The 118,779-nt window shown below is 41.8% G+C and overlaps 3 protein-coding genes across 10 annotated transcripts; 2 read left to right on the top strand and 1 right to left on the bottom strand.

The window, feature by feature from the left end:
- Positions 1-19,781: 19,781 nt before the first annotated feature.
- On the bottom strand, positions 19,782-71,759 carry scamp2 (secretory carrier membrane protein 2). The gene is made up of 9 exons (XM_073025517.1): positions 71,586-71,759; positions 51,828-51,908; positions 47,995-48,090; positions 41,420-41,531; positions 39,787-39,915; positions 36,105-36,264; positions 28,017-28,118; positions 25,680-25,797; positions 19,782-21,366 (listed from the first exon to the last, which is right to left on the bottom strand). The coding sequence occupies exons 1-9, from the start codon at positions 71,640-71,642 to the stop codon at positions 21,220-21,222; spliced, it is 1,002 nt and encodes a 333-aa protein (XP_072881618.1). The 5' UTR covers positions 71,643-71,759; the 3' UTR covers positions 19,782-21,219.
- Positions 71,760-77,817: 6,058 nt separating this feature from the next.
- On the top strand, positions 77,818-100,111 carry mpi (mannose phosphate isomerase). 4 transcript variants are annotated; one of them, XM_073025514.1, is made up of 8 exons: positions 77,818-77,874; positions 83,351-83,478; positions 88,052-88,252; positions 90,498-90,639; positions 92,671-92,850; positions 93,211-93,384; positions 93,982-94,190; positions 96,967-100,111. In XM_073025514.1, the coding sequence occupies exons 1-8, from the start codon at positions 77,859-77,861 to the stop codon at positions 97,177-97,179; spliced, it is 1,263 nt and encodes a 420-aa protein (XP_072881615.1). In that variant the 5' UTR covers positions 77,818-77,858; the 3' UTR covers positions 97,180-100,111. The 4 variants fall into 4 exon arrangements, with proteins under 4 accessions (XP_072881615.1, XP_072881614.1, XP_072881617.1 ...); XM_073025513.1 differs by having other exon boundaries at positions 77,843-77,944; XM_073025515.1 differs by having other exon boundaries at positions 77,869-78,008.
- Positions 100,112-101,921: 1,810 nt separating this feature from the next.
- stoml1 (stomatin (EPB72)-like 1) lies at positions 101,922-118,572 on the top strand. Of its 5 annotated transcripts, none has more exons than XM_073025511.1 (7): positions 101,922-102,113; positions 108,962-109,068; positions 111,256-111,405; positions 113,912-114,022; positions 115,135-115,378; positions 117,368-117,562; positions 118,225-118,572. In XM_073025511.1, the coding sequence occupies exons 1-7, from the start codon at positions 102,029-102,031 to the stop codon at positions 118,419-118,421; spliced, it is 1,089 nt and encodes a 362-aa protein (XP_072881612.1). In that variant the 5' UTR covers positions 101,922-102,028; the 3' UTR covers positions 118,422-118,572. The 5 variants fall into 5 exon arrangements, with proteins under 5 accessions (XP_072881612.1, XP_072881613.1, XP_072881608.1 ...); XM_073025507.1 differs by having other exon boundaries at positions 101,923-102,113; positions 113,822-114,022; XM_073025508.1 differs by having other exon boundaries at positions 101,925-102,107; positions 113,822-114,022.
- The last annotated feature ends 207 nt before the right edge of the window (positions 118,573-118,779 follow it).

Raw genomic sequence — 118,779 nt, 5'->3', positions numbered from 1 at the left:
CTGCTTCAAGCATGTTTCAATTATACCACTGCCTAAGAAGAATGTGGTAACCTGCCTCAATGACTATTGTGCAGCAGCACTTACATCCACTGTGATGAAGTGCTTCGAGAGGCATCTAATGAAACAGATCAACACTGGCCAGAGAGGCGACTTGGGTCTGTTCCAGTTTGCCTACCGTCACAACAGGTCTACAGCAGATGCCATTTCATTGGCTCTTCACTCAGCCATGGGATATCTGGACAGTGAAGATGCATACATCAGGATGATTTGCATTGAATACAGCTGGGCATTCAATAATATTGTCCTTTCAAAGCAATTGGGGAGGCTTCAAGTCTGAGGCCTCAGTACCTCCTTGTGCAACTGGATATTCAATTTCCTCACTTGCAGACCCCAATCAGTTCAGATTGGCATCAACACACCCTCCAAAATCTCCCTCAGTACAAGTGTACCACAAGACTTCGTACTTAGCCCCCGATCTACTCACTTTATACTTATGAATGTGAGGCTAAGTGCAGCTCCAATGCCATATTCAGGTTTGCCAATGACACCACTGACGTTGGCCAAGTCAAAGGTGGTGATGAACCAGCATTCAGGAGGGAGACTGAAAATCTGGCTGAGTGGTGCCACAACAACAACCTCTCACTCAATGTCAGCAAGGCCAGGCTGATGATTGTTGACTACAGGAGAAGGGAACCAGAGGTCCATGAGCCTGTCCTCACCCAGGGATCGGAGTTGGAGAGGGTCCTCAGTGTTATCATTTCAGAGGATCTGTCCTGGGTCCAGCACATAAGTGCCATTACAAAGTTTCTTACAAGTTTGCAAAGGTTCGGCGTATCATCTAAACCTCCGACAGACATCTATAGGTGTGTGGTGGAGAGTATATTGACTGATTGCATCATGGCCTAGTTTGGAAATATCAATGCCCTTGTACAGAAAAGCCTATAAAAAGTCATGGATATGACCCGATCAATCACAGGTAAAGCTCCTCCCACCACTGAGTACATCTACATGGAATGCTGTCGCAAAAAAACAGCACCCATCATCAGGGACTGCCATCATCCAGGCCGTGCCCTCTTCCCACTGCTGCCATCAGGAAGAAGATACAGGACCCACATCACCAAGTTCAGGAACAGTTACTACTCCTCAACCATCAGGCTCTTGAACCAGAGGGGATAACTTCACTCAACTTCACCTGTCCCATAGTATGGGAATGCACGGCATGCCAGTCTAATGGACAGAGATGGGTCATGACTCCAGTGACCCTATCAGTGGCAGGAGCGGATCACAGCGACAAGGTTTCTCGCAGGTTAGGAGGAGAAGGCTGGAGAGTGGGGCTGAGAAGAGGAAATAAAGATCAGCTATGATGGGCCAAATGGCCTAATTTCTCTCCTATTTCCTACGGTCTTATAATGGATGAGCAGTTTATCTGATGTTATTACTTTCTTTGTTTTCTTGAATGCACTTTCACGTCCTTCTGATCATTCCCAGTTTGCTCCTGACTGCAGCCGTGCATTTGATGGGTGCAGCACTGCTTCAATCTTCTCTTGTGATTTATGTGAGACCTGCTTGTCAATGACATGTCCATGATATGAGATTCAATTCCTGAAAAACTAACATTTCACTCCCTCTGCGCGCACCATACTCACTCAGCCTGGTAAGCACTTTACTAAGGTTCTGGAGGTGCTCTTCATCATTCTTGCCAGTCACGATGATGACCTCAAGGTAACATTGTGTTCCTGGGATACCTTGGAGCACTTGGTCCGTTGCTCTTTGCTGAATTGCTGGAGCTGATGCGACGCCAAAGACGAGATGAATATACTGGAACAGTCCCTTGTGAGTGTTGATTATGAGGAACTTCCTGCTTGACTCCTCTGTCTCCATTTGATAGGCTTGTGACAAGTCAATCTTTGAAAACCTCACCCCATCAATCAGAGGCGCAAAAATGTCTTTTATTCATGGCAGGGGACAGTACGCAGAGTACTGTCCGTACACACGTACAACAGTACATGGCACAGTACACAGAGTACTGTCCGTACACACGTACAACAGTACATGGCAGGGGACAGTACGCAGAGTACTGTCCGTACACACGTACAACAGTACATGGCAGGGGACAGTACGCAGAGTACTGTCCGTACACACGTACAACAGTACATGGCACAGTACGCAGAGTACTGTCCGTACACACGTACAACAGTACATGGCAGGGGACAGTACGCAGAGTACTGTCCGTACACACGTACAACAGTACATGGCACAGTACGCAGAGTACTGTCCGTACACACGTACAACAGTACATGGCACAGTACGCAGAGTACTGTCCGTACACACGTACAACAGTACATGGCACAGTACGCAGAGTACTGTCCGTACACACGTACAACAGTACATGGCACAGTACGCAGAGTACTGTCCGTACACACGTACAACAGTACATGGCAGGGGACAGTACGCAGAGTACTGTCCGTACACACGTACAACAGTACATGGCAGGGGACAGTACGCAGAGTACTGTCCGTACACACGTACAACAGTACATGGCACAGTACGCAGAGTACTGTCCGTACACACGTACAACAGTACATGGCACAGTACACAGAGTACTGTCCGTACACACGTACAACAGTACATGGCACAGTACGCAGAGTACTGTCCGTACACACGTACAACAGTACATGGCACAGTACGCAGAGTACTGTCCGTACACACGTACAACAGTACATGGCACAGTACACAGAGTACTGTCCGTACACACGTACAACAGTACATGGCAGGGGACAGTACGCAGAGTACTGTCCGTACACACGTACAACAGTACATGGCAGGGGACAGTACGCAGAGTACTGTCCGTACACACGTACAACAGTACATGGCACAGTACGCAGAGTACTGTCCGTACACACGTACAACAGTACATGGCACAGTACGCAGAGTACTGTCCGTACACACGTACAACAGTACATGGCAGGGGACAGTACGCAGAGTACTGTCCGTACACACGTACAACAGTACATGGCACAGTACGCAGAGTACTGTCCGTACACACGTACAACAGTACATGGCACAGTACGCAGAGTACTGTCCGTACACACGTACAACAGTACATGGCACAGTACGCAGAGTACTGTCCGTACACACGTACAACAGTACATGGCACAGTACGCAGAGTACTGTCCGTACACACGTACAACAGTACATGGCAGGGGACAGTACGCAGAGTACTGTCCGTACACACGTACAACAGTACATGGCAGGGGACAGTACGCAGAGTACTGTCCGTACACACGTACAACAGTACATGGCACAGTACGCAGAGTACTGTCCGTACACACGTACAACAGTACATGGCACAGTACGCAGAGTACTGTCCGTACACACGTACAACAGTACATGGCACAGTACGCAGAGTACTGTCCGTACACACGTACAACAGTACATGGCACAGTACACAGCGTACTGTCCGTACACACGTACAACAGTACATGGCACAGTACACAGAGTACTGTCCGTACACACGTACAACAGTACATGGCACAGTACACAGAGTACTGTCCGTACACACGTACAACAGTACATGGCACAGTACACAGCGTACTGTCCGTACACACGTACAACAGTACATGGCACAGTACGCAGAGTACTGTCCGTACACACGTACAACAGTACATGGCAGGGGACAGTACACAGAGTACTGTCCGTACACACGTACAACAGTACATGGCACAGTACGCAGAGTACTGTCCGTACACACGTACAACAGTACATGGCACAGTACGCAGAGTACTGTCCGTACACACGTACAACAGTACATGGCACAGTACACAGAGTACTGTCCGTACACACGTACAACAGTACATGGCACAGTACACAGCGTACTGTCCGTACACACGTACAACAGTACATGGCACAGTACGCAGAGTACTGTCCGTACACACGTACAACAGTACATGGCAGGGGACAGTACGCAGAGTACTGTCCGTACACACGTACAACAGTACATGGCAGGGGACAGTACACAGAGTACTGTCCGTACACACGTACAACAGTACATGGCAGGGGACAGTACACAGAGTACTGTCCGTACACACGTACAACAGTACATGGCAGGGGACAGTACGCAGAGTACTGTCCGTACACACGTACAACAGTACATGGCACAGTACGCAGAGTACTGTCCGTACACACGTACAACAGTACATGGCAGGGGACAGTACGCAGAGTACTGTCCGTACACACGTACAACAGTACATGGCAGGGGACAGTACACAGAGTACTGTCCGCACACACGTACAACAGTACATGGCAGGGGACAGTACGCAGAGTACTGTCCGTACACACGTACAACAGTACATGGCAGGGGACAGTACACAGAGTACTGTCCGTACACACGTACAACAGTACATGGCAGGGGACAGTACACAGAGTACTGTCCGTACACACGTACAACAGTACATGGCACAGTACGCAGAGTACTGTCCGTACACACGTACAACAGTACATGGCAGGGGACAGTACACAGAGTACTGTCCGTACACACGTACAACAGTACATGGCAGGGGACAGTACGCAGAATACTGTCCGTACACACGTACAACAGTACATGGCAGGGGACAGTACGCAGAGTACTGTCCGTACACACGTACAACAGTATATGGCAGAGGACAGTACACAGAGTACTGTCCGTACACACGTACAACAGTACATGGCACAGTACGCAGAGTACTGTCCGTACACACGTACAACAGTACATGGCAGGGCACAGTACACAGAGTACTGTCCGTACACACGTACAACAGTACATGGCAGGGGACAGTACACAGAGTACTGTCCGTACACACGTACAACAGTACATGGCACAGTACACAGAGTACTGTCCGTACACACGTACAACAGTACATGGCAGGGGACAGTACACAGAGTACTGTCCGTACACACGTACAACAGTACATGGCAGGGGACAGTACGCAGAGTACTGTCCGTACACACGTACAACAGTACATGGCAGGGGACAGTACGCAGAGTACTGTCCGTACACACGTACAACAGTACATGGCACAGTACGCAGAGTACTGTCCGTACACACGTACAACAGTACATGGCAGGGGACAGTACGCAGAGTACTGTCCGTACACACGTACAACAGTACATGGCACAGTACGCAGAGTACTGTCCGTACACACGTACAACAGTACATGGCACAGTACACAGAGTACTGTCCGTACACACGTACAACAGTACATGGCAGGGGACAGTACGCAGAGTACTGTCCGTACACACGTACAACAGTACATGGCACAGTACGCAGAGTACTGTCCGTACACACGTACAACAGTACATGGCACAGTACGCAGAGTACTGTCCGTACACACGTACAACAGTACATGGCAGGGGACAGTACGCAGAGTACTGTCCGTACACACGTACAACAGTACATGGCAGGGGACAGTACACAGAGTACTGTCCGCACACACGTACAACAGTACATGGCAGGGGACAGTACGCAGAGTACTGTCCGTACACACGTACAACAGTACATGGCAGGGGACAGTACACAGAGTACTGTCCGTACACACGTACAACAGTACATGGCAGGGGACAGTACACAGAGTACTGTCCGTACACACGTACAACAGTACATGGCACAGTACACAGAGTACTGTCCGTACACACGTACAACAGTACATGGCAGGGGACAGTACACAGAGTACTGTCCGTACACACGTACAACAGTACATGGCACAGTACGCAGAGTACTGTCCGTACACACGTACAACAGTACATGGCACAGTACACAGAGTACTGTCCGTACACACGTACAACAGTACATGGCACAGTACACAGAGTACTGTCCGTACACACGTACAACAGTACATGGCAGGGGACAGTACACAGAGTACTGTCCGTACACACGTACAACAGTACATGGCACAGTACGCAGAGTACTGTCCGTACACACGTACAACAGTACATGGCACAGTACACAGAGTACTGTCCGTACACACGTACAACAGTACATGGCAGGGGACAGTACGCAGAGTACTGTCCGTACACACGTACAACAGTACATGGCACAGTACGCAGAGTACTGTCCGTACACACGTACAACAGTACATGGCACAGTACGCAGAGTACTGTCCGTACACACGTACAACAGTACATGGCAGGGGACAGTACGCAGAGTACTGTCCGTACACACGTACAACAGTACATGGCAGGGGACAGTACACAGAGTACTGTCCGCACACACGTACAACAGTACATGGCAGGGGACAGTACGCAGAGTACTGTCCGTACACACGTACAACAGTACATGGCAGGGGACAGTACACAGAGTACTGTCCGTACACACGTACAACAGTACATGGCAGGGGACAGTACACAGAGTACTGTCCGTACACACGTACAACAGTACATGGCACAGTACACAGAGTACTGTCCGTACACACGTACAACAGTACATGGCAGGGGACAGTACACAGAGTACTGTCCGTACACACGTACAACAGTACATGGCACAGTACGCAGAGTACTGTCCGTACACACGTACAACAGTACATGGCAGGGGACAGTACGCAGAGTACTGTCCGTACACACGTACAACAGTACATGGCACAGTACGCAGAGTACTGTCCGTACACACGTACAACAGTACATGGCAGGGGACAGTACACAGAGTACTGTCCGTACACACGTACAACAGTACATGGCAGGGGACAGTACGCAGAGTACTGTCCGTACACACGTACAACAGTACATGGCAGGGGACAGTACGCAGAGTACTGTCCGTACACACGTACAACAGTACATGGCAGAGGACAGTACACAGAGTACTGTCCGTACACACGTACAACAGTACATGGCACAGTACGCAGAGTACTGTCCGTACACACGTACAACAGTACATGGCAGGGCACAGTACACAGAGTACTGTCCGTACACACGTACAACAGTACATGGCAGGGGACAGTACACAGAGTACTGTCCGTACACACGTACAACAGTACATGGCACAGTACACAGAGTACTGTCCGTACACACGTACAACAGTACATGGCAGGGGACAGTACACAGAGTACTGTCCGTACACACGTACAACAGTACATGGCAGGGGACAGTACGCAGAGTACTGTCCGTACACACGTACAACAGTACATGGCAGGGGACAGTACGCAGAGTACTGTCCGTACACACGTACAACAGTACATGGCACAGTACGCAGAGTACTGTCCGTACACACGTACAACAGTACATGGCAGGGGACAGTACGCAGAGTACTGTCCGTACACACGTACAACAGTACATGGCACAGTACGCAGAGTACTGTCCGTACACACGTACAACAGTACATGGCACAGTACACAGAGTACTGTCCGTACACACGTACAACAGTACATGGCAGGGGACAGTACGCAGAGTACTGTCCGTACACACGTACAACAGTACATGGCACAGTACGCAGAGTACTGTCCGTACACACGTACAACAGTACATGGCACAGTACGCAGAGTACTGTCCGTACACACGTACAACAGTACATGGCACAGTACACAGAGTACTGTCCGTACACACGTACAACAGTACATGGCACAGTACACAGAGTACTGTCCGTACACACGTACAACAGTACATGGCACAGTACACAGAGTACTGTCCGTACACACGTACAACAGTACATGGCACAGTACACAGAGTACTGTCCGTACACACGTACAACAGTACATGGCACAGTACACAGAGTACTGTCCGTACACACGTACAACAGTACATGGCAGGGGACAGTACGCAGAGTACTGTCCGTACACACGTACAACAGTACATGGCACAGTACGCAGAGTACTGTCCGTACACACGTACAACAGTACGTGGCACAGTACGCAGAGTACTGTCCGTACACACGTACAACAGTACATGGCAGGGGACAGTACACAGAGTACTGTCCGTACACATGTACAACAGTACATGGCACAGTACACAGAGTACTGTCCGTACACACGTACAACAGTACATGGCACAGTACGCAGAGTACTGTCCGTACACACGTACAACAGTACATGGCAGGGGACAGTACGCAGAGTACTGTCCGTACACACGTACAACAGTACATGGCACAGTACGCAGAGTACTGTCCGTACACACGTACAACAGTACATGGCACAGTACGCAGAGTACTGTCCGTACACACGTACAACAGTACATGGCACAGTACGCAGAGTACTGTCCGTACACACGTACAACAGTACATGGCAGGGGACAGTACGCAGAGTACTGTCCGTACACACGTACAACAGTACATGGCAGGGGACAGTACACAGAGTACTGTCCGTACACACGTACAACAGTACATGGCACAGTACACAGCGTACTGTCCGTACACACGTACAACAGTACATGGCACAGTACGCAGAGTACTGTCCGTACACACGTACAACAGTACATGGCAGGGGACAGTACGCAGAGTACTGTCCGTACACACGTACAACAGTACATGGCACAGTACGCAGAGTACTGTCCGTACACACGTACAACAGTACATGGCAGGGGACAGTACGCAGAGTACTGTCCGTACACACGTACAACAGTACATGGCACAGTACGCAGAGTACTGTCCGTACACACGTACAACAGTACATGGCAGGGGACAGTACGCAGAGTACTGTCCGTACACACGTACAACAGTACATGGCACAGTACACAGCGTACTGTCCGTACACACGTACAACAGTACATGGCAGGGGACAGTACGCAGAGTACTGTCCGTACACACGTACAACAGTACATGGCAGGGGACAGTACGCAGAGTACTGTCCGTACACACGTACAACAGTACATGGCACAGTACACAGCGTACTGTCCGTACACACGTACAACAGTACATGGCAGGGCACAGTACACAGAGTACTGTCCGTACACACGTACAACAGTACATGGCAGGGGACAGTACGCAGAGTACTGTCCGTACACACGTACAACAGTACATGGCAGGGGACAGTACGCAGAGTACTGTCCGTACACACGTACAACAGTACATGGCAGGGGACAGTACACAGAGTACTGTCCGTACACACGTACAACAGTACATGGCAGGGGACAGTACGCAGAGTACTGTCCGTACACACGTACAACAGTACATGGCACAGTACGCAGAGTACTGTCCGTACACACGTACAACAGTACATGGCAGGGGACAGTACGCAGAGTACTGTCCGTACACACGTACAACAGTACATGGCAGGGGACAGTACGCAGAGTACTGTCCGTACACACGTACAACAGTACATGGCACAGTACGCAGAGTACTGTCCGTACACACGTACAACAGTACATGGCACAGTACACAGCGTACTGTCCGTACACACGTACAACAGTACATGGCAGGGGACAGTACACAGAGTACTGTCCGTACACACGTACAACAGTACATGGCACAGTACACAGCGTACTGTCCGTACACACGTACAACAGTACATGGCAGGGGACAGTACGCAGAGTACTGTCCGTACACACGTACAACAGTACATGGCACAGTACGCAGAGTACTGTCCGTACACACGTACAACAGTACATGGCACAGTACACAGAGTACTGTCCGTACACACGTACAACAGTACATGGCAGGGGACAGTACGCAGAGTACTGTCCGTACACACGTACAACAGTACATGGCAGGGCACAGTACACAGAGTACTGTCCGTACACACGTACAACAGTACATGGCAGGGGACAGTACGCAGAGTACTGTCCGTACACACGTACAACAGTACATGGCACAGTACGCAGAGTACTGTCCGTACACACGTACAACAGTACATGGCAGGGCACAGTACACAGAGTACTGTCCGTACACACGTACAACAGTACATGGCAGGGGACAGTACGCAGAGTACTGTCCGTACACACGTACAACAGTACATGGCACAGTACGCAGAGTACTGTCCGTACACACGTACAACAGTACATGGCAGGGGACAGTACGCAGAGTACTGTCCGTACACACGTACAACAGTACATGGCACAGTACGCAGAGTACTGTCCGTACACACGTACAACAGTACATGGCAGGGGACAGTACGCAGAGTACTGTCCGTACACACGTACAACAGTACATGGCACAGTACACAGAGTACTGTCCGTACACACGTACAACAGTACATGGCAGGGGACAGTACGCAGAGTACTGTCCGTACACACGTACAACAGTACATGGCACAGTACGCAGAGTACTGTCCGTACACACGTACAACAGTACATGGCACAGTACACAGAGTACTGTCCGTACACACGTACAACAGTACATGGCAGGGGACAGTACGCAGAGTACTGTCCGTACACACGTACAACAGTACATGGCACAGTACACAGAGTACTGTCCGTACACACGTACAACAGTACATGGCACAGTACACAGAGTACTGTCCGTACACACGTACAACAGTACATGGCAGGGGACAGTACGCAGAGTACTGTCCGTACACACGTACAACAGTACATGGCACAGTACACAGAGTACTGTCCGTACACACGTACAACAGTACATGGCACAGTACACAGAGTACTGTCCGTACACACGTACAACAGTACATGGCAGGGGACAGTACGCAGAGTACTGTCCGTACACACGTACAACAGTACATGGCACAGTACACAGAGTACTGTCCGTACACACGTACAACAGTACATGGCAGGGGACAGTACGCAGAGTACTGTCCGTACACACGTACAACAGTACATGGCACAGTACGCAGAGTACTGTCCGTACACACGTACAACAGTACATGGCAGGGGACAGTACGCAGAGTACTGTCCGTACACACGTACAACAGTACATGGCACAGTACGCAGAGTACTGTCCGTACACACGTACAACAGTACATGGCAGGGGACAGTACGCAGAGTACTGTCCGTACACACGTACAACAGTACATGGCACAGTACGCAGAGTACTGTCTGTACACACGTACAACAGTACATGGCACAGTACGCAGAGTACTGTCCGTACACACGTACAACAGTACATGGCAGGGGACAGTACGCAGAGTACTGTCCGTACACACGTACAACAGTACATGGCACAGTACGCAGAGTACTGTCCGTACACACGTACAACAGTACATGGCAGGGCACAGTACACAGAGTACTGTCCGTACACACGTACAACAGTACATGGCAGGGCACAGTACACAGAGTACTGTCCGTACACACGTACAACAGTACATGGCAGGGGACAGTACGCAGAGTACTGTCCGTACACACGTACAACAGTACATGGCACAGTACACAGCGTACTGTCCGTACACACGTACAACAGTACATGGCAGGGGACAGTACACAGAGTACTGTCCGTACACACGTACAACAGTACATGGCACAGTACACAGAGTACTGTCCGTACACACGTACAACAGTACATGGCACAGTACGCAGAGTACTGTCCGTACACACGTACAACAGTACATGGCACAGTACACAGCGTACTGTCCGTACACACGTACAACAGTACATGGCAGGGGACAGTACACAGAGTACTGTCCGTACACACGTACAACAGTACATGGCACAGTACGCAGAGTACTGTCCGTACACACGTACAACAGTACATGGCAGGGGACAGTACGCAGAGTACTGTCCGTACACACGTACAACAGTACATGGCAGGGGACAGTACACAGAGTACTGTCCGTACACACGTACAACAGTACATGGCACAGTACACAGAGTACTGTCCGTACACACGTACAACAGTACATGGCACAGTACACAGAGTACTGTCCGTACACACGTACAACAGTACATGGCACAGTACGCAGAGTACTGTCCGTACACACGTACAACAGTACATGGCACAGTACGCAGAGTACTGTCCGTACACACGTACAACAGTACATGGCACAGTACACAGAGTACTGTCCGTACACACGTACAACAGTACATGGCAGGGGACAGTACACAGAGTACTGTCCGTACACACGTACAACAGTACATGGCAGGGGACAGTACGCAGAGTACTGTCCGTACACACGTACAACAGTACATGGCACAGTACACAGCGTACTGTCCGTACACACGTACAACAGTACATGGCAGGGGACAGTACACAGAGTACTGTCCGTACACACGTACAACAGTACATGGCACAGTACGCAGAGTACTGTCCGTACACACGTACAACAGTACATGGCACAGTACGCAGAGTACTGTCCGTACACACGTACAACAGTACATGGCACAGTACACAGCGTACTGTCCGTACACACGTACAACAGTACATGGCAGGGGACAGTACACAGAGTACTGTCCGTACACACGTACAACAGTACATGGCAGGGGACAGTACACAGAGTACTGTCCGTACACACGTACAACAGTACATGGCAGGGGACAGTACGCAGAGTACTGTCCGTACACACGTACAACAGTACATGGCAGGGGACAGTACACAGAGTACTGTCCATACACACGTACAACAGTACATGGCAGGGGACAGTACACAGAGTACTGTCCGTACACACGTACAACAGTACATGGCAGGGGACAGTACGCAGAGTACTGTCCGTACACACGTACAACAGTACATGGCAGGGGACAGTACGCAGAGTACTGTCCGTACACACGTACAACAGTACATGGCAGGGGACAGTACACAGAGTACTGTCCGTACACACGTACAACAGTACATGGCAGGGGACAGTACACAGAGTACTGTCCGTACACACGTACAACAGTACATGGCAGGGGACAGTACACAGAGTACTGTCCGTACACACGTACAACAGTACATGGCACAGTACGCAGCACAGGGTTGATACTCACTTTGAAGTCCCCTGCATATGCAAACAGCTCCAGCCTTCCCTTTCTTGATCACTGGGACAATGAGCGTGGACAATTTTTTGTGTTTGGACAACCACCTTGGAGAGTATGCCAGACGCGTCCGAGCTCTGAACCTCAGTATCTGCCTTAGGATGTAGTGCGTAGGGTACTAGATGCACTTTATGGAATCTTGGTGTTGCAGTTCTGGCCTTCATGCCTTTGAGTTTACCAATACCCTTCCCAAACTCCTGATTAGCATTGAGCAGCTGTGACAGTCTCTGGTTAGTGCCACCATTTGGGCTGCAGTTGCCTGTTGACACATTGAGAGCTTTGATTATGTGTCAGTCTAGTTGGATTTTTCTCAATCATTCATGTCCGAAAAGTACTGGCCCTCCACTTTTCGATACATAAAGCTTTAACTGCTGTGTTTTGCCTTGTACATGACATTCACTTTCAGTTTGCCTTTAGAAGACACTTTTCCGCCTGCATAGGTCTTTAGCATCACTGGTCCTCACTGTTGTGCACCTTGTTGCTATGTCTTATAACAAACAACAGCTAACTAAGGGTGGATCAATCACAAGTGTGTTTATTTTACTCACTGCAAGGGAAGACCAGCACCATACAAGAGCTGGTGATAATTTTGATAAAAACAGACCGCATGATCACTCTTTTATACCCAAGTGTTAGCTTCAGTTCAAGGACATTCTGTACATCTGCTTAATTAGTGTATTGTACTTGGCATTCTTCCAGGAACACATCAGCTGGTCTTTCTGCAGTTTGTCATATACTCAAGGTCCATCGGCAAAATGTTGCACAAACACTTAGCAAAGCACTGTGGTACAATACAGGTTCTATTTTGTTACTACAAATAAAGTATATTTCCACATTTCCTCCTTTTTGCCATTTCATGACAACTTTACATTAAACCAAATACAGTAATTGAAATATGGATATATATGTATATAAGGCTATGATGTCGCTTAAAAGCCCTATCCAAAATTCTCTTTGCAGTAGTTGTCTTCAATGAGTACCCATTCCTTTACTTAATATCCTCTCTTTTGTCCTATTATTTCACACAAAAATCATTAAAGAATATCAACCATTATTCTAATACAAATAGTTATACCATAATACAGAATAGTTGCCTATCATCCTCCCAGCACCTCAGATAACCAAAATTCACCTCCCGGGGTATAATAGTTGTGATGCTGATCACCTACTTTCTTAATCTCTCTGGTATCTTCTTGGATGTGGTTTGCCAAGTTAGATACTGCATGTTTTCTGATTTTTCAGATATGTATGTTACAGTCACCCAGCTTCTGATAGAATAAAATCCAAAGCCGTTCTGTTCTGTAATGTGACTGTGCAAATAGCCATCAGTTCCGCTGACAACTTGGTTAAAGCTTGTTGGGTTTGATCAAAGGCATATGTGGTTTCATTCGCTATTTTCTCCAATACCAATGCCATATTAATCAGTTCCCAGGACAATCTCACAGTCCCTTATGGATGAAAGGCGATCATCCAGAATCTGTCATCTGTTCCAGTGGATCTCTGGTGGCACAGGCCAGAGGGTAGTGAGAGAGTGACACCTAGTGTCCCATGTGGGGCATTACACAGGCAAGATAACACCAGGCCTTCCAGGGCCACGGCTCTCTCCACTTCCCCTCATACACGGGAATCATGCCATGCAGCTATATATCCAATGAGTGCCGTTCAGCAGACAGGGAGGATTGAGATTTGTCAGTTCCATACAGGTTCCTTTACAGCTCCCCAGATAAAGACCCCTGACCTTCCATTTGCAGTGACATGTTACTGATCAACGTCTTGGGTTCCAGAAACAACAATCTGAATCCCTTTCTCAGTCACTGAGGGGCTATCAGCGTGTAGAATCAAATCTTTGGCAGAGTAATAACTGACAGGATGCTGTCAGTCTCCATGTTCTTGAATTAAGACTGCTCATGTTTTTCTCGTTGACATACAGGGTGAATTGTTCAGCTGTATCAGGGATTCTTAATACAGGTGCAGTACACAAAGATCTGCAGATGCTGGAAGTCAAAGCAATACACGCAAAATGCTGGAGGAAATCAGCAGGCCAGGCAAGAGTTAACAGTGAACGTTTTGGGCTGGACCCTTCATCGGGACCCACTGCCACCTTTACACAATGTCATCTTGAAAATGCTTTCAGATGTTCTTCATTAAGAGTCACAGGGCCATCTGAGCACTTATTGTCCTTCAGAAGATTGTTCAACAGTTGAGCAATAGCTGATTGATCTGCCACTAGCTTGTCAATACATTAATTAGCATTCGTCACATCTTTTTGTTTCATAATTGTTATTCTCATGTGAGTCGCTAGGGACTCCTGTAGAGTTCATGTCATGTCCATCCTGTGATTCCTCGGAGTTCCGATGGGTGTCGCTATACCCGGAGTTGTGTAATTCTCCTGAGTTCGGATGGTGGCGCTGTAAAGGGAGACTGTTTGATGTGAGCTGTAATTCCTTGGGTGGAGCTTCAAAAACAGGTGCTTCTCCAGGTGGTGCACCAGTCACTAACAGTGTCACTCGAAGTGTCACTAGCAGGACTGTTCACTTGAAGTCGAGGCTGCACTTTAACATATTTATTTATTTTACTTACTTATTTATTGAGTTACAGTGCAGAATACATCTTACTGGCCTTTCGAGCTGCGCTACCCAACAATCCCCCAATTTAATCCTGGCCTACTCACGGGACAACTTACAATGGCCGATTAACCTACCAACATATCTTTGGACTGTGGGAGGAAACTGGATCACCCAGAGGAAACCCACGCAGTCATGGGGAGAGTGTAAAAACTCCTTACATGCAACTGTGGGAATTGAACCCAGGTTGGCTGTATTGTAAAGCATTTTGCTAAGCACTAAGCTATTGTGCCCACCCAATGTTGTTTGAAACTTCGTACAATGCACATCGATTGAACTGCTGTGCACTTTCGCTCGTTCGGTTAACACAAGGATTTGCTCTTTTGACTTCTCACTGTCTCTATCATGCTATTTTTGTAGTTTATCGCATGTTTGGTGTTTCTTTCAATTAGTAAAAGACTTTACTTGCTTTGTTAACTTTCAATTATTCACACATTTTACGAGTGTTGACTATCTATTCATTTCCACAGATGCTGCCTGACCTGCAGAGTTTCTCCAGCACTTTGTGTGTGTTTCACATTTTACTAAACTTGTTTTTAATCATTCCATTCATCCTTTCTACTAAGCCTGCTGACCGAGGATGGTAGCTATAATGGAAACGTTGGTCAATCTGCTAGGCTTTACATATTTATTCTTTTACCTTTCCAGTAAAGTGAACACTGATATTGCTAGACAGTTTCCAAAGGATCCCGAACCTCGGGATGATTTCCTTCAACAAACATGTAGCTGCTGTAACTGCATTATTCCTTCTACAAAGAAGTGTTTCAACCCATTGTAAAAAAATGTAAATAATGACCAATACATATTTATATCCTTCACACAAAGGTAATGCTATAAGGTTTATCTGTAATTGCATGAATGTGTTATCAGAGAGTGGGGTATCAGATCCTTCTACCTGTTTCCTGGATTTTGTAAAATACATATCATACATTGTTTGCAAACTTGATTTACAGCTTGCAATGAATCTGGGGCATAAAATGTTCAACTTGTACCATCTATCAATTCCCTCTTCCGCCTCTGGGGAAAGATTTCCAGCCGAGTCATGAGTCGTACAGTGAAGAGAACTGTGCCATTTAACTAGTAGTAGGTCTAAAGCAAATCCGGAGAAATCTCCGGAGGCTTTCAAGACACTCTTGTAAAAATGCTCCAAGCTCCTTGATAAATGGGTAGTGAGTAACTGTCACTTATATAAAATAGGTTGACTACTACTGAAGTAGTGTAGTCCACAATGGCTCTCTGGTATACACACATTCCCTCAGGAATCCAGGTACAAAACAAGTATCTTCCACATTAGTTTACAGGCACATCCTGAGAAAGTAGAACTATATGATGCAAATCCTGGTCTCCAATGCTACCCTCACTGGGTCTGATTTCAGGATATTAATAGGCTGAACTCTGTTTGGAAAGGACAGAATGCAATTTGGACCAAAGACCATTTCCAATAATACTAATTGTAGGTCCCATGGCCTGCTCTTTTGGCAGTCCTGACTATTGTTCCATCTTCTGTATATATTCTTCTACAGACTCACCTCTACCTTGTTGTGACTCCATTATCTTAGACCAATTAGTCTTTTTAGGAAAGGCAGCAGGTAATGTAGCAAAGATTTTTATTGAAAATCTTCATTCAGCATGGTGGCAGGTCCTGGCCTGGCACTGTTATGGTGCTCTTGAAAACCCTGAAATTTAATCTCATATAATTCAAAATTGGAGCCTAACCACGACCTCATTAACATTTCCAAATCCATCATACTAGGTCTGTGACACAAAGCAATAGTTTTAAGTTTCAGAATAGACTTTTCCAGACCTGTCTTTGGGTCAGGCAGTTCATCTAGCATGGCGCATAGTTCTCCTGCCATCCAAGGTTGATATACATCCCTTGGTTCCCCATCCATAATTCTTCCACAGATCCCTTCCCATAATTTATTAAACATGTACCATGCTAGTGTCCCCCTTATTTGGGACAGAGACTCCCTTTATCCCATTATTACCAATTGCTAATCCCTCTTCCACACCCTACTTACCCTACATTTTTCTCTCTCTTTTGTTCACTACACCATCTTGTATGGATTAAGCTTGTCAGTTTCCCCAAATCCCATTTACTTTCTCTTTTTCCCATTACTGATGCATCCTTGACACTCTACTGTATGGATTTAGTGTATCCCTGATGCCAGAGGTGTCCCTGACATTGATATCCATACATGAGAAAACCTGCAGATGCTGGAAATCCAAAGCAACACACACAAAATACTGGAGGAACTCAACGTTCCAGGCAGCATCTATGGAAAAGAGTAAACAGTTGACTTCACCAGGACTGGAAAGGAGGGGGTAAGGAGTCAGACTAAGAAGGTGGGGGGACAGGAGGAAGAAGTACAGGGTGGTGAAAACATGTTCCCGGGAAGGATACGTGGTTGTGGTAGCAGGTCTGCATAAGCACCTGGTCAAAGAGTTGAATGGCAGCAGAGGTCACAGAGGGGGAGCAGTGAGAGAGGGTTTCACTGAACTCCTGTCGAAGGGAAGATTCAAACTTCTTCAGGGTAGGCATCCCTCGAAGAGACTTCACAGTAAGTTTCAAACGTGAGAAAATCTGCAGATGTTGGAAATCCAAAGCAACAAGCAACACACACAAAACGTGTACAACTCTATGTGTACAGAAGTACAGTCATCGTTTTGGGCCAAGACTCTTCGGCAGGACTTGAGTGAAAATCTGCAGATATTATTGCTTGAAAAAATATTAAACTAGTTTTATAGAACTGAATTTCTTGACATTTGGGTTTCAAACTCAAAATGATATTTATTATTGAACTTTGTTTGTTCATTCATTAATCATGCAATGATGAGAACCACTCGTCATCTGTGATTTGTAGGGACTGCACAGGTCTGTGGGTACGCAGATGGCTGGAGAGATTAATCCATACTCAAAGTTCTTTGGCAGTGTGGATAAAAGATGGCAGCCAGGTTGGAAGTGGCTGGTTCAGAATTTCCTGGCCAGCCTACGGACCTATGTCCTTTCTGGCTCGTGTGTTGCTGCATCTTCTGGAGGGAGGAATGCCACTCAACCCGGTCCTGGGCGATATGTTCCCATGTGTCTGGGTTAATGCCAAAGGCTTTTAGCAAAGTTTTCAGAGTGTCTTTATAGTGTTTCCTTTGGCCTCCTTGGGAAAGTTTCCTGTAGTTCACTGTGAAGAAGCTCATCTGGTAACCGAGCAATGTGGCCAAGCCAGCATAACTGGGACTTAAAAATACCTCTGGATTTCCTGATGTTTGTGATCCTGCCTTTTTATTCACTTAGTCCATTTCTGACTCCTCGTTGACTGTACTGAACAACTCTATCTATCCCCCTCATAATTTTAAATACCTCTATCAAGTCCCCCCTCAACCTTCTACGCTCCAAAGAATAAAGACCTAACTTATTCAACCTTTCTCTGTAACTTAAGTACTGAAACCCAGGTAACGTTCTAGTAAATAAGATAAATATTTTTATTTTAGCACAAATGTTTTAGAGGACATTCGCATGGAATTTATTTTTAACGTAAAAGTGAGGCTAACAATATACATTCCATCAGAAAGTTCATTCAAAGAAATGAACATCCCACTGACAACAGTGAAAATCAAAAAAAAATTACATCCGGTCTCTTCAATATGATTTTAATACTCATAATAAAAAGAAGTCCTGTAAACCAGGAGTTCTGAAGATAAAGTGCAAGAGTCCCTAAATTGACACTACTCATTCTGTTTAGTTCTGTGCTAAGCTCATTTGGTAGCACAGCACCTGTTATACGCCAAACTAACCTGCAAGGAGGAAAAAAAAGAAAGTCTTTGTGAATAATTCAAACAGGAAAGCTGCATCTATATTTTCTATGTATTCTAACATTTCAGTGGTAATTACATTGAAAAACACAAAATAATTCACCTATCAAAGTGAAGGATCATGTCTGAGAAGGTTCCTTTAATGGGAATATTATTTTTGTTGACTTAGAAAGGGCTTTAAGATACACATTCTGGGTCATTCAGAACAGCTAACATCCCCAGAGGCCAAATCCTGGTCTGAACCAATGCATACTTGTGGCTTCCTATCAGCTTGAATTTAGCCAGCTATCTAGGAGGAAAGCAAGAGACAGACATTTTGCTTTATATTTAAAAAAATTTAACAAGTACCATGGATTTTCCTGCCAGTCCAAGTTAGTTGTTTTTGGAGGGAATATGCTCAAAAAGTATAAAGCAATAGTGCAAAAAATTTTTAAAATAAAACTTGTACACCATCTAGATGTTAGAAACACTAAGTAATTCAGACCACACAGCATCTCAATTTGTAAATTGTTTATTGATATGGCTGGTTATTAATGTATGACTGCACAACCATATGCAAAAACCAGCCAAAACCCAAAATAGAGAGGAGCTTTGGTAGTACTGTTCCCAGTTACAGAACACCATTTATAAAATTAACATCGGAATGATTAAATTAAAGTATTTAAAATGAGGTGCACTTAAGATCCAAATGAATTAAGACTAATTTAGTTACTATATATATCAGAGTAAACATCAAATCTGGCCAATTAACCTCCTTAAGACAAAAACTTCATTCAAATACTTCTTCCGCCCCCCCCCCCACACAAATATTTCATTTTAATAAAAGGAACAGTTTGAAGTGATTCTAACAAGGGATCATGTTTCGATGAACGATGAGAAAAACTGCCCAACCAATACCACCATTGCTTAAAAGCACACCTTTAAATATGCACAAAATTCAGAATCACAAAAATTGATAAAAAAATGGAAGATATTCTTCAGATTCAGACAGTTATATAATTCAAATACTCAGGTTTATGAAGTAAGCATCTGTAAACAGATCAGATATATACTGGGCAGAATGGGAATGAGTTTCAACTGAACAGTATGGTATTAAAGCATCAGGAAAAAAAGGTACACACACTAATGTTTACTATTTGTTGTTTCTTGTGCAATTTTGTTTTTGAAAATAAATGCCTTCTGTGGGGTGGATGTATGTTTGAAATGGTGGTAGCTGTTCTCTTTCCAGTGCTGCTTGACCTGCTGATTATTTCCAGAAGTTTGCATCTTTAAATACTTAAAAAAAAATAGCCAAACAATTTGAACCTAAAACATCACTGACTCAACCATTAATTAACTTCTTGAAGCATTTAAAGATAAATGTTATTACAATGCTGGCAGGTTTCACTGGTATAACTTTTACACCAGTTTTTAAAAAAACAAATCCATGACTGGTAACCATTGCAAAAAAACCCGATCATACCCAGTAATTTCCCACATAATTAGCAGAGTTAATAAGTAATGCTACTGAATATAGATGACCACTCCTTGCTTGCAAGCATTATAGTGTTGAGCAATATCACAAACACTAATAAAACACTATGTGCCTGATGAAGACAGTTTAAAAGATAACATTAGTTTGATATTTACCCTTTCCTGTAAATGTACCTCCCCAATGATCGATACATTGGTTAATGATTCTTCATAGACAAGAAAATATGAAAAATTCCATAAATATGTACGTTTTTTTTAATCCCAAACAATTGAGCAGCTGTTTCCTGACTGTAGGAAGTACAGTGATATTGTCATTGCATCTGTTTGAAACCCTCTGATTAAAGCCAAATATCTTTACCCCCTTATTAGCTAGACACACAAAGTACACATTTTGCCCAATGAAAGTGCATCTTTTATAAAGAACATACAAAGAGAAAGTTTGAGAAATAATTCCCAATGCTTAGTTTCCTTGGAAGGTGTTCTGTGCAGCAGCTGATGCGGCTGAAGCTGCAGCATTTCGCACGGCAGGACTGGAGAAGACCCCTTGTGAGAATTCCTCCTGCGCTCTCTGAAAGCTAGCCCCCGACCTGCGGAATATCGAGTGTACCTGAAGGAATGAATGGAAGAGAAAATCAGATTTTTTTTTCCAAACATATATTTACGTGATGAAATTTTCATTATCACAGCTTCCACTTTCTGGGCACATTTAAACATTGCAATCACGTTCCTAGAGACTTGATGAGGTTGCAAAATGTAAAGAGCAATTAAAAGGCAAAGAACATTCAGAGGGAATTTAGCCTAAGTTGGTCTTTAAAAGATGGACAACTGGAGAGAGGCAAGATAGGAAGAGAATTCCTAACAAGAGAAGGAATTCCACCCCCCACTCTCAGGATTTTGTGTGATCTGTATCTGAAATCCATCTACCCATCATGGCTCTGTAACCTTCAGAATTTAGCAATAAGAGACTAAACTAGCACCTACTACTTTCATCCCCCAATGAATAATTCCACATTTTTATTTCCCTTAGCTTCAATTTCTTTTTGCTGAACATTTCTCGTGACTAAGTTGGTCCTTAATGTTAAGTTTATGATCTCTTGCCCTAGACACCCATCGGCAAGTTTCTCTAGTACACCTCTACCCTTAAAAATACTAAAGGCCTGTCAAATTATACCTAAACTTTAAATTGCCAAGAAAGTGAAGTATAATTAATAAAAACAAGAGATCTACTGATGCTACACTACATCAATAACTGCATTAGTGCTGCTTCCTGCATCATGCGGAGCTTGTTGACTTAATCAACTTTGCCTCCAACTTTCACCGTCCCCTCAAATTTATCTGGTCCATGTCAGACACCTCTCTCCCCCATCTCGATCTGTCTCCATCTCTGGAGATAGCTTATCTACTGATGTCTTTTATAAACCCATTGACTCTCACAGCTACCTGAACTACACCTCTTCCCACCCCGTTACTTGTAAAAATGCCATCCCCTTCTCTCAACTCCTCCATCTCCTTCACATTTGCTCTCAAGATGAGGCTTTTCATTCCAGAACGAAGGAGGTATCCTCCTCCTTCAAAGATCAACGCTGCTCTATTATTTTGTCATATCTGTGGCAGAATAAGCGCTCTAGAATTAATAAAATCCACCTCCAAAAATCTAAAAAAGAGGGTGGCATGGCTTTACCTAACTTTCGCTTATATTACTGGGCAGCTAATATACGTTGTGCTGCCTTCTGGTCTTTCTTCCACGGTCAACCTGAGTGCCCTAACTGGGTGGCAATGGAGTTGAGCTACACTAAAGAATTATCTATATCTGCACTTCTTGGCTCTGCACTCCCTAGCAGTCTGCCCAGATCAATAGCTAATCCTCTGGTTAGACACACTTTGTGTATATGGGCTCAGTTCAGGAAATGCTAAGGTTTCCAGGGGTTTTCCGTTTCTAGCCCTGTCGCACATAATCACCTTTTTTTACCTACCATGTTCGATTCAGCATTCCATGTTTGGTACAGGAAGGGCATTAGACATTTTGAAGATCTCTTCATTGATAATCGCTTCGCTTCTTTTCAACAGCTCTCTGTTAAGTTCAACCTGCCTAACGCTCACTTTTTCAGATATCTCCAAATCCGACACTTTACTGCTCCTTTAATTCCTAACTTTCCTGAAATGCCTGCGAAAAATGCTATGGACCTATTTCTTTCCATTAATCCACTAGGTAAAGGTATAATTTCAATTATCCAAGATAAACTAGCAGCCTTACGACGGGCCCCTGTGGATAAAATTAAAATGGCCTGGGAGCAGGATTTAAATATCTCCTTATCCGAGGAGAGCTGGGACTCAGTTCTCAAATCGGTTAACTCAACCTCTCTTTGTGCTCGCCATTGTCTCTTACAGTTTAAGATTGTTCATAGAGCCCATATGTCTAAATCTAAACTATCTCGATTCTACCCTGGCATTAGTCCGCTCTGTGATAAATGCAAGAGGGGCGTGGCCTCTCTCATCCATATGTACTGGTTCTGTCCTAGCTTGGAGAAATTCTGGAAAGATGTCTTCACTACATTATCGGGTATTCTGAATCAGCACCTAGAACCTAACCCCTTAATTGCTCTGTTCGGTTTTTGGGGCGAGACAGATTTATGTCTGGGTCCGACCAAATGCCGAATACTATCCTTTGCCTCTCTCCTGGCGAGACGCTTGATCCTCCTTAGATGGAGAGATGTTGCCCCGCCCACTCATGCGCAATGGCTTAACGACATTATGGCCTGCTTGGACCTCGAAAAAATTCATTATTCAGTTCTCAATTCGGATTTAAAGTTCCATAAGGTCTGGGGACCTTTTATCGAGTACTTTCATAACCTTCCTCTTGACTAGGTTTTTTTTTTCTTTTCGGTCCCTTGCTTTCAGCTCCCTTTTTTTTTCTGGTAGTAGGCATTATTATCCTCTGTTGCTAAGTGTATTCACAGTCTGGGAGTTTGACTGTCTGGACTTATACTCTCTATATTGAGTGGTGGTTGGTCTGGAATTGTTGTTTTCTTTTCTTGTGTTGTGGGGTTTGGGGAGGACACTAAGCTCACTTGTCTTTAATTTAGGTGCTTTTTTATTAAATTCTCTTCCTTTGTAGCATATTGTTATTGTATGCTTAACCTTGCTCTGTATTAATGCTCCTCATTGGGATTTGGGGTTTTTAATTTTGTAAAATGTTTTGAAAAACTAATAAAAAAAATTTTTTAAAAAATCAACGCTGCCCTCAACCATTTGCCCTCTTCCATTTCACACGTCTGCCTTCACCCTATCCTCCCGCCACCCCACCACAGATAGAGGCTGATGGGGTGGTAGATGGGGATAAGAGGAACCCTAAGTCCAGCACAATTCTCCACAACTTCTGTTATCTCCCATGGGATCCCACCACATCTTTCCCCCCCACCACCGACTTTCAGTTTTCTGTAGGGATTGTTCCCTACTCAACTTCCTTGCCCATTCATCCTTCCGCACTGATCTCCTTCCTTACAAACGGAACAAGTGCAACACCTGCCCCTATACATCCTCCCTCACTACAACTCAGACCCTAAACAGTCCTTCCAGGTGAGGCAACGCTTCACCTGGGAGTCTTTTGGGGTCATCTACTACATCCAGTACTCCCTGTGTGGCCTCCTGTATATCGTTGAGACCCAATGTAGATTGGGAGACTGCTTCACTGAGCACCTACTAGAAAAGAGTCCATGAGAAAAAGTAGGATCTCCCAGTTTCCACCCATTTTAATTCCATTTCCCATTCCGACATGTCAGTCCATGCATGGCCTCCTTACTGTTGTGAAGAGGCCATACTCAGGTTGGAGAAGTAACACCTTATATTCCGTCTGGTTAGCCTCCAACCTGATGGCATGAACATTGATTTCTCGAACTTCCAGTAACATCCTCCTCCCCACTTCATAATTTCCCATTCAGCTCTCTCCACCCTCTCCTATCAGATTCCCCTTTACCAGCCCTTTATCTCTTTTACCAATCAACTTCCCAGCTCTTTACTTCATCTTCTCCCTTTCCCCGTTTCACCAATCACCTTTTGTTCCTCCCCTCCCCCCCGCCTAATTCTGACTCATCTTTTTTTTCCTCCAATCCTGATGAAGGGTCTCCGCCCGAAACATCAACTATCCTCTTTTCCATAGATGCCACCTAGCCTGCTGAGTTCCTCCAGCAATTTGTGTGTGTTACTTGGATTTCCAGCATCTGCAGATTTTCTCTTGATTCTGCAGATGCTGGAAATCCAGAGCAATACACACACAAAACACTGGAGGAACTCAGCATCTATGGAGAGGAATAACCAGTCAACGATTCAGGCTGAGACCCTTCGATACGACTGGACTTAAGTATGATTACTTTAGGTTAGTCCTGATAAAGGACTGAAATATAATTAATGCAATTTCAATTTAACCTGTACAAACATGACAACATTTGAGTGAACATGCAGTCCTCTTTTCAATCTACAGATATATCATTTTATTGATGTTGACTGTTCAGAACCCTACAGTATTCCAGCTGTAGACTAACATACTACAAATGAGATAAAAGGTAATAGCTTTGTAGCATTTTTTCCTTACACTGCCAGATACACTTTAGTCAACTCCATACATGGAATTCCAAATCTGTTTAGACTTGCAATAGGAGGAGAGTGTGGTGCCTTTGATAGAGGTTAAGAGAATAGGGATGAAAAACATCAAATCAGAATTTTAGATGAGATGTGCGGAGAGATGTGGAGCCAGTACAGGTTAACAAAGACTGGAGTAATGAGCTCAGATGAAATAGTGTAAAACAGTTGGAGAAGCTGAACATTTTGGAAGGTAGATATCCAGCACTGGAAATAGTCAAGTCCGTAAGCAAAAGGTCCGCTGGGCACATTAATGGAAGACAGATGCAAGGCAAGCATTCTTACCCTTTGCATGAGAAACAAAGCCAAGACTGCGCACGCCGTGAAAAATGCTGCTACTACCATCATGATAACTGCCACAGCAGGGTTGGTGCGTGTCCAACTTAGAGCCGCAATCCATCCACTAGAAAGAAAATACAAACAGGTTACAGCAGCAGGCTAATGTTTTCCTGCAGATTTCAAATGCCATTATTAATGCAAGCAGAAAACCAACTCGGCAGACTGAGTTTCTAAGTAAATTGCAAATCCATACTAGTTTGTAAACTGATTAAAGGTGGAAAAAAGGTATTGGAATGAACGCAGGAATACATCAATACACCTGACCTTTGTCCATCATCGTAGGGTACAGGTTCATGATTAGTTTCTAGTAATGAATTTGCACTACCAGAGGCAACAGGATCAGTATATTGGCAGCTACATTAAAACACAGGTCAATGACTGTTACATGGGATGGTCCAATTGGCCTGGTGAATAAAATGATACTCCACTGTTCTGGACTAATCTGTGCAAACTCTTTCAAAATGGGGCATGGATGTGGGTTTAGGTGAAGCCAGTTGATGTATTGTTCAATGCGTAAGCTACATTAATCCACAAAGGATAAAGCACAGAAATTGACACAAATAGGTTTAATTTCTGCTTGGATACTACTGAAACAACAAAAACCAACCTTAGTAGGATGGTTCTTTACTTCATCAATTTCCTTTTTATGCTGCTTGCCCTGATTTTCTGACTTCATCTAAGCCTACACCCACACTCCATTTTCAATAATTTTACTGAGTATTTGCAAGCACAGATAAGTCTAGAAAGCTGAAGTTTCTGATTTTAAAAAGAGATTGTTAAAACAAAGTCTTCCTGATGGAAATGTATTCTTGGTGTTTAACTATTGTGGGTCAAGAAGCCAGTGCTTAACTTGCAAATTACTTGCAAAGTATTTGACAACGTGATTGTGACCCATTGATGGGATGGATCTGACAAGACAGCATTGTTTGGACCAACAGGTTTTTAGTTATGTATAGAAACAAGAGCTCTTAGAGCTCCAAATTAGAATAGAAAATGTCAGGAGAAGGACATGGTTTGATTAAAGTTTCAGCTTTAAACTGTTCTCAAATTTAAATAAAAGATGGTTCTTGCTCTATTAATACAATAAATAATAGAATTTGGTGTAAGCCACTTGGTTCCTAGGCCTATTCTGCCATTTAGTATTAAGATTGATCTTTTACTTTAAGGTTCAACCCAACAGCCCTGGTTTCCTTCAACAATAAAAACCTGTCAAATTTGTCTTTAATATGGAGTGACTGAGTCCTTTCTGTTAGAAAATTCTAAAGATCCACAACCTTATGAGTGCAGAAATTCCTTCTCATCTCAGGAGTTAATTTCAGGAGTTACAATGATGAACTTTGGTTGCAATCAATTAGTCACAAATATTCTTTAGGAAGGGAGATCAGACAAGTATCCAATATGAAGGGTGTGGACAATATTTTCCCCCCAATAAATGCACTGTGCAGTCCACTCCAATTCAAAATTAGTTAATTTTTGGAATTCTAATGCAGATTACACTTCTTCAAATGTTATCGTTTTATCTCCTTTTGTTCATAACGATACTGTTTAATTCAAATGACTTAAGTTCCTGTGCAAAAAATGGAACGAATTATGAAGAGTAGACCACTTATGGATGAGCCATTTACACATCTGAACTTGCTCTAGCTTTTTTTTAAAGCAGGAATTTGAAATACACGCATTAGATTAGTAGCACATTTGATCTTTCTTCTGGCTAGAATATTTTTACTTTAATTTTTAAAAAAATTATCCAATGTGGAACAGGCCCTTCCAACCCAACAAGCCACACCGCCCACACTTATTTAACTCTAATCACAGAACAATTTACAATGACCAATTAACTTACTAATCTGCATGTCTTTGGAATTTGGGAGGAAGCCAGAACACTTGGAGGAAACTCATGTGGTTTACAGCAAGACTGTACCAATTTCTTTACAGACAGTGCCAGAATTTAACTCTGAACTCCAGAGTGCCCAGAGCTGTAATAGCATTGTGCTAACCACTACTCTACAGTGGTTTTAGCAAGCAACAGTACAGTAACCACTACAAATATGCTACAAAGAGATTTGTCACAACATCTTGAGATGCCTGAATTCAATCAAAGTAACAAAATAGAGAATTAAAAACACAGTGGAAGCGAATGGTCTATACAAAAGTGACTGTCCAGTCATGAAGTATCACAGCATCTGCCTACAAAGAGTAACATATCTATTGGAGAAGAAAGCTAAAGCTAACAAGACACTCAAGTCAGTGAAGAACAATATGATCACAGAATAGAATGCTTACCTGACACCCCAGTTAGGAATACCAATTGCCTGAATGACATAGAGAATAATTTGACAGAAGAAAATGAAGAAGAAGAAAAAGAAGTTGAACGAACTATCAGACCTGAAAAACAAATGGAAGAAAATTAGGTGTTACAAATCATTTACTCTGTATGTTTAATCCCCATCATTCATTCCTGCTACATTTTTCTACACAAAAGGAAAAAGAAAAATCACAAATTTGACTTTGATTCTCCAGCAGTATAATCACCCAAAATGTTTGGCAGGTATTATATTATTGTGAGTGCTTCTTCAACAATTTTCTTCAGTGCTTTAGAATTATTTATTTTTATTACATTTAATTCTTGAAAATTTAGAATATTCCTGACATGCAGAACTTTCAAAATTTCAAAATAAGTTTTACAACTGACCAACACATGCATCACTTAATCAGCTGTCAATGCTCCATTCTCTCACGTTTCATTGGTAACAGTGTCATTTTCACCTTTTTCCACTTCCAATGAAAGTCCATTGACCCACGTCACGCGCTGTTTCCCCCTCCCTCTACAAATGTTGCCCGAGTACTGTACTTTCAGCATTTGGGTTTTATTTCATGCAAAAACTTGTTCTAGTTCCCCATGTAAAAGCACTTACCCAAAAGCACTGCAAAGATGGTCCTTATTAGTGTTACAAAAACTTTGAATAGTTCACAACCATCGATCAATCAGCCATGACAATGGATAAATTACTACTGGCAGGAAGTTTTGCCCATTAATTTTAACCTCACCTTTGGATCTTAGGATTTGACATGCATTGTCATGGTTTCATGAGAAAATTTAATTTCAGCCTTGAATTTTGTTCAAAATAGTCATTTTAATGCTCATTTGTAAACACAACCCACTCATAACTTTGGACTATGTTTTCAATACTTAAGCTGCAAATATGTCAATTATTTCATCACTGAAAATATTGAAACTTTGTACGTAATAAATATACAATACCATTTATGAACATGCAAAGGAAAAAATAAGAACCATTAGGAAACACTGATCAAGCTGGGAGTCTTCTGCGTTAGGGAGAAGCTAGAGGGATGACTTAGAACTTTAAAACAATCTGGGCAGGGGCCAGTGTTAATAGGTTAGGCACAGAATAAACGTTTTCAATTAAGTGAGAAATCAAAACTATGGGTTATTAAATAAGAAAGTTGAGTAATAAATGTAACAAGTATTTAGGAAGTACTTTCAGAACTTAGATCTGCAAGAATGTGGAAATTATGAGCTCAGGTGATTAAAGGAGGTCAGTGGATAATCAGAAGCAAATGCATAAATACTGGACAAATTAGGTCAAACAGCTCTGCTGTATTATTGTAAAGTAATAAATTTGGATAATTTATTCACTCATTTCAATTTCTAGCTTTATTTTTGGTGCTATGACTGATTTAAAAATTTCTAGGACCATTTCAAATGAGAGCAGGTATTTTGCTCTTTTGTTCTCTTCTTAAAAGGCTTCCATCAGGCTTGCTTGAAGAAATCGCTGACGAATTATCATCAATCAACACATCAACTGCAGCACCAGGGGTCCCACACTCTCAATCACTCACACTTTGATCAGGAATGCCAGCCATTCCATCCCTAGAACACATTTCAAGAAATCTGATCATCTGGCTAGCCTCCTCTTACCTGCGCACTGGCAAAGGTTAAATAGCAAGGAAGCAGAGACAAGGACAATAGGTGGTCATGGGAGGAAGAGCAGCCACTATGGGATTGCTTTGAGTCGGTGGACTGGGCTATGTTCAAAGACTCAATTTTAATGAATACACCATAGTTGTCAAGTACTTTATAAAGACACTTGTAGACGAGTGTGTCCCACATAATTATTCAGCATCTTCCCCAACCAGAAGCTTTGGATGAACCAAGAGATCCACAATCTGCTGAGGGCCAGATCAGTGACATTTAGGCTTAGCGACCAAGAAAAATACAAGTCCAATTAGAACCTCTGGAAAGCCATCTCACATGCTGCCAACACCAATGCCCTTGAACAGAAAAGCTTATAAGATGTGGTGGATATAGTATAGTCCATCAGAGATAAAGCCCTCTCCATCATTAAGCATGTTGCAGCATTAAGCAAGGAGCACTGTTGCAGGAAAGCAGCGACCATCATCAAGGATCCCACCATCCATCCATGCTCTCTTCTCACTGCTACCATCAGGGAGGTACAGGACCCCAAGGTCCCACACCACAAGGTTCAGTAACAGTTATTGCCCCTCCACCATGAGGCTCCTAAACCAGTGGATAACCTCAACACTTTAACTGACTCCACATACCATGAACTCACTTTCAAAGACACAATTCCTGTTCTCAATATTCATTACTTAATATTATTGTTGTAGTCTTTTGCACATTGGCTGTTTGCCAATATTTGTTCTGTGGAGTTTTTCCAATGACTATTTTGATTCTTTGTATTTACCGTGAATGTCTAAAAGAAAATGAACCTCAGGGTAGCATATGATGACATAAACGTACTTTGATAATAAATCGACTTTCAACTTTGAAGAGATGTCATGGAACAGTTCAACTTGACTGATTTTTGTAATCTCTCCCACTCTGCAAAACAGTCTTGCTTGAATTGATTTCCGTATAATGGTAATATAATGGTATCACTGACATTTTTATGTACAGTTTTGAAAATGTAAAGGTTTTGTCCACATAGTACTGTTTATAAACAGATACTCACACTTGAAATGGAACCTACCAATGCAAACTTGCAATGCTACAATTACAGTCAGTCCCTGGGTTACGTACGAGTTCCGTTCCTGAGTCCGTCTTTAAGTCGGATTTGTATGTAAGTCGGAACAAGTACATCCGGTATTATTTAGCATCAGTTAGTCAAACGTTTGTCTTAGAATATAGTATATATTTTACCTTTCTATGCATATAAAACACTTAAGAAACGTACGTATTCCAATAATTAAACCACTGTGTTGCTTAGTAATAATTGTAGCTTTCATCGGGGCAGGGCCTTTCACATACTTCATTATTCTCACTTTATCCGTTATCCTTTAAAATTGTTCCGATCATTGACAGACTGTAGCCTAATGCTTTTCCAATGACTGATGGCGTTTCCTCTTTCCAAACGCTTTATTATTTCCACTTTACTTTCAAACGCGATCGCTTCCAGTCAATGGAGCAGAAACACTGCAGGGGTCAGGTCCCAAGCTCCGCTGGCTCTCGAGGTCCGCTGGACCACAGCACTGATTTCCCAGGTGCTAAACTGTACCGCACTGAGACAGGTTAAATGGGACAAGTGGGGGCTGTGCTGGGTTTGGGTAATTGATCCTCCACAATATTCTGCGTGGGAATTTAAACTGGAGGTGGCAATGTTTTTTTTTTACGAGGTCGAGTTGCGAGCTTGACATCAACCCGGCACGGGACTGGTCTGTCACTAAATCAAACTCGGGAACCTCTGTTCTCTAGCCTGGTGCTGATCTGACTGCGCCACCAGCCGACCGGAACGACGGGACAGGGTCAGGGTGAATCTTACTAAGAAAAATTTAAGCCAAATACAAAGTTAAACACTCAACACAGTGACAATGGCAATGACTTAAAATGGTGGATGTCATTGTGTCCTGACTTAAAGTGGCAGACGGCGTCGCGATCCGGCTTAAAATGGCGGACGGCGTTCTCCTTTCTCGGTTCATCTAGGGAGGCTATTTGGGTGGAATTGAGGAATGGGAAAGGTGTAGTAACAGTTATAGGGGTGTATTATAGACCACCTAATGGGGAGCGAGAATTAGAGGAGCAAATTTGTAAGGAGATAGCAGATATTTGTAGTAAGCACAAGGTTGTGATTGTGGGAGATTTTAATTTTCCACACATAGACTGGGAAGCCCATTCTGTAAAAGGGCTGGATGTTTTGGAGTTTGTAAAATGTGTGCAGGATAGTTTTTTTGCAGCAATACATAGAGGTACCGACTAGAGAAGGGGTAGTGTTGGATCTCCTGTTAGGGAATAAGATAGGTCAGGTGACGGACGTATGTGCTGGGGAGCACTTTGGGTCCAGTGATCACAATACCATTAGTTTCAATATAATTATGGAGAAGGATAGGACTGGACCCAGGGTTGATATTTTTGATTGGAGAAAGCCTAACTTTGGGGAGATGCGAAAGGATTTAGAAGGAGTGGATTGGGACAATTTGTTTTATGGGAAGGATGTAATAGAGAAATGGAGGTCATTTAAAGGTGAAATTTTGAGGGTACAGAATCTTTATGTTCCTATTAGGTTGAAAGGAAAGGTTAAAAGTTTGAGAGCGCCATGGATTTCAAGGGATATTGGAAACTTGGTTTGGAAAAAGAGGGAGATCTATAATAAATATAAGCAGCGTGGAGTAAATGAGGTGCTCGAGGAATATAAAGAATGTAAAAAGAATCTTAAGAAAGAAATTAGAAAAGCTAAAAGAAGATATGAGGTTGCTCTGGCAAGTAAGGTGAAAATAAATCTGAAGGGTTTCTACAGTTATATTAATAGCAAAAGGATAGTGAGGGATAAAATTGGTCCCTTAGAGAATCAGAGTGGACAGCTATGTATGGAGCCGAAAGAGATGGGGGAGATTTTGAACAACTTCTTTTCTTCGGTATTCACTAAGGAGAAGGATATTGAATTGTGTAAGGTAAGGGAAACAAGTAGGGAAGTTATGGAAACTATGACGATTAAAGAGGAGGAAGTACTGGCACTTTTAAGGAATATAAAAGTGGATAAATCTCCGGGTCCTGACAGGATATTCCCTAGGACCTTGAGGGAAGTTGGTGTAGAAGCAGCAGGGGCTCTGACAGAAATATTTCAAATGTCATTAGAAACGGGGATGGTGCTGGAGGACTGGCGTATTGCTCATGTGGTTCCATTGTTTAAAAAGGGTTCTAAGAGTAAACCTAGCAATTATAGGCCTGTCAGTTTGACGTCAGTGGTGTGTAAATTAATGGAAAGTATTCTTAGAGATGGTATATATAATTATCTGGATAGACAGGGTCTGATTAGGAATAGTCAGCATGGATTTGTGCGTGAAAGGTCATGTTTGACAAATCTTATTGAATTTTTTGAAGAGGTTACGAGGAAAGTTGACAAGGGTAAGGCAGTGGATGTTGTCTATATGGACTTCAGTAAGGCCTTTGACAAGGTTCCGCACGGAAGGTTAGTTAGGAAGGTTCAATCGTTAGGTATTAATATTGAAGTAGTAAAATGGATTCAACAGTGGCTGGATGGGAGATGCCAGAGAGTAGTGGTGGATAACTGTTTGTCAGGTTGGAGGCCGGTGACTAGTGGTGTGCCTCAGGGATCTGTATTGTGTCCAATGTTGTTTGTCATATACATTAATGATCTGGACGATGGGGTGGTAAATTGGATTAGTAAGTATGCAGATGATACTAAGGTAGGTGGCGTTGTGGATAATGAAGTAGGTTTTCAAAGCTTGCAGAGAGATTTAGGCCAGTTAGAAGAGTGGGCTGAACGATGGCAGATGGAGTTTAATGCTGATAAATGTGAGGTGCTACATTTTGGTAGGAATAATCCAAATAGGACATACATTGTAAATGGTAGGGCGTTGAAGAATGCAGTAGAACAGAGTGATCTAGGAATAATGGTGCATAGTTCCCTGAAGGCGGAATCTCATGTGGATAGGGTGGTGAAGAAAGCTTTTGGTATGCTGGCCTTTATAAATCAGAGCATTGAGTAAAGGAGTTGGGATGTAATGTTAAAATTGTACAAGGCATTGGTAAGGCCGAATTTGGAGTATTGTGTACAGTTCTGGTCACCGAATTATAGGAAAGATATCAACAAAATAGAGAGAGTACAGAGAAGATTTACCAGAATGTTACCTGGGTTTCAGCACCTAAGTTACAGGGAAAGGCTGAACAAGTTAGGTCTTTATTCTTTGGAGCGTAGAAGGTTGAGGGGGGAGTTGATAGAGGTATTTAAAATAATGAGGGGGATAGATCAAGTTGACGTGGATAGGCTTTTTCCATTGAGAGTAGGGGAGATTCAAATAAGAGGACATGATTTGAGAGTTAGGAGGCAAAAGTTTAAGGGTAGCACGAGGGGGAATTTCTTTACTCAGAGTGGTAGCTGTGTGGAATGAGCTTCCAGTAGAAGTGGTAGAGGCAGGTTCAGTATTGTCATTTCAAGTAAAATTGGATAGGTATATGGACAGGAAAGGAATGGAGGGTTATGGGCTGAGTGCGGGCCACTGGGACTAGGTGAGTGCAAGCATCGGTGTGGACTAGAAGGGCCGAGATGGCCTGTTTCCGTGCTGTAATTGTTATATGGTTTATATGGTTCGTAAATACGAGTTGTCTGTAAGTCAGATGGTCGTAACTTGGGGACTGCCTGTATACCATCCATCAGGTAATATTACAACATTTGCGACGAACAAAGCAAAAAGACTTTCACTTCTATTAAATTGTGGTATCAATTACATACATCTCAAAATTTTAAGTTTAAATATATTATCAAAGTACATATATGTCACCATATACTACCCCGAGATTTATTTTCTCACAGTAGTGAGAATGTTGAGAGGGTAAGGGTTAAGTGTAGAAGGGGGGGACGAGGAGTAAGTGTAGCAAAGTATGCGTACAGGACTAGGGACAGAGTATGTCATTAGGGAAGTGTAGGAGGACAGGGAACAGGTAACTAAAATAGAGTAACGGATATGGCAACCACAAAGAAAGGGGAACCTTGCCACCGCAAGACAATGTGTCTGGCAAAGTATCTGAGCTATATATCTATTTCGAGTGTTTTGCTTGCATCCATACTTATTCCAAGTATTTCGCTTGCGTCTATGCTCATTCCGAGTATTTCGCGTGCTTAGCTATGCAATAGCCGATCAATCGATGAATCGGTAACCATATTTGCGAATGTAGTGCCCCGCTTTTGGGTATAAGTATGACCTCTGTGAACCGACAAATTGGGAGTTGGCTACCTTACGCTCGAAGTGCGTGTGGCCGCGAACTCCTCTCTGAATAAAAACTGCTTCAGAGGTAATTTCGTGTCTCTGGTGTTTTTTCCTCAACTGAGCAGGTTAATAATTTCAGGTTAACAGTAGAACAAAGAATACAACAGAATCAATGAAAAATAACACAAAGACTGACAAAGAACTAATGTGCAAAGACAGACAAATTGTGAATAAATAACACAACTGAGAATATAATTCTAAACTCCTTGAAAGTGAGACCATAGTTGTGGAATCAGATCAGAGTTGAGGTGAGTGAAGTTATTCATGCAGGCTCAGCAACTTGAGGGTCGAGGTGTAATAACTGTCCCTGAACCTGGTGGTGTGGGACCCAAGCTTCCTATGCTTCCTTCCCAAAGGCAGCAGTAAGAGGAGAATAGGGCTTGATGATGGAGGCTGCTTTCTTGTGGCAGTGCTCCTTGTAAATGTGCCGAATGGTGGGGAGGGGTTTGCCTGTGATGGATTGGGCTGTGTCCACTCCTTTTTGTAGGCTTTTCTGTTCCTGGGCATTGGTGTTTCCATACCAGGATGCAACATAGTCAGTCAGGACACTGTGCATCTATAGAAGCCTGTCAAAGCTTTAGATGATACTCCAAATCTGGTCAAACTATGGCAGTTGAGGTGCTGTTCTGCCTTCTTTGTAATGCCATTTACATGTTGGTCCCATGACAGATCCTCTGATACTATAGTGCCAAAGAATTTAAAGTTAATGACCCTCTGCACCCTCAATCCCCTACTGAGTGTCGGTTCAAGGATATCTGTCAGTATTGACCCCACAATGTGCAATTCTGTAATTCCACTCCCATATTTGGCCCAGTTGGGAGTAGGATTAGAGAATTTCTCATAAACCATGTACACACAGATTTCCACGTGTCACACAGTGGATACATATTGTGGTCACAAGACAAATGTTATCAGAAGCACTCAAAATTATATTCTCATCAAAGCTAATCAGCTTTCATTTTTGTAACAACAATATAGTATACTTTGGAGCTTTTGTTATCAGAACTATAAATTGGGATTAAAACTGATTAAAATAGCTTTCTCTGCCAAACTCTTCAAATAAAGTCATGGGAGAAAATATCAGCATCTACCTAGAACACATCTTACCTGAAAGCCTTGTAAACTGGCCTATACCAACACAGGAAGGCACAAGGAGTGAAGAGCAAAAACCACAAGATTGCCAAGCCAAAGTCGACTCCATATGTTGCATTGAGAATAAACTCAGCCAAGCAAGCAAGAAGATTCAAGAAGAGTGTGACCGCATGAACTGTTGGAAAGAGGAAAGGATAAGTTTTAATCAGAAAGCAAAATACAACATAATAAAAATCTTAAAACCAAAAAATACTGAAATTACACAATAGGTCAGGCAGAATCTGTGGGCAGAGAACCAGAGTTGACATTTCAAGTTGAAATTTCACCAGGTGAAGTTTTAAAATCTCATACTATCACATTTAAATTGAAATAAATTTATTTCTTACATCCTTCACATACATAAGTAAAAATCTTTATGATACTTCTCCATCTAAATGTGCAATGTGCAATCATAGTAATTTATAATAAATAAAACAGTCAATGTAATATAGACTACACCCAAGTCAGTGCGAGTTCAGTCTGATGGCCTGGTGGAAGAAGCTGTTCCGGAGCCTGTTGGTCCTGGCTTTTATGCTGCGGTACCACTTCTTGGATGGTAGCAGCTGGAATAGATTGTGGTTGGGATGGCTTGGTTCCCCAATGATCCTTTTTACACACCTGTCCTTGTAAATGCCCTGAATCATTGGAAGTTCACAACTGCAGATGCACTGGGCTGTCTGCACCACTCTTGGCAGAGTCCTGTGATTAAGGGAGGTACAGTTCCCATACCAGGTAGTGATGCAGCCAGTCAGGATGCTCTCAATTGTGCCCCTGTAGAAAGTTCTTAGGATTTGGGGGTCCATATCAAACTTCCTCAACCGTCTAAGGTGAAAGAGGCACCATTGTGCCTTTTTCACCACACAGCTGGTGTGTAGACCACATGTGATATGGATGCCAAAGAATTCAAAGCTGTTTACCCTCTCAACCCCAGATCCATTGATGACAATAGGGATTAGCCCGTCTCCATTCCTCCTGTAATCCACAACCAGCTCCTTTGTTTTTGCGACAGGGAGAGGTTGTTTTCTTGACACCACTGTCAGAGAGATGACTTCTTCCCTGTAGGCCATCTCATTATTATTTGAGATTAGGCCAATCAATGTAGTGTCGTTGGCAAATTTAATTAGCAGATTGGAGCTGTGGGTGGTGTACGGTCATGGCTGTATCTTCAAGATACCAGACTGCCTATATTCTAAAATCAGTCAGTTGTCAAAAGTTAGGAACAGAAATACACCAGCTCATGTGTTTGCCAGTGTTTATTTTGAAAACAGATGCACTATCTACACTAATTTCAAACAGCACAACTGCCATGACCTTTCATATTCTTTTTCCAAACAGCTATCATCTTAACTGGACTTCGTAAGTTCAATTAATAATGAACAAATTCCACAATGACCCAATATAAAAACAATTTCAATCTCCTCTCCTTCCCTGTGATTTATCACCAGTCTGCAGAAACTTGAATGAACATGATTTCTGATCATAACTATTTGTAGTCTGTGGACTTTTGCCAGAAAGGCATGTGTCATGAACAGTGACTTGAAGGCTCAAATGTCTTCTGAAAATTAATTCCTCTCCTTTCCAATACTGTAGTAAAGCTAAAACTCATACCTTCAATTTGTATCTTCCTGTGAATACAATGCTTATAATTGCAAATAATAACCTAGATTTAGCCTGTGGGTTTAGTGCAAATTGATAATCACTCTTCCATATTCTTCAAGTTAGGAAACTAAGGGTTTTAGTTCATAAAATCAAATCTTCACCCATATATGAGCATCCCAAAGTCCCTGAATTTCCAGACCCATACTTGGGGTTCAATTTTTTAAACCTCTAATACAACTAGACTGCATTGACCATCTGCTAGGCTATCAATACCTTGCTTCATTCTTTCTCCATTATAAAGTCAAAGAAGGCTATTTGACTTGTATCACATCCACCATCCTAAACATTTATTACATACACCACTAGCACAGAGTGGTTGTAGAGTGCATAGTCCCCAAAATGCAGTTCAGCTACGTGCCTAGACTACTCCAACAGTACCGTCCAGACTACAACCTCTGCCACCATGAAAGGCAAGGGCAAGTGGCACACAGCCTGGAAGTACCACTCTACATCACGCACTAGCCTGAACTGGAAATATGCTATCAAGTCCTTTCTATTGCTGGTTTTAAATCTGGGAACATCCCAATGTGTGGCACTGAGGAGCACCTTTAACAGAAAGGCCGTTCAAGGTGGTGCTTTATCGTGCCTTGCCAGTGAGGCTCAGATCCCAGAAAAACAAATACGAAAAAAAAATGTGTAGTTATCCATCCTGGACGTCTCAAGTCCAGGATGAATAATTACAATAGAATTAAAATGCTTCCTACACAAGAATTTTCCAATATGTTACATAATCATCGATGTTTGAACAGTATACATTAAAAAGATGCAATCTTGCTCATACTAAAGTGATTATTCTCACCACTTTTACCTTTCTAACCACTGATATACTTGTCACCATATTTTAATTCACAAAAAAAAAAAAAATCACACCTAGAATAGTGGTCAAAGGTTGCCAGAGAATCAGACCCACTCCAATTAAAATGATTACTGTTTGCATTGCTGAAGATGATTTTATTGTTGCTCAGCTATATCTTCCGTTAGAAATGGTGTCAATTAACTCACAATTCTCCAAATTTTCAATAATTCCATCTCATTTTATGGCTTTGGCAAGTTCAAAGTAAATTTATTATCAAATTACATATATGTCACCATATATGACCCTGAGATTCATTTTCTTGCAGGCATTCACAGTAAACGCAATAGACTGCACCCAACAGGACAGACAAACAAAGAAAGTGAGAAAGAAAAATACAGAATAATAAATAAATAAGCAATATTTATGACAACTTATGGACATTCAAAACAAAATGCAGTATACTTGTCTCTGACAAATGCAAGATTAAAATTAAGCCAAAAAACTCACTTGGTCATTCTGAAAGTTTAATAATTGGGCAGATCTTTCAGCATCACTCCCCATTTCTGATGAAGAATGCAAACTTTGCTCTGATTTCAGATTTGCATCTGCACTTTCCATTTCATTTAAATAAAACTGAAAGCAAAGCAACCTCAGTGACTGAAACATAACAAAATGCCCTGACTAGCACTGTGACTTAAAACATCATGTTGATGTGAAGATCAGCCAGGACGTGCCCTGTTCTCATTGCTACCATCAAGGAGGAGGAAAGATACCGGAGCCTGAAGGATCAGGAATAGCTTCTTCCCCTCTGTCATCTGATTTCTGAATGGACATTAAAGCCATGTACACTACTTCACTGTTTTTTAAAGTTTTACCTTTCTATAATTCAGCTAATTTCTCTATCATTACATATTGCATTATACTGTTGTTCCTAAAGACAACAAATTTCACAACATATGCCAGTGATATTAAACCTGATTCTGAAGACAGATGAGGAGTACGTTTTTTAATTCTGACATTTACAATACTTATAACTAAATTTTAAACAGTTCTCTAATTTCTCTGATCACTTGAGGTTGAATCATCAATACTGTAGACAGATCAGAAATGCAATCTAGGAGCTTCATCACCTGTACAGTCCAGCAGCATTTTTAACCAAAGTATTTGTTTTTAAACTTAAGATAGCAAAATCTATAAACTTACACATCCACAAGTAGTACAACATTTTTACTGTCCTCTGGAAGCCTGATGGAATCTCTGCTGCGAAGTCCTGGTAGAAACATGGTTTAACGGGACAGAATGAAGGTAAAGGGGGCCAGTTATTTCTTTTTGCTGCAGAAAAGAATGAAGAAATATTAGGAGAAAAAGGCTAACAGGGCCTGTTTAAAAGGGAAGCCTTGAAAACAAAAACTCAAGTTTCTAGAGTTAGCAAAATTTAAGCTTTCGGCAATAGATCTAAATGAACTGTGATTGTTAATTCAGCCTAGGACCAGAACGATCTCACATCACATTACTCTGGTCTAACATCTGGATACACAATCCTTATATTTAATGTCACGAAGGAATAATTTCTCAAAACAGGTCAAAACAGAGGCAGGTTAATTGTGATCATTTTTTGAAGCAATTTTTCCATCTACGCTAGCTAGAAGGTGATAGGTGAAGCCAGGTGGGTGGGAAAGGTCAAGGGCTGAAGAAGAAGGAATTTGATAGAGAGGGAGAGTGGACCATAGGAGAAAAGGAAGGAAGAGAAGACCAGGAAGTGGGGGTAGTGATAGGCAGGTGAGAAGAGGTAAAAGATCAGAGTGGAGTACAGGGGAGGAGGGATTTTTTTTTAAACTGGTAGGAGAAATTAATATTCATGCCATCAGGTTGGAGGCTACCCAGAAGGAATATAATGTGTTGCTCCTCCACCCTGGGGCGGGTCGGGTCTTGTCTTGGGAGAAGTTATTATAGACTTCATTAGTTATAGCGGACTAGTCAAAAATTCCATACATTAAGTTACAACAATTGTGCTATAATATTACAGCTTATTGTGCAGTTTATAGGTGGTTATACAGTAAACGGGTGGAAATTGACAATTCAAATGGTTAGTTTTTTTGTCCTTTTCTAAGCGTTAACACTATTTAATCAAATACCAATATTTATTCTATCCATATTTCACGTTTGCAACAAGTTTCAAAGCATGACTGAGTCTTGATCAAGAAATAGTCGACTGATTTTCACCCTAACAGCAAAAAAGCCAAGGCACGGTCTGCAAACCTCTGAGTCTGCTGGAGTAGCTAACAGCCCACTGTCTGCATGGCCGAGTCTGAATCCAAGACTGGAGACTGAGGAAGACGGACTGTCTTAGGGTTAGAGGACTGTGTATGCATATGGGCAGGAAGGAGGAATGCCGCCTGTTTTGCTGCTTGTTGTATTCTGTGTTTTTCCACTGAGCACTGTGGGCATGCCACATTGGCACCAGGATTTGTGGAGACACTCGCAGGTTGCTCCTAGAATACCCTTAGTTGTGTTGACACCCAACACAAATGACCCTGTACGTTTCGATGAATGTGCGATAAATAAATTGAATCTTTGGCAAAGTTAGAAGGGAAGGCTGGAGCAAGCCTTTGAAAAAGACTGAAGGATGCAGATGAAGCTTTGCTGAAAGGAAAAACAGAAGGTGGTTTGAGCACAGTCAAAGCAAGGGAGAAAATGGCAGTAAAAGATGAGAGTAGGAGCAGATGACTGGAGTATGACTGAAGAAAGATCATGAACATATCAACTGAGGAACTGGAGAATTATGAAGCTAATACACAGAGGGATAGAGGTGATCACGGGATTAGGAACTTCTTACCATTATAACCTTCATTTTTCAGTTCTTGTTCCTTGCGGTCTAATTCAGCAGCTTTTCTTTCTAACTCTTCCTGCTGTCGAAGCAGCACCGACTGTGCAGCCGAGGCATTGGCCTGCATTATTCAATTACAAAATGTTAGAAATGGCAATGATCAACATCGTGCAGGAAAGCAAAACTTGCATTTCTCATCTTTCAAAACCCCTAAGCCACTTACAAGTGGCAGAGATTGGGGAATTGTTTTTAGGAAACCTTGTTCATCTCACATTTATAATTTCAATGCAAAACTTACTCTACTAATTTTCTTTCAAACAATTTTTAATCTCTATTAATGAACAATGAGTGAACACGCCAATCTTGTGGGTGGTGAGGAAAGATTGTATGACAAGGGTAAACATTACCTTTTAAAAACTTGGAACTCAAAATTCAAATCTAAAATCCATTCAAAGTAAATTTATTATTAATTTTTAAAGTGCATCTCCTCTCTAGCAAATGCCCTACACAAAATAAATGTTTTAACAATTTAATCTAATTGTTGACTGACATAGAAAAATGCCAATAGCAAGCCAGCAATGATACCAATTTTTAAAAAATCATACTGGTGCATGAGGGATTGTATTATGCAAGTGGACCTTTACTTAGTATGTCAGAATGCAAGACCTGTATTAGATAAAAGCATATGGTGAATGAGGGACTTTTTGCTGCTGATGTGGCATCAGTCACAACCAGCAACACAGCCAATAGGTGAGGCTTTTTCCAGAATAAACAGTGCACATTTTTAGGTGCATATTATTGATAGCTATAAACTCCAGATGACAAATTGTCCCCATCTGTACAAAAAAATCAAATCACATTGTCAAATATTGACATCCCAAAAATGATACAGCATGCACAAGGGATTGGTTGGAGGGGAGGTGGGGGGGAGGGGGGGAAAGAGAAGCAACACGATGAATGCAATTCCAAACAGCATGATGGGGCAGTATCTTAGTACTTCTCCACCATCATCTTGAATAGTCACTTATTCAATTAGGCAAGTACAGCCCTGACCAATGAACAAATTGGCTTATCTCAGTTTGAGATGTCAGTGTTTAAGGAACATCATAATACCAAGATAGAAAATTTTCCCAAACCAAAATAATATAATTGATAAAGTACAAAAAGCATGGCTATCTGTAACTCAAGTTGTATTCTTACATTTAACACATCTGCTTTGTTCAATATACTGCTAGAATGCCTACCTTACTCTATTTTTCTTCTCACCTTGTCCTTATACTCGAAAGGAAATCCCCCTAATAACCTGTAGGTCTCTGAGCACTTGTCATTGTTAATTGGAGTAGACAATGGACTGGATAAGGTAGTCAGAAACTTCCTGGCCTGATGTAACAGTAGTATCTGCAACACAAGCTAAACAGTCTATCTCCATGATCTTCAACTGATGTAAGGGCCCGTCTCAAAAGTTCTCACCACTATTTGGAGGGTGCAGATAATTGATATAATCATTCTAAGCACACCAACACCCCAAATTGCAAACTGAAACATTTACAGTACTGCACAAGTCTTGGGTGTGTCAGCATTGGAGATGTAAAAAAAAAGGAGAGAGCAACACTTGGCTGTATCATTAAATACACGTGAAGCAGGATGGAACTTTTGAGACTGACTTTTACTATAAGAAAGTCACAGCACTGGTACTAAATTAAAAACAGCTGCAATTCTTTACAAAATACTATGTAGAATAATTCTGATCGCAATTATTACAATTGAAGATAAATATTTCAGATATAGTAATATCAAATTTATTGTTTCAAAGGTCTATTTTGTAATTGATATTTTTTTTTACTTAGATTAACAGCTCATAATCTAAGAGAGAGAAGCAGTAGGGAGTGTGTTTATCCCAGTATTCAACTCATTCTTTCACCTTTGCACTTTCCCACATGAACCCGACAATTCTCTTACCGTCTTACGGGTCTGATTGAATTTTTTGAGGATGTGACTAAACACATCAATGAAGGAAGAGCAGCAGATGTAGTGTATATGGATTTCAGCAAGGCAATTGATAAGGTACCCCATGCAAGACTTATTGAGAAAGTAAGGAGGCATGGGATCCCAGGGAACATTGCTTTGTGGATCTAGAACTGGCTTGCACACAGAAGGCAAAGAGTGGTTGTAGACAGGTCATATTCTGCATGGAGGTCAGTGACCAGTGGTGTGCCTCAGGGATCTGTTCTGGGACCCTTACTCTTCGTGATTTTTATAAATGACCTGGATGAGGAAGTGGAGGGATGGTTTAGCAAGTTTGCTGGATGACAAAGGTTGGAGGTGTTGTGGATAGTGTGGAGGGCTATCAGAGGTTACAGCAGGACATTGATAGAATGCAAAACTGGGCTGAGAAGTGGCAGGTGGAGTTCAACCCAGATAAGTGTGAGGTGATTCACTTTGGTAGGTCAAATATGATGGCAGTAAGACTCTTGGCAGTGTGGAGGATCAGAGGGACTTGGGGTTCAAGTCCATAGGACGCTCAAAGCAGCTGTGCAGGTTGACTCTGTGGTTAAGAAGACATACAGTGTACTGGCCTTCATCAATCGTGGAATTGAATTTAGGAGTCGAGAAGTAATGTTGCAGCTATATAGGACCCTGGTCAGACCCCACTTGGGAGTACTGTGTTAAGTTCTGGTTGTCTCCTTACAGGAAGGATGTGGAAACCATAGAAAGGGTGCAGAGGAGATTTACAAGGATGTTGCCTGGTTTGGGGAGCATGCCATAGTGAATTTGGCCTTTTCTCCTTGGAGCAACAGAGGATGAGGAATGACCTGATAGAGGTGCACAAGATGATGAGAGGCATTGATCGTGTGCATAGTCTGAGGCTTCTTCCTAGGGCTGAAATGGTTGCCACAAGAGGACACAGGTTTAAGGTGCTGGGGAGTAGGTACAGAGGAGATATCAGGGGTAAGTTTTTTACTCAGTAAGTGGAGAGTGTGTGGAATGGGCTGCCGGCAACAGTGGTGGAGGCAGATATGATAGGGTCTTTTAAGAGACTTTTAGATAGGTACATGGAGCTTAGAAAAATAGAGGGCTATGGGTAAGCCTAGTAATTTCTAAGGTTGGGACATGTTCGGCACAACATTGTGGGCCAAAGGGCCTGTATTGTGCTGTAGGTTTTCTGTTTCTAGGTTTAAAAATCCACTTATTTCCATTTTGAATATAATCAGTGACTTAGTAAATATGTTCAGTGAGTGTTCAGTTCTCTTGGGTAAAATAAATTCTAAATATTTACTACCATCTGGGTGAAAAAAAATTATCTCAGTGCTGGATGGCAAACCCCCACTGTTGTGAATGACCTCAGGTTAAAGATATCTCAGCAAAACATTAATTCTGCATCCCCATACAAGTTACCTCTTATATTTTTAAAATAAAGAGTGCATAGACTTAATTTGCATAATCTGTTAGGACAAGAACCACAAATCAGGAATTAATCTGATAGTTCTTGATAGTTCTGCTATCAAGAACTACTTGCATGTTACCTTACAGAGATGTATACAGAACATCCAGGTCTCCCTGAACACCCACATTTTAAATCAATTTTCTATTTTTCTATCAAAATTAGGTTGACCTAATTTTTCCACATAATATGCCATCTGACAAGTCCTTCCCCTTTCACTTAGCCTACTGATATCACCCTGAAGTCTACCTTCTCCTTATTAGAACCTAAACTTGGACATGTTTACAATCACCCTCATCATTGTTATAAACTGCAAACAGCTAAACCCCAGTATTTGCCTCTGCAGCACCCACTATTCAGATATCTATCTTTCCCAACCAAAAATGACTTGTTGAAACAATGATCAACTCAGACCAGTATGTTACTTCCAATCACACATACTTAAGCTTACCCTGGTACCATGATTTGGGATGGACATGGAATGAAAGGCTTCCTTCTGTGCAATCATTCCATTTTCTGATCACAGACTTACTGAAAATTCAAGTAAATCACATCCACATCTGCTAGCTACAAACTCAAAACTCCAAGGATTTCCCTCTGCCCAATCCTATTATCTTCTAAATGCCATGCTACCACTTTCTAAATAGCAAGTTCCAGACATTCCCTACTAATGAAGCAAAGCTAATAATAGCTCATTTTCTCAATGCTGGTGCTGGTTAGTTGCCTGAGAAAATGAATTAATAGATAATGCATCGGATTCTCTTTGATCAGAATGCCATCAAGAATGGGTTCACAAGAATAAATAGTAATAAAGGATTTGCTTATTAATACAGTTGTGGGAGGTCAGCAAGTTAACGGGTGTTCGTAGAAATTCCCAGAACACAAAAACTAAGTAATTTTGAGCCAGGACAACCTGTAATGTTAACTGTTTTTCTATCTGATTCCACAGATGCTGTCTGATTTGCTGAGTATTTCCAGCACCTTTTGTTTTACTTCAGATTTCAAGTGTCTGCAGTTTTTTGATCTTTGACACATTTCAACCATTTCTTTGCATTATGTGACATTTATTTTTCTGAAATCTTTGCTGCATAGAGTAAACATCTAAGAACTCTTCACTTTCATTTACAGACAAAATATAACAACATATGTGAATGAGCTTTTTTTGGTTTTTGGTCGTTTTATAAACCAGAGAAAAATGGTACTGAAATTTCAACCACCTCTTAAATTGGCACATTTGGAGCCCAGTATACCATACTGCTATAAATACAATGGGAAATTAAAGTAGAATCTGAACAGTTCCATACTTGCAAGATTTATACAAATTTATTTTTATAATTAAAGCCCAAGTTATTATTGTAAGGAGGATTGTCATCTAAGGAACTGTACATGCAATTCAAAAAGGCAACTAATATTATGCACCATGGAGTAGTGAGCTTGTTGGATTGATCTGCTGAAGAGTATTCAAGGACAGACCATTTTTCTACTCATGAGACTTTCCATTGTAAGAAGTCAGTGGCACAGTCGTGCTTACTCAGAAGGGTTGTCAAATTTTGGCATTTTCCAATTTCAATGGACTATAGATGTTCAGATGAATATATTTGAAAGACCTTGGACACTTGATTTCCCTAATTAAACTATGGTGGGATTGGGTGAGAAAGACAGGACCAATCTTACTGAATGGTATAGCATAAAGTTCCATGCAAAATTTTCCCATTTCTTTTGAAAACAATGCCCAACTATTCTCTCATATCTGGGGAGAGATACAAAATGGGATCAAGTCAAGTCAAGTCGCTTTTTATTGTCATTTCGACCATAACTGCTGGTACAGTACACAGTAAAAATGAGAATGTTTTTCAGGACCATGGTGCTACACGAAACAGTGCAAAAACTACAGTGAACTACGTAAAAAACAACACAGAAAAAAACTACACTAGACTACAGACCTACCCAGGACTGCATAAAGTGCACAAAACAGTGCAGGCATTACAATAAATAATAACAATAGGAACAGTAGAGGGTAGTAAGTTGGTGTCAGTCCAGGCTCTGGGTATTGAGGAGTCTGATGACTTGGGGGAAGAAACTGTTACATAGTGAAGCCAAAACACCTATTGCTCGAAGTTGAGCAGAGGAGACAAATGCATCTCAAAATAACAGCATGAAAATGCATGTCAGACTTAGACATCCACATTATTTATGGCTATTTAACTTGCAAAAATAAATCTGCATTTATATACAATCTTATCAAATCAAAAACACTACAGTTAATTGAAGTGGACATGTTACACAAATTAACTCCACTATAAGTAGATGTATCTGTCTCTAGAAAAATATAGAGCAAACCAATACTAAAAGTATGGAAAGAAAGGAATGGTACTGTCTTTCACATTCCATTTCATAAAAGAGTATGTGCTCTATTTGTGATGTGCTGTTATTATTGTAAAATAATACGTGGTTGCCAATCTGTGTAACACCGAAACTATTTCCTTCTATATCAAATAAGAGATAAATATTAGTTTAGATACCATGGAAAACTCTCCTGGGCTTTTATGAAATGGTGCCACAGGACTTTTTTGCATCCATTCTAGAGAGCAGGCAAGTCTCCTTTCAATGCCTCTTGTATGACACCTCTGCAAATGCCTCAACACTGTATGAGCAGTCTGTGTTTTTGTGTTCACTCTCCCAACTAGGACTCGATCCAGAACACAGAGGAGAAAATTCCCCAGAGATTTACAACTTATCCAGGAAAGAAAGAAAATGATTATATTTCAGATTCATCCCCCCTTCAAACAATGCCATGGTTTTTAAAAAAAAAATGTGTCTTGGAAAATATCCTGTCTAAGATAACAGATATCACAGCAGAAGGCTAATGGGGCCTCTGTGCAATAGTTTACGAAGGGAACATTCATTCCAGATCCCCACTTGGTGGAAGATAGCCTTGTTGACAATGTAGCACTTCCCAATACAGCATTACACTGCCCACCTTAGATTACGTGTACATCTGTGGTGTAGATTGAACCAATAAATTAAAACAAATCTTCTGATTCACAGATAAGAAAACCACTGAGTTAAGTTAGCTTATATTAATGTTTCGCTTTCTTTTGTGCTAAATGTACACTGGACTCTCATAATTATTTTAATGTACCTGAGGAGTAGGCTCCACTGTAGGCTGTAAGATTGCTGGTTGAGAAGGAGTAGTTTTCGGCCCAGCTGGTTCTTTGGTATCTGATGCAACAGGGGTCTGGAGGACAAAACACATTTGGAACACATTAAAGTATTAATTCTGAATTAAGCATCATAGATCCTTTCTACACATTGGGAAACAAATCTGTATTAATGGATATTTGTGATTGTAGAAAATGTCTAATTTAAGAAAACTAAATTATCAGACCTCATCTTGCACATAAACACTTCAAAAACTGTTAAGAACTGACACTGACAATTTCTACTTTTGATGTCTCTCATTCCTTTATGGGTTCTGCTGAAGACCATGACCCGGAGTTACACTCAGACTTCGGTTTGGCTCTTTGCAGTGGTGTGATCTGCTCACAACCAGCCGCTTTTCAAAATCCTAAGGATGCAGCCTGAAAGCTGCGCGTGCCTTCAGAGTTCTGAGGTTTCTCAGTCCTGTGAATGGGCTGATTCTATGTTGGTGCCACCAAATGAAGCTCGTGGGAGTATAAGGAACATTGGGAACAGTGGATCAGTTGCCAAGGGCTCTGTATTCAGTGAATCACGTACTCTCTCTCTCTCTCTCATTAGAGTTTGCTGCCAATTCTCCAGTCAGAAAACACGGGGATAAAAGTGGCGTGACTGACTTTTACCCCTGTAAATCAGCGAATTGTTTTGCTATGTCTCCCCTCTTGCTGTGAAAGGGGGACACCTTTTCCCCTTTATTAGGGAGAGAGAGTGAGCTTGTGGTATGTCGTATTTTCGGGTAATTTTTGTTACACTGCAGATCATAGTCTTTATTGGGGGCTTTGCGGTTTTATGCTTGGCGGGTGGAAGGTGCTGTTGCTTTTTTTTGTTAAAGTTAGCGGGGGGAGGAGGATCATTGTTTTGCTGCTGCTTGTGCATGGGGGGAGTAGGGGAGCTTTGAGGTTCTAACATTTTAACTATCACTCATTATTCGGGGTATTCTTCGGTTTTTGTGGATGTCTGCAAAGAACAAGAATTTCAGGATGTATACTGCATACATTCTCTGATATTAAGTGGAACTATTGAAGCCAATCTATGTAGGCAAAGGCCTACTACAAGTTGAACAACCAACTGCTGTATGCCTCATTGGGACGGGAAGGCCAAGAATTCAGGCCAAGACATCATGTGAATATACCTTTATTTAGATGCTGCAATGATACATGATACCCATCAGAACCAGTGAAATAAAATGAATCTTCCTCTGCCTTATTCAACTGTATGCCACACTGAAAGTTTAGAATTCAAAATTTACTGTATAACCGCCCATAAACTGCAAAATAAGCTGTAATATTACAGCACAATTGTTTTAATTTAACGTATAGAATTTTTGCCTATTCCACTATAACTAATGAAGTCTATTATCACTTGTGCCAATATGAGACCCGCTCCCACCCCAGGGTGAAGGAGCAACACATTACATTCCATCTGGGTAGCCTCCAACCTGATGGCATGAATATTAATTTCTCCTACCAGTTTAAAAAAAATCCATCCTCCCCCTATACTCCACTCTGATCTTTTACCTCTTCTCACCTGCCTATCACTAGCCCCACTTCCCGGTCTTCTCTTCCTTCCTTTTCTCCTATAGTCCACTCTCCCTCTCTAACAGATTCCTTCTTCTCCAGTCCTTGACCTTTCCCACCCGCTCCACCTATCACCTTCTAGCTAGCCTCCTTCCCCTTACCCCACTTTTTTATTCAGACGTCTTCCTCCTTTCTTCTCAGTTCTGAAGAAGGGTCTCGACCTGAAACATTGTTTATTAATTTCCATAGATGCTGCCTGACCTGCTGAGTTCCTTCAGCTTTTTGGGTGTATAACTAATGAAGTCTTATTTTGCCTACTTGCATATCCTATGTATAACAATTATCTGACGTATTGAAGACGACTATTTTCTGAAATGTAATTTATCAAGGATTTAACATACTAAGCACTGAACAGAATAAATTGGTTTCTGAATATCTTATCTAAAAATTGTTAATTTAGGTCAGAATTATTCCATCACAGCCCAACTGGGTTATTTTATTTTTATCTCAGCAAAACTTAGCTTTGAGAGATATGGTGTGACAATAGACAGTAGGTGCAGGAGTAGGCCATTTGGCCCTTCTAGCCAGCACCGCCATTCACTGTGATCATGGCTGATCATACACAATCAGTACCCCGTCCCTGCCCTCTCCCCATATCCCTTGACCCTGCTATCTATAAGAGCTCTACCTAACTCTCTCTTGAAAGCATCCAGAGACTTGGCCTCCACTGCCTTCTGGGGCAGAGCATTCCACATATCCACCACTCTCTGGGTGAAAAAGTTTTTCCACATCTCTGTTCTAAATGGCCTACCCCTTATTCTTAAATTGTGGCCTCTAGTTCTGGACTCACCCATCAGCTGGAACATGCTTCCTGCCTCCAGCGTGTCCAATTTAAGATTATTATCTTAAATGTTTCAATCAGATCCCCTCTCATCCTTCTAAAGGATGTGGATTCAACAAAAAAGATAGTGTACATTGGAGATTGGTGTGCAGAGGATGGTTAACATCTTCCTAATAGATTAGGAGCAGAAAATTAGGAAGGAGAAAAAGTGAATGCATTATGCTAGCTGATGCAATTCTAGGAGAGAATGGGGATCACACACCTTTTTCAGTGTCTGAGGAATCTCTTCCAGTTATTAAATACTCCATCATCAGCAGCCGTCGATCCCAGGGGATCATGGGTTTGCGCCTCTGGTCGACTGTGTCCTCACCAGGACGCAAGCCAGGGCAGGAAGATTTGAAGAATTGGCTGTTGCCCATGCAGCGGGATCCCCCTCTCCATGTCACTGATGTAGTCCAAGGGAAGGGCAAGCATCGATACAGCTTGGCATCAGTGTCATCGCAGAGGTTGTCAGAGTGAAGTTGTAAACAACATCAAACTGCCTTAGAGACTGTGGCTCCAGATTTCTTCTCGGGGTTTACTCCCGAAGCCTTTCCCATGGGTGGGTATGGCCGCAAGGCAGCAAAGATTTAAAATCAGAGTTTTCCTTCTCCAAGGGAAACTACCAGCTATCAAAATTACTTCATAATGAGCTGAATGACATTGGCTACTATGGTGAATTTTATTCTTCTTTCTGATTAGAGCCTTCATAAGATCAACAGATCCCCTCATTCAAATGGGCGCTCTGCTTGTGGAGTTGGTTAATGATTTTTAAGAAATCATTTCTTTTAATCAGTTTTGAGATGTTAACAAGTTTTTAATAATATAAATTAGGTATCAACATCCTGAACCTTTCTGACACATTACCTTTATTGCCTCCTGTCAAAATCTACTTGCTGTGGTGGTCTTCCAGGACCTAGAGTCCCAGTGATAGTCCATGTATACATGGGGAGAATGTGGGTACGATCCAGCATGATTTTGTCCCTTCTTTTGTTTATTAACATGAACAAGTATCAAAGTCTGACAATTTACATACCAACATTTTTTGAGGGATTTCCAGTATCTCGTGGTGCTCAGTGTTTAACCAACAAATTACCACAATATCCTGACTTATGTTCAATGTCACTCCTACCCACAATTAATCATTACCCAAACATACATCCACCCTGATGAGCAAACACTGCAACATAAAATGATCTCTTCCTCAACTAAAATTGAGAACTCAAGTGTTGCAGTGAGAAATACTTATGCATAGATGCAAATGGAGCAAACCTGCAGGTGTAAACTTGTACAACCCCAGAACTAGAAATAAAGACCAATGTTAATGTTCACTCTGTAGACTCAAAGGAAGAATGAGTTACCAATAATGTCAAAACTTACCAGCCTGCTATTCTCAGTGAATGGATTAAAATCATCAATACCTTGCTGATTTGCATTCGTCAGCTGAGTTACTGAAGGGTCCTGAGAAAACAAAAAGACAAAGTTTAAATACTATCAATTAAAACAAGGGTTCAATCTTCTTCAAAGTTCTAAGTAAATTTATTACCGAAGTACATAAGCTACCATCCTGAGATACATTTTCTTGTGGGCATTCACAGTAAATACAAAGAAACACAACAGAATGGAGGAAAAACTGCAAAGATGGACAAATAACCAAGATGCAAAAGACAACAAATTGTGCAAATACAAAAAAAAGCAATAAATATTCAAGAACAAAACTGATCACAATAGATCCCTACTCAATTACTTTTCTCCTCAATTGTCAATCTCTTCCTCTTTCCTACCATTTAAAAAGAAATTCTTGTGGACCCTCTCACCAAACAAACAATAAAACAAAATATTGAATAAAATAATGGGATGACAAGCTGTATATTTTAGTCCACACAATTAGCCCAAAATTTTGTGAAAGACAGGCTCTGTAACTAAACTGATCCTTGACAGCTTGTGAGCCTTGGAGACAAAAAGGATGAATTAGTATAGAGCAATGTGGCCAAGGCCCTGAATGGTTACTTGGTGTTGGTCTTAATGGTGGAGGTCATATCTAACAGGCTAAAGAGAGATGTTATGATGTGATGGGAGATGAGGACCTCTATACAATTACTGTCACAGAAGAGGTAGTGACGAGCAAACTAGTGGGCCTAAAGGTAGACACATCCCCTGATCCTGATGTGATATATCCCAGAGTGCTGAAAGTTATGGTAGATTCACTTGTGATAATTTACCAAAATTCTCTGAACAGTGAGTATGCCCTGGTGGGTTGGAAGATGGCAAACGGTATGCCACTGTTTTAAAAAAAAAGGATGAAGGTAAAAGGCAGGTAACTATAGATCAACTTAATGCCTGTAATCAGGGGAATAGAGAGAGCTAGTGTGGATTGAGACTGCTCTGAGAACTGGTTTAACCATGATAGGAACAGAAACCCATGTTGGAAGGAAGTATCTCCATCTGCAAACTGGAGATGGTAGGTATAGTAACAGGCAATTATTTAAGTCAGACTTATCATATGAAATTATCATTTCTTCCAGTTTTGAAAACTGCTGCAGGTTACAAGCTTTACTCAAATAAAAGCATTTTAAACTTCTCATTGTGTTGGGGGCAGAATTCCAGATTTGATTAGAGGTATTATCCTGAATAGCCAATTCAAGTACAAGTTGTTTGTTTTTTTTCATATAAATCTGAAGATGTGAACAAAAACTCTTCCCAATGTCCTCCACACTGACATTCAGCACAGGCACACCTCAAGGAAATGTGCTTTTCTACCTGCTCTACTCTCTCTGTACTCATGACTGCATGGCTAAACACATGCAAATGGCATCTATAAATTCATAGAATCTTGCATGGCGACAAAGGAGTGCACAGGAGCAAGACAGATCGGTTGGTTGAGTGGTGTCGCAAAAACAACCTTGCACAATGTCACCAAGACCAAGGAACCCATTGTGGACTTCAAGAAGGAGAAGTCGGGAGAAAACACACCAATCCTCATTGAGGGATCAGCAGCAGGGGATCCTATTCTCGCATTTTGATGCAATCACAAAGGCATCACTTCATTTAGGAGCTTTGATTTGTTATCAAGTACAGATGTTGGCTAATAATATGTTTTACTATATGATAAGGTTTTTTTTCCTTTTTCTTTCTTTACCAAACAGCTTTTCTTGGTAGTGGGTTTAGATTTTTTGGTATAATAATAAAATTATTACTTTTCAATATTATAATTCAATTTAATTTACATGAATATAGGGTAATGAAACTATAAGTGTGATTCACACATATTGTAATTGATATATGATATACATCCTCCCGTATTCTGTATTCTTTTTTGTAAGAAATCAATAAAAATATTGAAAAAGAAAAAAAGAGCTTGAGGAAATTTGTTACGTCAAGGACTCTTACTGTACAAACTTCTATAGATACATGAAGCAGAACACTCGGATGGGTCGCTTCATCACCTAGTAATGAGGTTCCAAAACACAGGATTAAAAGAGGATGAAGAAAGTTGTTGACTCAGCCAGCTTTTTCATGGGAACAGCATGGGCATCTTCAAACCAGAGTGCCTCAAGAAGGTAGGCGGAATCCATAACTAGGGACTTTCACTAGTCCAGATGTGGTTTCTTCTCATTATTACCACAAGGGAAGATGTACAGGAGCTTTTAGGAACAGCTTCTTTCCCTCTGCCATCAGATTTCTGAACAGTTTATGAACCATGCTTTGCTATCCCTCTCTAGCACTATTTACTTCTATTGTAACATTCATTTTGTTTTGTCTTGCACTGTATTGCTGCCACAAAGCAACTAATTTTATTACATGTCAGTGATAATAAATCAGATTTTAAAAATACTGATCCAATTTAAGTTTCATTATCCCACACCTATCAATTGCATATATCAAGCACCAATTACAGCCTAACTGGTAATCCAAGTCACAAACTGCAGTAACAGTTGACACTGTTGGCACTGAAAGCCATGAAGTAAAATTAAATATTTACTACAAATTCTGTAGAAGGAGTCCTGTCTCAGATTGAAGAAGTTCAAAAAAAAATCAAGAAGTGCTCAAGATTACAGCTTAATTCCAATCATTGGTAATTTTAAGTATCAACCTAATTGTATTTGATAAAAAGATGAACAAGCAACCTTTCAATTCAAATACTTGTATTTGAGCAATACATCAAGCAATTAAACTTGGGAAAAATATCCAAACCATAATTTTCATGTCTTTTAATGCAAAAAAGAATCATTGTTTTGATCTCAGTAAAAAGAACTTCCTGGTGATTACTAGATTAGACTCAATTTGAGTCTAAAATGCTGAAATAAAATAACAAAAGATTTTTTATGTTAATAATTCCCTCAGCCATTGTTAATATACATTTTAATGCATCATAAGTTCAAAAAGGAATTAACAATGTAATAAAATTTGTCAGAGAAATATTGATGACATTCCATTTGCCCAATATTGGCTTACTCCTGCAGGGAGAATCATCGCAACATTAATTTTTCTCCTCATTTCACCATCTTAATTTGCTTTCTTCATCATCTCCATGACAATTCTGACAGCAAGTCCTCCCCAAAAATTTGGCATCTTCTCTTCCTCTGCCAGCCATTACTGTTTAGTTTGGCATGTGTATGTTATTAGACCGACTCATCTCAGCTGCTCCCTCATCCAAGAATGAAGTTTCTTTCCTGCAGCCTTCACATTATTTTCTCTTAACCTGAGATTAACCTTTGGACCCTTGACTGAATTGATCCAGAAATCTGAATGCACCTTCTTGAATAGAATAAGGCATGAGGTACTGAGTAGTTTTACCAAGACTATTGCCATATCGGCACATCAATACTTATGTTCAGATTCATTTATTTATCACATGTACATCAAAACATAACAAAATATGTCATTTGCACTAACAACCCACACAACCAGGGAGCAGCCAGCAATTATATCCACACATTCTGGTTATCAACACAGCATGTGCACAACCCTAGGACAGACCTCCAGGTTTCCAGTGGACTTGCAGACAATGGACAATGGGCCTCCAACTTCATCAGGGACTTCAGACTCAAAGACCCAGGGCTTCGGCCATCAGACCTCAATTTCCAGACTTAGAAACATAGAACATAGAAAACCTACAGCACAATACAGCCCTTCGGCCCACAAAGTTATGCCAAACACGTCCCTACCTTAGAAATTACTAGGCTTACCTATAGCGCTCTATTTTACTAAGCTCCATGTACCTATCTAAAAGCCTCTTAAAAGACCCTATTGAATCCGCCTCCACCACCGTTGCCAGCAGCCCATTTCTCGCACTCACCACTCTCTGAGTAAAAAACTTACCCCTGACTTCCTAAATGATCTTCAGGCTTCAATCTAAGGTTCCCCTTGGGGGGGGGGGGGGGAAAGGGGTGTTGTGCCATTTCTCATGCTCCCTGCTCTCATAGACATCTGATTCCAGAATCCACTGACTGGGGGCAGAGGAGGTGGGTGTAGGGAACTAGATGACCCAGTGGGTCACCACCTCTTATTGTAGTTGGTCCTTATCCACAGTGCTTGCCAGTCTGACATCCACAGGATGTCCTCTTTCACCCATCCACGTTGCTGGCCTTCCAACGTAGAGCAAAAGCCTAGACTCCTACCTGACCTCTGACTCCTCCACATCCCTGTCTCTGAACCCTGGGAAGCTGAAAAGCCTGAAGGTAGATAAGTCAGTTGGACCAGATGGACTGCATCACAGGGTTCTGAAAAAGGTAGCTGAAGAGACTGTGGAGGCATTATAATGATCAAATGTCACTCCACTCTTTAAGAAAGATGGGATGCAGAAGAGTGAAAGTTACAAGCCAATTAACCTGACTTTACTTGTTGGAAAGATTTTGGAGTCTATTATTAAGGATGAGGTTCTTGGAAGCTCATGATAAAATAGGCCTAATTCAGCATGGTTTTTTTTAAAAGGGAAGTCTTGCCTGACAAATATATTATTTCCTCAAATGAATCTAGTTAGGATAGATAAAAGGAGAGTCAGTGGATGTTGTTTATTTGGATTTTCAGAAGGCTTTTGACAAGGTGCGCATGAGGCTGTTTAACAAAACAGGAACCCATGATATTACAGGAAAGGTATTAGCATGGATAGAAACACGATAAAATCTGCAGATGCTGGAAATCCTTAGTGGTGGGGTCCTGTTGAAGGTGGCGGAAGTTGTGGAGGATAATATGCAACTTCCGCCACCTTCAACAGGAATCTAGCATATTATCCTCCGCAACTTCCGTCACCTTCAACAGGACCCCACCACTAAGGACATCTTTCCCTCTCTACCCCTCTCTGCTTTTCACAGGGATCGTTCCCTCTGCAACTGCCTGGTCCACACGTCCCTCCCCACATACCTCCCACCTGGCACTTATCCCTGCAAGCGTAAGTGCTACACCTGTCCCTACACCTCATCTCTTACCACCATTCAGGGCCCCAAACAGTCCTTCCAGCTGAGGAAACACTTCACTTGCATCCGGTGCTCCCGGTGCAGCCTCCTCTACATCGGCGAGACCCGACACAGATTGGGGGACCGCTTTGTCGAGCACCTCCGCTCTGTCTGACAGACAGGATCTTCCGGTTGCCACTCACTTCAACTCTCCTCCACATTCCCATTCGGATATGTCCATACACGGCCTCCTCTACTGCCACGATGAGGCCAAACTTCGGTTGGAGGAACAACATCTCGTATACCGTGTGGGTAGTCTCCAGCCCCTTGGTATGAACATCGAATTCTCCAACTTCCGGTAATTCCCTCCCTCTCCCTTCCCCCATCCCACCTTCACTCTGTCTCCTCTTCTAGCTGCCTATCACCTCTCATGACTCTGCCTTCTTCTACTACCCATAGTGCTTTCCCCTTAGATTCCTTCTTCACCTCTCCTGCCTATCCCCTCCCTGCTTCCCCTCCCCCACCCCTTGATCTTTCCTCTGATTGGTTTCCACCCTCCCCCCACCTTCTTTATAGGGCCCCTGCTCCCTCCTTCTTTAGTCCTGATGAAGGGTCTCGACCCGAAACGCTGACTGCTCCTTTCAACGGATGCTGCCCAACCTGCTGAGTTATCCAGCTTTTTTGTACGTTTTGATTTGACCACAGCATCTGCAGTGTACTTTGTGTTTAGGGTTTGACTGTGATCGTTTCTCTGCATACCTAACCCCCTTTCCCAGCTGACCCACTCTCCACAATTAACCACTGACAATCAAGCTGTATATCAGATGAAACAAAAGGGCCATTTGTAAAAATAGTCAGATTGTAACCACTTACCATGAAGCCATACACATCAAAATTAATATTTAGTGTTATAGGGGAAAAGAGGAATGAAAGACCCTGCAAAGCACAAGCTGTCAGTCTAAGGAAATATTTTTAAAAACTTAAACAAAGATTTAGATTTTAACTGTGCAGATCACACAGGCCTCATGTACAATTCACCAATTACCGGTACTCATCTGAAGTGCATGACACTGCACTTTACTCTTACGATCTGGTAACTTGAGAGATTCTAGGAGGAAGAGTCTTGTGTGGAAATCAATTTGATTTTATTATGAATTGAGTAACTAAATAAGCATTGCGAAAAAACCCTACTGCTTCATCTTCCCAGAGTGTTGCAAATTCTTTTAACTAAACCATCATCCTTCTGAAAGCTATCATTGAATTTACTTTCAGCAGCGTATTCCAAACAGGAAATACTAATGTAAAGTTTACTTTTGTGTTCACTTTCGTTCTGCTGCTAATTAGACTCACTATACAACCTGTTTCTTGACCATACCGCCAACGGTAGTTCCTTTTATTCATCCTCTCCAGACACCATGTAATTTTATATACTGTACCTGTCAGATCCCCTCTCAACCTCCTGTGTCAACATGAACATGCCCACCTTACTCATTCTATCTACAGAACTAAAAATGTCTCAAACCTGAAATCATTCTAGAAAATCTTTTACTATCACTCCAAGGGCCTCACATCTTTACCAAACTGCAATGCCTAGACTTGGACACCATTCATATTTCATAGTCTGGGCTTTTCTTACTTTTGTATTCCAAGATTGGATATATATCAGTAGATTATAAGATATTACAGGAATCATTACACTACTACAGAAAAACATAGCAATTTTATTGAATTGTGGGAAATGTCTGAGGTGCTAAATGACTTACTGATGATTTCATATGCTCTCAAAGTCTGGGATCTTGCAATTTTTTAAAAAAATGAACACAAGAAATTCTGCAGATGCTGAAAATCCAAAACAACACAGAAAATGCTGGAGGTTAGGCGGCATCAATGGAAATGATGAGATAGTTGATGTTTCAGGCTGCCCTTCTTCAGGATTGGGAAGGAAGGAAGAAGCCAGAATTAAAAAAAGTATGGGGGGGGGGGGTGAGGAAGGAGGCTAGCAGGAAGGTGAAAGGTGAAGCCAGGTGCCTGGAATAGGCCAAGGGCTGGAGGAGGATTTTTTAAAAATCCACTTCCTCAATGTTCCCTACCACTTTCAACGGTAAACATTTATTCTCTCACCTGGATTTATACCCTCTTTTGAACACAAACTCTTAACAAAATAATACCTTTGAATAAAAGTACATCAAGCAACATGGAACAGACAGTTCATGGCAAGACAGTTTACTTAGTTAGATGTCATTGTTTAATAGGTTCATGCATCATTTGATATTTGAATCTAAGGCACATGTATTTAAAAAAATGATAGGTTCTTATCTAGTCTGAATTACTAAAATAATCTGGAGACTGCAATAAGATTTGTGCCTCAAAGGGACAGAGCAGAAGGATGGGATCGGTTGTTCACTTCACTCACCTTAACTCTGAACTGATTTCACAACCTAAAAACTCACTTTCAAAGATTTTACAACTCATGTTTTCAGTTCTTTCTAACTCTCTATGCACCATGCCTTCTCTTGTACAATGTTTGTTTGTCCTGAAAATGCCTACAAGAAAACAAATCTCAAGGTAGTATATGCTGATTGATATATAATTTATTTGGATAATAATTTTACTTTAACTTTTGATTTTGTTAACCATTTTGCAGTCAATTTTTTAATGAACATCAAATAAAGTATGGAATTGTGAAGCAACACACAAAATGCTGGAAGAACTCAGCATGCTAGGCTGCATCAATAGAATAGAGTTAACAGTCGACGTTTCGGGACAAAACCCTTCACGAGGACTGGAAAGGAAGGGGAGAAAGCAGAGGAAGGTGGTGGGGGAAGGGAAGGAAGTGAAGAGCTGGGATACATGGCTGTGCTAGTGGGTCTGGGTGAGAACACAGTTGAAGAGTCAGACAGCAGCAGAGATCACAGAGGGGAAACAGAGGGAAGGTTACACTGAACTTCCAAAAGGAATGTTAAGCTTCTCCAGGGTAGGATTCCCTCAGATAGACTTTGCAATGGAGTTGTAAATTACAAATATGAGAAAATTTAGTGCAAAAAAACCCAGCTGTGATAAAATTTACAAGGACAGCCAAGTGCAAAATTACACTGTAGCCACTGCCCGGTCAAGATTAACATTTTGCATGAATCAGCAAATCACCACTATGGGAATACTTAAATTTGTTATATGTAATTGGAGACCAAAAAAAGGCAAAAACAATAAACTGAAAGGCTAGCATCACTTTATGTTGAATTTTATGTGATCTGTTCTTTCTTGGAAGTTGACTAAATTATTTTACGTAGTTGTGCTTTTTGGGTGGCGGGGTGGAGGTATGTCTCTACCAAAGGAGGTACAAGGCATTCCTTCCCTCCACAAGCCTGCAGAACTGTTGGGTAAGGTTTAGCATCTGCTTAGCACCCCCCCCCCCACCCGATCAGGGTCACATGAAGCCATGGGCACAGGTGGTAGGGGGACATATGAGCAGCTGATGCATTTCACAAGTCCTGGTTATGTGACCACTGATGCCAGGCAGACAATCACTGACAAGTATTGATAATGGCTGGGGTCACCCAAATTGTAAAGACACTGCCTAGAAGGCTTCAACAGCAGACCACTTCTTTACAAAAATTTGCCAAAAACAATCATAGTCAAAGACCATGATTGCCCATGCCTTATGACACAGCACGTCATGATGACTAGTTGTGCTTTGATAGATTCATCAACTTTTGTAAATAATGGTACAGAATTAGAATGTCCACTGCAATTGTTTCAGCTAATAAGGAACAGCTTGTTTAAGAGTTTACCAGAGACAAAAGACTGCAGATGCTGGAATCCGGAACAAAAACCAAATTGCTGGAAGAACTCAGGGGGCCATCTGTAAACAGAGAGCAATGATTTGGGTCAAGACCCTTCACCTGCACTGCTGAGATAGCTTTATTTTGGAGTGTAAGTAACACAGGAAAGACCTCCATTCATAGACTACCCTGACTGCTATGAAGGTGCTCCTGGTGGTGAGCCACCTTTGTGAACTGCTGCAGTCCTTCTGGTGGTGGCACTCCCCTCTGTTCGTAGGATGTCCCAGGACTTTGATACAGTGTCAGAGGAAAGGCAATGCAGGCATGTGATTTGGAGGGGAGCATGTGTAAGTAATTCTCATCTGCTCGTTGCCTTTGTTGTCATGGTTTTGCAAGGAACTGCCAAAACAGCTAAGCCATAAAGAAATACAGTGGCATGCAAAAGTTTGGGCACCCCTGGTCAAAATTTCTGTTACTGTGAATAGTTGAGTAGAAGATGAACTGATCCCCAAAAGTCATAAAGTTAAAGATGAAACATTCTTTTCAACATTTTAAGCAGGATTAGTGTATTATTTTTGTTTTGTATAATTTTAGAGTGAAAAAAGGAAAGGAGCACCACACAAAAGTTTGGGCACCCCAAGAGATTTGAGCTCTCAGGTAACCTTTACCAAGGTCTCAGACCTTAATTAGCTTGTTAGGGCTACGGCTTGTTCACAGTCATCGTTAGGAAAGGCCAAGTGATGCAAATTTCAAAGCTTTATAAATACCCTGACTCCTCAAACCTTGTTCCAACAATCAGCAGCCATGGGCTCCTCTAAGCAACAGCCTAGCACTCTGAAAATTAAAATAAATGATGCCCACAAAGCAGGAGAAGGCTATAAGAAGGTAGCAAAGCGTTTTCAGGTAGCTATTGCCTCAGTTTGTAATGTAATTAAGAAATGGCAGTTAACAGGAACGGTGGAGGTCAAGTTGAGGTCTGGAAGACCAAGAAAACTTTCTGAGAGAACTGCCTGAATGATTGCTGAAAGGCAAATCAAAACCCACATTTAACTGCAAAAGACCTTCAGGAAGATTTAGTAGACTCTGGAGTGGTGGTGCACTGTTCTACTGTGCAGCGACACATGCACAAATATGACCTTCATGGAAGAGTCATCAGAAGAAAACCTTTCCTGTGTCCTCACCACAAAATTCAGCATCAGAAGTTTGCAAAGGAACATCTAAACATGACAAGCAGGGGGCATTCCATCATGTGGTGATGGAAATGCTTTGGGGTATCAAAAAGCAAATGACTAACTACAGGATACCCCGTCCCTGTTTTGTTCTCGTAGCCATACTACACGTGTATTAACCTGCACAGAGGGTGGGTAGTTCCAGGTTAGTTTAGAATTGAATTGAACTGACTTTATTACTTACATTCTTTATATACGAGTGAAAATATTTGTTATGTCTCCGTCTAAATGTGCAATGTATAGTAATTTATAATAAATAGTATATACAACAGGACAGTCAACATAACATAGAAGTACAATTGTATCAGCATAAACTCATCAGTTTGATGGCCTGGTGGAAGCTAGCTGTTCCAGAGCCTGTTGGTCCTGGCTTTTATGCTGTGGTACCATTTCCCGGATGGTAGAAGCCAGAACAGTTTGTGGTTGGGGTGACTTGGGTCCCCAACTATCCTTCAGGCCCTTTTTACACACCTGTATTTGTAAATGTCCTGAATAATGGGAAGTTCACATTTACAGTTGCGCTGGGCTGTCTACACCACTCTCTGTAGAGTCTTGTGATTGAGGGAAGTACAGTTCCCATATCAGGCAGCCAGTCAGAATGCTCTCAAATTGTGCCCCCGTAGAAAGTTCTTATGATTTGGGATATTGACTGAGGATTCATTAAAGACAGGTTACAAGGATTCTCTTGTTAATGATTAATACCTGGCATTTGTGGTACATGTTACTGGTTACTTAACTGCTCACATCTGATTGCTAGAAGGTTCGACTGTATGCAGAAAGCTGAAAACCGCCTTTGTTATCAGTTTTAATGCCACTCTCAAATACTGCCTTGATGTCAAAGATAGAAAGCTCACCACTTAAAATTCAGCTCTCATGGCAAAGCATTGAAACATATGATCCTTTTGTTTTTTTAAAAGGCAGAACTAAGACAACTTGCAGCGTACCCTTCTGCAAACCTCCAAGGGATAGGCAGGCTAAAAAATTAGATAATGGTGATGTACATTTCTGCTGCTACTATACAAATGTCCTTGTTTTGAGCTGTTACATCCATTCCAAATTCATCCCATTTAGTGCAATTATATAGCAACACAAGATAAGAGTGTCTTTCATGCTATTCAAGAATTTACCTCCAGAAGGCTGATACAGTGGTTACTCTTAGCTAATGCATTCATGGACAGAATTTATTTTGCAATAGCCAGAATGGTAAAGATGAGGTTAGGTTCTGAAAATGTCTTCGACTGAAATAGTAACTGCTTCTCTTTCCACAGATGTTGTTTGACTGGCCGAGTTCAATTTACTATCAGAGAATTTACCATCAATCTGAAATTCTTGCTCTTTGCAGACATCCATGAAAATAGAAGAGAACCTCAAAGAATGAATGACAGAAAAAAAACCGATGGAACCCCAAAGCCCCTCTCCCCATTCCCAAGCATCGACCCTCCCCCACTTATTTCAGCAGGTACCTACCAAACAATAGCAAAGCCCCCAAAGAGAGACCATGATCTGCAGCTCAACAAAAAAAAGTGTTCACCTGACAATTTGACCTACAACAGCCTTTCTCCCTCACTTCCACAGTGAGAAGCTAGACCAACAAACAGGTCACTGTTATGATGTTAGCCTAGCATTTGTACTTGTTTTGTTTGTGTTAGCTTGCTGACCATCAGTTATTCCCCGTGTTGTCAGCTAAGCTGATTGGAAGTTAACCAGATCAGGTAACAGGCGGAGTTACCAAACCCCATTGCTACATTCAGCACTCCTTTCACACATAGCTCAGCATGAAGGAACACTGACCCATCACTTGAAGGAGGATGGTAGGTGACAATCAGGTTTCCAAGTGCTGCTCTGACCTGATACCATGGGATTTGGAATTAATATGAAGCACTCACAGGGCTACTTAGTCCCATTCTTACATCGGTGTACCACCTCTGCTGGTGGTAGGACAAGACATATTTAGAAATTGTGGTGGTGCAGTCTTATTTAGTCATACTTGGAGAATCATGCCTGTCAGATACACATAAAACAGCCTGACGGTCTAACATACTGTTGGACAGATTTCCTGTTTTAGTTATCAGACTCCAGATGACTCTGCAAGGAGAGAAAATTTACGTTGAGAATTTCACATTTCTAAATGCATATTGATGATCTGGATGTGTCTTTTGGGTACAATTTCCAAATCTACAGATGACCCAGAACTCTGAGGGATAGTGAACAGTGATGGTAGTGGGTGGGTGGAATGAGTCAATAGGTAATGAGAAATGTGACATGCTCTATCCTGGGTGCCATGGTAACACAGCAGTTAGCATGACGCTATTATAGTTCGGAATGTCGGAATTTGGAGTTCAATTCTGGCATCCTCTGTAAAGGGATTGGATGCTCTCCCTGTGGAACATGTGGGTTTCCTTCCACAGTCCAAAATTGGACAGGTTAGGGTTAACAAGTTGTAGACATGCTAGGGTTGGTGTCAGAAGCACAGCAACATTGGTGAGCTGCCTCCAGCATATCCTTTGACAAACGACACATTTAATTGTATGTTTTGATGTACATGTGACAAGTAAGGTTAATCTTTGTCTTCAGCAAATGCTAAGATATTGTAAGCAAAGAAAAAGTCCAATGCAAAACACAAAGAAAATATCAAATCTCGAATTAAACTGACAAAATCATGGAATTTAATTGGGCAAACTTGCTCAGAATCAGATCCAACGAATAGCTTGTTGAACTTGAAATAAGGAAACCAAAATTTCAGACTTCTCCAAAATTCATTGACAGAAAACCGTTATAGAGCCATTAAAAATGTGCAACTTGAACTAATTTGTAGACACACTGCCAGAATTTAAATCCATTATAATACATGCACACATATTTATCGATGGAAAAGAATAGCCACTCTGGAAACTAATCTTTGGAAAATATGTAACTAAATCCAAAAAAAAGCATTCCTCAGCATATACACAAGATTCAGAGGAGTGAAGTAATGGAAAAAAATCCAGACAATTTATTTCAATGTTTCATTGGGGAAATTGAATGAACAATATAGATCTACTCCAGATGCAAAGGCTTTTTGATAATTGTTCATCATCCTATTTTCTTTCTTGCCTTCCCTATCTCCATTCAATTCTGATTCAAGCCTGTGCCCCCCAGCTATGTGGAGTACTTCACCATGTCTTCAACCTCAGCCTGAGTCTCCAGAGGGTTCCTGTGCTGTGGAAGACATCCTGCCTCGTTCCTGTACCGAAGACGCCGTGCCCCAGTGGCTCCAATGACTATAGACCGGTGGCATTGACCTCCCACATCATGAAGACCCTGGAGAGACTTGTTCTAGAGCAGCTTCTTACACTTAGACCCCCTCCAGTTCACCTACCAGCCCCGAATAGGAATTGAAGATGCCATCGTCTACCTGCTGAACCGTGTCTATGCCCACCTGGACAAGCCGGCGAACACTGTGAGGGTCAAGTTTTTTGACATCTCCAGTGCGTTCAAACACCACCCGCCCTACTCTGCTGGGTGAGAAGCTGACAGTGATGCAGGTGGATGCTTCCCTGGTGTCATGGATTATTGATTACCTGACTGGCAGACCACAGTACGTGTGCTTGCAACACTGTGTGTCAGACAGAGTGGTCAGCAGCACTGGGGCTCCACAGGGGACTGTCCTGTCTCCCTTTCTCTTTACCATCTACACCTCGGACTTCAACTACTGCACAGAGTCTTGCCATCTTCAGAAGTTTTCTGATGACTCTGCCATAGTTGGATGCATCAGCAAGGGAGATGAGGCGGAGTACAGGGCTATGGTGGGAAACTTTGTCACATGGTGTGAGCAGAATCATCTGCAGCTTAATGTGAAAAAGACTAAGGAGCTGGTGGTGGACCTGAGGAGGGCTAAGGCACTGGTGACCCGTTTCCATCCAAGGGGTCAGTGTGGACATGGTGGAGGATTACAAATACCTGGGGATACGAATTGATAATAATTGGTGCGACTGTAACGAAACCCAATTTCCCTCGAGATCAATAAAGTATGTCTGTCTGTCTGTCTTTTGATGAATAATTATTTCTATAATATCACTATGCTTTCTTCAACACTGCAATACATGTTATGAGTTCAGACCAGGACCAAACTGTCCTATAGTGGGGAAGTCCAAGACCGAAGGTCACAGCCTCAGAATGGAGGGACATCCTTTCAGAACAGAAATGAGGAGCAATTTCTTTAGCCAGAGGATGGTGAATCTGGGGAATTAATTGCCACAGACAGCTGTGGAGGCCAAGTCATTTGGTATATTTAAAGTAAAAGTCAATAAGTTCTTGATTAGTAAGGGCATCAAAGGTCACGGTGAGAAGGCAGGAGAATGGTGTTGAGAGGGATAATAAATCAGCCATGATGGAATGACAGAGCAGAACTAAAGGGTCAAATGGCATAATTCTGCTTCTCTGTCTTATATCTCAAATTTAACCAGTCACTTATTTTCCTTCAACACACAGCAAATTTAAATTCATCGAAAAACTTCAATGCATGCATCCTAATCTGCACCAAGTCACATTAGCCCTTCACCCAGAATTGTTGACCTACAGTTGTTCATGTTAGGGCAAAAAGTCAATTTTAAAACTGCAATGCTGGCTCCTTCTCCTGCCTTAACAGTTTATTCAGCTCCATGGCCTTATGGTACCCCAGTCCAGGAATTATCATTTAACCACGGGTATCGCAGTTTTAGTTTCCTCAGATCTAAGCTCGGGAATTCCCTCCATAAGCCATTTTCCCCTTCAGTCCTAATAGGTTTTTGTGGCTGAAGGTCAAATTTAATCCAACTCCATTTACAAACCTTATGGTCCTTATATGCAATTGCTCTCACTGATGCCAAAAACTCAGAAAAATTTTTAAAATACAAGAAATTCTGCAGATGCTGGAAATCCAGAGTAATACAACTACAATTTTATTCTAACCCTACAGTGAGAGAGAAGTTGATTTTTTTTTTAGTGTAACACACTCAAAATGCTGGAGGAACTCAGCAGGTCAGACATTTTAGAACATAGAATAGTACAGCACATTACAGGCCCTTCGGCCCACAATGTTGTGCCGACCCTCAAACCCTGCCTCCCATATAACCCCCCACCTTAAATTCCTCCATATACCTGTCTAGTAGACTCTTAAATTTCACTAGTGTATCTGCCTGCACCACTGACTCAGGCAGTGCATTCCACACACCAACCACTCTCTGAGTGAAAAACCTTTCTCTAATATCCCCCTTGAACTTCCCTCCCCTTACCTTAAAGCCATGTCCTCCTGTACTGAGCAGTGGTGCCCTGGGGAAGAGACACTGGCTGACCACTCTGTGAATTTCTCTTAATATCTTGTACACCTCTATCATGTCTCCTCTCATCCTCCTTCTCTCCAAAGAGTAAAGCCCTAGCTCCCTTAATCTCTGATCATAATCCATGCTCTCTAAACCAGGTAGCATCCTGGTAAATTTCCTCTGTACCCTTTCCAATGCTTCCACATCCTTCCTATAGTGAGGCGACCAGAACTGGACACAGTACTCCAAGTGTGGCCTAACTAGAGTTTTATAGAACTGCATCATTACATCGCGTCTCTTAAACTCTATCCATCGACTTATGAAAGCTAACACCCTATAAGCTTTCTTAACTACCCTATCTACCTGTGAGGCAACTTTCAGGAATCTGTGGACTTGTAAACCCAGATCCCTCTGCTCCTCCACACTACCAAGTATCCTGCCATTTACTTTATACTCTGCCTTGGAGTTTGTCCTTCCAAAGTGTACCACCTCACACTTCTCCGGGTTGAACTCCATCTGCCACTTCTCAGCCCACTTCTGCATCCTATCAATGTCTCTCTGCAATCTTCAACAATCCTCTACACTATCTACACCACCACCAATCTTTGTGTCATCTGCAAACTTGCCAACTCACCCTTCTACTCCCTCATCCAGGTTGTTAATAAAAATCACAAAAAGTAGAGGTCCCAGAACAGATCCTTGTGGGACACTAGTCACAACCCTCCAATCTGAATGTACTCCCTCTACCACAACCCTCTGCCTTTTGCAGGCAAGCCAATTGTGAATCCACCTGGCCAAACTTCCCTGGATCCCATGCCTTCTGACTTTCTGAATAAGCCTACCATGTGGAACCTTGTCAAATGCCTTACTAAAATCCATGTAGATCACATCCACTGCACTACCCTCATCTATATGCCTGGTCACCTCCTCAAAGAACTCTATCAGGCTTGATAGGCACAATCTGCCCTTCACAAAGCCATGCTGACTGTCCCTGATCAGACCATGATTCTCTAAATGCCCATAGATCCTATCTCTAAGAATCTTTTCCAACAGCTTTCCCACCACAGACGTAAGGCTCACTGGTCTATAATTACCTGGACTATCCCTACTACCTTTTTTGAACAAGGGGACAACATTCGCCTCCCTCCAATCCTCCGGTACCATTCCCGTGGACAACGAGGACATAAAGATCCTAGCCAGAGGTTCAGCAATCTCTTCCCTTGCCTCGTGGAGCAGCCTGGGGAATATTCCGTCAGGCCCCGGGGACTTATCCGTCCTAATGTATTTTAACAACTCCGACACCTCCTCTCCCTTAACATCAACATGCTCCAGAACATCAACCTCATTCATATTGTCCTCACCGTCATCAAGTTCCCTTTCAGTGGTGAATACCGAAGAGAAGTATTCATTGAGGATCTCGCTCACTTCCACAGCCTCCAGGCACATCTTCCCACTTTCATCTCTAACCGGTCCTACCTTCACTCCTGTCATCCTTTTGTTTTTCACATAACTGAAGAATGCCTTGGGGTTTTCCTTTACCCTACTCGCCAAGGTCTTCTCATGCCCCCTTCTTGCTCTCCTCAGCCCCTTCTTAAGCTCCTTTCTTGCTACCCTATATTCCTCAATAGACCCATCTGATCCTTGCTTCCTAAACCTCATGTACGCTGCCTTCTTCCACCTGACTAGATTTTCCACTTCACTTGTCACCCATGGTTCCTTCACCCTACCATTCTTTATCTTCCTCACCGGGACAAATTTATCCCTAACATCCTGCAAGAGATTCTTAAACATCGAACACATGTCCATAGTACATTTCCCTGCAAAAACATCATCCCAGTTCACACCTGCAAGTTCTAGCCTTATAGTCTCATAATTTGCCCTTCCCCAATTAAAAATTTTCCTGTCCTCTCTGATTCTATCCATGATAATGCTAAAGGTCAGGGAGCGGTGATCACTGTCCCCCAGATGCTCACCCGCTGACAGATTTGTGACCTGACCCGGTTCGTTACCTAATACTAGATCTAGTATTCCCCCTAGTTGGCCTGTCAACATACTGTGACAGGAATCCATCCTGGACACACTTAACAAACTCTGCCCCATCTAAACCCTTGGAACTAATCAAGTGCCAATCAATATTAGGGAAGTTAAAGTCACCCATGATAACAACCCTGTTATTTTTGCACCTTTCCAAAATCTGCCTCCCAATCTGCTCCTCGGTATCTCTGCTGCTACCAGGGGGCCTATAGAATACCCCCAGTAGAGTAACAGCTCCCTTCCTGTTCCTGACTTCCACCCATACTGACTCAAAAGAGGATCCTGCTACATTACCCACCCTTTTATGAAGGATCTCGTCCCAAAACATCAATTCTATTCCTTTCCACTGATGCCATGTGACCAGCTGAGTTCATCCGGCATTTTGCATGCCTTACTCCAAAAGAAAAATCAACTCCTCTCTCGCACTTCAGGGTTAAAAGGCAGCACCTCTATTTTCACAGGAGATTGTGAAGATTCGGCATGATAACTAAAACATTAACAACTTCTACAGATGTGCAGTGGAGAATGTATAGACTGGCTGCATTCCAGCCTGGTATGGAAACACCAATGCCTTTGAACGGAAAATCCTACAAAAGGTAGTGGATTCGGCCCTGTACATCACGGGTAAAGCCCTCCTAAACACTGAGCACATCTACGCGAAAGGCTGTTGTACAAATCAGCATCCATCATTAAGTAACAGAGATCCCCACCATTAGAGATCCTACCACCCACACCAAGCTCTTTTCTCACTGTTGCCATTAAGTAGAAGGTACTTGATAACCAGGTTCAAAAACCTGACAACCATCAGGCTCTTGAACAACGGGGACAATTGCACTTACTTGCACATCCATTGAGTTGTTCCCAAAACCAATTATCTCATTTTAAGGACACTTCATATTTTTATCTCATGTTCTTGTTACTTATTGCTGTTTATTCATATTTGGATTTGCAGTTTGTTGCCTTCTGCACTCTAGTTGATCCTGTTACACTCACTATTCCATAGATTTGCTGATTATGCTTGCAAGAAAATGTATCTCGGGTTGATAATGGCGACATAAATGTACTTTGATAATAAAACTTACTTATAACTTTTGAAATAAAGCTTGTAGGTGTTCTAGAATTTAAACCAAAATCAGGAACATAACAGGAATGAACCAATTACCATGCAATAAGGCTCCGTGATCTATGTACAGAAAAATGCAACTTTAATTTTATCCCAAAAACTGAACTGATAAAATTCTATTTTCTTGCCTTCTTCAAAACCAGATCCAACAGTGATAGCTGTTTCAACAACATTTAATGGAATCAAAGCTACCGGTTCACACACTATAAATTGTATTTGAGTTGATGCAATAAGATTTAGTTTACAGAAAAAAATAGAATTAAAATCAGTGAACTGTACAATTCTCAAGTTAATTTGTAAACAAGGATACAGAATTTATATATCACAATGCCAAAGAGATAAAACAACATGGATTAGACCAAATCACAACACATAGTTCTGCTCATAGTAAGCACACTGGAGAAGGCTTAAGAATTGCAAGGATAATGATTTGAAAGATCAGAAGAATCAGCAAAGATTAAAAGAGCTCAAATCTTTAGAAAAAAGTATTTTTAAATGTTGAAAAGGTTTGAAACTGTGGAAACAAAAGTGGGCTGTAAATATCACTGAAAAGCAGAAAAACTTGAGATGCTTAAAATCTGAAGAACCAGAAAGACAGTATGGTTGGAGTGGAAAGCAGTTAATATTTCAGGTCAATTAACTTTCATCACAATGGTTACAGTTCTATTGAACAATAAGGATTCTAACTTTATTCCTCTCATCAGATGATACAATAACGCAGTATTTTCTGTTTGCTTTCTCTGAATGATTGCCCGAATGCTGTAAACCCCTTAATAAAAATGTCAAATGACACTCAAGATATTTTTAAGCAAGATCAAGGTCGGGCTTTAAAAAACACAATGTGTGACGACGTTATAGAATGGGTGTGGGCATTACCTCAAACTCTGGAACTGACCTTTCTAAAGAAATGAGCTGCACCTGTTTCCTGCCCCAGTTTAAAAACCCCTGCCAGACTTGGTCTCTCATTTTAATGTGAGAATATTTGCCTGAAGGTATCAAATAAGGCTCTGGGAACACAAAGGCTATCGCCCAGTAACTTTTTCACCAACTTTCATCGGAGTGGCAAAAGCGGTGCAGCGCCAATCTAACTTGATGAATCGTCCAGCTTCGGCCCGCCCCTACATGTGTGGAGAGGCGCAAAATGGGCAGTTGACTGCCTCTCCATTGGTCAGGGTCGCGTCAATCAGCACCCCAGTGTTAGGCTTCGCTCAGGAATTCGCCTCAGCTTCTGGGCCCGGCCGAATATACGTTTGTTTACTCCCCACTCCCACTAACACCAACCCACTCCGTTTCTTTTACCTGAAAGGGATTTATGTCCACTGGATCCGCGAACGGATTAGCGTCGAACTCCGACATTATGCTCTTTTAAAGTTTACAAACTCTTCTTGCCCCCACCCCCCCAGTTGCTCGAGTTGACTTCCTTGTGCCGAGAAGCAGCCCGGGTCTCGGGAGTGCGCACGCGTAAAAACCCGCCCGCCGATGCCAGCCGCCTCCGACTGTGACGTCACAAATAGAGGGCGGGGCCTCGCCACGAAGACGTCACACTCCGGCGAGCGTCTTTATTCGTAGTACCTGTACTGGAGTTGGAGGTGCCAACTTGACAGCTAGTCGCCAGGTGTCTCAAACGCTGAGAAATGTATAGAATGTAAAGGAACGAGAGTCAACGCCTGGATGTTTATTGTTAATAATTTTTATTTTATTGTAAATAACTCTTTAATCCTTGTCTAAAGTTTGAGAGTCAATGAATGGTTCTTTTGTAAACATTTGAATACAATATGTAAACATATTGTAAAAATTTGAATAGGAACAGAGAGCCAACGCATAATTTATTGTAAATAACTTTATTTATTGTATAAGGATTCAGATTTAACGAATGTTTTTTTTCTATGTAAATAACTTTATTTTGTAATATTCCTGAATAAAGTATTTTTGGGAAAAAAACAACGGCGCCCTTCAGAGCCTTTTGGCAGACCGATGCAATAAAGCGACTATCTTGCACGATTTCTCATCGACATATTTATGCAGATATCAGCAGCAGGATCCAACAGTACTTCGCTGAGTGGTTGGAAGACTGGTGCAATGAAGGATATTTTGGGAAACAGTTTGCAGGTTGTAAAATAAAAGGCAAGATACTTCTCGCCTATATTGCAGCAACTATTTTACAGCAAGACCAACAATCATTTGTTAAGCAATTGGAAGACTGATGCAATAAAGGAACTTTGGGAAGTAGTTTGCAATCTTGCCACAAATCTTTACCGCACATTCATTTGTTAAGTATTGTCTTGTCTTGTCCATACTGCACCAACTGCCGCCACTGGGTTATAAACGTGCAGAAGCAGTGTATGGTTAAGTGCCTTGCTCAAGGACACACACAGTACCTCGGCCTGAACGACCTTCAGATCGCTAACCCAAAGCACTTGGCCACACGCCAACAGATTTATCCCAAATCTACCTTCATTGCTATGTCATCCCACTTATGCACAACAGACTCTCATAAATGACAATGAGAAAATAACCAAGAATCTTTTATTTGTTTGATAAGCAGCAAAACATACACAACTAGTATTATAAGATTTATTGTAATGTTGAATTGAATCAAAAATATGCAAATTCTGGAAATCTGCAACAAAAAGCAGTAAATTCCAGAAAAAATCTGTAAGTCAGGTAGCATTTGTGGAGAGCAAAACAAAACCAATGTTTCAGGAGAAAGCCTTATTACTTTTGATGAAAGGTCATTGACCTTACATTTATTTTCCCACTCCTTCAATGCTGCTTGATTTGCAGAGTTTCTGGCATTTTTGTTGTTTTGGCTTTTAGTGATGTTTGGAACCATATCATGCACAACACACTCCCCCAGACAGTATGTTACTGATTGCATTTTTTAAAAAAACTGATGTTGGTTGAGGAATAGGTATTGGCCAGGAGCCCAATTCTTCTTCACATCCATTTCAGAGAGCAGATCTCTGTTTAACCTCTTGATATTTCTTGGCAAAACAGCAATTCTGGTCTCTACCATAAAGTTGTTTTTCCAGCTACCAGTAAAATCCTCTGCTTTCCTTTCCTTAGATACTGTTTTATCTGTTGAGTATTCCCATCTGTTTCTTTTTTATTTCACTGCTTGATGTTTAATGTCATTTCCAGTATTCAAGAGTAAAGGAGAACAAAGTAATTGTTGCTCCAGATCCGATGCAGCACAAAAAACACAATAACCAATGCAAAAATATAAATATATAAGATAGCTTATATACTGTACATAGATTGTATGTCCATAAAGTGATTCCAGGATCAGGGGTGTCTGTAAATAAGGTGGATCTATCCACCAAGAATCTATATCGTCATCCCATGTCACATCGTTTTACCAACAGAGCTGCCCCGCCTCTGCTGCCTACCTGCCTGACTTTTCAATACAAGGGCGTTAAGCTCACAATTACGATCTTTCAGCTATGACTTGGAAATGCTCACAACATCATACCTGCCAGTCTCTAACTGCACTTCAAGATCATTCCACATCCTAAGTGCATTCAAATATAAAACCTTCAGTTCTGCATTCATCACCCTTTTTGGTTTTGACACCCTGGTACACATTAACTTATCCCACTGGCTACAATTTTGCTCTATCATCTGCCTCTTCTTCTTCACAGAATCTCTACACTCTCCATCTACGTGTATACCAACTGCTCCATCCTAAGCCCTGTCTCTCCAGTTCCCACCCCGTCAAAATAGTTTAAACCCTCCCCAACAACTCCAGCAAACCTCCCTACCAGGATATTGGTCCCCCCTCGGCTTTAGGTGTATAACCCGTCCTTTTAGTATAGGTCATACCTTTGCCAGAAGGGATCCCAATGATCCAGAAATCTGAAATCCTGCTCCCTGCACCAATTCCTTCAGCTTCAGCCATCTGCCAAGTCATCCCATTCTTACCCTCAATGGCAATTGGCATAGGCAGCAATCCAGAGATTACTACCCTGGAGGTCCTGCTTTTCAGCATTCTGCCTAACTCCCTAGTTACTCTCTTCATGACTTCCTACTTATGTCATTGGTATGAATATATACCACGACTCCCGGCAGTTCATCCTCCCCCTTTACAAACCTGATCCTTGACTCTGGCACCTGGGAGGCAACATGCCATCTGGGTGTCCCTTTCTTGTCCGCAGAATCTGCTTTTTTCTCCTCTAATTATGAAATCCCCTAACATAACTGCACTCCTCTTCTCTCCCATCCCTTCCCTTCTGAGGCACAAAGCCAGACTCAGTGCTAGAGACCCAAATGCTGCAGGTTCCCTCTAGTAGGACCCCTCCCCCTCGCAAGTGTATCCAAAGTGGTATACGTATCATTCAGGGGAACAGACACAGAGGTCAGGAATACTCTGCACTGTCTGTCTATTCACTTCCCTTCTCCTGACAGTCACTCAGAGACCTGCCTTCTGCAACCTAGGGGTGACTACCTCCCTGTAGCTCCTATCTATCACCTCCTCATTCTCCCATATGAACCGAAGATCATAAGCTGCAGCTCCAGTTCCTTAACATGGCTTCTAATAAGCTTGATGCACTTTGTGCAGATGCAGTTATCAGGGAGACTGGAGGTCTTCTGTATTTCCCACATCTCACACAAGGAACATGCCATCACTTCTGGATCCATTCTCAGTGCACTAGCTATGTATTTTTTCTTTCTTTTTCAATCTTTTTATTAATTAAAAAGTACATATATATATAAACAAGAGAATTACCTCAAATACCTATATCGATAACAATTCATATAAAAGGTAAAATAAACATTGTCAAGATCATACATAATATTAATCTAATAGTATTTAATAAAGAATAAGATAATCGATTCTCCTCTTATTATTCCATGAAAAGAAAAAAAAGAAACTTTTATAATTTTTATATATGTATAAAAACACACTAAACAAAAACAAAAAAGAGAGAAGAAAAAAAGGAACTGGGCAGCTCATACTGAGAGTGAAAGCAAGAAAAAAAGAAACTTTCTGATCATTCTCAGTGCACTAGCTATGTACTAATAGGGGGAAAAACCTTACTAGAAACTTTCTTACTTAGTTAGAGCTTCGTCTGCCTGTGCTTGCCCAAGCCTGTTGAGCCAAAGCCAGATCACTCTAACAACGCCCCACTCCAACAATGGCAGCTCTGCTTACATCTCCTTATTTTTTATTGACACTACGCTGATTGCCACCCATCGAGGAGAGAACCAGGTGGAGAAGGTACGAGCTTCTTACAGTTTTGGGGTTACTGTATGTTACTAAGCATATAATAGGGCAGACTCGGTTAATAATCAAGAGACACAAATTCCAATCCCAAAGCAGCTAAGAATGTAAATTCAATCAATTTATTAAAGTTGATGGGAATTTATATATCAAAAGAAGCTCATAATTCATGGAAACCATGAAAACACTGGATAGTTATGAAATTCAGCTGGTTCACATCCTTTAGGAAAAGTAATTTGCCGACTTTAATGTGTCTGGACTAACAACAATATTGTTAATTCAGAACTAACTTAGCAAACCATCCAGAGCTAAATTATTATAGACCTTTAAAGCATGGCTACAATAGTTCAAGGTGATTCACCAACCCTTTACAAGATCAAACCAGTTGGGCAGTAAACTGTTGATTGTCTGGGTTCTCTCAGTAGCCACCCATTTTAATTCTACTTCCCATTCCCATATGTCCATCCATGTCCTCCTCCACTGTCGTGATGAGGCCACACTTAGGTTGGAGGAACAACACTTGATATTCCATTTGGGTAGCCTCCAACCTGATGGCATGAACATCGATTTCTCAAACTTCTGGTAATCCCTCCCAAACCCCCCTCTTCATTTTCCATTCCCTTTTCCCTCTCTCACCTCATCTCCTTGCCCGCCCATCACTTCCCTCCGGTGCTCTTCCCCCCCCCCCCCTTTTTATTTCTTCCATGGCCTTCTGTCTCTTTCATCTATCAACTTTAAAGCTCTTTACTTCATCCCTCCCCCTCCACGTTTCATCTATCACCTGTAAGCTCTCTCCCCACACCCTACCTTTTAATTCTACTCCTTAGTTTTTTTTCTCTAGTCCTGCTGAAGGGTTTCATCCCAAAATGTTGACTGTACTTTTTCCCATAGAAGTTGCCCGGCCTGCTGAGTTCCTCCAGCACTTTGTGTGTGTTGCTCAGATTTCCAGTGTCTGCAGATTTTCTCTTGTTGGTGATTGTCTGGTGATGCACATACAAGGGTACAGTGAAAAACTTTTTTTTTGTGTACCATGCAGACAGATCCCTCCATTTGTAATTATATTGAGATAGGAAACAGGAAAACAGAATGCAGACTATAGTGCTGCAGAGAAAGTGCTGTGCAGGTAGACAAATAGGATGCAAGAACCATGATGAGTAGACTGAGAAACAGAGTGAGACTACGACATAACAGATTTGGGCGGCACGGTAGCACGATGCTTTACAGTTCCAGCAACCCGGTTAAAATGCCCACTGCCACTAGTAAGGAGTTTGTATGTTCTCCCCGTGACCATGTGGGTTTCCTCTGGGTGCTCCAATCTCTTCTCACATTCCGAAGACATACCGGCTGGTAGGTTAATTGTTCTTTGCATATTGTCCTAAGATTCTGCTAGGATTAAATTGGAGATTGCTGGGCAGCACAGCTCGAAGGGCCAACTCTGCGTTGTATATAATAACTAAATAAACAAAGAGTCTGGGATATGAAACTTTATCTCTATTTCTCTTTTCATAGATGCTGCCCAGGGGGCAGTACAGGGGGCCACACAGGGTACAGTAGATGTTGAGGTCTGACATGTCAGTCCATGGCCTCCTCTACTGCAGTGATGAGGCCACTCAAGTTGGAGAAGCAACATCTTATATTCCACCTTGGTAGCCTCCAACCCGGTGGCGTGAACATCAATTTACGGAACTTCTGATAATTCCCCCCCCCCCCCCACCCCTCTCCTTCACCATTCCCTATTCCCATTTCTCTCTCTCACCTTATCTCCTTACCTACCCATCTCCTCCCCCTTCCCTTTCTTCCTCGACTTACTGTCGTCTTTTATCAGTTTCCTCCTTCTGCAGCCCTTCATCTTTAACCAAACGATTCCCCAGCTCTTTTCCTCACCCCTCCACCTTGTTTCACCCATCAGTATCTACAAGAGAAAATCTGCAGATGCTGGAAATCCAAGCAACACACACAAAATGCTGGAGGAACTCAGCAGGCCAGGTAGCATCTACGGAAAAGAGTACAGTCGACGTTTCAGGCCGAGTCCTTTCGTCAGGACAGGGTCACCGATTACCTACTACCTTGTATTTTTTCCTGCCCTCACCCCACCTTCTTACTCTGACTTCTCATCTTTTTCTCTCCAAATCTATGAAGGATCTCGGCTGAAACGTCGACTGTTTATTCTTTTCCATAGATGCCTGGTCTGCTGAGTTCCTCCAGCATTTTGTGCATGTTACCTGCACGTTTCAACGTTAACCATACTTAAAATAAACTGCAATTCCCAGAATGCATTAAGAGACGCACAGTACGTTCGTACGCATGGTGATGACCTGGCACGCACAGATTGTCTGCCTGAGAAGGCAGTGATGGCGGCGGTGAAAGGTGAGGGTAGTGTGAAGATCAGTTAGACCTAGAGTGACGATGACTGTCACGCCCTGTTTACGGGAACGAGGTATTTCTGTGGGTAGGGGGCTGCGGATGTTTTCCACGGGGAAATGGGACAAGTCCTTTTAGAGGTCAGCGTGGCTGCACTTTTGATGAATTGGTTTCGAGCAGCCTCCACTCACACACGCTCCATCGCCATCTGTCTCCTCACCCGAACCCACTGTCTTTCCGTGTCTTCTCCTACCCCGAGCTTTCAAAGCCTCCCGACTCCCGCCCCATTCCCCCCTTTTCTCATTCCATTAATTACGCCCTCTTTCCATATATTAATTATCCCTTCTTCCACACTCCATTAATTACCCCCTCTTCCCCCCACCCCTTCACTTATGCCTCAGGTGGAGCAGGAAATGCAAGATTATTAACAATGTGATAGTTTAAATATCTAAAATAATGCAGACACCCTTTCATTTCTTGTATGGTAATAGATCCAGTTGTATTCCCATTTCATTTGGGTATTTCTTTATATATTATCGTAACTGACCTCTAGAACAATGTCTATTTAGTAATTTTCTTATATTTTTATGCTAGTGTCCTGATGAAGTGTCTTGGCCCAAAATAAGGATTGTTCATTTCCTGTCCATAGATGCAGCCTGACCTGGGCTCCTCCAGCATTTTGTGTGTGTTCCACTAGTCTTGTTATGGTTGTTTTACACACGTGTAAATTGTGCCCAATTTAAGGTTTCTAAATTGTGTTTGTCCTCATCTTGAAGTAGACTGTTTACTGCATCAAAAAGCTAATTTTTGTGGTATTTATATATAGTGTACAGATGCCCGTGATACCAATAATTTTAATCTGTGCACATGTACATATTGGTATGGAGCTTATCCTGTCAGGCTCTATGAATCTACAGCAAAAAAGCTTGCTTGTCCATTGAGTCTGTGCAGTTCGAAGTATAATTTTGGGCAATTCCCCCCCCCCCCCCCCATGAAAACAGAAATAGCTGAGAGTCTACTATACTTGGTTAGGTGGTCTTAGCAATTTTTGAGGCATTCTGTGTTTTCATTGACCTGAAAAATATAGCTTTGATTAACGAATGTCACTGTGCTTGCAGTCCAGCAAGTCAACGAAAGATGTGTGAAGACCTGATCTGTAAAGTCACCAGTGATTGATACCTGTAGTTTTAAAGGTTCTGGACTAGCTGAAAGTTAAAATTAAAATTAAAATCCAGCTAGACATTTGTGGTGTAGAATTGGAGAATGTATTGCTCCATAAGAGTTCTTGGCTTCTAGATGAGAAATTAATTAAAATTACTTCCTTCAGTGAATGTAAAACATGGCAATATTTATCTTGAGCAGCATTTTTTAAAACCAGTTGATCTGGTTTGTGTTGTAATGTTTTAGGATCTGGCAGATTGGCTGCCATGTTTCCAAAATCATAGCAATAATGCTCTTTGAAAAGTAAATTGCATTGTAAAATGTTACAGGCCAAGACTTCTATTTTACTTTGAACAAACTACCTCAGAATGCTGTATGTAACCAGAAAATATGTGGAAAGTAATTCTAAAAATGAAAATATCTTGAGTAGCACACAAAATGCTGGAGGAGCTCAGCAAGTCAGGCAGCATCAATGGATGAGAATAACCTGTCAACGTATCAGACCAAGAACCTTTTTGTACGGCATGGTAACGTAGTGGTTAGCACTTTACAGTACAAGCAACCTGGGTTCCATTCCCACCGCTGCCTGTAAAGAGTTCATATGTTTTTCCTGTGACTTCGTGGGTTTCCTCTGTGTATTCCAGTTTCCTCCCACAGTCCAAAGATGTACCAATTGATTAGATAATTGGTCATTGTACATTGTCCTCTGATCAGGCTAGAATTGAATTGGGGGATTGCTGAGTGGCATGGCTGAAAGGGCCTATGTGCTGTATCTCAATTAAAAATTAAATTAAATTGAAGTACCGGTAATTTGTTATGAAATGCACATGGAAGGAATAGAAGAAAATGGAGAGGTGATTTGTAGGGTCTGAATAAATAATTTGTAAATAAAAATAACCACCTTATTTGTACTAAATGTTTTTCAATGTAGCTTGATTCCTTTTGAGAATTGAGGCTAAAATAATGCTTTTATATATATTATCTATAGTAATGCTTTTGAATCTTTGGTAGGATTGATTGATTGTGCCTTGTTTGCAACAGGGTCCATTTGTCCTCTGGCCATTGCATATTTTCTTGTGTTTGTAGTTCTTTGCCATGAAATGTTCAGTATTAGTATTTTGATTTTTATGACACATGGCAATTGTTGGTGTATATTAACCTGCATGGTATTAGTCCTAGTCAATTTATAATTGGTAAATTTTTAAAGTAGTTATGAAACTTCAGGAATGCTGACTATTTTGAGTGGAGTTCAGATGATTGCTTGATTAATGTTTGCTGCTGTGATTACAGTTCAATAAATGAAGGATGTGTGGAGAGGTCAAAGACCTGATCTATAGGTCACTAGTGATTGATACCCGATAAGTACCAAGGGACAATTATACCCTGTGCAGAGGCAGCGGTAATGCAATTTTGTTCTGATATGTAGATGACATAAGTAATGGTGTAACATGAAGGATTTGAGGCCTATGCAGATTGTGACTGGTTGTTTAATTAAGAAAGGAGTGATTAATTAATCTGTCTTATCTTCTCTGTATATTAAAATTTGAAATCAACGCCACAGAGGGACTGGTGTTCGTTCTCATATTCAAAGTGTACAGAGTCTTTATGAAATATGGTGTGGTCAATACTCTTGTGCTGCTAGCCTTTTAAATATTCCACACCAACCTACTTTGGCCAAGTCAAATATTCAGCCAATTTTCTGTTTGAAATCTATTATGGAATTTGTTGCTACCCTCCTTTTTCAAAGCAGTTTTTGTGCTACTGTACCAACAGAATTTTCTTTCCCCTTGCACTCATTTTGTTTCTCAGGTCTACCTTTATACAATAAATCTCTGATAACATGGTACACTTGGGATATTGGTGTTAGAGTATCACATGTGTGTTTTGTTTTTGGACAATTGGATGTTATTCCCAGGACTGCTAGAAGTTATTCAAGATTCCAGATTCAGATTTATTGATCACATTGAAACATACAGTGAAATAGTCCTGCTGAAGGGTCTTGGCCCGAAACGTCAACTATACTTTTTTCCGTAGACGCTGCCTGGCATGCTAAGTTCTGCCAGCATTTTGTGTGTGTTGATAACAGTGAAATACATCATTTTAAATTTAATTTTATTTGGAGTTATAATGGGCCCTTTCAGCATAACAAGCTTGTGTCGCCACACATTCAGGCGCCAATGTAGCGTGGTCACAATGCTCAGCCAAACAACATAAAACATGGCAAGCGACGACAACAACAGCAAAGAAACTCTGTTCCTCCCACCCACCCATGCACATACAGTCCTGCAACCCAGGAGGTTGTCCATATTAATATCCCAAAACACCTTTAAATCACACTTTAATAACAAAATTTTCATGTGAACCTCGAAATCTAAAGGGAGCATGGGAAAGTGGGTCCAAGTCAATTTTTTTCAGGATAGTTTTAAAATGGGGGCCCTATTCAGTTTATAGACAGAAGCTGGGAGTGGTGAGTGTGGGAACTGGAAGCCCTTGATGAATCTCAAGAAAATTAGGTAGACATCATCTGGTAAGGCAGATGCTAAAGTATCAGGAGTTCCAAATGGTAGATTATGTCTCTAATCTGGTAAAGTTGGAACTTTGGTGCTAGAGACTAATAAATGTAACTCATTAACACCCCCACAAACTTCCACATCACTTTTTTAACAAATTACGCAATCATATAATATATTTTAGTGAATCCATTAGGTTTAATGAAAGTGGGAAATGGAGCCCAGTGATCTGAATAAAATTGCTAAACAGTGAGATTATAATATTGGAATGATTGGATCTGTGACAAGCATTCTGTAGGATATTAAAAATGAACTTTAGTCCTGACATTTTTTTCCCTACCTAGAGTTTATGCTGGTCATGATGCCCTTTGTTGGCCAGTTTTCCATGAACAATGCTAATTCTGTCAAAGCTTGCTTTTATCATGGGTCAGTAAGAGATTTTGGAGAGATGACAGGCAAGTGTTCATTATGTAGTGTGCCAGTCTTCTTGTCCAGCAAGATGATTTGCATGTATTTCTTGTGATTCACCGGTTTAAGATTTTTCTTTCACAATCATCGTAGGGTGTATATACATTTTGCTTTTGTTCTCCTGTGCTGAGAATATTTGTCATTGTCAAACTGTTTGTTGAACAACTCAGGCAACGAATACCAAAGATATATCTATAGTGTAAGGTTCCTCCCCCCCCCCCCCACCCCAATCACCAGTCCACACCTAGATTCAGTGATATTTATTTTGTGAGATTCCAGGATATTTAGTTGTACAGGCAGACTATTTGAAGTAAGTTAGGTAAAGTAATGCTGGGTGGGGGGGGAATTGGTCTTTGGTTCTTGGGGCTTGTTTCTGGCACTCAGAAGATACTGGGACCTATTGAGACATGGGACTGAGTTATAGGCTCTATCAGTCATCAAAAGTGTCAGATCCTGGTAAATGGGAAGGAATTATTAGATCGTTATTAGGTTCTTGATTAATACAAGTATCAAAGGTTATCAGGAGAATGGGGCTGAGAGGGATAATAAATCAGCCATAATCGAATGGCAGAACAGACTCTATATGCTGAGTGGCCTAATTCTGCTTCTATATCTTATGGTCTTGTGGAAGAAAACTACTTTGTGATCATACACCTTGGTTCCCATCCTTATTTATGGACCAGTTTTACATTGCAAATGGTTTTGTCGGCATTTCACCTTTGGTATACTCCATCTTGAGCTCCTCCCGATGGTTTGATCTGTTTCACCTTGCTGACGTGAAATGTTATAGGCCTTTTAGCTCCCAAGTCTCTTCCATCAATTTACAAGATCATCATTTGGTTGTGACTTTGTGTTCCTTGAAACTTCTGATTAATAAAAAGTGTCAATCTCATCTTTGAAATTTAACAAGTAACCATCATCACTCACTTTTTGCACCATGCAATTCCGAGCTACTCCTCTCCTCCGGATTGTGGGGTCCCAAAGACTAATTGCCCCCTGAGAATTTTTTTATGTTGGTTTTATCCTACTCTGTCCACTTTGTCATAGAGTTATAGAACACTTCAGCACATAAACAGGCTCTTTGAACCATCTAGTCCGTGCTGAACTGTTATTCTGCCTAGTCCCATTGACTGTATCTGGACCATAGCCCTTCATATCCCTCCCATCCATGTACCTATCTAAATATGGTAGTGGGTGCTTGTATTTTTAAAGTATATGATTTTTTTGAAAATTAAACTGTCTTGTATTTTGATGTGTCTTTATTTTAAATTATGCCAAGCTTGGAGTCATTTATTATTGTGCTGAGGTTTGGAGGTTAGAGTTTTTCATTTTCTTTTCACCAGTGTTTCCGCTGAAGTGTGCTGTGCAGCACTATGCCTGGGGGAAGGTTGGATCGGAGAGTGAGGTGGCAAAACTAATTTCAAGTAATAACCCTTCGATAGTCATTGAACAAGACAAACCCTATGCTGAGGTACTTTGCATTTTGCCTTAAACAATATTCTAGATCCTAGCTTTAAGAGAGCAGGTGTGTATGTGTGGGTAGATGAATTTTGCAAGATCACAATGTCAGTATTTTAGTAAACTTTTCCTTCATTGCCTCCCTTATAGTCATAGCATTACTGAATGGAAACAGGCTCTTCAACCCATCTAGTCCGTGCTGAACTCTTACTCTGCCTAGTCCCACTGAGCTGCACCTAGACCATAACCCCCTGTTCCCCTCCCAACCATGTACTTACCCAAATGTTTTAAATGCTGATCGAGCCCACGTCCACCACTTCTACTGGCAGCACATTCTACACTTGCACCACCTCTGAGTGAAGAAATTCCCCCTCAGCTTCCCTTTAAATATTTCAGCTTTCACCCTTAACCCATGACCTCTAGTTCTAGTCTCACTGAACCTTCGTGGAAAAAGCCTGCTTGCATTTATCCAATCTACGCCCCTCATAATTTTGTATAAATCCTTCAAATCTCTTATGCTTCAGGGAATAAAGTCCTAACCTCGACAACCTTTCCCAATGATTCAGGTCCTGAAGTCCTGGCAGTATCCTTGTAAATTTTGCACTCTTTCAAGCTTCTGGACTTTTTTGTAGGTAGGTGATCTGAACTGCACGCAATACTCCTGACCTCCACCTTGCTGAGACCAACTCTCAGACACTTCCTCTTACTTGCCCCTTGAACAGGACCCCACTAAGGAGCACCAGGCCATTGTCACCTGTACCATCACTGATCTTATTAACTTTGGGGATCTCCCATCCACTGCCACCAGTCTCATAGTTCCCTTACCCCGCACCCCCCATTTCTACTTCCTATCCAAGATCCTGCCTGTCCAGGTAGACCCATTGTTTCTGCTTGTTCCTGCCCCACTGAACTTGTATCTGCATACCTTGACTCTGTTTTAGTCCCCTTGGTTCAGTCCCTTCCTACCTACATCCATGACACTTCACATGCTCTTGATCTTTTCAATGACTTCAAGTTCCCTGACCATCTCATTTTCACCATGTATGTCCAGTCCCTATACACCTCCATCCCCCATCAGGAAGACCTCAAAGCACTTTTTTTTTCTGGACACCAGATCCAACCAGTTCCCCTGCACCATCACTCTCCTCTGCCTGGCGGAACTGGTCCCTTACTCTCAATAATTTTTCCTTTGGTTCCTCCCACTTCCTTCAAACAAAAGATGTAGCCGTGGGCACTTGCATGGGCATGCCTGCCTTTTTGTTAGCTATGTGGGACAGTCTATATTCCAAGCCTACACCAGTATCACTCCCCAACTTGTCCTTCTCTACATTGACAACTGCATTGGTGATGCTTCTAGCATCCATGCTGAGCTAGTTGACTTTCTCAACATTGCCTCGAACTTCCACCCTGCCTTCAAATTTAACTGGTGCATTTCCAACACCTCCCTCCCCTTTCTTGATCTCTGTCTGTCTCTATCTCTGGATATCTACTAATATCTTTTAGAATTCATTGATTTCCACAGCCACCTGGAGTATACCTCTTCCCACCCTGTCACATGTGAAAATGCCACCCCTTCTCTTAATTCCTTTGTCCTCCCCACATCTGCTCTTAGGATGCTTTTCATTCCAGAGCTAATGAGATGTCTTTCTCCTTCAAAGAAAGGGGTTTTCCTTTTTCCACCATCAATGCTGCCCTCATCTGCATTTCTTTTGTTTCATGCATGTATGCCCTCACCCCGACGACACTACCAGCCTCCATAACTTCCATCATCTCCAACGGGATCCCACCACCAAGCACATCTCCCCCCCCCCCCCCCCAACTTTCTGCATTCCGCAAGGATCGCTCCCTATGCGGCTCTCTTGTCCATTCATTTGCCCCTCCCCACTGATTTCTCTGCTGGTACTTATCCCTTCAAGTGGAACAAGTACCCTTCCTGCCCCTCCTCCACCATTCATGGCCCCAAACAGTTTTTCCAGGTGAGTCAAAACTTCACCTGTGAGTCTGTTAGAGCCATCTACTGTATGCAGTGTTCCCAGTGTGTATTTGTGAGACCCGATGAAGATTGGGAGACTGCTTCGCTGACCACCTAGGCTCCGTCTGCCAGAAAGAGTGGGATCTCCCAGTGGCCATCGATTTCAATTCTACTTTCCATTCCCATTCTGACATACTGCTGCGATAATGCCACACTCAGGTTGGGGGACCGACATCTTATATTCTTTCTGGATAGAATATAGGGTGTTGCTCCTCCAACCTGAGTGTGGCATCATCGCCTCCAACCTGATGGCATGGGCATTCTCAAATATTCTGGTGATTGCCCCCCCTCACCATTTCCCATTCCCATTTCCCTTTCTCACCTTGTCTCCTTACCTGCCCATCACCTCCCTCTGGTGCTCCTCCTCCTTCCCTTTCTTCTATTTCCTTCTGTTCTCTTCTGTCAGATTCCCCCTTCTCCAGTCCTTTTATTTTTTTCACCAATTGACTTCCTAGCTCTTTACCCCCCATCTCCTGGTTTCACCTATCACCTATTACCTTGTATTTCTTCCTCCCTTCTCCCCACTTTCGTACTCTGCTTTCTCATCTTTATTTCCCCCCAGTCCTGATGAAGAGTCTTAGCCCAAAACTTCAACTGCTTACTCTTTTCCATAGATGCTGCCTGGCCTGCTGTGTTCCTTCAGCATTTTGTGTGTATTTTTTTCAATTTCCAGCATCTGCAGATTTTTTCTCTTATTTGTGATTTAACTCCAAATATGGTCTCACCAATGTCTTATACAAGTTCAGCACAACGCACAACATTTCAACTCCAGTACTCAATATTTTAATTTATGAAGGCCAATTTTTGCTGTTCCTTCACTGTTGTCTTCAGCTTTACATTTTTCACTGGGATCTATTCAAGATTGTGAGTTTCTTCTCCCAGTTCTTGGTAAACTTGCAGCTCTTAGTATTATTTTAATAGATTTTGCAGATAAGTGGCATTCAAATCTGCCCCTTTTTCTTGCTTAGTTATGTTCACTGGTAGTTTTGTAAGATGAGCGTGTGTTCATGTTTCACTTTAGAGATATGAGCATGTAGTCTGAACCAATAGCATGCGTGTCCAAGATTAGCACATTCAAAATAACTGTGGCATGCAACATGCAGTGCCACCCCTCAATTCTTTAACCCCACCTATAATAGAAAGATATATAATAGTTATTTTTGTCTGCCAAATAGAACAGCAGATGATTTTTTTTTTACAAGCTGAGAGCAGAGAGATGTGTTCACAGGAAAGTCTCACACCGGCTTGGTGCCAGCTAGACAGTTGCTACACGTGACATTGGATGATACGTTTTGAAATCCTCACAGACCCGATGGTGTACACATTGGTATTTCATTAGTGAACGGTGACACTAACAGCAGTATTTAGACCACAAGATATAGGAGCAGAATGAGGCCATTTGGCTCATCAAGTCTGCTCCACCATTTCATCTTGGCTGATCCATTTTCCCTCTCAGCCCCAATCTCCTGCCTTCTCCCCATATCCCTTCATACTCTGACTAATTAAGAATCTATCAACCTCTGCCTTAAGTATACCCAATGACTTGGTCTCCACAGCTGCCTGTGGCAATAAATTCCACAGATTCACCACTCCCTGGCTAAAGAAATTTCTCCTCATCTCTGTTCTAAAAGGATGTCCCATTATTTTGAGGCTGTGTCCTCTGATCTTAGACTCCCCCACAACAGGAAAGAAGTGATATTATTTTTCAATTGTTTTTTAAAAGATTAATATTATTTTTAGCAGGTTTATAAAATTGCTTCATTTATCTGTCTCTATAATACTATTATTAATAATTAACAATGAAAACACATAAATAAACACCAGGACTGAACCTTTTTCCTTAAAGCCAATAATTATTGAAACAAATTCATTAATTCATCATCATCTGTCCAAAATTACCGTGCCACAGGAGAGAATATTTTTCAAGAAGGTTATTGCTGTTTTGGGTACATGCTCTCAAAAAGATTTTCCAACCTGGTCTGTACTGACCAGAGACCAGTACTGTAGAGAAGGTGAGACTTCTTTTGGTCAAGGCATTCAATAGGTGTGTTCAAGAGGATATGTGAATGTACGTTGAGCCTAGTGTGATTCTTCCTCCACTCATAAAGGGCTGACATTGCTTTTAAAACATTGCTATCAATCTTCAATCCCACCTCTGCAACGTAGTCTGAAATTTTGTTTGTTAATTTATTGAGAAGTATAATTCAAAATGAAGTCTTAAAATTCTGCTAATATCTTCTCTATGCTTTCTGGTGACATTGTAAGAGCAGTAAATGAATCTATCCTTAAATTATCTTTTTCTGCTTTGGACAGCTTTGATTCATGCAGAGAAGGAAGAGTACTGATAGAAATCATATGGCAATTTAATATAAATTAAGTTTACAATTACCTCATTATTCACAAGCACATTATTGATGGTGTTATGTTAACAAGTAACACAAAGATGAGAAATCCATGTGCAATATAATTAGCGAAACACGTCTTCCAACATGGCAAAATATGGAAATTATTAACAAGCTTGAGAAGTGATGCTGTTTTATGATTTTTCTATTAGTTATGGATGGGAGCACATCCCAAAGGGGATGCAGTCATTTGCGACAACAGAATTTCCCAGAAGACTCTTGGCCAGTGGATTTCAGAGCATCCTGATTCTCTGGGGTCAAAAGTGAAGGATGTTTTCCAAGGACAATTGCCTTTTTTGTTCAAGGTGCTTTCGGTGAACATCTCATTATCTATTCAAGCTCATCCGAACAAAGTAAGCAAAGAGTTAAGTAGAATCTCATTTAATTGGGTAAATAGCCATGTTTGTAACGTGGAATATATCCTTTAATTTTGCTCAGTTTTCAAAATAATTTTACAGCATAGAAAGCATTGTCTGGAATATGAATTTGTTTTAGGAGTATTTCGAGTTGGACTGCGCCATGTACCTAAACATGAGATGACCTTTATCCTGTTGATATACGTGTCTATGCTTGCTGGAGTTCAGAAGAATGAGAGGGGGGATTTCATTGAAATATCAAATATTGAAAAGCCTAGATAGAGTGGACCTGAAGTGGATGTTTCCAGTAGTGGGGGAGTCTATGACCAGAGGTTACAGCCTCAGCATAAAAGAACATCCCTTAGAACAGGCATGAGAGGAAATCTCCTTAGTTAGAAGATGGTGAATCTGTGGAATTCATTGCCACAGATGGGCTGTGGAGGCCAAGTCATTGGGTGTATTTAAATAGGTTCACTGATTAGCAAGTGTGTCAAAAGTTACGGGGAGAAGGTAGGAGAATGGTGCTGAGAGGTATGGTGGAGCAGACTTGATGGGCTGAATGGTATCATTCTGCTCTTTTGTCTTTAGGTCTGGACATTACCTCTTGAACTCAATTTATTGGAAATCTTTTATTGTAAAATAGTTTAAGTACAAGAGTAAAGGTGTCTTAGCGAGTTGTGCTATTGTGTGCAATTTCTGCCACTTTACCTGCAGTGGATATCTTTGTTGGAGGGAGCAGAGCAAACATTCACCAGATTGATTCCTATGATGGTGACATGAGATCAAATAGGAGTAGACCTGTGTTTTTTCCAGTTTACAAGGGGAAGTGACTTTAATGAGATCTATCCAATACTTACAGGGCTAAATGGAATGGATGTGGAAATGATACTTCCCTTGGTTGAGGAGTCTAGAAGTTGAAGAGTCACATCTCAAAATAAGGAGTAGGACACTTAGAACTGAAATGAGATCTTCCTTCACTTGTACTGTAGTGGATCTTTGAAATTAACTACCCTGAGCCATATGTGATTCAACAGATTTTTTACCTTCTCTTGCATTTGAAGGATTTTGTCTGAACTAACCTTGTTGTTGAGGCTTTAGTTATCTGTCATCATCATTTCTGATCTTGTCCCCATCATTGTTTTGTGTTTATGTTAAATTCCTAAGAATGGGCTCTCTCAGAAAAATTAGTCCTGGAGAATTTGCATAGAAATAGAAACAGTGTGTGAAATTATGAAATGTGACACCTTCAGTGCATTTAGTCTATTTTAAATTTAAAACAAGCGGGCAGGTGTGAGATGATTGTACAAGGGAGGGGTGGGAAAAGCATGACTTTGAGAGGTTAGTAAATCGGTTGTGATCGAATGGTGGAGCAGAATCAATGGGCTGAATGGCCTAATTCTGCTCGGATATCTTATGGTCTTGGGCATTCTCAGTCAGAGGTAAAATAGTGGTTCAGATCAATTTTTTAATATAACCATATAGTTTGCTTGGCAACATCATTAATTCAGAAGGTTGTGGGTTTCTCCCACTGTAGATAGCCAGAGTAATCAAGGCTGACACTGCAGTACTGCTTCTGGAACGAGAAACATTAAAGAGTTCTGCTGGCACACTGATGGATATTATACGCCCTTTAGTGTTCTGTTCAAGAGCAGCAGAGAAAATCTTCCTGACTTTCTGACCAATGTTTACCCTCCATTCAATATGACTGAAATATGATCATCTGCCACGTTGCTGACTGTGGGAGCACACTGTGCAAAAGCAGACCTCAATGTTTCCTGCAAACAAGTGACTACACTAAAGAAGAGACATTTCTTAGCAAGGTATTCTTCACTCAAGACTTCTGTGTAACTGAGTCCATCAGGAGAGCTTTAGAAAAAATAATAAGGAATTAGAGTTGAAATTAAGTTACCAGAAAATTATTTAAAACAAATCCAATTTTGATATCTATAATTGAATAATAAACATTGTTCCTCCAAGTACTTATGACTTTGCTGGGGAATTGATAGATCAAAAATATTATTAGTACAGGAGCAGGGTGGGGGAAAACTTAACCTAATGCTCTTTTGCAGAATGGAGCAAGTTTGACTTGCTGAGCTTAGCTTGGATGTGTTTAGCTGTATTCCACAACCCCAGAACACAACCCAAAAAAACCCCTGAAACAAACATTTGTAAGATAATTTTCCAAATTACTTATGTTTTAAAGCACTCTATTCATCATGGGTTTGAAATTTGTTTCTTACAGGAATTAGCTGCACAGCTCCATGCTCAATTTCCAGATCGATATCCTGATAAAAATCACAAACCAGAAATGGCTATTGCACTGACTCCATTTGAAGGACTGTGTGGATTCAGACCAGTGGAGGAAATTATTGGATTTTTGAAAAGTAAGACATGAAGCACCGTGATATGTCCTTGTAAACCTTGGTGACAAATTGTATGTTAAATACAGTATGCCTGCTTTCTGTATTTTTGGAGCAGCTTTGCAATTCCTTGAGCTCTGTGTGAAATGTGAGCACTTGGTGACGAGTGATTCATTTGGTTGGGGTCAGGCATCTGAAACTGAAGCTTTTGGATTTAGGTATCATCACTTTAACCAGTCGGTTACAGGTTAGCTTGACCAGAACTTTGGTGATGTAATGAACGGAAACTGCATTGTTGAATCCACTCTCCATTTGTCACATGTCACATTTTGAGAAAGTAGACTTGGCCAACATTCTTTCTTCAGCTAATACCAGCAAACAAGTGTGGAATGGGCATTAATTTCCAATTTGGACCAGATCATGCATGTATTGGTTGCTGAATTCAGTTATTTCCATATCTCATTACAACACACTGTAGCAGGAAACCAGGCCGTACAGTCTATGTGATCCCTTTCTCTATTGTAACTTCTCCATCCTTCACCCCCCTACCATTCACATCAATTTTCCACAAAGTTCTACCATTCACCTATAAACTAAAGATAGAATACTGTGTCAGGAAATGTATGGTCATACACTGTGTTTGAGGAAATAAAGGTGTCGGCTATTTCCTAAATGGGGAGTGAATTCTGAAATCAGAGGTGCAAAGGGACTTGGGAGTCCTAGAGCAGGTTTCCTTAAAGGTTGACTTGCAGGTTGAGACAGTAGAAATAAGGCAAATAAAATGTTAGTCATTTTGAACGCATTAGAATATAAAAGCAGGGATTTAATGCTGAGCCCTAAAAGGCATTGGTCAGACTGCATTTGGAGTCGTGAACAATTTTGGGCCTACATCTAAGAAAGGATGTACTAGCATCGGAGAAGGTCTAGAGGAGGTTTGCGGAAATGATCCTGGGAATGAATAGGTTAACATATGAGAGTTTGATGGCTCTGAGTCTGTATCCACTGAAGTTTAGAAGAATGGGGGGGGGGGGGGGTAGATTTCATTGAAACATTGAAAGCCCGAGATATAGTGGATGCGGAGAGGATATTTCCAATAGTGGGAGAGTCTAGGACCAGACGGCACAGCCTGAGAATAGAAGAATGTCCTTTTAGAACAGAGATAGAGGAATTTGTTTAGCACGAGTGTGAAGTATCTGGAATTCCTTGTGAAAGACGGCTGTAGAGGCCAAGTCATTGGGTGTATTTAAAGCAGAGATTAGTAAGTTATTGACTAGTCAAAGGTTACAGGGAGAAGGCAAGAGAATAGGGTTGAGAGGCTGTGATTAAATGGTGAAGCAAGTTGGATGGTTGAATGGCTGTTTCTAGGTCTTGTGGTCTCATGGTCTAAGGGCAGTTTTACAATGGCTAATGAACCTATCAACTTGCATGTTTTTGGGTTGGGGAGAAAACTGGAACAGCCAAAAGAAACCCAAGAGTATGTAAAACTCCACATAGACAATGTTGGTAGTCAGGATTAAATCAGGTCAAGTGGAGATGTGAGGCAGCAGCACTATTGGCTTCAGCACCCTTGTGTAAACATGTGTATCCTTAAGTAATTGGATGGCTGTAAACTGTTTGAGATGAACAAAAGAAGAGACATTGAAATCTGTTTTAACTGTTGGTCACAACTGAGTTAATTGTCATGTGTACAAGTATATGTATGCACAGCTTCAATGGGAAAAAATACTTAAAAGTACTCTCACAGGCACACATAGCACCATATAAACAAAATTCACAAGAAAAACAAAACCTACAATAAAGTGCAATTAGAACAAAAAAATAAGTTCATCTTAGTGCAATGTGGTCATAGTGTTACTAAACTAGTGGTTAGAGTTTAGCCAGTTGATTTGAGAACTGAATGGTTAAAGGAAAATACCTGTTTTTAAATTTTCCAAAGTCAATGGCATATCCACTTTCAAATCAAACTGAAAATTAATTCTATTCTTTAACCCCAACATTCTTCAACATATATCTAATTTTCATTGTTATTTTTTATCTCTGAACCACTTGTTGCAGATGTCCCAGAATTTCACGCAGTGGTCGGCAATGAAGCTGCGGAAGTGCTTGAAAACAGTCCCGGTGACCCACACCGGGTATCTGATGCTTTGAAGAAATGCTTTACTAGAATGATGAACTGTGAAAAGAAGATGTTTGTTGATCAGCTGAATGTGTTGGTGAAGAGGGTGTTGGAAGAAGGTTTGTGCTATTAACAGACAGCATAGCTATGTTGAAGGCAAATGTAAATTAGTTTGCACTTAACTAATGTGCAATTAAATATTTCTTGGATTCTTATAAGCAAGTTTGTCAACATATGGAACTCTGAAGTAAATATTTGCATGTATCTTACATTGGAGCTGTTGTCAATGTCACAAGCACAAATGCAAACATGGCAAAATCGCACAAACTGCAATAAGATAATTGCCAGCTGAAATATGATCCTTCATTTACATTGGTTTGGGATACTAGTGCTGGCACTTTTGATGCTTTGTACCCTATTCTATGTTCTAATATATTGCAAGCCAAATTTGGCAGTAACAAGAGCCTTCTGTTGTGCAGCTGCTGCAGGTAAGGACACAGCAGGAAGTAATGGCGAGCTGTTGCTGCGGTTGCATTCCCAATTTCCAGGTGACGTTGGATGTTTTGTCATCTATTTTCTGAATCTGGTGAAGCTGCAACCTGGGGAAGCCATGTTTCTGGGAGCTAATGAACCCCATGCCTATCTTTATGGAGGTGAGATCCAAAAGGTAGAAATGCTAAGTAACATGTGGATTCTGTGTAATGGTTTGGTTGTACCTGCTAACTATAACTGTACTATAGGAATTTTTAACATTTAAAAGGGATCTGCGGGGAAACTTCTGCGTGCAGATGGTGGTGAGCATATAATAGTGGATAACCAGAGACTTATTCCCAGGATGGAAAAGGATAATTCAAAGATTCATCATTTTTAGGTGATTGGAGGAAAGAGGAGGAGGATTTCAGTTAAGTTCTTTACACGGAGAGTGGTGAGTGAGTGGAATGCCCTGTCAGGGACGGTGGTAGAGACAGATACATTAGGGGCATTAAGAAACTCTTTTGACAGGCACATGGGTGATAGAAAAATGGAGGACTATGTAGGAGGGAAGGGTTTGATTGATCTTAGAATAGGTAAAAAGGTTGGTGTAGCATCATGGGCTAAAGGGCCTATACTGTACTGTTCTACACACTAATATTGCGGCCCTTTCTAATTTTCTTATGACTCTGCGGTCTATTTTTGGCTGCTGTGGAGAAACTTAGTGATATCGTTTGAAATAGCTGAAAAGTGATAATTAACTTTTTCATTTGTTCCAGACTGCATAGAATGCATGGCATGTTCTGATAATACAGTGCGAGCTGGCCTTACTCCAAAGTTCATTGATGTTCACACCCTTTGCGAAATGCTCAACTACATACCAGCACCAGCAAGTGAAAAAATCTTCCCGTTTACCCAGGATCCCTGTGACCCAAGGGTTTTCATATACGATCCTCCAGTGCCTGATTTCACAGTAATAAAAATAGAGGTATGATTTGCGCAGTTGACTGGACTCCACTAGTACTTTATCATCTGCATCTCTTTGCTGCCTGTTTCTCAGGGCAGATTGGCATACCAATCTGATAGTTTACTGAACCATTTTCCATTCTGTTGATGCCTAACAAATGAGTTAAAGAAATTGACACCAACAATATGGAAATTTATAAAATGCCTAAATTTGCCCTTCAGGCAAACCAGATTTTAATCTTTATGATGATGGGCTATAAAAGGTGATTGTGAAATGACAGATGAAATATTGATGCCAAAATTTCAGCAGCAAAGCATGAATATGAAACTGACAGGTCTGTATTGGTGGTTGTGTATTCTATTTATTACTCAACTCTTTTATGTACATAACTTTCTTTTAAATGTATCTGTGCAACTCTATCAACATTATTCAGTAATGAATTTTGCATTATCTGGCTAAAACGATTTTCTTTTCCAAATTGTATCGATGACCTATCTTAGATTTGTATCTTTTTTGGACTTTTAGACAATACATCTTTTGGACATTAGCAGTAGTAGTCCTTAAATTTTAAATTGATTTACTGCTTGGTTGCCTTTTCTGGAGGGAAAATGGAGATTTTAGACTTTTTTTTAAACAGTGGTGAGTGAGTGGAACATGGTGGTAGAGACAGATATATTGGGGCATTTAGGAAATTCTTACATAGGCATATGAATGATAGAAAAATGTGGGAGGAAGGGGTTAGGTTGATAGGTTAAAAGGGTGGGCTGAAGGGCCTGCACTGTGCTGTAATGTTCTATGTTCAAATGATCTCCACAAACTTTCATGATGCAGTTCCTTTATTTTTCTTTGGTATTCGTATTGCCTCTTTTCCAGGGGGCACAACACAACACAGCACAGAAGCAGGCTATCCAGCTCACCACATCATGCTAACAAGTAGGCACCCATTCATGTTAATCCCATCTTACTATACTTGGCACATAGCTTTTTATGCCTAGACACTTTAGGTGCTTGCTTAAATATTTCTTCATGCTGTTTGCAACTGTGCTTCTACTACTCTCTCCAGTAGAGTAGTCTTGTAGATTCTACTCTCTGGGTGAAAAGGTCTCCCTCAGATCCCCTCTTGCCTCAACCTCAATCTATATCCCCGAGGGCAGTGTAGCAGTTAGCATGACGCTTTACAATGTCAGTGGTCACTAATAGAGGTTTGATTCCCACTGCTATCTCTTAAGGAATTTGAATGTTCTCCCTGTGACAATGTGGGTTTCCTCCGGGTGCTTTGGTTTACTCCCACATTCCAAAGGTATATGGATTGGGGTTAGTAAGTTGTAAGCATGCTGTGTTGGCACTGTAGGCATGGTGACACTTGTGGGCTGACCCAAGCACCTGTTTGGACTGTGGTCACTGACACAAAAAGACTCATTTCAATGCACAGTACCTTGAAAAAATATTCAGCCTCCATCCTTATGCTCACATAAATGAGTATTTGATCAATTTAACTGAGAATGCTCCTTTTTTCCACAGTAGAGGCCAAAAATATAGGGAAATTGAAAAGCATGAAAACCTAAAAATTCAAAAACTGAAATGTCTGCATTCAAAGTGTTCTTCCCACTTTGCTCAGTACTTTGTTGAAGCACCTCTCGCAGCTAATACAGCCAGCAGTCTTTTTGGATAAGTCTCTACTAGCTTTGTACAGCGTGATGGAGCAAGATTTGCCTGTTCCTCCTTACTGTGCCAGGTTAGTTAGGGAGCAGCAGTGGACAGCAATCTTGAGTTATTGCCAGAGATGTTCAATCAGATTAAGGTCAAGACACTGTGTCACTCAAGGACATAATTTTTCTTAATTTGAAGCCGCTCTATGATTGTTCTGGCAGTGTGTTTTGGGTTGTTACATTGCTGAAAAATGAACTTCCTCTCCAGTTTAAGCTTTCTGGCAGAGGCTAGCAGGTTTTTATCCAGGATCTCTCTGTATTCTTCCCATCAATCCAGACCAGATTTTGAGTCTCTGCTGCTGAAAAGCATCCCCATACCTTCACCATACTTTACAGTAGGGATGGTGTTACCTGGTTGATGTGTAAATCTAACACAATGCTACACATACAGTTTAGTGTTGAGGCCAGAAAGTTCCACTTTAGACTCATCCAACAACAAGATCTTCCATCTTCTTCCAAAGACATCCTTATAGTATCTGCTAAGTGATGATTTACTTAGTCTTTATGGACAAGGATATGCTTTTTTGCTTAGCCAGGACTTCTTCCTTGTTGCCACTCTTCCATAAATACCATTTTTGTGCAAGGCCTTATGGATTGCAGAGCCATGAGCTTCATCTCCAGTCACAGCCTCTGAATCCTGGTGAATCTCCTCTGTTCCCTCCCTAGTTGTATCTCATGTTTATTTTTTGATGTAATACCAGAGGGCATGCAATTAAAGTGAGAGGGAGTGAGTGTCTTGAGCGTGCTGTCAGAGTGATTGTGGAGGCCAATATGACAGAGGTGTTCAAGAGGAGAATGGAATGTTTGTGCAGAGAATGGAAGGATGTGGACTTTGTGTAGGCAGAAGGGATTAATTTAATTGGGTATTTAATTACTAATTAGTTCAGCACAACAATGTGGACAGAAGGCGCTGTTATTGTGCTGTATTTTTCTGTGTTCTATGTTAGTGGCTAGTAATATGCACAATGCTAGGTGTGATCTGAACAAATTATATGATTTCAAAAAGCATATAATGAAGGGACAGCAGAACCTATTAAGTTCTTGTCAATTAAAAGCTTACAAACTAAACTAAAATCTCTTTAACTCAGGTTCCGAGTTCGGTGAAACAATACACAATCTCTTCCATTGATTCTGCAAGCATCCTTCTTGTGATCAGGGGAGAAGCGTCAGCCGTTGCTAACCCGTCTCAGATAAACGTCCAACGAGGCTCTGTGCTGTTCATTGCAGCCAACGAGAAAGTAGACCTGTGCATCAACTCAACGGATGGAATGCTGCTTTTCAGAGCTTGCTGTGTACTGTAGCATTTCAACTTTTACTTTGTGTCCTTAGGATTATAAAGAAATTAAATATAGTGGCACTGTAGGCTGTGGGATACATTGTTTGACCCTTGTGAAAAATTAGCTTTTTGCCAGTGTTCTGCAAGATTCAGAACTTTGCCCCCTTTTAATTGACTGTTAGCCAATTTTCTGTTAGACTATCCATTTGATTCCTTTACTGATTGATTGTTTCATTTCAGTTTTATGTACATGAGCTTTATAGCACAATATTAACAAATTTGTTTCAGTTCTGTACTGTTTAGCTCTTGCTCCTTGGCTCCAAGAACTTCCTGTGTTCCTTAAGTAATCATTATCAATATAATATATCACATATATACATTTGATTCCTATAACTTCTCCATAAACCTCAAATGGGCAGCTTCTGGGTAGTGGAAAGCAAGTTTGCAGCTTTGGACTTTGAACAATGAACTTTGCAGCTTTGGGTTCTGGAGCCAAAGTTTTTGCATTATTGTTGCACAACACTGGAGATGTTCATTAGCAGGTTGTTCATGTACTGATGTATCTTTAGTACAGACCAAACTTTAGGTCATTGTCTGGCTCCTTTCTTTCCACAAATGTAGGGCACGTCCCATCAGACCAATGCAATACACACAAAATGCTGGCAGAATGAAGGGTCTCAGCCTGAAACATTGACTGTTTGTTCCCCTCCATCGATGCTGCTTGACCTACTGATTTCCTCCAGTATTTTGTGTGTGTTGCTCTGGACTTCCAGCATCCATACAATCTCTTGTGCACCATCAGGCTAGTTACTTCTCATCAGTCTGGCTTTGGTGATGGATGGTACAGTCTTTGATATAATTTTGGTTCTCATCAAGAACCTGCTGATTAGGGAGGGTGAATAGGTGAATCCCAGAGCTGAGAGTGGCATTGCAATTGAAATCAGAGAAGCACCTGACAAAGTTTAGCTGAATTAACTTAGAAGCTGGGTGTGTGAGGGTGTGGATGAGGCAAGTCTCATCTAGCACAAAGGGACATGAATGTAGTTGTTGGTCAATCATCAGCGAATAAGGAAATAATTTGCCAATAGTGCCCACATTGTGCTAATTTAAAATTAAAACACTGCCAAACTAGTATTTAGTTTTTCAGCTGGTTGTTGGTTGATCATGAGTGAGTAAGGAAGTCAGTTGTTACTGATGCCCACATTGTGTAAATTTTTATTTTAAACACTTTCAACCCAGTACATACAGCTTTTCAGCTTGTTGATAGCATCAGAGCTATTCTCTGGGTGACCATTGCAGATATGTACCTAATTAAATGACATTGAAGGCACACTGTCTTGCACTCAATTCCCTAATAATATTTATATAATGAGCGTTTACCTCAGATCTGAAACATGTTGGGCTTCAGCAATATGCAACTTCTCTGTACCGTCTGAAAACGAGAGAGGAAGCAATGTTTTCACAAATATGTATATAGTAGAAAAGTGTAAAATATTTGTATTGTCTGTCTTCCACTAACAACTGGCGTGTTGCTATTTAAAGGCTGTCATACTGTAGTATTCCAGCTTGTATTGAGTGAGCTGATGCTACTAAATTTGTAATGACTGAAATGTGAAATAACACAAAAAAATGTGAAAGTGTCACATAGAAAGAAAATGGGATAGTTGGTCAGTTGGCAAGTATCTATGGAGTGAAAAGCAGGGTCAGTGTTTCAAGTCAATAATCAGAACCTTAAGTAGGAGTGGGGCTTCTGAGGCTTCGGTGGGAAATGTGGAGAAACACCTGACTGAGCTTACCAAAGGCCAAAAGTGCTGCTGCTGTGATTAGAACCAGAATCCTGGATTCTGGAATCCTTTTGGTTGATACAGTACATTATGCTTTCTTGCAAGAACTTGTTGGTACGTAAGTACACTGTGTCAGCAGGAGGGCATTCTATCAATCTGGGCCTATAAGGGGCTTCCTCGTTCAAATGTTTGTATGTATGCAAGAAAATTCTTGTCATGGACCATTTTTTATCTCCCACATTGTAACCACATTACTAATTTGTGGAAACTTGATGTATGTAAATTGACTGATGTCTTCTATATTGTGTTTGTGTCTCCATGGGTTATAAAATTGGCACTCCTGAACTACATCTAGTTTATTCCCAATGTGGTAGTATAATGACCATGATCTGAAGTAAATAGTCCAGACAAAATAACTAGATTAAAAATTGCCATTAGTTAAAATGGCCAAAATGTTTTGTCTCTTCAAAGTCCAACTGATTAATGAATGGAAACCTGTCATGCTGAACTTGTCTGAGATTCCAGATCTACACCAACTTGTTGCCACACAAAACCATCCACTATTAAACCTACTCTCAGCATCTTGGGAATACATAAGGTTCTCCACAACCTCTGACTGAATTTAAAAAAAAAAATTGTTGAAGATAAGAATCACAAGGATGATCAAACCTGTTTACCTTTTAGCCTCTTGAAACAATGTGGACATGATCCATGTATTTGGGGTCCAGATCTGGTTAGTTTTACTGTCATTTCCTCCACATTTATGTCAATCGCCTGAAGGGACTGACATCAATCTGGACTAACCGTAGATTGAATTGAATTGGTTTGTAATTGTCACATGTACTGTAATATAGATGTGTTAATTGCATCAGAATTTTTCTTTGCTATTTAACTTTTGTATTTTTATGAATTAGTGATCATTGTAGTTTGGTGTATGTTAGTATGGAATGATCATTTGTACTGTAACAAAATATGTTTGATTATTTTTGGGTTCCTACATAAAGAGAGGGATAAATTTGATTGATGGTAGAGAGGAAAGTATGCTCATGTTCTTGCACAGGTTAAGATAAAATATGTAATGATTTTTTCATATCAAGACTGAGTATGAAAAGGTATATTAAGAGCAAATGTTAACTCATTTAATGTGCACTCAAAATAAACGTCTGAAAAATGTTGGAATTGTTAAACCGAAAATATTGGGGAGACAAAGCAAAGCCATTGTCATTCTTAAGAGTACGTAAATGTGAGTTTGAGCAAAGCTTGTTCAACAAGCTGTCTAAAAGTGTCTAAAACCATTGTGGTTTTCACATAAGAATATATCTGATGAAAAGCTCCAGAGCACATTTTACTGTAAAAATGTTTCACTGATGAATGCTTTGGTGTGCACAGTTGGCAAAGAACAAAGATCAAGAGATCAGGTTATCTGGACAGAGAGGAAGAATGTTCCCAATGCTGAAAGTAGATATGAAGAGTTTAGTTTCAATAGTGGGGAGAGTCTAAGATCAGAGAATACAGCCTCAGAACAGAAGAAAGCTCCTTTAGAAGAGAGTTGAGGAAGAATATCTGTACCCAGAGTCTCATGAATCTGTGGAATCATTGCCACAGATAGTTGTGAAGGCCAAGTCATTTGGTCTATTTAAAGTGGAGGTTGATAGGATCTTGATTAATGAGGGTGTCAAAGATAACGGGGAGAAGGCAGGAAAATGGGGTTGAGGGAAAATAAATCAGCCATGATGGAATGGTGGCAGTGTTGATGGGCTGAATGACTTAATTCTGCTTCTATGTAACACACAAGAGATTCTGTGGATGTTGGAAATCCTGAGCAATGCCATTCACACTCATTCACTCTCCTGGAGGAGCAATTATGACACCACAACCAAGATAGATTAAGCTTGCATCCTTGCTGCAGGGACAAGAGCAGTAAAATGCACACTGACGTTCCAGTGCAATAGTAGGGGAGTGCTGCATTATCCATAGGAACAGCATTGTCCGTTCAGCCCATCGAGTCTGCTCCACAATTTGATCATGGCTGATGCTGGATCCCACTCAACCCCATATCCTTTGATGCCCTGAGCAATCAGGAAGCTATCAGATTCTTCATTCCACGGACTTGGCTTCCATTGCAGTCTGCGGTAGAGCATTCCGCAGATTCACTACTCTCTAGCTTAAAAAAAATCCTTACCTCTGTTCTAAAAGGTTGCCCCTCAGTTTCGAGGCTGTGCCCACCATAGGAAACATCCTCGCCACATTCACCCTATCTAGTCATTACAATATTCGGCAGCTTTCCATGCGATCCCCACATTCTTTTAAATTCCAGTGAGTACAGGCACAAAGCTGCCAAAGCTCATGTTAACCCTTTCATTCTCATGAACCTTTTGACACTGTATTCCATCTGCCACTTTTTTTTTGCCCATTCTTCCAATTTGTTTTCGTCCTGCTGCAAACGCATTGCTTTCTCAGCTTTACCTACCCCTCCACCTATCTTTGTATCATCCGCAAAGTTTGCCACAATGCCTTATCTATTATCAACCCTTACCCAAGTCATTGACAAACAATGTGAAAATACTGATCCCCCTGAGGAGCACCTCTAGTCATTGGCAGACAATCGGAAAAGGCCCCCTTTATTCCCAATCAGTGCCTCCCGGCTATCAGCCATTCCTCTAAATATGCCAGTATCTTTCCTGTAACGCCATAGGATTTTATCTAATTAAACAGCTTCATGCCTGTGGCACCCTATCAAATGCCTTCTGACAATTATTTGGGAAAAGTTGCTCGAATGTGATGGTTAAACTGTAAGTCTGTCTACTCCCAGGTTGTTGAAGACGTTCCTATGCGTTATTTCAACGTAGGGAGCCCGGATCCGATTTCCCTGCTTGTTAGGTGTGTCTTGAAGGAACAACACAAACTGCACGGTACAATGAGCCGAATGGTGGGAATCGCTGGGCGGTGTCGTGACGTGCGGTGGCCTTTGTCGCCAGTGCTATGGTAACGCCGGGCGGCCGGGCGGCGGTGTCGACGCCGAACGCTGAGCACCTGCATGGGCGGATCGGTCCTAGCGAGTGAACCAGTTGGGGGCGGGCGCTTAGCGGAATGAGGTACAAGGCGGTGGCCACTGCGGAAGACGGAGCCGAAGAGGCATTGTTTCAGGAGCCGAAAGATGACGATATCGGTAACGGTGGGCGAAGGTGACCGGGGAGGGGGTGTCCCCGAACCCACGTGTGTCATTGGGGAGTGTTATTTGTGTATCGGGTGTGTGTGGGGAAGGAAGACCCGTGTTCTCGTGTGTCCGGGGAAAGTATTATTTGTGTACACGGCCAGGTGCGACCCCCTTATGAGGTGTGTCAGGAAAGGGCTACTCTATGTACCTAGGCGAGTCCGAGGAAAGGATGACCTATATACCCAGGTTTTGCGGGGAAGAGGTGACCTACATATCCAGGTGTGTCTGTGAAAGGCGTAACCCATGTAACAGGTGTGGCTGGGGAAAGTATTATCTGTGTACCCAGGTGAGTCTGGGGAAGGGATGACCCGTGTACCCAGTTGTGCCAGGGAGGGAGCGACCAGTGTACCCTGGTGTGTCTGAGGAAGGGGTGACTTGTACACAGGTGTGTCTGGGGAAGGTGTAATATATGTAACAGGTGTGTATGGGGGAAAGTGTTATCTGTGTACCCAGGTGTGTCCAGGGAAGGGGTGGCCCATGTACCAGGTGAGTCTGGAGAAGATGTTATTTATGTAGCTGGGTGTGTCTGAAAAGGGATGACCTGTGTACCCCAGATGAGTCCAGAGGAAGGGGAGATCACATATACAGGTGTAGAAGGGTATACCATCTTTGCAGTTGTAGCTGGGGAAGGTATGACTTGCATACCAGATTTGTCCTGGGAAGGGGTGACCAATGTGCTGAGATGATTCTGGGGAAGGGGGGAGGAAGTGATCTTCATATGATAGTATGTCCGGGGAAGGGGGTGAACCTCGTACACAGGTGTGTCCGGGGAAGGGGGTGTCCCGCATACCCAGATATGTTCAAGGAAGGAAGAGACCACATACTCAGGTGTGTCCAGGGAAGGGGGTGACCTGTATGCCTGGGTGTGTTCAGGGAAGGGTGACCCACATAGCCAGGTGTGTCTGGGGTAAGGGGAAACCTGTTTACCCAGATGTGCATGGGAACGTGTTTTCTGCCTACCTAGCTGTGTCCAGGAAGGTGTGACCCGTGTATTCAGGTAAATTCAGGAAGGGTGTACTGTAGGTGTACTGTAGGTGTACTGTATCAGTGAGGGGCATCAGTATGTGTTGGAGGACTGACTCAGGTGCACCGCTGTGATTGGGGTGTCTGGCCATGACTTATACCCAGTTACGTCCAGTCTGGGTGTGGAATCGTATACATACATTGGTGAGTTTAAGAAGGGAATCTGGATAATCCCAGATGTATTTGAGTCTGATTCACCAGGTATGCCTGGGTGCCTAAGTGTGTTGTGCTGGCCCAGTTTATGGAATTCACTTCCATGGAGTTCATTTCTCTGTGAGTGTATTGGGAAGGTCTGGGATTAAGACAGGGAAGTAAGCATCAGGCTACCTGGTGTGAAACAATTTGACCAGTACTGGGGATCTCTAGGTTATAAATGACCTGTATTCTCCCTAAACATTTTACTGTATTGTTCAATCTAGTAATAATATTGTTTCACAGTATTCATTAATGATGGGATACAGTATGTCATTAGTTTAATTGTAGGTAATTATTGAGTAAAATAAAAGGATTATAGCAAGTGTATGTAGAGAGATGTGAAATGGGAAGCTATAGAAAATGGGCTTTTCTGAGCTAAGGAGAAGTCAATTTGTGGGACAATGAGAACCCTTATGTAACTCAGACTCCGACTATACTAGGACCACCTTCTAAAAATCTTTGTTTAGCAATACAGCATTTGTCATTGTTGATTTTGTTATGAGATTAAAAACTTTCCTTATTTTCTAACATTTAAGTATTGTCTAACTCAGTTTAAGTTGGGAAAATATTCTCCAACCCAGCAAGAGCTGGTGTTTTCAAGCAGGGATTAAAATTGGACATAAATATTTTTTGAGAAAAACATGTTAATTCCCTAGGGATTTATCTGGAGTTTGTGCAATCTGTCTTTCATTGATTCTATTATGGATTTATTGAGTATTGCCAGAAGAAAATGAATCTCGGGGTTGTATATGGTAAATTTACTTTGTGCACCTGAGGTCCTTTTGTGCCTCGGCACATAATGTTATTTTGTTGTCAACAACAGCTGAGTTCCTCAAAACAAAATCCCTTCAAATTATGTATCCATTTATTCATAGTTAAATGGGAAAACACTTAAGAGACAGGAAGTTTATTGTGTTTTGTGTTTTTTTGGACATCATTAATTTGAGTTCCAAGACATCACTGCAGGAGTTCCATAGGACCTGACTATCATCAGCTGCTTCATCAATGACTTTCCTTCTATTATAAGGTCAGGGGTGGGGATGCCTGCAGATAATTTCAGAATATTGAGAGTTCGCTGCTCCTCAGCAAATGAAGCAGCCCACGCGTGCACACAGCAAGAGCTGGACACTATTCAGGCTAATAACATTTAGACTACCTCCAACTACGGAATGTGATCACCTGCAATGATCACAGGGCATTCAATGGGCATTCTTGCCATGAAGTTTCCCACCTGGAGTTCAGGATTCCATCATTGGGCATGATAATGTAGATCAAAGCCCGAAAGTTGATCGGATCTCTGAAAGTCGAAGACCAATGCCCTTGGTCTATGAGTCTGAAGTCCACTCGGGAAGTTACCTGTAGGTATGTGATCCTCTGAGGCCTGGCGGCTCGGCCTGTGTGTTTGTGTGAGAGGGAGGGAGTAAAGGGGCTTGTTTTGTTGTTTAGATCCTTGTGTTCTGTGTTGTTCTGCCAAGCATTGTGGGCATGCTACATTGGAGCCGGAATGTATGGCGACATTTGCGGGCTGCCTCCAGCACGTCCTTATGTTGTACTGGCCGTTAACACAAACAACACATTCGACTGTATGTTTCCATGTACGTATGATAAATAAATGAATCTGAACCCAAACCGTCAATAACCTAGCGATTACCATTGAGAAGAAACTGAAGTGGACCAGTCATATAAACAAAATGCTTCAAGGGCAGGTCAGAGCTTGGGTCTCTGTGGCAAGTGAATCACTTCCTGGTGCAATAAGGATTGCCCTCCACCTATAAGGCTGAAATCAGGAGTATATTAGAATCAAGAAATTGACGGGTTCTTCATTGGTGAGGGTTTAAGAGCCACGTGGAGAAGGCATGAAAATGAGGTTGAAAAAATTCACCATTCCTGTTTACCTTTTTCTCCTTATCTCTTTACCTCCCTCCGGTGTTCCTCCCCCTTTCCTTTCCATGGTCTTCTGTGATTTCCTACCAGATTCCCCTTTCTCCAGCTCTTTGTCTCTTTCACCAATCAACTTCCAGCTCTTTATTTCACCTTCTCCCTCTCTTTAGTTTCACCTATTACCTACCACCTTGTACGTCTTTCTCCCCTACCCCCCCAACCTTATTACTCTGACTTCTCATCTTTATTTTCCAGTCTTGTTGAACCCTAACCCTAATGCATCTCCAGTACGAGATCCAAAAACACTAGAGGGTTATTTTGCCCACTGCCCGCATACTCGCACCCTAACCTTAACCCTAACCTGAACCCGAACCCGAAACATCAACTGCTTACTCTTTTCCATAGATCATACTTGGCCTGCTGAGTTCCTCCAGCATTTTGTGCGTGAAGCCTGTCCAGTCTCTACTTTTATCTACAGCCCTCCGTTCCAGGTAATGTCCTGGTAAATGTCTTCTGGATTCTGTTGTTGTCAATCCTTCCTGTAATGTGACAACCAGAGCTGTACACAGTTTTGTACAGCTGCAACATGACATCCTGACTCGTATACTCAGTGCCTTGGGTAATGAAGTCAAGCATACAAAATGCTGTCTCCACTACCCCAAGGTCTCTTTGTACATCAACATTCCTAAGCTCCCTGCCATTTACTCTGTAGCTTAATAGAATCTGACTCCCAAAAGTGTTATACTTGTCCAAATTAAATTCCATCTACCCCTCTCTGACCACCTTTCCAACTGATCTACACAGTATATGCCTCTGTACCCTTAAACATCCCTCTTTGCTATTTACAGTGTCAGAACTTTCCTCGTTGCCTGCAAATTCACCTACGTTCTCATCCAAGTAATTTATATGTATTTACAAACAACCAAAGTCACAGCACTGAACCCTGTGGTACACTACTTGTTGCAGACTTTCAGCCAGAAAATCACCTGCCCGCCACTAGACTCTGTCTCTTACCACCAAGCCAGTTTTGGATCCAGTTTTCTATTGTGGTCCAGATTAACTGCCATAACTTTCTGGACCAACCTACTGTGAGGGCCTTGCCAGAAGTCTTACTGGCATCAACGTAAAAACTATGTCAACCTCTGTGCTTTTGTCATCTTTCATAGTTACTTCCTCAAAGTGAAACTGGAGCTGCTCTGTGTCAGAAATTCTTTCAGCAGAAAGGTGACTGCATGTTGTGACATTATATTCTTGACTGCAGCTTCAACCCTGAAGATTGACTCAGGAGTAACTGCACGTAGAATTTTTTAAATCAGTTCAATGCAGAATTAAGTTTCAATGGATAAATCCTTGCTCCAGATGTGAAAAACTCGGCTGATGCATGAAAGATCTAGTCTAGCATTGTCAAAAGACAATGCACTCCTCTACTGCTGAGATAGTTCCCAGAGGTAATATTGCTGCCTCTTTAAGCATCTTGTTTCCACCCTGTGCAGCTCGGGTAAAAATGTTTTAAAGCGATCTGATTACACGTTGCCTCCAGGATAAGGCTGGGTTTTGTTCTTGTGAACTGCTCATAACCTGAACAGCTTGCAAGTCAGAAATGCAGCCACGAACTGCCTTCCCAGGCATCTTACGAAGCTTACAGCCAGGAAACTCATTCAGCCAGTTCCAAACATTTGATCACGTGCAGGCTATACATAAACTGGGAATGGCCTGTACAGTGTTTTCAAGATACAAGATTATTTATTGTCATTCTTCAGTACACGAGTGCAAAGGAAAACTGGTTGTTACTCCAGATCCAATGCAGCATAAAAAAACACAATTAGCACAAAGAACACAATTAAAAAAACACAATAAGTAACGTGATTGAAGTCTCCTGCAATCGTGAATAGACCATTGTTTTGTAGAGAGCTGGTGATACTCCTTGGTGGTGCATTCTGGGGGGTGCTGTAGACAGTGGTAATGAACTTAACATGAGCAGGCAATGTGGCTGGCAGTCAACTGTATGATGTCCGGTTGCCATAGAACAGTGGCTGCCACTGCAGGAGTGTCCGTGCACCAACCCTTATCAGTGTACAGAGTGCTCATCAGCTCTTTGACGGGGATCTCATTGAAACGCATCAAATAATCACAGAGCTAAGTAAAGTGGACAGGAGAGGTTGTTTCCTATAGTGGGAGAGTTCAGACCAGAGGGCACAGCTTTAGATTAGAAGGATAAAGAGGAATGTCTTTAGCCAAAGGGTGGTGAATTTGTGGAACTCATTGTCACATATGGCTGTGGAGGCCAGGGCATTGGGTATACTTGAAGCAGAGGTTGACAGATTCTTAATTAGTAAGGGTGTCAAACGTTATGGGGCGAAGGCAAGAGAATAGAGTTGAGGGGGAAAATAAATCAGCCATAATGGAATTGTGGAACAGACTGGTTGGACCAAATGGCCTAATTCTGCCCCTATTTCTTTTGGTCTAATCCTGCCTGGCTAAAACCCCAGCTCATACCCTAATCAGTTCTAAATTTTCACCATTACAACTCCAACAATTTTTATATAAATATCAATAATATAAGCAAAAGGCAAACCATGATCATGGTGAAGGTGATGCAGTCTTATGGGCTTAATTGCTTGCTCCTGCTATTATATTGTTCTGAAAATAATTCTCCTAATTTTTAAGAGCACCTTACTATGTTTCTTACCTGCTTGAGGTAATTGAGTCAATCTTGAGGTAATGTTGCAATGACAAGTACTTGTTACTCTTCATTTTGGGTCCCATATTGAAGAAAGGATGTGTTGGTATTCCAAAGGAGGTTTGCGACAATGATCCCAGGAATGAAAGGATTATGGCATGAGGAATGTTTCATGGCTCTGGCCCTGTACTCACGGATGTTAGGAGAATGAGGTGGGATCTCATTGAAACCTAATGAATATTGAAAGGACTAGTGTGGACATTGGGTGGTGAGGTGGAGATGCTTCTTTACAAAGGAGGTGTAAGATGCTCTTTCCCTGCACTAGCTTGCAGGCCACCCTTGGGCAAGGTGTAACACCTGCTTAGCCCCCCCAATCAGGGTCATGTGAGGCCATGGGGGCAGGTGCTGGGTGGTTGTATGAGCAGCTGGTGCATTTCACAAGTCGTGGTTATGCTACCACCGACACCAGGCAGACAATCATTGAAGAGTATTGATAATGGCTGGGGTCACCCATCTTGTAAAGTCACTGCCCAGAAGAAGGCAATGGTAAACCACTTCTGTAGAAAAATTTGCCAAGAATAATCATGGTCATGAGACCATGATCATATACGTCATACAACATGGCACATAATGATGATGTCATACGACATGGCACATGATGATGAGGTGTATGGATATGGAGATGAAATTTCCAATAGTGAGAGAGTCTAGGAATACAGAGCACTGTCTTAGAATTAGAACAGAGATGAAGAGGAATTTCTGTAGCCAGAGTGTGGTGAATCTGTAGAATTGATTGCCATAGACGGTGAGGCCACATCATTGGGTATATTTAAAACAGAAGTTGGTAGGTCCTTGAATAGTAAGGTTATCAAAGGTTATGGGGAGAAGACTGGAGAATGGGGTTGAGAGAGAAAATAAATACATCATGATGGCCTAGTTCTGCTCTAATGTCTTGTGGTCTTCTGCCATGGTTATTGAAACTAAATATGTTTGTGTTTCTAAAAACAGAATGTTTCTCCTCTTTCAGACAAAGACCTTGGCTGTTCGTCAGGTATTTGCTTCTGGATTCTGACCATCCTTGTTTTCTTCCTAGTGATCATCACTTTTCCAATCTCAGGATGGTTTTTCCTGAAGGTATGATGCATAGAACTTCATGCATTTTCTCGTTTGTGCAATGGCATTGATGTGTTAGGGAGAACAGAAAGTGGGGAGCATAACTCTGGGCCAGGGTTTGGAAAACTTCAATCAGAATTTCCTACTTTTAATGGCTATTCTACAATTCCCTGGAAAGTCCACATGGAATATTGTGTTTAGTTCTGGTTGCCTCATTATAGGATGGATATGGAAGCTTCAGAGAAGGTGCAGGAGGGATTTTTCAGAATGCTGCCTGGATTAGAGATCATATCTTACGAGGATAGGTTGAGTGAGCTAGGGGTTTTCTCTCTGAAGTGAAGGAACATGAGAAGTGACTTGATAGAGGCGTACAAGATGATAAGAGGCAGAGTTTGAGTGGACATAAAACTTCTTCCAGGACGACAATGGTTGATACGAGGGGGCATAATTTTAAGGTGATTGCAGGAAAATATAGGGGGGGATGTCAACGATTTTTTTAAATCACAGAGACTGGTGGGTGCGTGGAACAGCCTGCCAGGGTGGTGGTAGAGGCAGATATATTATGGAGATTTAACAGACTCTTGGATAGATGATAGTAAAATGGAAGGTTATGTAGGAAGGAAGGGTTAGTCTGATCTTAGAGTAGGTTGAAAGGTCAGCATAACATGTGGGCCAAAGTTCCTGTACTTTGCAGTAGTGTTCTATATTTTATGTTATGCTGTGGTGTGTTATGATGCCTTGTTGCATTACTGATAAACTTGTGCAGAGTCAGTGTTACAGAGGATCTATAAGCATTATGGAGGTTGCATAAAGCTCTCAGAAAACATCGAGATAAATTAAACTCTGATTGTATTACCAGAGGAAAGAAAATTCTCTGGTCAGATCCCTGCTCTAAACAGTCCATGGACTTTTTAAACTTCTATCTAAACCACTGGAGCAAGAAGATGAGTTATTCTTTACTGTATGACAATGCAACACTCTCCATATTGTACCACAATGTGAGCTGGATCATTAATGTTCTGGCTAAGCATCAACCACACTTCACTAGAAACCAAGGTGGTTACCAAGTTACTGACCAAGACCACTAGTTTCTGGTGATCTCGGTGTCGAGGCCTGGAGTTTCCGAAAAGCCTACCCAAAGTCATGGATGCAGCTCAGTGCATCAAAGGAAAATTCCTCCTCACCATTTTTGCACACCTACAAGGTGCGCTGCCACAAGAAAGCATCTATCATCAAAGACCCTCTCCATCCAGGCCATGACTTCTTCTCGCTGCTGCCATCGGGAGGGAGGTACAGGAGCCTTAGGTCCCACATGACCAGATCTATTCCAGAACCAGTGTAGATAACAGCACCTCAGCAATGAACTGATTCCACAACCTGTAGACTCACTTTCAAGGACTTGCTGGATGTCTGTCTACTTTCTGATCTTTGAGGTTCTTCTGAGAGTCAAAATATGTTGAGCAGTCTTAATTCTAATAGTTGTTTATTTTAGAATACAAACAAACATACAAATACTAAGAAAACTAAATAAAGAGCTGAGAAATGATATTAAAAGGTGAATGAAGGGCCAAGAATGCGAAGACCAATGAAAAGAAGAAGCAAAGAAAAGATGGCACCTCTGGAAAAATCCATCACTTTTATAGAGAAGAAATTCCTTAGATAGGAATAAACTAGCTAATAGGCTACATAATTAAAACAATTACAGCATGTGGGTAATGTGCTAATACTTTAGCCAATGAAAAATCAGAAAAGTGGTAAACTATTAGTTTAGCCACTATACTGCTTTCTGCCAGCCAGTGTGGAAAATACATGAGTTAGTTTAAAAAGTATAAATCTTATAAAAGTATTATTAAAAGAAGTGGTTTCCATTTTATGTTCTTAATATTATTTATATATTGTATTAGTCCAGTTTGTCATCTTGTGCACACTGGTTGCTTGTCGGTCTTTGTAGATTTTCATCGACTCTATTATATTTCTTTGTTCTGCTGTGAATATCTGCAAGAAAATGAATCTGTGCAGAATGTGATGACATACTGTATATGTACTTCAATAAATATACCTTGAACTTTGAAACCATCTTTGACTATTTATGATCCATGGATTTATGCTGCCAGAATTATATTGCTTGCTGGAATTCAGATCCTTTGCTGTTTGTCTGAAATAGATAGAGATTCGCTTTACTAATGCTGCTTCTGTTTACAACTGCAGATTGTGCGGAGCCATGAGCGTTTTGTTGTCTTCCGTTTGGGAAGAGTTATAGGCAGCAAAGGTCCTGGAATTGTCCTCTTGCTGCCTTTCATTGACCACTGGCAGGTGGTTGACCTCCAGACCAGGTCTTTCAATGTTGCACTGTTTGAGGTACGTTTCCTTCTCCAAGAGTTGCTGTTAATGCATTTTTTTTTACAAAATAAACAACATGAGGACATCTAAGGATTAATTGCAGTGTGGGTCTCTGGTGCTTCCCTTGCCCTCCTATCTCCCTTTCCTTTTTCCAAGCATGATTCCCCCTCTCCCTGCCCCTTTCCACTCACAGTCCACACTAGATACCTATACCAATATATAAACCTATATCAGGTTTATCATCACTCACATATGTCATGAAATTTGTTTTATTGTGGCAGCAGTATAGTGCAATGCATAAAATTACCACAGAACTGTGCAAAAGTCTTAGGCGCCTTAGCTATATATATATACCTAAGACTTTTGCACAGTTCTGTATGTCTTATGGTTTTATAGCCTTTGGGAATACATTGGGTACTTTGTATCTTTAATTGAATTCAACACAAATATAAGACATGACAAACCATTCTCATGTTGGAACTCTCTACAATTGCAAACAAAAGAGCTGCTGGTTCACCATCAACCGAAAAAGATTAGAGGCCCTGCAAACAACCCAGAAGTACCAGCATAACTTTCAGCATTTCTGATAGTTACTATCAGACCTAACCACAGGCGAGGTCCTGGAGGATTGGCGAGTAGCCACCAAGTTGGTTGGTCTACCAGAATATGCCCTGGATTAGGAGAGCTTGGGCAAATTCGGGTTATTTGCTCTGGAGTGGCAGAAGTTGAAGAGAGATCTGATAAAAGTTCATTAAGTTATGAGTGGCACCGATAGAGTAGGTAGCTGGAAGCTTTATCCCAGGGTCAAAATGTCTGTTTCTAAAGAGCATGCACTTAAGGTGAGAGGGGAAGGGTTAAAGATGATAATGTGTACCAACTTTTTTTTTTACACAGAGTGGTGGAAGTATGAAATGCTCTGCCAGGAGTGATGGCAGAGGCAGATATGATCGAGATGTTTCAGATATTGTTGTATGAATGTGCAGAGAGTGGAGGGATATTGATATTGCTTGGGCAGAAGGGATTAATTTAATCAGGCATCATTAGCTTAATTAGTTTGACACAGCGTCACAGATTGAAGAATCTATTCCTGTACTCTGCTGTTCTGTGGTCTATATGTTTTATCTGGGGTAAGGACAAAAGGGAAATTGATTTATTATTGTCATATGTACTGAAGTACAGTGAAAACTTTGTTTTGCATGTCATCTACTACTACTACGTCGACTCAGGCCTAGGGGCCGGTGTCGGGCAAATGCCTTACAAGGCTCAAAACGAAAGACTGTGTGGTGCGCCACTCCTCACACAGACAGTAGGTGGCTGTTGACTTACAAGGAGTTCATCTGCCCTTTGACAGGTTTTGTTTTCAGTCCTGCTGGGTGCCTACACACCCTCCTTCCTGGTTAACCGAAGTGCATCAGGGGCTGTGCTGGTTGAGTCGCCGACAACCCGACCCGAGACAGGTACTACTGGGCTACGTGGTACCAGTAGCAAGGCAAGGCCTTGACCTGCCATCCATACAGATAATTTCGCCAGATCAGTACTTCAAGGTTGTACAAGGGAATAACAGAATGCAGTACAAGTGTTACAGCTACACAGGAAGCACAGACAAAAAGGTGCAAAGAGAGAACAATCAAAATTGTGAAGTCAAGACACTAAATTCAACTTATAAACTCAATTTACCAAAAAGAACTTCATTAGCAAGCAGGGTAGAATTTGAAACATTTTCTCTGGGTCATTAATCCAATAATTTGATCATTCTGCCTCTGCTTTTCAGACACACAAAAGTTCAAAGTAAATTTATTATCAAAGAACATATATGTCACCATATAGAGCCCTGAGATTCATTTTCCTGCGGGCATTCACAGTAAATACAAAGACAGACACAGTAAAATCAATGAGAAGCTGCACACAAAACTACACACTACCACGTCTTCTTAGAATCAGATAAGCTAATTTTAAACACGGCATCATATTGCTTTATTTTGATTTTTCTTGTTATTTCTGCAAAATCAAAATAACGTCATTGTCCCACAGGAGAAAGATTAAGCTCTCATCTCATCTACAGAAAGGTGGCTGGAGAAAGGTCAGCAACGTCACGAAGGATCCCACCCACTCTTCTTCAGGGACTGTGTGCCCTACCCCCATCAGAATGGAAGCCATCTACACCAGAACGACCAGACTCAAAAACATTTACTTTCCCCAAGCAGTAAGACAGATGAACATCTCCACTTACTAACCCACTCCTCCTATCAGAGTCACCTTATATACAGACACTCTTGTGCCTAGAGACACTTTATGTACAATTTATGCATATAAGCTATCTTATTTATATTTATTGTGTTTTTTGTGCTGCATGGGACTGGGAATAACAATTATTTTGTTATCTTTTACACTCGTACTGGAAATTACATTAAACAATCTAGAATCTTTCACACAGGCAACTTGTAAAGATGGCACTCAGATTATCGCTGGTGCAGAAATCCAGTATCATGTCTCGAATCCAGTCCTTTCTGTGGTTGTCGTGCAGGATATCAGGAGCACCTTGGCGCACGCTGCTAAGGCTGTAATGGTTGGCTTCCTACTCAAGAAATCCCTGTCGAGCATCAAGATGAAGAGTAAAACTGAAAAACAATTATCAGTGAGGATCTTTACTTCTAGAGGCGAATAATTTGATTAGTTCAGATTCAGATTTATTTATCACATGTGCACCCAGTGGCCATAAACACAAGGGATTCTACAGATAAGAGAAAATCTGCAGGTGCTGGAACTCCAAGCAACACACACAAAATGCTGAGATACTCAAACCACCTGATCTGGTACTAACGATTCCCTTTCCTTTGGCCCTCCCCCCACCTTCTCTGCTTCCCTCATCTCCTCTTTCCAATCCCCTACCCCATCTCTCTCCCACCCCCTGCACCCTCCCTCTCACCCTCCACCGCCTTCTTCTCTCACCCCCTCTCGGTGTTGCTACCTTTCCGACTGCCCCCGTGAACCGCTCCCACCTCTCACCCCCTACTTCCATAATCTCTGTTTCTTCCCCATTTTCTCTCTAATTCTCCCTCTCTCTCACCCTCCTTCTCCTCTCTTTCGTTGTCTCCATCTCTAGCCTTTGCCTTTAAATCTTAATGGCTTCCAACAAGGGAAATTCTTAGATACAGAGATATTTCATTGATTATTTTAATATAAGCAAGAGATTTTTGGTAGAGTGGGGAGATTGGTGTGGAGGGGAGATGCTCCTTAGCTTAGACAGCTGAAACCGCATCTGGCAATGTTTGGGTAAATTGGAAGATGGATGGCTGGAGGAGGATTGGGAGGAATGAGCTATGAGTGGATAATGTCCAGTCACGTCATGTACATTGGCAGTGCACTTGGAGAATTGTGAGCAGTTTTAGGCCCCTTATCTTAAGAAAAAGATGTACTGGTATTGGAAAGTGTCCAAAGGAGGTTCACGGGAATGATTCCAGGAATGAAACAGTTAATGTATGAGAAGCATTTGATGGCTCTGGGCTGTATTCGCTGGAGTTTAGAAGAATGAGGGGGGGATCTCACGGAAACCTATCGAATAATGAAAGGCCTAGATAGAGGGGATGTTTCCAATAGTGGGGGATTCTAGGACCAGTGGGCACAGCTTTAGATTAGAGGGCATCTCTTTAGAACAGAGATAAGGAGGAATTTCTTTAGCCAATAAAATCCCAGTTTAGAAGAAAAGCTCAACAAATAATTTATTTCTGTTCTTTTCTCATCTTGTAGCTTGAGATTAACGAGAAGACCAAGTCCTGGGGCGTGCAAATAGACCAGGTGAATATGGTTGTGCACAACATGTTGAAGTTCCCGCTGGAAGCTCTCCACAACCTGCCCCTGACTCCGCCCAACAGTCGTCCAGACCGACTTCCCCAACCCTTCCGCGTCATCGCGGGGCGCATTGTAAATAGCAGTAGCTCTGCACCGTCAGCATCTTCCCAGCATGTCTCTGAGCTTTCCAGTGACAGCGAAGGTTAGGAATGTGCCTTCAATATTCAGGGACACTGGTGGGAGAATGTCATGAACACGTGCCATGAGATGGCACAGTAGCATGGCAGTTTTCGTATCACCTTACAGCTCCAGCTGTAAGATCAGGGTTCAATACCTGCTGCTGCTTTTATGTGTTCTCCCTGTTACTGCGCGGGTTTCCTCCAAGTTTTCCAGTTTCCTTCTGCATTCCAGAGGCATATAGCTTAGGGCTTAGTGAGTTTTGGACGTGCTATGTTGGCACCGGAAGCGTGATGACACTTACAGGCAGCTCCCAGCACATCCTCGGACTGTTGGCCATTGATGCAAAACAACGCACTTCACTGTATGTTTTCAAAAGTCAAAGTACATTTATTGTCAAAGTATGGATACATTATCCAACCTTGAGATTTGTCTCCTAACAGGCAGCCATGGAACCAAGAAACCCATATTAAAAAAGACTGTCGAATACTCAATGTGCAGAGGGAGAAAAAGACATCATACCTGTTTTTTAAAAAAAAAACACTAAAAAATGAGTCCATTTTAAAAAAGGAAGACTGTCCCAATGTACAGAGAAAAAGAATACATCAGGCAAACAGTAACGTTAAGCAAATAGCCGCCTGAGCTGAAGCCCACAAAGATAGTTCTATAGTGCAGCGCCGAGCCGAGTCATGGAGCCACAAGCTGAACCGGCCCATCCCTCGCCCAGGCCCCGACACCCTGACATTTTCATTCTGGCCCAGCGCCTAAATTGCTGTCCAAACATCAGGTTCATGGCTGATTGATTCCCCATATCAGCCCCAATCTCCTGCCTTCTCCCCATATCCCTTCATGCCTTGACTAATCAAGAATCTATCAACCTCCACCTTAATTATATGTAATGACTTGGCCTTCACAGCTGCATGGTAACAAATTCCACAGATTCACCACCCTCTGGCTAAAGAAATTCCACCTCAGCTCCGTTCTAAATGGACGTCCCTCTATTCTGAGGCTGTGTCCTCTGGTCTTGGACTGTCCCATCATAGGAAAATCCTGGCATCTGCACAATGTTGGGTCCAAGGGAGTTACTGAGTAGACAGTGCTTGTGTCCTGGTGACCATGGTCTCAATGGGGATCATGGCATTGGTGTGGACATCTTCTGAATTATTTGATGTATCTCCCAGTGGCTCATTAAAACCTAGTGCTTCAACAAAACCCCTATACGTATCTCTCAAGTATTTTGGATTGCAAACAGCTATGGCCTGGGAGTAAGGAAACGTCCAGGGGTGAGAAAACAACTAAAACTGACATCTTCCCTGGAATAATAAACACAAGAGGTTCTGCTGGAAATCTTTAGCAAGACACTCAAACTCTGGAGGAACACAGCAAGACAGGCAGCATCTATGGAGGGGAACAAACAGGCAATGTTTCGGACCAAGACCCTTCATCCTGATGAAGGATCTTGGCCTGAAATGTTAACCGTTTATGGAGCACCCTTGGATGCTCCACAGAAAACAACCAAAGTTTATCCAATCTCTCCCTATAGCTTATTCTCCTTAATTTCAGCAGTGTTCCAGTAATCGCCTCTTCCTGTGTCCCATCCTCCCTCCCTTTCTCCATTGGTACTCTCCTCTCATCAGATTCCTTCCTCTCCAGCACTTTATCTTTCCAACCCACCTGGCTTCACCTATCACCTTCTGGCTATCCTCCTCCTCCTCAGCAACTTCCCCTCACCTTTTTATTTAGGAATATTCCCCCTTCCTTTCCAGTCCTGAAGAAGGGTCTCAGCCCAAAATGTTGACTGTTGATTCATTTCCATGGATGCTGCCTGACCTGCTGAGTTCCCCCGGCATTTTGTGCACATTGCTTTACATATCCAGCATCTGCAGGCTTTCTCTTGCACTCCAAGATCCCTCTGTACATCAAGAAGGGATATCTAAAACGACTATGTGAAAAACTTTTGTAAAAGTTTCTGAATGTCATTTAATGACTTGGTACATTATTTATCTTCCTTCAGAGGGTGTTCAGATTGTAAGCAAAGGGACTGGGTTTGAGGAATCTGAGAGTGACAGGATCAGTCCAGACTGGATACTTTCCACAGTGCGAAGTCTCCTTTCTAAGGAACTGGTGAGACAGTTTCAAGCCTGCTATCTTTTCATTGTCAACCAAAAGAATGGAGCTCGCAACCTGTACTATCTGGACCTCAGCAGAGGTGAGTCAAGTGCTTAATGCTTACGTTCTTCTTCTTGTGCTCATCGCCCCAGCTGGCAGCAATTCACCAGAGTCCTCTGTCCTGGGCCAGTAGAAGGTTGATGGGCCCTGTGGCTCCCACTTTCACCTCCCAACTTTATACGTCTTTTTGGCGAGGATCCTTCCTCTCCCAGGGATGAGTTCTCTGGGGCTTCTGTTGCCATTTTTGTAGTTGGCCAAATGACAATTCTTTATAAGAATGATAGGGACAAAAATTGCATTGTTGAAAAGAAAGATAGTTATGGTACATACTTAACAAGAATGTATTTTAACATAAACACATTATGCTGGAGGAGCTCAGCAGGTCAGGCAGCACCTACGGAGGGAAGTAAACAGTTAATGTTTCAGGCCTAGACACTTCGTAAAGAATGAGGTAATGAGGTCCTGATGAAGCTCTCGGCCTGAAACATCAACTGTTTATTTCTCTCTGTAGATACTACCTGACTTGCTGAGTTCCTCCAGCATTTTGTGTGGGGTATGAACATTGTGTAGGCAGAAGGGATATATTTAGTTGGGTGTTGGGCACAGCATCGTGGGTTGAAGGGCCTTTTCCTGTGCTGAACAGCTCCACGCTCTGAAACACTGAGATTTGGCCACTTCTGATCCTCCTCTTCTGCTTTTCAGATTCGGGCTACGCTGGCCACGGTGTGCCAGAGAAGGAGCCTGACGTCACTCTGGAAATTTCAGAGAAGACCATGCGGTCACTGTTAACGGGAGAGACGAAGCCTTTCTCTGCGTACATGAGCAGGCGAATACGCGTACAAGGCGATTTGAAGTTAGCAATGAAGCTGGAAGATTTAATCAAAATAATGCAACAATGACACGACTTGGATGAGTTTTACATCTTGTATTTTATTTACATTATTTTTGTTATTTTTCTCCAAAATTCTATACTAACCCCTTGTTAATAGTTCATGGTCTAGTCCACTCTTGAAATAAATAAACTATAATTCTCTGTTGTGGTATACACAATCAGTGGCCACTTTATTAGATACTCCTGTACACTTGCTTGTTAACGCAAATATATCATCAGCCAATCATGTGGGAGCAACTCAATGCATAAAAGCATGCAGACATGGTCAAGAGGTTCAGTTGTTCAGACCAAACATCAGAATGGGGAAGAAATGTGACCTAAGTGACTTTGACTGTGGAATGATTGTTGCCAGATGGGGTGGTTTG

Source organism: Hemitrygon akajei, chromosome 21 (genome assembly GCF_048418815.1).
Source record: "Hemitrygon akajei chromosome 21, sHemAka1.3, whole genome shotgun sequence".
In the NCBI taxonomy this organism is placed as follows: domain Eukaryota; kingdom Metazoa; phylum Chordata; class Chondrichthyes; order Myliobatiformes; family Dasyatidae; genus Hemitrygon; species Hemitrygon akajei.
Note: the sequence above shows the minus strand (reverse complement) of the source record. Positions and strands in the feature narration are given on the sequence as shown.

Coding starts and splice junctions, on each gene's coding strand:
- stoml1 (XM_073025507.1), top strand. CDS start 102,029: ATGAGGTACAAGGCGGTGGCCACTGCGGAAGACGGAGCCGAAGAGGCA. Junction 109,069..111,255: donor CAGGATGGTTTTTCCTGAAG/GTATGATGCATA, acceptor TTACAACTGCAG/ATTGTGCGGAGCCATGAGCG. Junction 115,379..117,367: donor GCTTTCCAGTGACAGCGAAG/GTTAGGAATGTG, acceptor ATCTTCCTTCAG/AGGGTGTTCAGATTGTAAGC.
- scamp2 (XM_073025517.1), bottom strand. CDS start 71,642: ATGTCGGAGTTCGACGCTAATCCGTTCGCGGATCCAGTGGACATAAAT. Junction 39,916..41,419: donor GAAAAATGAAGGTTATAATG/GTAAGAAGTTCC, acceptor TCTTTTCTGCAG/CAAAAAGAAATAACTGGCCC. Junction 28,119..36,104: donor CCAGTTTACAAGGCTTTCAG/GTAAGATGTGTT, acceptor TTTGTTTTTCAG/GTCTGATAGTTCGTTCAACT.
- mpi (XM_073025513.1), top strand. CDS start 77,914: ATGACTGTCACGCCCTGTTTACGGGAACGAG. Junction 90,640..92,670: donor AATTATTGGATTTTTGAAAA/GTAAGACATGAA, acceptor CACTTGTTGCAG/ATGTCCCAGAATTTCACGCA. Junction 94,191..96,966: donor TCACAGTAATAAAAATAGAG/GTATGATTTGCG, acceptor TCTTTAACTCAG/GTTCCGAGTTCGGTGAAACA.